This window comes from Rhipicephalus microplus, chromosome 5, assembly GCF_043290135.1.
Source record: "Rhipicephalus microplus isolate Deutch F79 chromosome 5, USDA_Rmic, whole genome shotgun sequence".
Taxonomy (NCBI): Eukaryota; Metazoa; Arthropoda; class Arachnida; order Ixodida; family Ixodidae; genus Rhipicephalus; species Rhipicephalus microplus.
The window spans coordinates 40,383,971-40,528,149 of NC_134704.1; the positions used below are offsets into that span (position 1 = coordinate 40,383,971).

The following is a 144,179-nucleotide window of genomic DNA, read 5'->3' on the forward strand; positions in this document are numbered from 1 at the left end:
ACGGCGACGCCACCACCGGCGGCAAAATCCAGCCAAGCGTGCCCATACAGACCACGGAGGAAGGAAAGATAGGAGAGGGCAAGCCCAGACGGCGCGCTACGTGAAAAGTGTGGAGGAAATAACATCATGGCGGCCATATTCACTGGGCACAATTGTAGCGTTGCTATGGTTACGTGTTGCGCAGTGTAGCTGGTCAAGCAGTGAGCGGCTGGCGGCGGCATGTGTGCCTCCGCAGGTCTCGTTCTGAGCCGTGGCGGACAATATCCGCGCTCTGCTCCGCCTTATTAGGCAGTTACTTATTACTGTACTCTTAGCGACGTTTACAAAACCTTTTGTCCACCATATGGCCTGAACAGTGCGTAGAACGAGCGCATATCCACGTGTCGTGCGGCGGGTGACGCGCATGAAGCATTTGGAGTGTTCCGCGAAATTGCGTTGGGCACCACGACGAAGCGGAACGACGACGAACGCCTTGCAGGTCAGTGACGGTTGGGCAGTGCTCCTGCTTGTGGCAACGAACGAAACTGCTGTGCCCAGCAAGACGCAATGAGGACCATGTGCGCATACGTAGTTTCGTGTTTGGTATGCGTACAGTAACGACTTGCATGTACGTAATAAAACACCTTTTCTGTTCCACTCGTTATACTCGCTTGTAATCTCAACGCTAGAGCAACCGTATTCAAGTGTCGCTTGCACCGTGCTCAAAGTCACCATGCTCGCAGAATTCTGACGCCGGTGAGTTTCGCGCGGAACACGGGCACAGTGGCCGGCGATGCGTCGGCCTCGTGTCGGAATGCAACCGTAGAAGAAGGCGCACGACCGATCACGATGTCTGTACAGTTGCTGAATTAATGATGTGAAAACACTTGCCGTTGTGAGTGCACCTATTGCGCGTTCTCTTGTACTTGCTTCGTTGTCGGCGAGCCGTTACTAAGTGTTAATACTCGGACGAAATGATTTCGCCGAAGGTGTCACGCTGGCACAGAGTGTTGGGCCTCATTCCATTAGTTTCAGATCGTCACGACACGCGCGCTGCGCAACCCACGTGCTTTCCGAGCCGGAGAGAGAGTCGTGCCTTCTGCTTTACATTCGGATGTAAACAAGAGAAGAGAATTTGCCCAGTCATTATGGCCGACTTCCGGCTTCACCACGGCTTCACAACGAGTGACGTCAGGGGCTCTTCTAAGTTTTTTTTTCCTTCCTCAACACAGAGGTTGTAACATTGATCCTGAAACGTCGAAATGTTTCATCCGCGCTAAGATACCTACAGATCCGATAGTCTTGATAACTGTGAAGGATTGCTTATTGAGAACCTAGAAATAGTAACACTAACGAAGAATATTCAATGAGAAATTCGCTATGCTTGTACAGCAACGTTGACTTGACTTATTATATATATATATATATATATATATATATATATATATATATATATATATATATATATATATATATATATATATATATATATATATATATATATATATATATATATATATATATATATATATATATATATATATATATATATATATATATATTGTAATGAATTAATGAATCTGAATAACGGACGCTCTGCTGGCAATGAAGAAGACGACGATGATCGGTGGCTGCAGTAGTAGCTCGCGCACGCCGCTCGCCATTAGCTAGACCTGCCTGGTAAAGCATATTTTGCCAAGCTGCGTCTGAACCTTTTTCGACGTACAACACCTCTATTTTAAGTGGTGGAGGTGCTGGGTAGCGTCCGATTGCGAAGTTCCAGGTTGATGGGAACTTCACGAATGAATAAAACAATTCATTCGTGAAGAAGTTGCGCGTCAGCTTTCTCTTGTGGCCGGAGCATCCGCACCAGTGACCTCGTTAGACCCACGTTTACGCCAGGTCATTGAGACACAGGTCACGCAGGCACTGCCTCCATCACCACCCGTCCCTACGCCGTTGACCTACGCTGCCGTCGTTGCTAGACCCCCAGCCCCACCTGTCTCTGGCCCATACCGGGGCACCGAGTCCTCCTACCCTACGACGCTACCTACATACACGGCACCCCATCCCGTTTCGCCACCTGCACCTTCTGTCGTTAACCCATGGCGCACCTTGGATAATCGACCCATCTGTTTCGCATGCGGTTTCGTGGGACATATAGCACGCTACTGTCGCCGTCGCAACTTCCAGCCTCCAGATCATGGGAATTCTGCAAATTACCAAGCTGCCCAGAATGCCCAGCGACCATCTTCTCCAATCACCGACTCATTGTCCCCACGACGCCCTGTCGATTCTCGCCGGTCATTACCACCCCGTCGCCGATCTGTCTCCCCGATGCTTCGGCGCACGAGCCCCGCTCGAGAGGGAAACTGACAGCCGCAGTTCCGGAGGCAAGAACTGCGTCGTCGTCGAACTTTCCAAGACCTCCTCTTTGTCCGCCCAACGAAATTGATGTGCTAGTAGAAGGTGTTGCTGTACATCCCGGCTGCGGCGGCTGCATTTCCGATGGAGGCGGTAATGTTGTAGGCCCGTGTGCTCAGATTTGGGTGCACGTTAAAGAACCCCAGGTGGTCGAAATTTCCGGAGCCCTCCACTACGGCGTCTCTCATAATCATATGGTGGTTTTGGGACGTTAAACCCCACAAATCAATCAAGGTGTTGCTGTACGTGCACTTGTCGACACAGGCGCCGTCGTTTCTGTAATTAGTGAAAAACTGTGTCGCGATTTAAGAAAAGTTACAACGCCGCTTACGAATCTTGCTCTGCGTACAGCCACCTCCCATTTCATCGCGCCGACAGCTCAGTGCACAGCACGCGTTCTTATTCAAGATGTTTGGTACGCCGTCAACTTTGTTGTTCTCCCACGTTCATCTTACGACGTCATACTAGGATGGGATTTCCTTTCTACCCATCAGGCCCTCGTCGACTGCGCTCGTGCTGAACTCACGTTGACGAATCCGTGCCTTGATATCGACCACCAAAGTTCCTCGAAAGTGTTTGCTGCAGCTGACGTCCACATCGCGCCGTTGTCCGCCGTCCTAGTGCCTGTGTTTTCCCCTGCTGCCACTAACTCGACGCTCCTGTTCCAACCAACTATAGCTAGTGTGCAACACCGAACCATCGTCCTCCCGTTTGCCGTCATCAACTTTTCCAATGGTTCGGCGGTACTTTATGCGTGCAACGTTTCTGCTTGCCCATACATCCTGCTACGCGGCGAGTGTCTGGGGAGCCTCGAGACCTTAAATTGTATTTTCGAAGACCCGATCTATCCAGACAAGCCATTCTTACCGACTTGTGCCATTACATCCGCAGCTGACGCTAATGAACCTATGGATGTATTCCGCAAGTTCATTGATTGCAACCTCACGCCTGGGCAGCAGGAACAGCTGATCAAGCTCCTACAGCGTTTTCGGGCCTCGTTTGACCACAATCAGCCTTCCTTAGGTCGAGCGTCATCTGTTGTTCATCGTATAGATACCGGTCAAGAGACGCCATTACGGCAGCGTCCATATCGTGTGTCAACTACTGAACGCTGTGCCATTAATGAACAGGTTGACGACATGCTGACACGTGGCATAATCGAACCGTCAAGCAGTCCCTGGGCCTCTCCAGTTGTGTTGGTGAAGAAGAAGGACGGATCCATCAGGTTTTGCGTGGACTACCGACGTCTCAACCGAATCACGCGCAAGGATGTCTATCCGCTGCCACGCATTGACGATGCCTTGGACTGCCTACAGGGAGCCGAATTTTTCTCTTCTTTAGATCTGCGCTCTGGATACTGGCAGGTACCCATGGCAGAGGCCGATCGCGAGAAAACAGCTTTCATCACGCCCGACGGGCTTTACGAATTCACAGTCATGCCCTTCGGCCTCTGCAATGCGCCGGCTACTTTCGAGCGAATGATGGACTCTATTCTTCTAGGCCTCAAATGGAACGTTTGCCTTTGTTATTTAGATGACATTGTCGTCTTTTCAACTGATTTCGCAACCCATTTAACCCGCCTCGAGAAAGTCCTCGCGTGTATTTCTGCCGCGGGGCTGCAAATGAATCTGAAGAAGTGCCATTTCGCCGATCGAAAGCTTACGATCCTTGGCCACGTGGTTTCAAAAGACGGCATTCATCCTGACCCTGCCAAACTTACAGCCGTTTCAGCGTTTCCCAAACCGACCACCATGAAAGAGCTCCGAAGCTTCATAGGCCTGTGCTCTTACTTCCGGCGCTTCGTTCGCAATTTCGCTACGATCATCGCTCCTTTGACCAAGCTCCTCGCCGGCTCTAGAGACCTTTCAGCTTGGTCTGCCACCTGTGACGATTCTTTCAATGAACTGCGCCGCCTCCTCACGTCACCGCCTATTCTGCGACACTACGACCCATCGGCACCCACAGAGATCCACACCGACGCTAGTGGTGTCGGGCTAGGCGCTATTCTTGCACAGAAGAAAGACGGCTTCCAAGAGTACGTCGTTGCCTACGCAAGCCGAACTCTTAGCAAAGCCGAAGTCAACTATTCCGTCACTGAAAAGGAATGCCTGGCGATTATTTGGGCGATAGAGAAATTTCGACCTTACTTGTACGGACGCCCTTTTGACGTCGTGACTGACCACCACGCCCTCTGCTGGTTGTCGTCCCTGAAGGATCCAAGCGGTCGCCTCACCCGATGGGCATTACGCCTCCAAGAATATAATATTCGCGTGGTCTATCGCTCCGGCCGGAAACATTCGGACGCAGACGCCCTATCCCGTTCGCCCCTACCCCCTGACCCGGACTGCTGCGAAAGGCTAACTTGTGATGCCACTGCCGTCACCATCGCCGACATGCCATCAGAACAACGCAAGGACCCGTGGGTTGCTTCGATTTTAGACATCCTGGCTGGGCGGACGGCTTCCCCTCCTTCTCGCTCGTTGCGTCGGCAAGTCGAGCACTTCGCCACTCGCGACGACGTGCTGTACCGACGCAACTACGCACCCGGTGGACGTCAGTGGCTACTCGTGATTCCACGTCATCTGCGATCCGAAATTTGTTCCACGTTTCATGACGACCCCCAATGTGGACACGCAGGTTTCCTGAAGACTTATTCTCGCATACGTCTCCGATATTACTGGCGTGGCATGTACCGTTTTATACGACAATACGTTCGGGCCTGCTCGACATGCCAGAGACGAAAAACTCCCCCTTATCACGCCAGCGGTACCTTGTTACCTTTACCATGCCCATCCCGACCATTCGACCGCGTCGGCATCGATATCTATGGTCCCCTTCCCAACACTGCTGACGGTAACCGCTGGATCATAGTTGCCGTCGACCATCTCACGCGGTATGCCGAAACTTCATCCCTTCCCTCGTCTACAGCAAAAGACGTTGCGACTTTCGTACTTCACAACATCGTATTACGTCATGGAGCACCTCGGGAGTTACTGAGCGATCGTGGTCGCGTATTCTTGTCAGACGTCATCACAGCATTGCTGCGTGAGTGCCACGTCGTTCACCGCACTACAAGCGCCTATCATCCCCAGACCAATGGAATGACAGAGCGCTTCAACCGCACCCTTGGTGACATGCTGTCTATGTATATCTCGTCAGACCACTCCAATTGGGACCGAGTGCTCCCGTTTATCACGTTCGCCTATAATACCGCCATTCAAAGCACTTCTGGGTTCTCTCCTTTTTCCTCCTTTACGGACGCGAACCTTCTTGCACTATGGACACCATTCTTTCGTACAAACCTGACTCCTCAGAGTCCACGACTTTGTCTCAAGCCGCTACATACGCTGAAGAATGCCGCCAACTGGCCAGATCATTCACAACCCAAGACCAAGGACGCCAAAAGCACCACCATGACGCATCAAGTAACACTACTTCCTACGATCCAGGTTCACTCGTCTGGCTGCATGTCCCTTCGGCTACACCTGGCCTTTCTACCAAGTTGGTCCCCAAGTATCACGGCCCATATCGTGTGCTACAAAAAACGTCACCAGTGAATTACCTCATTGAGCCACTGGAACCATCTTCTGACCAACGTCGTCGTGGTCAGGAAATTGTCCACGTCTCGAGACTTAAGCCCTGCTACGACCCTCCCGTGTTTACTTGTCCATAGGTCGCCAGGATGGCTCCTTATTTCGCGGGGAGTAATTGTAATGAATTAATGAATCTGAATAACGGACGCTCTGCTGGCAATGAAGAAGACGACGATGATCGGTGGCTGCAGTAGTAGCTCGCGCACGCCGCTCGCCATTAGCTAGACCTGCCTGATAAAGCATATTTTGCCAAGCTGCGTCTGAACCTTTTTCGACGTACAACACCTCTATTTTAAGATATATATATATATATATATATATATATATATATATATATATATATATATATATATATATATATATATATATATATATATATATATATATATATATATATATATATATATATATATATATATATATATAGCACTTATGAGGAAGAGCTTTATTCGAGACGAGCTCGAGCTGGCCCACACTGATGATGATATCTACAGATGAGGAAATTATACAAATGATGATGACATCTCCAATTGATAAAGAAGAGTCGATGACTGTGCTCACACAAAATATATATTTTAGGTCATGGTCACTCGAAAATTTCTGCGAGTTGGGGAATTAAACCCGCAAACAACTGCCTCGCAGCCTGTGCCACTAGTTATTCTAGTCTCCCAAACATCTAATCAGGAATTGTTTTTCATTAGTATTTCGCCTTTCTCGTGGTTCTTCCTTGGTTTGTTGTTGTTGTTATTTTCTACGTGCGGAAGTCTACAGGGGCCAGGCCTGTTGTTTTGCATCTCTAGTAAATATAGCTTGGTTTCGCAACATGCCGTGAACACTCTGGACCAACCTCTGTGTGTAGCGACGAAAACCGGGGCTGCCAGTTCAAATTAATCGTCTTGGATACCTTTTAGAATTATCGGGAGTTTTACCATATGGAAATACACAGGGCTATAGCTAAATGAACTATAACAGGGCTGTTCAAATTAAGTTAAGTTCAAATTTATCACGTTGTACAGGTTCCTAAGAATGCTAAAAAAAGAGTAATATCTGGAATGCAAAGAAAAAGTGACCAGTAAAAAGCGGGAATTTGTTACTTCAGTAAAAACTGCGGCTGAATGTCATTTTGTTATTTGTTTATTTATTATGGCACATACCCTCTCTGGGGGATCGACCAATAGAAAGCGTAGCGTTACCTTTCAATGAGAGCACGTGTCAAGCGGGCACGTGCTTAGTAAATTCATGCCTCTCCCTCCCCTCCTTTTTCACCTTTTTTCTCACTTTTTTTTTCTTGCTCATTTCCGAGAAAAAAAGAACGAAGACATGTGACATGCATTTGTTTTTTTTTGCACACCTTGTGCTGTCAAATTCACCCACGTAATATAAAGCTTCTGGTAATATTTATTTATTTATTTATTTATTTATTTATTTATTTATTTATTTATTTATTTATTTATTTATTTATTTCCTGCCGTCCCACCCTAGTTGCGCTGCTCCGCTGCAACGGACGCGGTAAAATAAAAACCGAAAGCGACCTTCTCGGCGAAATAGCCGCAGGCGGCTCGAGCCGCATTGGTTTCGTATCGGCCAAAGGGTCACGTTACCTGAACCGCATTTGTGCGTAACAAAATTTTCTACGTGCTTTTGAAGCGATAAAACGTCCCAAATTACATTCCGATAGCGTTTGCGAAACCCATTTGTGGGGGCACCGGCTGGATCAGTTGATGGGCGGTGTTTTTGACGGCGTTACGTGAGATTTTATCCATTCATAACAGCAAAGATAAATGTGTCTACAGCGAGGACGTTTACCTGGCCCCATGGCGATGTGGCTTTGACGGGGGGCACCGCTCGGCCCGGTAAGCAGAGCCTTTTCGCCGCGAAGCAGTGGTCTGGACTCGCAAACATCATTTGCATCCCACCAAACTTAAGCCTAGTTCTGACTGATCGACAAATCGCACGCGAAATATGGGCGTTTTCGTGCAAGGTTTCGACGAAGCTATAACTGCCCTACTGTCCGCGTGATTCACGTCTGTCGGTCATGAGGTCATCGCAGGCTTCAGTTGCCGTGCACTGCTAGTAACGAGCATCTCATAATACGATCGATTTTGCCGGCTTCGCTGATGCATAGTCTCCATGCGTGTCAGTTTTTTCGGCAGATGTAGCTATGAGAGTTGACTAGCCGACAGCTGTTGAGATCGGGGCGCCAAGTGAACTTTTGTACTGCAAGTTCTAGGTATAACAACGTGACCATCTAGTACGTGTTTTGAGAAAGGTGCGAGCAAATGATGTAAATAACTTCGTTTACCCCCATAGAGCTGACGTTTGCGCCGTCCGCCGACGTCGCCCTGTCACATCGGTGTGGCCCCCCTCGCTGTTGGCTCATGTTCGCTGAAATTGTTTTGTCGTTGATGAATAAGTCGTTGAATAAGAGGATGGTCTTGTTTTTGGACATAAGTGGACCAGCATATGTGATTGCGTAATAGCGAAGGCCGTGCTTCCTCTTTTGTCAGAAACGTCAGATCGCCTTAAATCAGCATCGGAGCCTGTGGGTAGAAACATGAGATCGCCTTAAATCTGCATTGTAGCCTGCTTAAAGAAGTGTTCGCACGAACGAAAAACGAGGTGCTTGAGCGATCCGCAACTATGAGTGCTAAAAAATAAAGAAAGAATGGATAAAGAAGAGCAGGAAGCGTTGAGAGTGGAGGGCGATATTAGTGACCTTGAAGAAAATAGGTGCGTGAAGCGCCAGGGCCCTTTGGGGCGAGCCGCACTTCAGCACTGCCACTGCTTCTCTCATTGTGAAGATAATGCTGTGTGTTTCGCAAAACATTTGCTGGCGCGTGGCCGAAGCAGTGTTTGTGTTTGGTTAGTGCTCAAGTTTGTTTCATTGTAGCACAGTGAATTTGTTAGGAAACCTTGCCTTTTGCCTGGTTAATTTAACAGCTGTCTAACGGGGGATGTTTATAGACAGGATGTCTACAAGAAGCGTCCTTGTCAGGAACCAAACATTAGCTCGGGATAAAACACTTATTCATTCACTGTTGATCACCTAAACCTTTTTCTTGTGATATTCTGCCAAGTCTGCCTTCCCACCGGTCGTGGGATTTAGTAATTAAGTGATGCCTTAGGGTGGTGCTTCAGGCATGGCACTGTTGTGGTTGCAGGTGGGCTATTGAGTGACACTTGCAAGGTTTTGCGATTGTTGCTTGGCACGTTCGCTTGCAGTAAACATGTGCATAATTGCTTCCAGGATGTGACCTTTGCCTTGTCGTGCCGACTGCATCAGCGTCGCAATGGCAGGCTTCGACCCCTGGGTGATCCCGCCCGAATCTCGGGTGAAGTTCGACGCCCAGTACCGTCAGATGCAGCCAGCGGGAGGATTTATAACTGGTGAGCCATACAAAAAAGAGAAGCTTAAATGTCTGATGCCCAAATTTTCAAGTTGTAGTTAGACAGTAAAGTAGGCAAGCTACTTTCAATTCATTGTGTTATAGATAACAGTGCAACCTATTACAAAGGACAGTTCCATGTCTTTTCGTTCCGTTGTCCGTGTCAAAAGGTTCCGCTGTTATTCAAAGCATGCAACTCCGGATGCATGAAACCTTTGCAATACAGCAGCAACGCTAGTGCACACAGAGAGCTTGATGCATCTTAGGTCTATATTTAATTTGCTACTTAGCAGCCAACTCTTGGCAAGCTACATAAGTTATGTGTTTATAAAGGTCTCACTTTTGCATTTCACAGCACAGATGTGCTTGATCTGTAATGCTCTTGCTGAAATAACTTTCTCCTGTGTAACAATTTGAACTTGGAGATGTAAGATTGCATCAAAACACATGTTTATGCAGTTCTGCTATTCTGATGTGTTATACACCTCTCTTAATGCAACAACTAGTGACACAAGGTGGCTGCTAGTCGTAAGAAAATGTCACACCTTTCACTCTTTGCTAAGTTTCTTCAGATACACCATCTCGCAAAGTGTATGAGACAGCGTCACACCAAACTAAGCTATCCTTGTCTGTACTTTTCATTCACATGTGGCGAACAGTTTTCAATTGTAGTGAGCATGTCTTACTGGCCTTAGTACCAATTATTATCCTGCTGGGTCTTAAATGTGGAAATGCTGTTGTGGGCTTGAAAATTTGATGATGCTAAGGTACTATACAGGCATTGTTAGCTCAATTCATTCTCCACTGTAGGTGAACAAGCCAAGAAGCTGTTTCTCCAGTCGGGCTTACCTCCTGCAGTTCTTGCCAAAGTTTGGTAAGTAGGCTTCTGTTAAAAGATTAAGTACTGGAACGTGATTGCATTGATGGTATTAAATGATGGTTCGAATAATTTCTGTGCAAAGCTTTGCAGCATGTTTCTTCTTAATGCAGTCTTCAGATTGGTGGACATCTTGCTGAAAAGTATCTTTCACTGCATTCAATAAATAGCAAATATTAATACTACTGTCTACCATTTATTATACCATTCATTAGATATCGTCCTTCGTCTCTAAAACTGCCGCATCTTGCATACATTAGTTCGATTTGTATGGTCTCTTAGCTTTTGATAATGCTGTAATACATAGTATTTCATTTATAACACACTTTCAGCCAATTTACAGTTGTATTGTGTGCTAATAGTGTAACCTCCTACCCTCAGCACTTCATAGGACTCATGCTCAGAGTTGCTCACACAACTTTTTAATGTATGTGTTCATGCTAGTTATGATTCAAAGGGTAAAAGCTATATTGTCATGAGCTTTAATATATATATATATATATAAAAGAATTGCCCCTGCTTTCATCCACATCCTGTAGATTACCTTTTGTGAACTGCATTTTGCATTACACTTTTGTACAGGTCTCTTGCGGACATGGATGCGGATGGCAGGATAAACCAGCACGAGTTTGCTGTGGCTCTGCACCTCATCCAGATGAAACTGAAAGGCATCGAGCTGCCGGCAACCTTACCGGCCACTCTACGGTCACCAACAACATTCCCCACTGCAAACTTTGCCGCTGCCTTTGGACCCCCTCTCGGTGTGCACATTTAACCCATTTTTTTGTCTCTCTGTTGGTCAGCAATGCGGTTCTTACAACATTACAATTGTTGGAAGTGCTGATTTGGTTAGATGCAGTAGCTGCTACTGCTGGTTTGTTTGTTGAGAGCTGGTGGGAATTTCGGCCCCGGGTAGAGCTTAAAGCAGTCTCGTAGATTTGAACTATTACAGGTTTGAAACTTCAGTAGCTTAATAAACTGATATTCATCCAAACCTGTGGCACAGCCACTGCGCTGAGTTTCAGCTTAACATCACTCTGTGAGCAAATTTAATTGGAGTACCATAAAGTGTCTGTTAAAACATCGAGCGTCTGGATTACTTTACCTGTCACGACAGCTTGGTAAAATTGCTTTTCTCCATCTTTGAATACAATGTTGCAAGTCTGGTTTTCAGCAACTGCAAATATGTATCAAAAGCATCATCCTCAAGAATGTCTGTACTAGAGTGTACTGCATGTTTGAAATACTTCATTCATTTAATTTGTTTACCTTTATTTTCTTTTAACAAGAAAGAAGTGGACAAAACAAAGCCAAACCTACTGCTTGATATATGTCCTCTTTTTTTTTGCATGGTAGTGCTGTGAAAAGTCATCAAAAATAGATGCATTGGAACACTTAGAATGGTACAGTAAATTAAAGGGGACAATTATGCAATATTTAGCAAGAAGCAATAGGTGCACTTCCGCTAGCTTATTCATTCATACATACTTAACGTAATTACAGTAAAACCTCGTTAATTCAAACTCGGTTATTTCGATATCCCACTTAATTTGAAGTATTTCCACGGTCCCGTATTTTGCAATGTAAGTTTGAGGGGATAATTTGAAGCAGCGGCCAGCACCAGTCCGGTAATTCAATAATTTTAGGTGCCATGTGCCAGTTCCAGATCCCGATATCGCCGTGAATCCGCAGCACGACGGCTAATAATAGCCACAAGGCAATGTAACGTATTGATACTAACGAGTGGCAGCCTTGCCACTTCCAGCACAAAAAAAAAAAGGAGATAAAAAAAGAAAGAAAAAAAAACGCCCTCGTAGTCAACCAAAACAGCCCCTGCGGAAAACGAACCGTGCTTCACTGCGACACAGCGTTGACACGCGGGCAGTTTATTGCATGTATCTCGCAACGTCAGCGGGTCATGGTTTACCCATTCTTTCTGGAATCGTAAAGAAATTAAGAAAGGACAGTTTAGCGGAAATCGCGATGTATGCGAACCTTCGATTGCCGGTTGCTCCAGCAATTTGCGTCTTTGCACTGCTGGTGGAGTTCTTGCCAGCAACACCTTTTTCGAAAACTAAGTTCCAAAGTTTCAAAGATCGTTTTTTTTTTTCAGCCAAAACACATCGTGAGCTTCGTCATAGTGGCCATTATCAAAGTCATAATTATAATAGAAAGAGTATGTGAGTGGTCGCATCATGACGTGCTGACAAAGCGAAGAGCAGGCGACATGCTGGCTGCATGTCACTACTGCGTTGCAGTGAAGATGTCTTATTTTCTGCAGGCGCACATTTTAGTTAAATACGACCGCGTTTTTTTTGTTTTTTTTTTTTTCGGTGGCAGCAGCTAGGCCCACTGTTCCTTCTTGTTCGCGGCAAAATAAAGTCCAAGTATTGCTGGAAAACATTACCTTCGGAGCCGCAAGCTAGCTGGCACAGGAAACAAGCTCTGGTTACCTTGAACAGTTCTAAGTTCCTTGCATCCCACTTCTTGTATGTTCTGTTAACTTGAAAACCCACTTAATTCGAAGCTTTCTCGTGGCCCCAGTGACTTCGAATTAACGAGGTTTTACTGTACTTCGTATTACAATAGTGGTTATGATATCGAATAAACATATAAATGTCATTACATGGCAAAGGTGGCAAACATATGGGCTATCAAATCACAAATTGTTGGGCTATCAAATCACAAATTGTAAAGAAAAATACTATAATGGATGCCCTGAATGAATGGATGCAAGGCAGTAATGTAGAAGAATTTCAACTTTAATAGGAAGCATGTGTCGCACTCTTCTTAGAATGCCAACAGTGCAAGGCTAGACTCTACTTCATGACCCTCCGCTATAGTCTCTGCTAAAGTGCATTAGAATGTCAGTTGCATTAAAATTGCACAGACTGGCTGCCCCATTCGTGAATACCCTGCCTTTCTGCTTGCAGAGTCCGTGGGTTCACCTGTCACTCAACCTCTAGTCAACCCGGTGGCTCCCGTTTCGGGTCCTGCCTTTCCCATGGCACCCTCTCCTCCAACCTTGGCTGGCACCCCCCATCCATCACCGCTGGGCATTCTACCTGGGTTGGTTCTGTCGTCATAATAGCATCGCTCTTGTCTCTTTCATTCATGACATTTGTCATTGGTCACTAGAGCTGTTAAAACATATTTTAACAGTGTAGCATCCTTTTTCACCAATTTTGATTGACGTTGGTAGGAAGGATTTAGATTTAATTTTGATATACAAGATCTGGTTTGTGGTAGCAGATTATTCTAATTGTAAGACATGCTTGGTCTTTGGATGTTTTAATCTCCTACCTATACTAAAACTAACTAGTATCGATGCCTCTTTTTTTACCGTAAGGTGTGCTCGTGCAAAGGCTTTCCTCCTGTTTCACTACAGTGAAATTGTCATATCCTTACCAATTGCTATTATTGTTGTCACCGTCATAGTTGCAATATCAGTGGTGGTAGTGATATTCGTGCAGTTGACATGAACGGGGGGGGGGGGGGGGGGAATGAATAAATAAATATAATGCGGTAATGGTTGAAATGATGTTGATGCTAAATGCTGATAATGATAGGGGTCTTAGCCTATTCTCATGCACTTTTGTGTGCTTACAGCTTCACTGTCCTATGGCTATCACAGTTTGGAGCTAGCCGATCTTTTGTTGCGTTAATGGTCACGTGCTCAGAACAGGACAGTCTGTTGAGCACCATGAAGTATTTTTTCTTGTGTTTTTTCTTGCAGTGTTGGCATCCCACCCAAGCCACCAGCGCCTGCCTTTCCGCCACCTCCTGCTGCCTCCACGCCTCCTGCACTGACTGAGTGGGCTGTGCCTCAGCCTTCAAAGCTCAAGTACACCCAGCTGTTCAACTCCCACGACCGAAGCCGTAGTGGATTTCTCGGTGGTGGCCAGGCACGCACCATTTTACTCCAATCAGCCTTGCCTCAGCCTGTTCTTGCCCAGATCTGGTGAGTTGCACGACTATGCAATTTACAAAAAGAAAGAAAGAAGGTAACATTTTTAAACATAATATTTAAGGGATTGCATGCCAATTTCTCTCTTGCACATACTAGGTTTGAAGGGGAAAAAAACTTAAAGCTGCTTAGGGGCAACTGTGGGAGGGGTTGCTGAGCTATAAGCTGAAATTCAAATGAAGATGAATTAGCATCATAGATCATAGCAGGCTTCAGTATCTCAGCTTACGTAGATTTTCTCCTGATCTAGTGCATTTACTCACATAATAGGCACACCCCCAGTTTGGTGGCGAGAACTCAGATTTAAAAAAAAAAATTTCCACGCATATTATGCACACCCCGAAATTGGCCGGGATCAGTAGCTCTGTACCGTATTTGTACGGTTGCAATTAGACGCCCTCTTACGTTGACTGACCAGAGAAAAAGAAAAAAATCGCGCCAGCTCAGGGGGCCCGCCAAGTGAAGAAGTAGGGCGGTTGCCTGGGTGTCAGAGTAACCTATTCACCGGCAAGGCTCTGGCCGCTAACCGGCCGCGTGCACTTCGCATGGAACGTGCGATCGCGTCGTCGTCAAGTGCTCATTGAATTTCCTGTAAAAAAAGAAAGCGTCGTTGTTATCGTGTTTGCTACCTTGTCCACAAATTTAAAAGTTTTCAGGTTTTCGACATGAGTCTGCACTTTTGCTACCACTATGCGGACTTGCACAATCTTGACAGACTTTCATCGCCATAAATTTGCTGGCCGTCAACCTAAACATCGTATTAGGCCCGCTGCTCTTGGATCAGTGCTTGATGGCAATCATTTCGACGCCCAATCTTTATGTGTGCAAACTTCCTGTGGCAACATGCCGAACTGTAGGCTAGGCCTAAGAATTTTTGGTGCTTATCAGTGGCGGTCGAGAGCGATCAAAGTTGCGTTTTTTGTACGGAATCAACAGAGCTCTTTCGGCGGCTCTACTTGAAGGAAAGGGGCTTGGGCAGTGCTTGTACACTCGAATGGTGGTTCGCGATTCGATTGCAATCTCTTGGATATGGAGTGCGAGACCATCAAATCGAACGATTGGAGCTGTTCAGCGCAAAAAATTTCAGTCGTGATAAATGCGCATAATTTCGATGGACTGAAAGGTTGTTGGCAAATTTCTGCGATGGTGCTTTATTTTTGTGGTTCTATTTTTTCCCCTTTCATTTCATTGGCAATGCGGGTCTTTCGTTAACTTAACTTTTGGAAAATTCAAGGCACACCGTATCGCAGGGCTCGATTCTCGGACGTGCGAGACGGCATGCTCAACACATTTTGCGCTTGTGTAGCCTATGCAGAAGGTTGATTGATTTATTTGTGGGTTTAACGTCCCAAAACCACGATATGAATATGAGAGACGCCGTAGTGGAGGGCTCCGGAAATTTCGACCACCTGGGGTTCTTCAACGTGCACCCAAATCTGAGCACACGGGCCTACAACATATGAAGAAGGTTGTATCAGCTGTAGTGTGGATATCTGTGGCTTCGGCGACATATACATTATCAACGGTATATGCTACAGTTAGAAATGAAGTTTTCGAAATTTTAGTAATAGGCACAGGCCTAACTTGGAGCTGGATTTTCAGGAAAAAAAGTGTGCCTAATATGTGACTAAATATGGTTGTTGTGTCTGAACACAAAAGGAAAGCTGTAGTTGTAAAATCACTGAAGGGACTCTGAAATGGTTTCTTAAAATTTGGTCAGCATTTATGCTACAGCATCAAATCATTTTCACTATAAATTAAGCAATGCACCTTGTATCAAGGCTGCTATGAGCAGTTATATCTGGCGCTCTTTTCTCAGAACTGCCTTTCCTTCTGAAAGGACCCACGGCAGTGAAATTTTCGTCTAAGACTTTTTCATCGTTCTTTGTAGCCTCGTCTGGCACTGTTGAAAAAACTGAACCTTAAGTGCTCTTAATGTATCGTATAATTAACACTAGCTTTGCTGATTTTGACGAATTCTAGTGTCTCTCCGAAATGCCCGCCTAAAATTGTACTAATATACTAGTGCCCCACAGTGGGGAGAGTGCCTAAGGTCACTTGCACTTAAACTTTGGTGACATTGACAGGCGCAGCTTTCAAACCAGTGTCCCATGCGCTGCAAAAAAAAAAAAAAAAAAAACTGACGTGATGCTTTTTGGTGTGGATTAAGAGCATGTTTCCTCGGGAAAAAAAAGCCTTTCCAACGAAAACAGCCATTACAATGTTAAGAGCACTCTTACAATCTTAAGAGCAACCTGACAATAAAGCGAAAGCAGCGAGGAACAATAATGCTTGTTGCGTGTTGGTTGTGGTACTGTGTGCTTTGCAATATTGCTGTTATGTCATTACCCGCCTTCCTTGTGTTTTCAGTGATTGAGTTTCATCTCAATATATTTTTCATGTACCATATCCTTCCTTACGTCTTTCTTTCAACGCCGATTTATTAACATGCCTATGATTGCACCTCTCCATGCTGTTGCCACACGGCGTAAACCTGGTCCTTCACCTTCGTCGTCTATGCAGGAACCTGTCAGACATCGACTCTGACGGACGACTAACGTGCGAGGAGTTTGTTCTAGCAATGCACCTCGTTGACTGCGTGAAAGCGGGGGATGCGTTGCCAGCCAAGCTTCCTCTGGACTTGATACCACCGTCGTACCGACGCAAGCGGTCAGACAGCGTTCAGTCCACAGGTGTGGTTGCTTTTGATTTTTTTTATGCTTTGAAGAACCTCTAGAGGTTGAAACTGCATTTGCAGCTCTCCCCATGCCACCAAACTACAACATCCCACCTAATCTATGGGGGGACCGGGTGATTAAACCCCCATGATATCATTGTGGATTTTGAAGTGAAATCTTTATTACTCAGTTTTTTCATTTGTGACGGCATACGGGAAAAACTCGGTGGCAGCAATCGTACAGAAACGTGGTCCTCTAAGGTGCACTGGTCACAAGCACATTTACAGGCACAGTTTTTCTGCAATTGATGTTCTCTCGATTGGGGCCTTGTTGGCGATCAGGCATCTCTTATACAACAATCTGATCTTTTATCGAGGCGACTTGTCATTTCATGGTGCCCCATTGAAAATGAACACATGACCACCTGTAGCAACTGAAGAAGTGTTGCATTACTATGCACATGCACGGAGCTCTGATTCCAGGCACGTAGGACAGGTACAGTTTTGAGGGAGCATTGCGATATGCGATAGAAAAAAAGAAATGTCGGAGCTGCACGTTACAAGTTTTAGTTTCTCGAGTTTTCCAGATTGTGCAAGGGCTCGTGACATCTTTTTATTTGGCTTCAGGCCCTGTACCCGAGTTGCTGGGCGCACTGCCGGGCGAGGTGACGATCGATGACAAGAACATGGCCACCTTTGAGGACAAACGGCGAGCAAATTTCGAAAAGGGCCAGGCAGAGCTGGAGAAGCGTCGACAAGCACTTCTCGAGAGTCAGCGCAAGGAGCAACAGGAGAGGGAACGCAAGGAACGTGAGGAGCAGGAGAAGAGAGAACGCATACGGTAAGGCACCACTGTTCGCAAACATTTTTCACCTCTGTAAAAAAAAAAAACGCAGGTTAAAAGTCACGTGATGTGTAATGGTATATAGTACGCTTGTGCAAATATTCCAGTGAGTATTAAAGTATTTGAATTCGCTTTGAATTGAAATCAAAATATTGAAAATTTGGAAGTATTCCAAACAATACAGTCGAACACAGTTATATGGAATTTTCGGGTATATCGAACTCACAAGTTATCCCCTTGAAATTCCTTTTAAAAGTACACTCAAACCTCATTATTACGAAGTTGGAGGGGAGCCACAATTATTTCATTTTATCCATTATTTCGTTATATTGATTCTAACAGTTTGTGGCAACGTATGCTCTGATGGGCGCACACCTATAAGCATGCAAAGAAGGAAACTGCCTCACAACCCGATGTACTGCTACATAACCACACATGCGACAGGAAAGAAACACAGTCGAATCACGTTAATTCGAACACACTTAGTTTGAACTTCTTTCCAGTTAATTCGAACTCATGCTGTGGTCCCATCAAAGCTATGTGTATTCCAATGGGCGAAAGTGCCCTGTAATTCGAACGCGCAGGCACTTGCGACAGTTGATTCGACCATACCATTCTCCGAAAATGCTTTCAGCACCATGCCCAATCCCACGGCAGCACCTCTCAACGCTGCGCTCGAAGAAGGAAAAGAAGAAAAAAGAAAAAAAAAGACTGTGGCGGATTGTTTGCTTTCTCTCAAATGCCGATCTGCGATGCGCTTGTGCCACGCTTCTCCCTTTTCTGTCCATGCACGTCTTTTCTGTCTTTTCCTTCTCCTTTCAAGGCCGCGCGCGGAGAGGGAAAAAAAAATGAAAAGAGCTGTCGTATATAGTTGGCTCTTTCTCTAATGCCGATCTGCTTCTCTCCGTGGGGAGATGCTACTATGCTTTGCAAACTGCGTGCAAAATTGATTGACTCGCTGCAAAGCAAAGGTGTGCAGACGTGCATCACTGATTACTTCAATTAATGACGGATGTCCTCTGATTTGTGAGTAAATGTAAGTCTTCTAAAGCTTCCCCATTGTGTGTTCTTAAGTGAGAGGGAAATCACTTTGCATCACGCCGCCGCTTCTCAGTCATGTGACCCTCTGAGCGTTTCCTCAATCCTCTCCGCTGGCTGTGTGAGGAGAACGGCTCCCTCGGCTGTGCATGGCGTGGCTGTAAGGTCAGCTCAAAAGTTTTGAAAGTGCCGCGCCGAACGAACATCAAACTGTGCAGAAAACGATATACTTGACACACTAAGGTTGTTTTCTTTTTTTTTTTTGATAAATTGATAAATTTATTTGATTTTTGATAAATTTTTTTTACTAATTTTTCGTGATGTCCATTTACCGGTCAATCTTACTTCATTACAACGAGGTTAAAAATGCATGGTTCTCAATGGAGCTTTCAAGAGGAATTTCATTTACTTCGTTATATCCATCATTTCGTTATATCCCGTTAAGTTATAGCGAGGTTTTAGTGTATAGGAATTCGTACATTTATATTGAACAGTATTTTTACCCACCTTCGGATATATCAAACGGCGCGCGAGCTGGAAGGTGCGCTTCAGCTCTTGCCCTCACCACTTGCGATCTCGGCGGCAGCCCGGCTCTGCCCGCGATTTGGAAGGCACGGTATTGGCACTCGCAGTAGCGCCCAGCGACCTCTGCGCCGCGCCACGCCTCCGCCATACCCCGAAATGCTAAAAAAAAAACATAAGGGCGAGAGGACTCAAACTGCGCAATCTCCAACTTGTGGAACGGCTTTTCTTTTTTTTCTCTCTCTTTTGTTCTTTCATGCTTTCTCCGCGTACGCGTCGGCTTGAAGAGCAGGAACGAAGGAGCAGACGTCTTCCTCCTTTCGCCTTTTTTTTTTCTTGTTGCTGTTTTACTAGGTTTGATCAGCCAAACACAGCTCGCGCCTTTTGCTGTTGCCCTCGCAGGTAGCCATAGCCTCGCAAGCGCTTTGTTGCTCTTGAGCTGTCGCGTTGTCTACGTACCACCGCATGTGCAGCATTTCTTTTGTGTGCGTGGTGTGCAAAGCCGCTGCGGACTCCTTGAATTGTCCACTTCTTGTGTAGCTATGGCCAGCGTCAAGAAGCGCAAGACCCTTGACTTTTGCGACGGAAGTTAAAGGCTATTCAGCGTGTTGAGGTGGGTGACAAATGTTTGGCCGTCGCGGACAACTTGGGATACCACGGAGCACTCCGAGTACCTTAATGAAAAACAAGGCAGATATGAGGGCAAAGGTGGCAGAGCAGCAGACATCGGGAGCCTGTCATGTGCACGCTTCTGCCCACGGGAATGTAGAAAAGGCACTCTGTGCCTGGTTTTTAGACGTGCGCGCGAAGAACATTTTGATGGATGGCTCGATGTCAATTGTCAAGGCCATATGGTTTGTTGCTGTACTCGGTGAAACAACTTTGCCAACAGCAGCGGGTGGCTTGACCAATTTAAGCAGCGCTACAGTATCGTTGGCAAAACCATTTCTGGCGAAAGCGAAGCTGTCTGCAGCCAGGACATCCAGCAGTGGATGACGAAGGAGTGGCTGGAATTCTCCGTAAAGTTTTCTCCCACGGAGATCTTCGATGCCTGGCGAGACATGAAGACAGACACAGTGGTCAACTGCTTCTGCAAGGCAGGCTTCAGGATGGCAGAACTTGCGGAAACCGGTGAAGACGACGACAAGCGCATAGACTACGCGTTTCGCGAATTGGGACAAGATCGAGACTAGCGTCTTCAACATTTCAAAAACGAAGCAGGCCAAGGTTAGCGATTTTTTTTTTTTTTCACGCAAATAAGGAGGTGCGTGTGCGTGGAATTAGTTGTCATTCTTGAATGCGCCTATTGTAGGCGATGATGCGCTACAAGTAAGCTCTCGGGGCCTCTATTTTTTTATATCGAATTTTTTATATATCGAACTAATTTGCGATCCCCTTCGAGTTCTATATATCCGTGTTCGACTGTATAATGTTTGCTTGTAACCTCCTGTAAAGGTAGTTTAACTGCAGTAAAAAGGCGATAAGCCGTGAAGGCATCTATCTTTATGTATGTTAATTCGTGTGTAACTCTTTGTAAAGGTGGTTTAACCACTGTGAAGTGGTGCTAAGCCATGAAAACACCTATACGAGTGTACACCTTCAGTAAAAATGGTTTCACTACAGTGGAGGAATGCTAAGCCATGAAAACACGTATTCAGGAAACATCTGCACGGTTAAACAAAGATGTTACCCTCACACCGGTTCATTCCTTAAGTTTAAAAGCTTTTTATACCGACTTATGTGCTTTATAGTAAATCTTAAAGCATCTATTTTACAAGGTATCATTTTCATTCGACTGAAAGTCAAATCCTACTAGTACTATTCAAAGTTGCTTCCACTTCCTTTGGAGCAAAAAAAAAAAAGTCGTTTGCACAGGCGTTGTTTCAATTTTTAAAAACATTGTGCAGTTGAAATGAGTCATGACAAATATGCCCATTGTTTATAATAGGCGATATCTACTACTTGAATTCAATTCGAAATTATTTGACGAAGTTCACTGTTCGCACAAGGTTCATAATAATTGTATAAGTGATACCGGGTTTTAAAGAAGGTATTGTGCAATAAGGTTCGGGAGCATGCTTAGTCATGTATGTCACAGACTCTGGCTAGGGCAGCAAGGAATAGGATGCAAGTGGCATTGCACACAAACATATATTCTAACACAAAGAGGCACAAACAACACAAATACAAAGCACATCAAGCAATGTGAATTGGCAAAGTATCTTCAGAATCTAGTCAGCTCAAACAAACGACTCGCTCACGCGTTTGGGGACGGACAAAGCAACTGCGGCGGCGGCAATGTTGCCAGCCGAGAAGGGTCAGGCCGGTTGTCGCAGGTGCTTTGTCCGCTGGGCGCCAGAGCAGAGCATGTGCCGTGTGCAAAGTCCTTCAAGCGTTGACGTCCGACAAGGTACCTCCTCCAATGTTGCCCTCCCGAACGTTAACGCCTTACCGGGCCAACGCGTCTTTTCTCTCTATAGCTTCTGGCTTCGTATGATATTCGATTGGCCAATGTGGCCTGTTTTTTTTTCAATGGCACGTGCCACGTTGGCACTTGCAGAGAGATATCTTCTAGGCGTGTGAACTGTCCTTGTTTCAGTTTGCGGCACAGGTCTGTGTCTTTATTAACCGTTCACTCATAGAAAGTGCTGCAGTTCGTGTGTTCTAGTTCCACTCTGGCTCTTGCAGGCAAGAACAGGAGAGGCGTCGTCAGCTGGAACTCGAGAAGCAGCTGGCCAGGCAACGAGAGATTGAGCAGGAGAAAGAGGAACAGAGACGGAAAGCGCTGGAACAAAGAGAGGTTCGTTGCTTTTGCTCTTCTCGCAGACAAGGTTCTTGATGACTAGTTTATTGATAAAATTTGCTGAAATTCCGTTAGTTCCTCCAGGATGCTTTCAAAGCAGCTGAATGTTTAGCTTCAACAAGCTCCTCTTGTTCCAATCCAGAGAAAGCATTGCTGTATGCCAAGTTGGAGGGCCGTAGTAACTAAACAAATGCAAGGTTACTGTATGGGTATGCAAAAAAAAAAAAGTTTAGCCAGTTGCTTGTGCAATATGGGCAAAGAGCCGAGCTGGCGAGCAAGTGGCACCACTTGGCGATTGCATATTGTGTTCTTTGATCCTTCTTGAACTTGTTCTTTGTCTTCTTTTATGTTTCTTCCTTTCTTTATCCTTTTCTGTATCTTATTTTTTCTTTCCTTGTTTTCTTCTATAGTCAACTGCCGATTTTTCGGACCCTCTAGGGAGCGAAAAACCGTCTGAAAATTCGGGCAGTCCGAAAAAATGAATGCAAGCAAAAAACGCACCATTTCATTGATATTTCTCGGATCAAATATTTCTCAATGCAAGCAAGTCGCCCCGCCGCGGTGGTCTAGTGGCTAAGGTACTCGGCTGCTGACCCGCAGGGCGCGGGTTCGAATCCCGGCTGCGGCGGCTGCATTTCCGATGGAGGCGGAAATGTTGTAGGCCCGTGTGCTCAGATTTGGGTGCACGTTAAAGAACCCCAGGTGGTCTAAATTTCCGGAGCCCTCCACTACGGCGTCTCTCATAATCATATAGTGGTTTTGGGACGTTAAACCCCACATATCAATCAATTCTCAATGCAAGCAAAAAACGCACCATTTCATTGATATTTCTCGGATCAAGAGGGTCAAGGTCGAAGTACCAGACTTCCGGAACTCTGCCAAAGCATCAGTGGGGTGGCTCTGAACAGAGCTGTTAAAAAAGAATACATGCAGCCGACAGCGGGTACCGTCAGGGCAGCCGGTGTTAGAGCTGCAGTGGCCTGAAAAACTTGTTGATCCTTGTTTGAACGACGTTTCGCTTGCATGTGATCACATTCGCCTCGATCTGAGCAAGGGTCATGTCAGAGGAGGCGTTGGCTCCTCTTTTTCGACATTGGAGTCGTCTTCATCGGAGTGACTGACTATTTCGTGTCGGTTAGCTCTGTGCAGAAGTCGAGCTCGTCGTCAGCATCGACGAACCGCTCAAAAGTTATTTCTGTAGGCATGGAAGCACCAGCAGAGCGGAGGTCGTTGATAATATCTTCCATGAGAGGGCACAAGTCAGTCACGCTGTCGCTCTCTTCAGGCAAGTCTGCTGCCTTTGTGTCGAGTACGAAGCCCGCGTGGCGAAAGCAGTTGCGAAGCGTGCCTTACGTTACTGCCTTCCATGCGTCCGCAAGCATTCCGACAGCAGACCAAAGGTCAACGCTGTAGCCTTTCCCGTTTTCCGAGCACAGCACAAGTTTGCTGACGAGCGTCGAAGCACCTAGGCTTAGCGCTGCGGAGCACACTTCACACGATCGCACAACCACGCACTAGGCTAGCCAAACACCATGTGGGCTGCGTAAACAAAACAGCGCGACGGCAGGCGACGGTGCCTTGGGTACTCCGGAGGTAACACTGGTAAACGTTCGAAATAAGCGTAGCCAGACCAAATCGGTGTGTGACGGTTAATTCTAGTTCAAAGTGGTGAAACGCTTCGCGAAAGCGCGGCGCGGGAAGCCAGAGTGGCGCGCACAAGCACAAGTGCTAAAGCGAAAAGAACTTTACTGCCGCCAAAAAATTTCTGGGTGGATAGTTTCGATTGTCAGCGAAGCACCCTTTTAGGAATCTCGGAGGCCGTGTGTGTTTCTCTGCTAACGATCGAGTCCAAGCAACAGATGCCGCCACTGTAGACCGTTGCGCTCATTTATGCAATCGTAATCACGTGTGATGCAGTTGGGGTGGTTTCCACTGGAGGTCAGTGGTGGTTTCCGACCTTTCGCGTCAAAAAGTCCGGAAAGTTGTACTCCGGGGGGTTCGAGCGTCTGAAATTTCAGACTTCTTTATACATTGATTCTATGGTGCTCGTGGCGGTGCCGCGAAGATGTCCGAAATATCGGGCATGTCCGAAAATTCGGGTGTCCGAAAAATCGGCAGTTGACTGTATATTGCCCTCTTTTTGCTCCTCACCCTATAGTGACCCCGCTACTAACTGCAGCGAATGATCACCGCGGGTTCACGCTTAGCGAGCCACAGAGCCGCGACTCCGCCACCTACTCGCGTGTAGCGCACTGCTCCGCGCGCGCTCAACTAATAAGGCATTTAGCGCGGCGCGGCAAAACAGACAGTGTTCCAATACAAAAATACACACTTTGTTGCCTTTGGCAGCACCCCGAACAACAGCACAACGTCCGCTCCCGTGATGCAAGGAGCAAAGGCACCCGCACGCGGACGTTCACAATAAGGGGAAACCGTGAGCACGTCACAGCTGGGAATGACGAGCTTTGACACGCCGGTCGGGAAAAGGTCCCTCGCAGCTATGCTGCGCACTCTCACGATGGCCACTGGGCCTGGTCGCGAGTGTTAAGGGCAAACCTCGTACACGTAGGCCTACGGCAAGTGCGGCTCGGTGTGGTACGACCACTTCAAGCACTAGGCACCGATGTGGGCTTAGCGTACGGTACCGAAGCTAGCACTCAAGTAAACACGCCTGCCGAGGTGCCAAAGGCCACCCCAGGCAGGCTACAGTCCGGTGATTCCCAAAGAGGACGCGGACGAAGGAAAACACTTGCTTACCTGGCGCCAACCACGGAGGAGAGACAGCTCCCTCAACGCGCAAGTAACACGTGCGGCGCCCGCACGTGGCGCCATCTATCGCTACGAGCCGTTACCAGAGCAGAAAAGCAAAAGGGTGTGGCCGTGTGGCGAAATGCCCGCGAGGCCGTGTGGCGAAATGCCCGCGATATGGTCGCGGGCGCTCCTCAGATCCCCACAACCCTCAGCTATTTTATATTATGCATGGCCATGCCATGGTAGGAGCTGCTGGGTACATACCCTCTTTCTGCTGGTCACCCAAACCAGCTGAATGATGAGCTATTTTATATTATGCATGGCCATGCCATGGTAGGAGCTGCTGAGTACATACCCTCTTTCTGCTGGTCACCCAAACCAGCTGAATGATGAGATTGAACAGCTCGGCTGTTGTAACAAAGGGCATTTTTGTCCAATGTAGTCAGTAGTAGCTTTTGAAACACATGTTATAATAATACCTTGTAAGGTCAATTGTAGAGATGTGCGAATATCAAAATTTTTGAATACAAATCGAATGTGAATACACAACTTGGAATATGAATCGAATATCGAATAATGACAAGGTGCAATTTTTTTCCACCAGTAATCTGTTACTCAAGCATATATTTAGGTTGCAAACAGTACAATTGTTAATATAGTCAGTTATCGCACACAAAAATTAAAAATGTCACTATCTGTATTTGCCAAAAAGCATAAGAGTAATAGGTGAGCGTGTGACTGTGATGTTGGGTTCAATTCACATGATGAACAAACCTTTTGTATCTTTTTTATATGCTAGCACTTTATTACAAAAAAAAAAAAGAAAAGCTTTTGTACCTGCCTTTATGACTAGTGAGCATGAGGCCATTGGTTTGATTTTGTAACAGGTAACACTCGTGTACTTAAGTCTAAGCAATTATTAAAGCAGTCTAGGTGGTCACAATTCATCCTGTTTTAGCTTGAACGACCCCAATTTTATAGTTTTATTTTTGATCTTGTCCCCTGTTCTCATATCCGGTCAAGTCACTAAGGAAAATAGGAATACTTAGGGCGTTTTTCAACTACATAGCAATACTCGTCATCTTGCTTGCTTCCGTTGCCTTTCTCGAGGACCGCGCTCGCCATTTTGCGATCAAGAATGCTGAGTTTTTTCCTCTCTTTTTCTCCTCTTGTTTCACGAAATGTTTCTCGCATCTCAGCCATCTGCACCAAGTGGATTTTAGGTTCGAAGCAAATATTTTGGTCGAATGATTTCATATCGAATTCGAGCAGTATATACAGTCGAGCTCTATTATAACGAACCTGAGTCTGACGCGTCATCCGTTCGCTGTATCCCGAAGTTCCTAATAAATGGAACGCAGCTTTTAAAAAGTTGCGAGTGAGAACACAAACTTTTTTTGCCCCAAAAAATCCGTGATGCACGTGTTTAGAAGAGCAAAAGTGATAAGGGTGCTCGTTCACCGAGGCCCGTGGCATAAGTTGCATGAAGCACTGGCTCCAAAGTTTCGTCGTTCTCGCAATCGCATTCCTCCAAATCGCTCTCGCCACATACTTCATGCACAATGCCATAATCCGTGCACGGTTCCGAAGTGTCAGCCTCATCATCGACCGCAATTAAACCATCGCAACAAATGTCCCACCCGCTCTCCCAGTTCGAAGTCGACGTCGAGAGGCCATAAATCGCTTCCGGAGTGATTCTGTTCGGAAGCTTCAAGCTCGGCATCGGGCCAAACGTCGACGAATTCGGCCTCGCAAAAACAGTTTTGTGCGCATGTAGCCGTCACCACTGCCCACAAAATATTCACCATCTCCCCAGCTGAATACCGGATTCCCGAAGCGGCAAGTTGGCTGCCAGGTGGTCAACAGCTATAAGCAGGCACTCCGCAAAGTGACACCTAACGCGCGGATTACGCTCAAGCCAAGCGGTCACACCTTCGACGTTTTGTTGAGCGACAAAAAAAAGCGAGCAAGTCCTCCTGTCTGCCATCCTGACCTCACATACACGCCAAAAGCGAGCAAGACGCACACACGTGACACAACTGCCAGAACACGTGGAACAGGTCTGGGCCCGTTTCTAGTCAGAAAACGAAACGAATTCGAGCCAGCATGGCTGGCGTCGCGGAGCAGTGGAGATGGGCAAAGGAGTTTTGATCAAGAGAGGAGAGCAGATTTGCGAGAAAAGGGCAGTGAGTTGGGATAGAAGGAAGAGAGGGGAGGATGCGGTGGGAGGGCGACCTTGAAAACCAAAACACGCAGGAAGGAGGCAGGTTGGGTAGCTTGCTTGAAAGATCTGCGGAATGCACAACTCGCGCGTAGAAAAACTTGAAAGAGTACCTGCCCATGCAGAAGTCAAAGCACAGCCACCTGGATTCATGCGCGTGGCGGTGTTCATAGAATCAATCGGTGGTCGTGGTAAAAAAATCGTCTTGTTGCACCGGCGAGTTTGCGTGGCCTCACTAATTTCGATATTTCGCGATTCGTTCCGCACATATTGACAGCCGTTTTCGCGCTTCCACATGCGTGCGGAGGGCATGCTGGGCCGAGTGCGAAGTGAACGAAAACAGGTCCTAAACACGAAATGAATCATTGCAAATTATCGGAGTCGGTGGGGTACGCACATGCACTAGACTCAGACAATCGGATACAGTCGGTGGCCGACGGTGTTGGCAAATGGTCTAGTCACTCCAGGCCGGCGACGCCAACGGCAGTACCAGTGATCAAAAACAAGGTAGATGGCTGACCAGTCTTTGAAAGATTGGTGGCAGTGTGAAAACATGGGCCTCGTCTGGCGATGCGAGGTGCTCAGAGTTGGGGGGGGACAAAGGACGGAGGACTGCATAACCAAAAAGCGGTCGGGGAGAGCGGCAACTAGAGGGGCGCGGAGGCAGGGTGGGCATTAAACAATAAGAATGTGTGGGCCCCTCGCTGATGCCTGATCGGTGGTCGAAATTAGTTTCACGGGAAGTTGTAGAGCGCCGACTCCGTCCGCTGTAACCGATCAGCGGCGCTCAGAGACGTTCGTTGTAAGTGCGATTTTGTGCCATTGAGTCAATGTATGTCTTGCCGCGGTGGTTAAGGTACTCGGCTGCTGACCCGCAGGTCGCTGGTTCGAATCCCGGCTGCGGTGGCTGCATTTTCGATGGAGGCGGGAATGTTGTAGGCCTGTGTGCTCAGATTTGGGTGCACGTTAAAGAACCCCAGGTGGTCGAATTACCGGAGCCCTCCACTACAGCGTCTTTTATAATCATATGGTGGTTCTGGGATGTTAAACCCAATATTTCAATCAATCGTGTCAATGTATATTTTCACTGTCACGCCGATATTGTTCGTTTTAAGCGAAAGTTCGTTTTTAAGTGGGGCCGTTATATGTGGGCTCGACTGTATATGACATATAAAGAAAAATGGGCATATTTTTCATCGCCTAACTAACCTGCACAATATTTTTTTTTAATGAAATAGAGCCTTCTTGCAAAGTCCCTTTTTTTTCTCGTTCAAAAGAAGTTGAAAGAACTTTGAGTAGTAGCAGGATTTTTATTTCAGCAGGATGTGAGTCATAACCCTTAAAATACGTAACATTTTAAGATTTATTATACCTAGAGCACTTAAGCAGTCGTAACTCGCTCTTAAGCTTAATAAAATGAATTTATTTACAAATAATATTTTCATTTTAAGGCGCCATGTGGCACTTTGTCAAGAAGCCATGGAATGAATTCACTGAAGAAGCTTATGTATTGCCTCATGAATTCACCGCCACACCTAATTTTAGAATCCGTCCAGTATGCGCGGAGTTGCGAATATTTCTCGCACGCTGCTAGTGCATTCTCTCTTCTTGTCCTGACGAAAGCTTTGGAAGCTATGGAGGGAGGGATGGCCCGGGGAAAGCAAATACGTCACGCATGCTTTCTAAGCTTGTCAGGTCATTTGCCGAGAAAAGAGAGCAATTTTTAGCTGACTGAGAATTTATTGTGAATTGCACGCCACTTGCTGTGCTATAATAATTGGCTTGCATGTCCTCGGTAGCCTCGACTACCAATCGGCAGTGTTTCCTGACAATGCTCAAAAAGTGTTGCAGGGCCCCTTTAAATTTGAAGGAAGGCTTCGCAGCAAAGCGGATTTCTTCTGGATAGGTGCTTTCACGGTTCAGCACTCCTACACAGCAGTGAAACTACCTTTACAAATGGTACATTCGGATTACTATGCATTTACTTGTTCCTTGCGAATACATCGAAATTTTCAATAATTTAAATTCTAACCAAAGTGAGTCCGAATACCCTAATATTCGTTTAAATATTCGAAGCATTTGAATAACAGCACAAGCCTACCAACGAATATTCGTGAACATAGAATATTCGAAATTTTCGAATACCTGGTTATCGAATCGAGTTCGAATATTACAAATGCAATATTCGCCGAATATTTGAAACCTTCGAATATTCGCACCCCTAGTTAATTGTGTACCCTCTTGTGTCCCACACGATTCTGCTCTATTATTTGATATCGCATGTCTAATTACCACCTTGCTTTTCACTTAGTTCAATTCTGATTGAAATCCGTCTTTTTCGCTGTTCGTTCTCTTTTCGGACCAGGCTGCACGGCGAGAGATGGAGCGGCAACGGCAGTTAGAATGGGAGAAGCAGCGGATACAGGAGCTGCTCTCCCAGAAGCAGCGGGAGCAGGAGAACGTCAGCCGGCTTAAAGGGCATCGGAAAGCGCTCGCGCTACAGATTGAACAAGTGGTGGGTACTCACCACAATGGCTGTCTCGTAGAGATTGGGAACAAAATGCAACATTAGGAAGCCTTATCTAAAGGCTCACTGTGAACCTTCAGAGTGTATTTTTACGCCCTAATAGTCTGGTATAAGTGAGCAGTAGCTGGGAAAAGGTGGCTTGTGATATTCTATATTGTGTTGGGTACCGATGGTATATCATTGAAAATTGGCCATGTTAATGATTCATGGCAAAGATAAGCAAACAGTGCCCTTTAAACAAGTACAAACCGAGAATTGGACTGAGTGCAGCATTCACGTCGTGTCCAAGTCTTGCGTTGTCCTTGCGTGCTCTTTGGTTACTTTTGCCATGTACCACACTATATAGAATGTTCAGACATCTGCACATGTCTGCAGACCTGGCGTATTGGCAGCTTGTTCTTTGGCTAGCTTCTTTTACTTGAAAGCTGCATTTAACTCTAGCCCAAATGACCAGCAACCGCTCATTAATTAACCAAGAGCTTGGAAAGCCATGTACTGAGCTCCTCCTGCTGGGACCAAGTTACAGCTTCAATAGCTTTAAATAAAATTTACTACTGCTGCTACTGCTGTCAGTGGGAAGTAAGAAAATTTAAGAAATATTAAAGATAGCCAACAAGCTAATTGGAAGAGATGGTCTCTCAAAACATTATTTCTTGCTCACCTTGTAGTAAATAGTTGAATGTGGAAAACCATCATGTCACCTTTTCATGATGCAAAGTCTTGTCACTGTCACAAGTCATACTTAAAGCACATGGGCTTGGTTATGCTGGTTATTTATTGCAGCATGTATTACATACTCGTGAAAAAAAGAAGCAACACCTACAAACCAGTGTATTTGTTGCCGGCGTTACTTGCTTTTGTCTCGGGCATGCTCTAGATACTGCAGTGTATCTTTGTGTTCGCACTGCTGTTCATTCGAAGTTGTTAAAGCTTGCTAAGTCCATTGTGTGGCTCCTTTATTATGTACTTCTGACCATCTTTGAGGACACAAGGAAATTAACTAAGCCTGCGTGAATGCTTTGGAAATTTGTGGCACCACAGTGCTCTGGTGCATGACCTTCAGTGTGGCATTGGAGATCATGGCATGTCATTCCTATTGGTTTCTAGGGACTCATCATGAAATAAAATTAGATATCTGAACATGGGCACGGATAAGAGAACAAGATTACACAGATGCTGGCACTTAAGTTGTCTTGTTTTTCTATTTCTGAGTCATCCTCTTAATGTGTGAACTTTTTTCGTGATGAGGTTTTTAGATTTATTAAGAAATGTGGGTGTGCAAATGAAAGCTTTGAAGCAAGTGTGAGGAATTATTCTTCATGTAGACTATGTCTGTCATTTCGTTGCTTTGCAGGAGAACAAAATTAACGAGGCCAACCAAAAACTGGCAGACACCAAGAAAGGTGTTGCCGAGATGAAAGCATGCATCGACGAGATGAGGGTAGAGAGGGACACCAAAATGAGGGAGCTCAACGAAGCAAGACTAGAACTGAAGGTATGTTTGAATTCAACTACCCTGTTGGCACGTTGTGCTTTGTTTTGAACTATTTTCAAAGCTTGACCTGTGTGCATTTAACTAGTGTTACAGAATGCTACTGCATTTTATGAACTATCGTATGCTCAGACCTTGATATAGTGAATATATGGCAAATTTTTTCACATATAACCGGCATCAAGAAACAGAATATTATGCTCAAAAAGTTTGGGTGCGGCCTAATATATGTCTTTTCTTTTTCTATTTGTAGTTGCATGTAGTGGTGCGAGTTATATGTGAGGAAATAAAGTCTTTAACAAATTATTGGTTTTAATAAAGTGATCAAACAGTAACTGTCTCATAGATACAATGTTATGAACACTGGCTTCCAACAAGTTTTTGAATTATGAGTTATTTTAGTGTAAGATGGGATTTCATTATACACCCTAACCTCGATATAACGAGCATAGATATAACAAAATATATGTTTAATGAAGTAAATAAAAAATAGTCTTGCAATAAATATATTTTTAGGAATATACCATTATAGTGAATTTTCTGATATAGGGAACGTATTTTCATGTAAGATGTAACTTTTATACAGTTGAGTCCGCTTAAAACGAACCTGAGCTTGACGTGGCATCTGTTCGCTGCATTCCGAAGTTCGTAGTAAATGAAACACAGCTTCTAAAAAAAGTTGCAAGTGAAAACACAAGATTTTTTTGCCCTAAAAAGTCCGTGATGCACGTGTTTCGAAGAGCAGAAACGATAGGGGCGGTCTCGAGTTTATTTCAAACAGCAGTGTGCTCTTCGCCGAGGCCCGTGGCAAAAGCTGCATGAGGCACTGCCTCCCCAAGTTTCGTCATTCTCACAATCCGATCCCACCAAATCGCTCTTGCCACGTACTTAAATCGCAACGCCCTAAACTGTGCACAGCTCGATGTCGGCATCATCATCATCATCAGCTGTAATGAAACCATCACAACAGATGTCCCACCCTCTCTCCCATGTCAGAGTTGACGATGCGGTGCCACAAGTCGTCGCCGGAGTAGTCCTGTTCGGAAGCTTTAGGCTCGGCATTGGGCCCGACGTCGACGAAGTCGGCCCTGCGAAAACAGTTTCGCGTGCATGTAGTCGTCACTGCCGCCCACGAAATATTCACCGTCTCCACAGCTGAACACCGGGATGCCAGAAGTGACAAATTGGCTGCGAGGTAGTCAACAGCTCTAAGCAAGTGCTCTGTATTGCGGCACCTACCATGTGGATTACAGCCAAGCCAAGCAGTCACACTTAACGTTTTTTGATCGACAGGTAAAAACGTGCTAGGCCTCCCGTCCGCCATCCTGACCACACACGCACACCAAGAGCGAGCTTGACGCGAACACGCGACACACATGCCAGAGCGCGTGGGACAGCTCTGGGCCCATTTCTAGTCGGTGAACAAAACTTCTGAATTCAAGCCAGCGTGACTGGCGTCGTGGAGTGGTGGATACGGGTGAAGGAGTTTTGATCAAGAGGAGAGAGCAGATATGCGAGAGAAGGGCAAAGAGTTGCGATAGAGTGAGGAGAGGGGAGGATACGGTTGGAAGGCGACCTTGAAAACCAGAATACGCGGGAAGGAGGCAGATCGGGTAGCTTGCTTGAAAGGTCCGCAGAACGCGTAACTCGCACATAGAAAAACTTGAAAAAGTGCGTGTGTGCGCAGAAGTCAAAGCACGGCTGCCTGGATCGGCGCGCGCGGCGGTGTTCAAAGAATTGGCGGCCGAAGTCAAAGAATTGTTTTGTTGCACTGGCGAGTTTCCGTGGCCTCACCGACTTCATTAATTCGCGATTCGTTCCGTTCAAATCAACAGCTGTTTTTACGCTTCTGCACGCTTGTGGAGGGTGTGCTGAGCTGAGTGCGAAGTGAGCGAGAACAGGTCCTAAACACGAAACGAATTGCGAATTATCAGAGTCAATGGGGTAGCGTTTGCGCGTGCACTAGAATGATACGATAAGACGAAAGATGTAGACGATCGGATACAGACGATGTCAGCAATTGGTCTGGTCACTCCAGGCCGGCGACGCCAACGACAGTACCAGCAATAAACACTGAGGGGAGATGGCCGACTGGTTTTCGAAATACCGGTGGCATTGTGAAAACGTGGCCCTCGTCCGGCAATTTGAGGTGCTTAGAGTAGCGGGGAGACAAAGGACGGGGAGGTGCGTAACAGAAAGCGGTCTGCAAGAGCTGCAACTAGAGGGGTGCGGAGGCAGGATCAGCGTTTAACAATAAGAATCTATGGGCTTGTCGGTATGGTATGTATGGTATGGAGAACTTTATTGTTGCCTGGTCGGTAGTCAGAAGTGGTTTTCCAGGAAGTCCGCAGAGCGCAGACTCCGTACTCCGTTCGCTGTAACCTATCGGCGGCGCTCGGAGACGTTCGTTGTAAGTGCGATTTTCTGCCATTAAAGCAATGTATATTTTCACGGTCACATGGATTTTTTTCACTTTAAGTGGGGCTGTTATATGTGGGCTAGACTGCATAATGAAGTTTGAGTGTAATTACTAATGATATCTGAGTCTATTGTGTTTGTGTACTTTCTAAAAATTTTTCATAACAACCCGCTTTGGTGACCAGAGCCACACTTCTTTGTGCAATAACTTGATGCCATGTGTACATCTGTATTACTTATAAGGCACTGCCTTTGTCATTTCCTTAGGAAATCGGGGACAAAATGCTTCTCTTGAATCAAGAGAAACTTAGCCATCAAGGCCGATTGAAAACAATTGGAGCCAGCAGTGAGTGAAAGTCCTTCAATTCTAAATAGCGTGCAGCATCACTCTTCATACAGCAGTTTTCAATGCAGTGACTTCTCCTTCCCTGCACTTTCAGCTAATTACTCCCTCGCAATGAACAGTTGTGGGAATAAGGAGATCAGCCTAAACATGTTGAGGTCAACGTTGGCCAGCCTCAAGAAGGAAACGGAGCTCAAGCAACAAGACGTCGACAACAACAATGCTCAGCTAAAGGTGAGAACTGCAGCTTCTAACAGCAGCCCTTCTAGATGTAGACCTGCGAGCACTTAAGGAACACCTTTGACTCCCTTGGGGTACATGTTCATGGTGTAGATGCAATTTTCGTCTACCTTGCATTTATTTCCTTGCCTTAACCTCGAAGAGTGTTTTCACGATTTTGCTACGTATTAAGTATGAACGCTTGGATCCGAGTGGGACTTTAGAGAGGGAAAGTTTAGTCTGAGCACTCTGTGTGGCCATCTGTCAAAAACCTGTCGGCATGTCACTTTTTATGACTTTTCGAGGTGAAAGGGTGTGCAAGCATATGAATGTGGTGCTTTCGAGGAGGGTGAATGTCTCAAAATAGTACTAGTATAGCTGTATCCACTAGGGTGCAATTGAAACATCTCTGCACTCCGAATGTTTTCTGCAATGTAAAAATTTAAAAACCGGTTCACCCTCCAAGTGTCGAGTTCTTTGTGTTCGCAACTTTGTTCAAGTTTATTCTTTCTCGGGGTATTACAAAACAGAAGAAAGTATACAGAGAGAGGTCCCACAGTTAAAGAACTGTAGCGGGACCTCTTGTTATCAATTACAGGACAAAATGAAATACGCAATGGTAGCAAACAGAAATATATACGGTGAAGGTAAAAGTGCCTTTTTGGGTTTCAAGCTCTATTTTATGTTTTTTATCCAATGCTGCAAATCTTGCTAGGGATAGTAAAATGAAGTTAGACTACGTGTAGTACAGTAGATTCTCTTGGTAATTAGAAATCCACTAAAATGGAACTGCCGCTTGATTGGAGCAACTGCATATGATATGATTGGTTTCATTCCTGGATGCTGCAACCCAGTCCGCCTCTCGGTAAACGGAACTGCTGTTAAATGGAACACATTTTCTCGGTCTCTTCAGATTCAGTTTAATGAGAGTCTTCTGTACTTTCTTCAGACATGCGCTTTTCAAAAGCTATTCAATTCAATGTTACATTTATTGGCTTGCTTCCGCTAGCTCCTACGAATGAAGCCAGTCGGGCCTGCAAATTTTCATACCCGTTGAAAGCAAGAGCTCGTGACTCTGCCATAAGCGGGTGTTTCTAAACATGAGTGCTGTTACCTCTTATTTTACAGGAGTTGAAAGACAGATTAGCTGACCTAGTGCAGCAGAATGAGGCGTTGACACGAGAATTCACTCAGAAGAAGCAACAAGTTATAGCACTAAAGAAGCAGAAGAACAGTTCCATAGCGTCAGACACTTGGAACGACAACTCAGACTTTGCATCTGCAGATTCGTGGCCAGGTATGCAATACTCTGAACCATTAATCCTTTGGAAGCATTTCGCACGTTTCTAACTGCATGCAGAAAAAAGTAATTGGTTAAAGGAACACTTAACTGATTTTTACTCATCAGTAAATCATTCGTTCACAATACCAAAATCATCTCACTTTCCACAAGAAGACCCTGGGTAAGCGAGAAAACGTCGGAAAAGAAAATGAGGGTGATGATAGCGCCTTGAAGTCTTCGCACCAGTTGTTCTGACGTTCTATATTTTGGCAGTGTCTTCTAGAACCTATGTTGTTTCTAGTCGGGAAACGTTCACTCTTTTTTGAAGCGGTCCGAGACTCTACATACCAGTTTTCAAGAAATTTCGTTGGGCCAATGTGGCCACAGTATTAACACCTTCTCTGAGAGTCCTGGCAATACTTGGAGAGTGTATTCGATCATTTGAGGTACTCTTCTAGGTGTAGGCTGTAATTTGCAATCTTGTAGCAGAATAGTTCTTTTCTCAGCACTTTTCTTATTAATATTGCCTTTTGATTCGTTGAGCTCAGAATTTTTATAGTTAAATATCCGCGCAAAAAACATTCAAATGAAAACATGCAAATGAAAGGTGTTGTCATTTTTAGCCAAAGTTTCAAATAATAGCATGACGTAGGAGAATTTGATGCATTTCTTCATGCAGCCTCGTTTTAGAGGCACTGCTTTTTCATGCCTCACTGCTAGGCTGGTGCGAGAAGTAAATTTTAGGTTCAAAGTGAATTCGAAGTGAATAATAATTTTGGTCTAATAAATTTAAATCTAATTCGAATATTATACACACAAACCTCGATATAACGAATCTGGATATAAGAAAATTTCGGTTATAGCGAAGTAAATGAAAAATAGTCTCGCAATAGATTTAGTATTAAGAATAAGCCTTTATAACAAATTTTTGGTTATAATGAACTCATTTTCATGCAAGATGCAAGTTTGTTATAATGAGGTTTGTGTGTATATCACATATAAATAAAAATAGGCCTATTCGTCATGACCTAGCTTTTTTTAATTAATATTAACAAGGCCTGTGCAAATGTTTCTTTTTTTTTTTTTTGCAAGGAAAGTGGGAACTGTGAATAGTAGCAGAATTTCACTTTCGGAAGAATGCAAGTGATAACCTGTATAATATGTTAAGTTTTAAAATTTACTATACTTCAAGCATATAACCCTGTGTAACAACCTTTTAAACACCCCAGGTGGTCGAAATTTCCGGAGCCCTCCACTACGGCGTCTCTCATAATCATATGGTGGTTTTGGGACGTTAAACCCCACAAATCAATCAACAACCTTTTAAACATAAAAAATTATGAATTGCTGTGAAGGTAGTGTGTTCATTTAACCTTGAAGTGAGGCTTTGCAGCAGTTGGTTTTGTCCTGGGTAGGTTCTTTCGCAGTTTAATACTCCCTTTTCTGCTGTGAAAACATTGTTGCAGGTGGTTACATGCGAATTAATAGATTAATACCTTTAGACAGGCGCTTTTGCTGCTTGAAACCCCTCTACTGCAATGAAACCACCTTTACAGGGATTATATGCGGACTCATTCACTCACTTCGATTACTTCAAAATTTTCAATATTTTAAATTCGAATCGAAGTAAATTCGAATACTGTGATATTTGTTCGAATATTTAAAGCAGTCAAATATTTGCACAAGCGTACTTACTGCATTCGCCGCCTGCCAATAACTTCTTAAAAAAGCATATTGTTGCACACCTATGGACACATGATATCACCTTACCTTCAGCACCGTCCTTCGATAGTTCCTGCCAAGTTTTTTTTGTTAGCATATCAGATTGTCAACTACAGGCTCTTGTGCCCACATTTGTGTTTCAGGTGAAAGCACTCAGCCTGAGCCTGCCTCTGGTCTTGTAAAATACAGAGCGCTATATGCGTTTGAAGCAAGAAACGCTGATGAGCTTTCCATTATGCCGGGAGACATTATCATGGTGAGTAGTATGGGCTGCATTTCGAAGCAGTATTGCTAACGTATGCAGTTGAAAAGTCGAGCTAGCATGGATATGTTACTGCATAAGCCTGTGGCCTTGTTTTGAAAAAAAATTAGCATTCCTGTTGGTGCTGTAGTGGCTATTTTGTCACAGCACTCCTGAGTATGATGTGTAATTTCAGCTCTTAAAGGTTGTCTAATATTTGCTGCTTTTGAATATAACGTGATTATCAATTATCGGAGGGCTGAGGGTGGCGGAACAACCGATTTGAGGAATGATTCCTGCCTGCATATTAAGGGTGTGCGAATATTATAACTTTCAAATATTTTTGGAATGGTGTTTGCTTTTCGATTCAGTTTCATTTACACTTGATTTTTTCTATTTGAACTTTCTGAAAATAGGTATAACGTTTAATAATAATGAATTGGCATTCTGTGTGCTTCGTCTTGTGTTTTTTGGGTGTCAACGTGCCATGCCACTAGCTGCTTCCATCCATGCTTCGAGCGTTGGCGACGAGCTTGGCCCAGGGGGCCGCTTCTGATGCATAAAATGCCCAATACAGTTTCAAGGAGCCAGCAGGCAATGTGATTCGTTGCTTGTGACAAAGCACATTGCGGCTTCTTCACTTTTGCATGTCTGCTAGTTCGATGACGTGGCCTGCAAAGTTTGAATTCGTGCCGTACATCGGCTCTGTGAGTAGAGTTAGGCCTAGCCACAACTCTGAGCGGTAAGCTGACATTGTGCATGGCTATGTTTTAAAGTATCGTGCTCAATCCTGAGTACACATAGTCATCCTGCGGTAGTCTTCATCACGAGGTCCAAAGTGCTTATACAGTCGAACCTCGATATATCGAACGGCGCGGCGATCGCGAAATAGTTCAATATATCCAGAATTCGATATAAAAAAATCACAAAAAAAATGCGTCAACAGCCTGCTGAAAACAACCAACGAACCGTTCAAGTGTGGTGCAGTAAATACTCACTTGAAGGTTCAAACATAGTATTTATTGTGTTGGTTTAAAATATTGAAAAAGAGTAGCCTGCTTTTTGTTGGCCATGGCGTGTTTGACAACTGCGTCCTCAATATAGTCCAGGCGATCCATAAGTGATAGGCCGGTGTCTTCAATCGCGCCGCAGTGGCGGCGCACAAGGGCCAAGGCAGCTACGACCTCAGCTGATGTCGGGAGCGGGGCACCATCAGCGCTTGCGGGATCCACCTCAGTAGTCTTCATTTGGCTGCTCAGCAGTAGCTTCGGCGACAATCTCCACATCCGTGAGCTCCGCCGTTCGGAGTTAGGCCTGTTGCGCACCACGGCGCGCGACAGGCCTAACTCCGAACGCACGAACACTGCGAGCACAACGACCGATGCCTGCCGATGCTACGGGGGAGGAGCTTGCAACAAGTGCGCAGTGTGCCGTTGACACCATAAGAGACTGCAACGACTGCAAGCTGCAAGGCTGCGGCGTGAGTCCGGGTGTAAAGCGCGCACATGGCGCGCCCATGCCAGCTCCCCTGACTGCTTTCCCTTTCCCGGCGGCAGCGCGGGCCGCGTCCGAGACAGTCGTCTGCGTCCTTTCCCTCCGATACTTTAGGCACTGCGCCGTGCTCCCGACCGGGTTGCAGAAATTAGGTGCCTTTTCTCATCTTCTAACCACTACCACCACCACCTCCTATACTTTCCTCCTTAATCTTTACCTCCCACTCCCCCTTCCCCCGCGCGAAGCCGTGTCGGTGCCTTCGTATTGAAAGACGATAACAGCTCAGCTCTTTTCTCTTCTCTTTCCTCTTTTAAGAACCTCTACCGCAAGGCTGCGGCGCGCGTACGCCGCTACGTTAAAGTGGCGCTCTCGGCGCCATCGATGTGTGCAGCATTCGTAAATGCCCGCCGCTCTACCGCTACTTTCGAGAGTAGCGGGAAAGCTCGCCGCCTGTCAATGGAGCGCGGGCGGTTTGGGGTGGCTGAGTTCGATATATCCATTATATGTCAAACTTTGTTTGAAATAAACAATCAATAATGCATGCGATTTCCCGCGTAATATAGGAACCGTTCGATATAGGTAATAATTCGATATATCCATGTTCGATATATTGAGAGGTTTGACTGTAATCAGAACACCTAACTGCAAGTCCCACGAGTGTATGCTATATACAGTGGGTCTGAAAAGAGGCATTACAACATGGTAGAAGCAGCCAATCAGAGGCTTCGAGATGAATTTTAAACATTTACTTTTTGTATACTCGTTTTTGAATGGAGGACCTTAGCTGAAAGGGGAAAGTTGAAGACTGAAAAGTGTCCTCTCCAACAAGCTCAAAATGGTGGTGCCCAGTTGCACCGTTACGGAGCTATATGTTTTTTTAGAATATAATTTAGACTGTGCCTAGAGGTCCTCTGCAAGTTTTCTGTAAATTGGCTTCTAATTATTCGAAAAATATTTTAAAATTGTTCGATTCATTTGCACTCAAACATCATCTGCCTTGGTGGAACAGTGGCTTGAGTGCTCGGCTGCTGACCCAAAGGTTGCGGATTCGAGCTGTGGTGGTCTAATTTTGATGGAGGCGAAATGGTTAAGGCCCGTGTGCTGTGTGATGCCAGGGCACGTTCAAGAACACCAGATGGTCATAATTTCCGAAGACCTCCTCTACGGTGTCTCTCATGATCATATTGTGGTTTTGGCACTTTAAACCCCAGATAATTATTAGATGCACTCAAACTTCATTTTTCGAATTTGCTTCACAACTAAAATATTGCTATTCACACTTCTCTAATTTATACTTTTTAGGGTGTTGTGGTGAAATTGCAATGGGCACTGAGGCAGGCAAATGATACGCATTGATGGGCTAATCGGGTATGGTTCATAATACACTGATCAGAGCAAGTAGAGTGGCAACAGAGAAATACCGATAATTAGTACTATACATGCAGATAGTCTGCCTTTGCTCTGTTCCTGCCCTGGTTTGTGGGAATTGAGGCTAACCCGCCACCTTTGCGTGGGCTTTCTCGCCTATTTGTGTTGTTCTCATGTCCCGACATGACTCCCCTCTTCCGCTGTCTGCCGCGCTGGGAGGGCGAGGAGGGCTGTTTAACCCCTCTCACCTGGTAGCGGATGTCAATTGTGGCACCGCGCGCGAGGTCTCCCGAGAGGTTTCGTGCGCGTGCATGGGGAGTGGATCAGATTTCTCTGGGACAGCTTACGGTGAGCCCGCATTTTCTTTTCCGTCCGTTGGCTCCTGTTGTTTGGGGCTCGTCGGACTTCACGGGGCTCGTCGGGCTCATCTTTTGTTGGCCCTTTGCGTATGCTCGGCCGAAGGGCGGTACGGTGTCCTAGTGCGTGGCCAAGCTACGCCGACCCGTACCTCTCCAAAGCCAACGCGAGCGCCTTTGCCCTTGCTCTAGCAATCGGGCCTTCGTCCCGGTGTCTCCATAAATCACTTTTACTATGGAGACGTGCTCGCGGCACCCTGTGTAGTACTTTTCGTCCGTGGCGTGGATAAGCCCATATGCTTTCCCGCCGCGCTTTTGCAACGGGCTGTACTGCGTTTTGGTGTTGCCACAGGCAATGAAGTGTTGCAACCTTGAGCAGTATCGTGTTCTCGCCGCGGTGACGGTTAACGCGTTCCCTGTGGCCCGCTAAAACCGGTCCCACGCTAGTGGCCGTACTTCTTCGGGATACGTGTCACTACAGGCTTCACTGCTCATTGGTGTCAGGTGAACTAACCTGGAACATGGTTAAAATGTTTTGCTTTGTCACTTTTTTGGTTTCAGGTGCAGGAGAACCAGCACGGGGAACCGGGTTGGCTTGGGGGAGAGCTGCAGGGCAAGACAGGCTGGTTTCCAGAGTCTTACGTCGAGAAGGTGGTCACCTCGCCCACTGGCGGTTTTCCTACAGGCAACGACGGAGGGGCCACAGTGGCCGCCGCGGCCGAGACCGTACACATCGTGGGAACCGAGATGAAGATGACCCTGGAGTGAGCCTCATTACGTGCCTCTATTTTTGCATATGGGCAATTGTTTTTCATGTGATAACAGCGTACGGGTGCCGAAGGCTAGTTCAATCTGTTGGCACCGCTATAATCTTCACAAGTGAACCCGAGCTGTGGGTGTTCATATAGATTACAACGTGGCATTTTTGAGGAAATGAAGATGCATAGTGATAGCTTCATTGAGTTTCTGTTTACCTTCTTTCTCACATAATCCGTGTGGGTTCTTAGGAAGTTTGAGCCTTCACAATACAGCATGTAGTAATTCAAATTTTGCGTGCAGAGGAATTTCCGAGGCCCCGGAGAATGGTCGCGAGCCAGCACTGGACGAAGTGGTGGCGCCCGATGTTCTGCAGCCCTCGGAGAACTCCTGCTTTACCCAACTGCCCCGGGGGGCACCCAGTGTAGACACCACATCTCCTGTACCTGGTGAGGTGAGTCTACAAAATTTTTACTGTGTAGGCAACGTGCATTAAAGTGACACTTTAAAAAAAAACTTATTTTTCACGCATTAGTAAATTACAATTTCACTCTACGAAAATTGCCACACTTGCACGCACCAGAAGGCTTTTGATGCGCGAGAACCCGTGTGGGGGTGCGACATTGAAGTTCCTGCATCTATTTCTGCGACGTCACAGATTTTGACGGTGTGGGTTCTACCAACGCCCACGTGATTTCTGATTGATTAAAATGTGGGACGTTATTCTCAAGGTGATCCAGGTACTTCGCGAAGTTTCAGGAAATTCTGTGGAGACTACTTGCAAAAACGCCAACACACACATACACACTAAGCAATTCCTGTTGTCACCTACGGAGATTTTAGCAGAATATTTAGAAATGAAATGTTGGCCTTGATTTTCTCCTCTAGTAATAAACCTGTGGGGGGAAATTAGGGACAGTACTGTTGTCAGAGTGTAATTTATCAATTAGCATCTTCATTGTCTCACTTTCGTGTGCCTTTAGCACATAGATGCAGGAATATTTCACTGGAGTGAGTAGTATAGACCACTGATGCATTCTATGCAAAACCATAGGGATGGTAATGGTTTAGTTTCTCTTGTTTGCACCCTTCAAACAGCACTAGGCCAATGTGTATTTACATGCACCCGGTGATTGATGCTGTGATACAGGCCCATGCGCACTTCTAAACTATTAAACCTCTAGACGTCATTATGATTCACAAGTGAGCAAGCATGCAACAATAATATAACATCACTTTTCTGTCATGTAATCTATAGTGTCGTTAATAAAGACAAAACAGAATGTTTTATGAAAGAGACAGAAAAGGTAAAGGGAGAGAACAATTGCTCGTGCATCATAGTGGCCTTTCTGATCATGAAGGAGAGTAATAATTCAGCTTTTGTGTAAGTGGCAGCATTGTGTTTGAAACGTTGATGCTTTATTAGATTATTTGTAAACTGTTGCAGTCTTACTTGATACGTGATTGATTTAATTGAAATTTAAAGATAAGTGTCCATCACACTGTGGTCAAGCTGACTAGCTTCAAAGGTGTAGACTACAGTTGATTGCATGATTGTGGGTACCAGTAGTAACTATCAGCTATAGTCTTCAGTGCAGGGTGTTTTAATTAGACTTCATTTCGTGAGGTAGATAGAGACGCAGCGCAGCCTCAAGGTTTGTTCCGCGAACGGGTCCTTCGGTCTTGAGCTGTTGCGCTTATTTCTAGGGAGAAGCTGCCCCTCAGGGCTTGCAGGCACAAGCGCTGTTTCCATGGCGAGCGAAGAAGGAAAACCATCTCACCTTCAACAAGGGTGACGTCATTGCAGTCAAGGAGCAGCAAGACATGTGGTGGTACGGCGAGTTCCAAGGAAAGGCAAGTGTCTCGTGTGGTCGCGCAGGGCCTTTCAGTTAGATTAAGTTAGTTGGATCAGTTCGTAGGCTAGCTAGTTACAGGGTAAGTAGTAGCTATGCTACCACAGCATCATCACATTGTTTGGAGGCAGATGAGTGGGTTTTAAACTAAACATATTTGTCCTGGTAATATTGAATCGAACTTAACTGAGCTCATAGTCATGCTTGTACTAGCTTCAATGAATAGAGCAGGGATATTTCAGATGATTTCCTCACACAGGTATGATTGTTCGTTACAGATACTTTTCATTGATAACAAAGTGCAGCTGAATTTCGCTACAAGAACAGAAAACTTGTGAGATGCCCATTGCCATCATTTGGCGGGGCATGTATGGATGGCAGCATTGTAATTTTGCTGCTGGACCAGCATTGTAATTTTGCTGCTGGACCTCATATAATTGAAACAAGGCCTGTTTGAAAATACCTTTGTGGTATCCAGTACTAATTTTTAAGCGTGCATGGTGATATCTGTATAAAAGTCTCTTATCTGGTAAATTTTCATATCATCGTTCAACAGGCTTGGTTATGTCAGTTATTAACAGAAAAGAGGGGAAAAAAACCTTTTAATTCCAGCGTTCTAATTGTTAATTTTTGTACAAGTATGATTTATATCTTGTTATCAACTTGTATTATTGTTCTATCGTAGTGTTCACTTCTTTCTCTTTTTTTTATATATGCTCGTATGGTATGTTTATGCCCCTCTTGCTTAGGCCCTTACAAGGGCTTGCAGTATGGTAATGATAAGTATTGCAAATTCCCAATCCAGTTTAATGATCAGTGGTGTTGGTGTTTGGCTGCTGACCTGAAAATTGCGTGCTCAATCCCGACTACGGCAGTCGCATTTTGTTGGAGGCGAAGCACTAGAGGCCCGTGTACTGTGCGGTGTCAATGAACGTTAAGAACCCCAGATGGTTGAAATTCCCGGAGCCTTTCAATACGGCAACCCTCATAATCACATCGTGGTTTTGGGTCATAAAATACCATATATCATAAATTCAGATTAATGCAGCCAAATGTCACATGTGTTAATTTATACAGCTGATGCATCACTCTATTCTGTCTGTACATTCAGCTTATCATTTCTTTTTTTTTTCAGTTGGGCTGGTTTCCGAAGTCGTACGTCAGGCTTATCTCTGGACCAGTGAAGACATTCAACAGGTGAGTGACTGGAGAATTAATTGTAACCTGTATTGAAACCAGCGAGGAAATGAAGTAGTCAGGTTAAGTTGCTGTTGCATGATAACTGCATTTTAGTGTTATTGAATTTCACTGCTGTCGTGTAGTATACGGGGCTCGAATATAAATTATTTTCTTTCAGCAACCAGGTTTCAGATTTACAAGAATACGGAGATGTGCCTCCTGAACCCCCAGCTGATTTCCCAGGTCAGTTGTTAGCTTGATTTTCATTTATGCTGTATCAGGGGGCCTGAAGCACACAGTGGGGGAACCAGACTATATAACATGTCATTTGGTGTAACTGTGGATGGTTCTTTTACTGAAGTGACGTATTGAGGTTCAGTTATAGAAATTAAGCACTAATTAAGTAGTCTTAATTTGTAACTTGCATATGTTTGCTGAAAAATCATGTAACAAACTGCTTCACAGCTCCACATTAGCTTGAAGGATCAGCTCTAAATTGCTTCCACTTTGCAAACGACAATCATCCACCAACCTTCCTACGCAAGTTTTAGCTTTACCTCACTCTTTTTTGCCTTCGTGATCATGAGATTTGTGTTATACATGTTTTTGTCAGACATGTTATCCTGTGCAAGCGCATTTCTTCACGTCAGTGGGTGAAACCGTGTGCAGGTATTTATGAACCTGTTAAAATAAGCTGCATATCATTAGAACGAATTCAAAACTGTTCCCTACAGCTTCCCTGGCAGCCCACTTTGCAATGTCAGTATGCGAAACCCTGTCAATTTAATTCCTGCAGTACCGTCCGTATAAGGCTTGTATGTGCATCTGTGATTGACATGTTGATTAAAGCCTTGTTTACTTCTTGCAGTTACGACTGAGGAGAAGTTCGTTGCACTGTATGCATACCAGTCTCAGGAGCCGGGTGACTTGAGCTTCAACGCTGGTGACGTGATTAGTGTTAGCAAGAAGGAAGGGGAGTGGTGGACGGGCACGCTGGCTGGCCAGACGGGAATCTTCCCCAGCAACTACGTGCGCCTGTACGAGCCAGAAGTCAAGGTAGACTACCACTTTTCTCCTACATGACTGGCTGCTACTGACGCATGTTGACATAGCTAAAATTTATGCCTGTGCAGATGGTGGGCTGTTAACACTGTAAAAATGTCAGCAGTTTATAGCAGTCATGGTTTTCGGTGGCAGAAATATTTTTGTTGTTGTTCTCAGGTACGTAAATACTTGTTTTTTATTTTTAAAGTTATTGCCGTGTAAGCTTTGCCTAAAGGAAACGACATTTTACGTTAACGTAAATTTGACGGAGCTTGAGCCACTTTAGCTTTCTAACTTTACTAAATTGATGGATTCATCATATGGTTCACTTTTTTCTTTTTTTTTTTTGAGGATGTGTAATGTTCTTTAAGCGAGGTGATTAAAAAAAAATGACCACGCACTGATTAGGAGTTGGAAAGGGAAATCTTGGTCTTTCATAACACGTGCCTTCATCTCACAGACTTTTACAAAACTGATTTGCTATGTTCAGCAGAAATATAATGTTTCTTTTTTCATTGTTTTTGTTAAATTATAATTTCTAAGGATAGAATCTGGCTTACCACAAGCTTCAGGCATTTATCTTATCAACTCGGCTAGTTGTAGGGGCAGTGCATAGCACATTACAATTCGTAGTAATGTAAACTGTAATGCTAGATTTCAAGGGTTAACATGATGAATTGCAGTTTGTAATTAATCTTTTGCCATAAACATACACTTTACTAACTAGCAGATAATTAAGGGGACACGGCTCATGAGATTTTTTCATTTCTTGATTGATTTTCATAAAACTTGGCAAGGTTGTTTATATTTTTGTGTTGGTTTCAAATATGTAGTTCTTTCTTGTAATATAGTGGGCAGTTTTTTAAATGCAAAAATATTTAACAAGTCTTTTTGGGAGCGAGATTTTTTTTTAACTGAAAGAGCTGTGTAAATTAGCATATCTGTATAATCTTGAATCATAACTCTGTGCAGTGCATTAAAAAAAGATCTTCTAAATTTGTTTGTACAAAAGTTGTGTGCCTGGTATGTCCAACTGCCATGAGTGGATCAATTTCAAGCTAGGGTGTCGCTTGTGAATGTTCGGCATCCCATAACTTTTGTTCAAATGTGCTTTGAACATCTATCTTTGTTTCAGTGCACACAGTTCCGACTCCATATTATTGGGAAATGATGATTTGCTGCTTAATTCTCTCAAGTTCACAAATAATCTTGCTTTCCAAAAGGCACATGAAATGTACTGTATTAAAAAAACTGTACGTTACACAAGAAAAATAACTGCACGCTATTTGAAATCAATGCTCAAATATGCAAATACTTGTTCCATCAAAATCTGTCAGAAGATCAAAGAAAAATTTGTGCCCTCTTAATCATAGTGTCTAAAAACAGCCTTATCAACAAATTGGAATTAACACTACCTTAGCTGCCAGAACAACTTGTTCCATACATCACTTCGTGCAACTGCGCACTATTTGTTTGTGCCATGCTGATCAGTAACGTTTTGATGCTGCACATTAGATTAGTATGGCAGGTTGCAAATTTCCAGTTTTTTCTTCTCCCAACGTTTCAGACCTATAAAAAATATATATGACAGTGTGAAGTTATTTCTAATAAGTCAACCAGTGGGGAATTTATTGCTGTACTGAAGAGAGGTTAGTCTATGCACGGAATTTCTAATCCCAAAGTGTTTAGCGCGACAACTTGTCCCACCCATGAGGTATGTGACCCCGTCTGGCATGGGCCAACGTTGTTTTTGTTGTTGTCCTTTCCGTTGAAGGAGGAGAAGGCAGCGTCTGCTGCTGGTGAAATTCCTATGAACACAACTTCCACATTGCCGACCAACGAAGAGTTGGGCTTCGCTGGAGCGGAGGTAGATCTTTTGGCCTTTTGAGCCCATGGCTGCTTGGCTCTGCTCCTCCCGCTTCCACTGTGCAGCTGTTGCATTGCACGCAACTGCGGCTTGCTGAAGCAGCACTTAACCCTTCTGCTCTTGATGGGACGTATGTTGTGCGAGTTGGTCGAATTTGTCTAATGTATAGTACGATCCACTTTTAAGGTAAAACACAGTCAATAATGTATTACTGATTACTGTCTTTCCATTACACAAAAGTCTGAGACCTATTGACCAGTGTTCTATGCATATGCATATGATTAGCATATTATATGAGCGACTGCCTTCCCATGAATGTATAGAAATGATTTCAATACATCATAGATCTGTTAGGTGCTAGGTGTTGCCTTGAAAAAGTGGATCTTTACGTACATTTTTCAGTCGGATATGAAAGGGAACACCAGGAAGACATTGAAGCAAACGTTTATTGATGTTATAGTTACTTAATTTACACATGTTATTCAGCTATTTTCTAGACTTGCCAATCTATTGGCAGAACTGGTTATGAAGTTGTGCACATGATGTGAACTGTGCATGCTAACATCAGGTTATAGCACTTGGCTCTAGAAAAAAAGCTGCATCAACATATTCCTGCGCATAAAATGCTTGGAAGTGTGTGCCTAAGTACATGCCTTCAATGTGTAATCCATTCAATTGGTGCTGGTAGATTGCCTTACACATAGGCCGGCTTTACATATACAAGAAGGGTCTGTCGCTGAAGTCTACAGTTTTTTTTTTTTCGTTTTTTTTTCTTTGCTTATGCGCACCTTTAGTGGTGCCTTTTCAGTCTGTGCGAAAAGCAGGAGCCTTTAAGCATTTAGCGCAGATCTGGCATTCCCTTTCATATCTGTCAAACCTTCTTCTCTAATCTTTTAACAACTTCATGGAAAACTTCTTTTTGGTAGCTTTGGGGCACTTTTCTCTTTTCTATGTGTTTCCATTTATGCATAGCAGGCTATTTTACCCCTGTTTACGTGTTATAACAAAGGTTCAGGGTTTTGGCAGTGCTTTAATTCTTCTTGTATGGCATGTGTATTTTTTCTTGCATGTCCTTAAAGAACACATCTTGGTTGGAAGCTGCTACGTAATATGCTGTGTTATGTTAGCACTTCGATATTTCAGTCTGCAGATTGTTTCTGCCAGTGTTACCTTTGTTGCTGTTTTTTTTTACAATGGTTGTTGTAACATTGCTTTTCCTTTTTGGTTTCACTAATGCTAATACTACTATTCTGCAGTGCTGCTTGGATACAATTCCAAGTTGTACATCCTTTGTTTAACGTGAGAGCTCTGACGGTGTATCTAATACACCGTGTGTGTTAGAACTAATGCCCCTAAATTAGGTTGTCAGTGGTTGTCGTCATGTGGCATTTAGCTTGACATTTGTATGGCCAAAATGGCTGGAGATGTTTGCTTTAGTAATGTTGCATGTTTTGCATGTCTGATGCCCAATAAAGTTGCTGCATTTTGATGTTCCATGGGTACTCAGTCGAGAGGCAGATTCAAATAAGGTTGTACGCTGTACGAACCTGTTGTGTCGAATTTGTTTTTACTGTTGTTTGTCATTCACCTTTACATGTTATATTTTATGCAGTAGGTATGTGCTGAATGCTTTTGCATATCAAATTTCAGCCTTGAAAACTGAAGAATTCTATGTGAAGACTTCCAAAGTGATGTTAGATGTCTAAGAGAAACATCAAAATCGGGCAGTTTGTGTGGGAATACCAACTTTATTTGGAATATTGAAGTTTGAACACTCGCATTCTCATAAACACTGTAGGTGCTGGTTCACATGCCAGAGTTAAAATTTTCTTAGTTGCCAATAGCCAAACAACTTAAAGGGGCCATGCACTATGTTTAGAAGAGATCATTGAACATTACAGGACTTCGTTGCTTCACGAATCTACTATCACAGGTGCTAAGATTCTACAAGTATGAGCTGAGTTACAGGAATTCGTCATACGCTTCAAGCTTTTTCTCTCTCTTTTCATACAAGCGAGTAATCTGAAAGGTGAAACGAGGGTGATAAAAAGAAAGTAAGAAACTGAAACTGTTCGTTAGTGCATGCCATAGCCTTGGGCAATTTGTTTTCTTTTTTCTTCACACCTGCTTGCTTTCAGTACGATTGCAGGTGTGCATATAGGCACGTGGGGGCAGCGGTAATTCTGTAGCCAATGGCTGTGCTATTTAGGTTTATTTTATTTACAAGTACCGCAATTACTATTCGGTGATTTAAGCAGGGCGGTACATGAAGTTAGTCATGAGCGAAATGGCAAGAACATGGGTTTGTAAATATTCAGGCTGTACAGTGTGTGTAGGGCAGATACGAGCTTCCACGGGCAAGACTATACAATAAGAAAAAAGAGAAAAAAAAAAAAAGATTACATGTATACAATATATAATACAATTCACTTGGCCAGAGCACTTTGTGATTCCCGTGAAAACAATGCCAATGAGAGTGCTAAAACAATCATATTAGTTTATTCCACTCAACTATGGTGCGAGGAAAGAATGAATAGTGCTTATTAAAGCAACTATTGCGTGTTGGAAAGGGAGTTATGTTGAAGTCATGTCTCTGCCTGGTAAAATAGCCAGAAGAAAAAGAAAAAAAGTATCGGCTATGTTTACTTTATATTGGCTGTTAATTTATTGATACAAAACTTGAGCCTTGATTCACGATACCTTAATAAGGGTGAAAGTTCAGCTCTGTTTAATAGCTCCGTAACAGAAGTCCTTGAAAAAGTATATGTAAAACACACTGTTCTTTTTTACACTTTTTCTAATTTGTTAATGTCAGTCTTAGTGAAAGGTTCCCAGATAATAGCGACGTAATCTAATGTTGGCAGAAACAATGATTTGAACGCTAAAAAGCAGACAGAAAGTGTGAATAGCTCAAGAGCACGACATAAAAAAAAACTGTTTGGAAGTTCTATTTGTTATGTGGGTTATGTGTTTGTTGCAGCAGCGATCATTTGATATGTAAAGCTCAAGTACTTATAATTAGGGACTTCCGACAAAAAAAAAAAAGTATTGTTAGCATTGTATGCGAAAAGCAAAGGACTTACCTTGTGAGTAGTTTGCATAAATACAGTTTTATCAAAGTTAATGGCCATTTGCCATTGCTCGAACCAGGAGGCTACTTTTTGAAATGCCTCATTTAACAGAAGTTGATCGGATGTGTTATGAATCTTTGAGTACAAAACAGTCATCTTTTTATACACATGTGGCATCATTTGTTGAGAGAAGAGAGGGCAATTTCTAGCTGACTTTGAAAATTATAAGTTTCTGTTTGCATTCTGAACTATAATGTTTCACTTGCATATTCTTCAGGACCGACTACCAATCTGCAGCGTTTTCTGACCATGCTTGAAAGGTGTTGGGGTGTCCCTTCAATACACAAGCTCGACACTACACTCTTCCTGACACTACACTCTTCCTAATCCGGTTGAATCACTTTACAAGAGACTGATATAAGAGACAAATGGTTATAAGAGACACCAGTGTGCCTACAGTAAAATACGGGTTGATGAGAAAAGGCATATGAGGTACCCTGCTTGTAAGAGCCATCTCATATAAAAGACAACAATTGCTGCCAGGAGTATGCTTCTTATAAAGGGGTTAAACTGTATAGTATTGTTAAAAACAGTACAGTGTAACCGACTGTGGTTGGGTGGCACTGTCATTTCTTCACTCAAACCAATAAGAATTATGCATAACTATTAATAAAAGTAACTTCCTTTGTATTAATCTAACCTGTTGGGTTAACCATGTCGTATCTGCTGAAAGGGATATTTACCATAAAGGTACTGATCCAGAATACAGAATAAAACTTCAAAGCAGGCTTCCATCGCAGATAAGTTGACTTGCTGTGTGCAGACGTAGTCTGCAAGCTTTCACATGCAGTTTACTTGGTACAGCCGCGGCCACGTCTGCGTGGAGCACGTGAGCAGCCTGTTTTTGCTCTGCGGCACGAAACCTTCATGCAGTTTCGGACTCTGAAGTGGTGTATTAGGAGCATGTGTGGCCCAGTTGTCCGGCTGACCTGGTCAGAGCCCGCTACTACCTCAAGGTTTCACCCAGCAGAGCGAAAAGCAGCGGCTTGTGTGCTCTACACAGACGTGGCCGCGACTGTACACGCATTTTTCATTTACCATGGTTTACACAGCTACAAGCGCAGTCTGGGTGAAAACAATGGGCGAGGCATTCATGAACACGGTCTCTTGAGTCACAATCTGAGAAGCACCGCTGTAGCTCATGTTTCAATACCAATAATGGTCGGTTTCCAGCATCATTTATATGGTAGCATTCCATGCAGAGGCTTTATGCAAGAACTTTTGACTGTATTCAAATTTTTTATTCAACATACTCTGGCAAATTACGTCAAGTCTACTGGAATTTGCAAGAAATTTTAGGGAATGTGCTAAAAATTTGCTGAGAAGTTAACATTATATGATTAGGATATGAGACATTTCTAAATGGGCATTTCCTTAATAGCATAGGTGTCAGATGCAGTTCCGAAGAATAGTTTATATTATGGAAAATTTTATATTAATAGTAGGCAGTGCCAATTAAGTTCAGTTATGTTTGTCTATAATGCAATAAATAGGACTCTGGCACACTTTTTTTTTTTTTTGCAATACCTTGTTTTAGGAAAATAATAAATTCTACTAGCACCTGCTAAATTTCATATGATCGTGAAACATTCCTAAAAAAACACTTCACCCATTCTAAAATGTACTCAAAAACAAGCGGTCTTCAAAACAGGCCATCTTTCTGCCATTATGGCTATCTTTCTGCTAGCTTTAAAGATTTATGTACACAACTGTCAGAAGGTTAACCTTGTGTTGTTACTCAGACAGCACATTTTAGTTTATACTTACCTGTCTATGTCTCATTTGTCCACAATATTTGTAGCCAGAGCAGCACTTGGCTGTTCAGCTGGTGCTCCTGACGCTGTTTGTTGTTGTGAAATTGTATTCTCCAAAGGTTTGAAGAGCATGGTAAAATATCAGCCCTACCAAACAAGCTGAAATTCTGCTCTTTCTCTATTACGTTACGGCCCAGCACACACCTGCTTTGTCCCTTCACGTTCCTGTTTTCTGAACTCAAAATTATTCACTTGAAATTCCTTCTCGTCATGGTCGATTTTTAAACCCAAGGTGGGGCCAGCGCAGTTCTAAAACAGACCTGTATTTCGTGGAACTTTTTCCTCAGATTAAAAGCTGTGTTATGTTCATTCGGCTACACTTCACAGCCTTCACAGTTCCATAACTGATTTCGCTGTGGCCTTTCACGGGATGCATATGTGAGTTTTCTATCTCCTGTGCATAGTTGCCTCCTATGGAAGCTCACAACTTGCTATTCGCTTTACAGGTACAGCCAGCAAGACCAGAAACTCCACAGAGTGACGGCAAGGTGAAGGTAAATGTGAAGTCTTTCTCGCATCATCTGCTGTTCTTGCGTCACTTACCTTGGAGCTTTCCTATTGCTTGTTCGTTGTGAACGTTTCTTACGGCAAGGAGACTGGAGTAGACAAAGTGGGAGTGTGAGAGAGAGGGTGTAAAGGGGGATGCAAACTTCCAGATGTACTTCTTTTGCATCACATCAGGGGGCAAACCACCCACCAGATTTGCATTGCTCTCCATTGAAGAGCTGCAGAGACAGCTTGCAAGAATATGAACAACAACAGTAGAGGATGCTGTTGATTTTAGCTGCAGGATACATTCACCAGCGAAACTAAGTACTAGATCGCAAAATATCATTTCTGGCATCCAGACTTCTGCATGTGTTTTCAGACTCTTTGTTGACAAATTAGTCTTTGCAGCAGTTTTACAAGTACTGTTGGGGCGATATTTCAATAATTTCTTTCCCATTGTGACATACCACATCATTTACTCTTCGATTGTGGTTTTCATTGTCTATTTGGGTAACTTAACGTCCCTAATGGTGCATTCAGACGACGGACCGAATCCGGATTTGTCGTGGACGCGGATGGGTAATCCGCGGATGATCCGCCTGTAGGCGCATTCACACGACGGACGGCGTCCTAGGAGAAAACAGCCGGATTACCCTCGACAGCAGGTTCGGCGCTCACCTGCGCACGCTGAAAGCAGACCGGTTTGAGAGTATTCAACATGGATGCCCGCAAGAAGCGACGCTTGACTGCGATGTCTGTCGCGTTGTGACAAATGAACGAGGAGTGTTATTCTTTCAAGAGAAAAGGGAGTTGCTGGCAGAATGTTCTTTCAACTACATTGTTACCCACCTGTAGAACTTCTGAACGCGTCTCCCATCCTTTTCTTTTTTAGAAGTGGCACGTCGCCGGTTGCAGAAGTTAGAATATTTCACCCTCATGACGTCTAAGAATCTCGCGCATAAAACGACGGCGGTGACATTTCCCGAACCACTAAAAGTGATTTCTGCGTATTTAATCACCTGAGAACAAAGCCCCCGGAAGCTAAGTAAACCATGCTCAAGCGTAGATGATGCCGACCAGTCATGCAGCTATCCGCGAGCCATGGAGGACGTGCCGCGAGCAGACGAAAAGTGTACTGGTTGCCAGAAACCCCGAGCTATTCCGCTGAAGTATCGGCTTTCTCCCGCCAGAATCCCGATGTGAGAAACAGGTTGGGTTCATCCGTCCGCGAGCCGCGCGGACGAGTCGCGGACGAGGGGAATCGCTGATGTGAGGTCACGTGACGCGCCGTCCGTCCCCCCACATCCGGATTTGGTCCGTCGTCTGAATGCACCATAAGCAGAGCTGGAGCTATGGAATGTGTTGATGTGGAGTGCTCCATGCTGTTATTAACAGTGAGGGGCCTCTTAACAATTGCATAATTATATATGCATGTATGCATTCTTAAATATCACTCCCTTTGAAATGTATTGACCCTGTGCAGAAATTCAACCCAGAACCTCGTGGATGGCAGAGAATTAATTGTTCTTTTAAATTGAGTACTAAGCAGTACTAATCATGCTCTTAATAATAAAGGTAGTACTACTACTACTACTACTCAGAAATTAAAAAAAAAAGATACGAAATAAACGGTGCAGGTATGCATTGCCATACATCTTATTTTAGGTGGGTGTCGAAGGAACGAAGTTTTGGAAGTGCTGACTTACCTTGTAACAGTGAGCAGCTGTTACGTACCTCTCTCGTTCACACTGGCATTGGAGGTTCGTTGCAGTCATTGGGAGCATTGATTAGTGCCTTGTGAAGCCTTTTGCTCAGATATTTCCTAGCTCAATCCGAGCTGTCGTGTCTACGAAAGTTATATTGGCACTGCTTCGTTTTTTCAGTATGCTGTAGTACAGTTTATTTGCCTCAATGTAGCTCTTTAAATAGCACTGTAAGAGAAACTGAATTTTTTTCATTGTTATGCGAGGCTACAAATTGTGTGCTCTTCTATCTTGTGTAAGCAGTACTATTGCTGCTGCTTTTAAATGTTTAATGGCACATTGAAAGCAAGTATTGAGTTAGTCTAAAGTGGCACATTCATTCTTTTTAAATGTTAAAGGTCTCATTTATGAAGAACAATGTATTGGTAAGTGAGAAATGTAGGTAAGTGTTGCCACATGGCCAGTGGCTCATTATGAACATTCTACCCTGCACCAGCCCAACGATGTCACAAGTTTTCATTTTTATTGTCACTAGAATTGAACTGATCATTGTTGCATGTTGTTGCATGGCATAACAAGAGTGAACAAAATGCTGCTTGCAGTCTTAGTATTGCTGCAAGGGCAAAGTAGTAAATGCGACGGCAACAAATTATAATGTTATACGAACTGAGGCTGGCAGCTGACTCCTTTAGCAATGGACCTGTCGTAACCAGACAGAATGCCGGCTTACGGAGGGCACAGCCGCTGCAGCAAGCGAAGCAACCTTTGCGTTGTTTATCGCTTCAACGCAAACTGAGCTATGAGAACACTGCATGTACAAAGGTATGAGCAGTCTGTTAATCGTTGTCAAGATAGGGCGCACATGACCATGTTCAGTCGCTAAAGGTATGGTTTTTTCTAATAGTAATATACTATAGAGGGATATCTGATGCTAGTGTCTATGGGAGTTGCAATGCATAGTGCTTTAACCAGTAAGGGAATGATGGATATTACAGTTGAACCCCTTTTTAGGTGACACGCACCTGTGAACAATTCTTGTCCCTTACACGGTGTCGCCCCGGCTCGGTGGTCTGGTGGCTGCTAACCTGCAGGTCGCGGCTGCAGCGGCTGTATTTCTGATGGAGGCGGAAATGCTGTAGGCCCGTGTGCTCAAATTTGGGTGCACGATAAAGAACTCCAGGTGGTCGAAATTTCTGGAGCCCTTCACTACGGCGTCTCTCATAATCATATGGTAGTTTTAGGACGTTAAATCCCACATATGAATCAATCAATTCTTACACGAGGTGTCTATTATATCGGGGTGCCATGTTCTAATTTCCTATTCAACCCCAATTTTTATGCAGGCACATTGGCGCATCTTATACCCATTTGTCTCCTACATCAGTGTCTCTTATAAAAGGGTTCAACTGTACACGGGCTTGTCTAAGCTTTGTTCTCTCACCTCCATTTCGCTCCGTGTGACCTGGAGCCGCTCCGTGGCCAAACAGAGTTCAGGAAACATTCAGCAGTTTTAACTTACCTAAACCTCCACCTTTTTAGGCTCACCAATTCAAACCCTGCCGTGAAGTTCCCAGTGTTTCGTTCTTTTATCCGAAATGAACATCAAGACAGAGCAATGAACAAAGCCATAAATGTGTTTGAGGTGAATTCGCATAGACCATCATTCTCGTAATAGTTGAACAATTACAGTGCTATAGTTTTCTCCGGTAAATATTGTAGGAAACTACAGTACTATGCGTATAGTTGGCTCTCACGATGGTTTCTATGTTGCGGATCAAAATATGGGATTCCTGCCGGTGCCACACAGCTTTCCTCTGGGGACCCTGCATGCATCTTTGCACAACAGTAGATGGCCAGCACGCTGCCTCTTTGCTTGAGCCAAGATTGTCAGCATCCCTCGCTCACTTTCACTTGCACATAAAACATACAAAACATGACCCTCGTTATCTCCACTTAAAATGAATGGGACTATAAGTTTGACAGCAGTGAAGTTCTCAAATAATTTCAGTTAAGGCTGATTTAGTGTTTTGCTTCAGTGTTTCTGTGATCCTAGCTGTACCGTGTACTACGTAGCGCTTACCTTTGGGACATCCACTGGCACACCGCTGCCAAGATTCTTGCTCCGAGTGAGTTGCAGGAGTGATAAGGTAGCCAAGTGGGCGTCTGTTGAATCGTGTGATCTAATATTGAATGTCAGCCTTGGTTGGAGATGAAGGCAGGTAGCCAAGTCTGACCTGCGGTCCTTATCTGATAACATCCTTTATGTGATATCGTGACTGGTTGTGCGCAGTCCCCTGGAAGTGGCTAATGTCGCTGACGGGCGTAAGAGCTGACAAGTGAAAGTTATATTCTTGGAGTTCTCGTGGCATCAATAGCGAATCTGCGTTTCACATACCCATGGGTCTTCAGTGCCATTACTCTCAAGATGCACTATCAATAAATGTACGAACAAAACTTCTGTACTTTATTTTCTCTTTTCATCAAACTCTTGCATATATTATTATTGTATGAAATGCCTGCATATTTTATTTTGTGATATTAGGTAGACATGCTCTTATATCACTTCAAATAAGTAGTGTTCTTTGGGGTTATCCGGGAAAAATGGTTCTTTTCTCAGTAGGAGTGTTGGACTTGTGCACAATCTAAAAACGATGGCCATACTTATTTAAGACATTGAAAAATGAGCTTATTACCGATACAGAAATGCACTACGAGAGCTGACTTTCAGGAAACAAAGTATCTGTGGCATGGACGAGTAGGACTCGCATGGCTTTTTCAATCTACTGGTAAAAATGGCATGGGGCGAGGTAAAGCTTAATAATTGAGCAAACTTGCGTCAGTACTCTGGCATGAGATTAACACGCCTCTTTTGTTTCTGAAGTCCTTGAACTGCACTGGCAAGAGTAGCTTATCATTCTTATTTTATTTTTTCCGAACCACCAGAACTCCAAAATGATCAAGAAGCCAGAAATCGTGTCTGTCATAGCCCCTTACAAGGCAACTGGGCCGGAGCAGCTGACGTTGGAGAAAGGCCAGCTCATTCAAGTGCGGAAGAAGACTGACAGTGGCTGGTGGGAAGGGGAACTGCAGGTGAGCAAATATTACTTTTAAGAGGTCTCCTTCTCTATCTTTTCCTCCTTTCTTCCATGATGGGCAACGTATGTACACTTCAACTGTTGGCTGTCGTAGCTGATTTTAGTGGAGGTGAAATTTAGAACCACCTTAAAAATTTTTAGGTGGTCAGTTATACTGAAGTCCGTCGTTTCAACATGCCTCATAATCGTATTGAGGGGTTTCGGTACGTAAAACCTTAGAATTGAAATTTAATTTTTCCCTCTCTCTGTCTCTTTTTGTTTTATGTTTGCAAGTAGGGTCCCCTTGAGCAGAGAAAAATGCTTGCACAGGATTCTGCAAGGATTATGTGCTTGGCATGAAATAGTGTAACAATTATTTCCTTTTATTATTAAAAATATCTTTTCAGGCAGAAAGACTAGTTTAGCCTTGGGCTGTCCTCGCATGGGATATTCATATGCTGACTTAACCTGCCGCGATGGCCTGGTGGTTATGGCGCTCGGCCGCTGTCTCTCAGGTCGCGGGATTGAATCCCAGACGTCGCGGCCACGTTTTCGGTGGCTAAAATGCTTCAAGCGTGTGTACTTGGATTTAGGCACACACTAAAGAACGCCAGGTGGTCAAAACTTCCGGAGCCCTCCACCAGCGCAGGGCTACTCTCGTAAACATGTTGTAGTTTTGGAACATTGAACATCGTTGAACATTGAACAAGACTTTCCAAAGAATATATTTGATTGCTGCATTGTCTCTTTCTTTGTTAGCTTCCGGTAGCTGGTAGCACGGCGGCTGCATTTCCGATGGAGGCGGAAATGTTGTAGGCCTGTGTACTCAGATTTGGGTGCACGTTAAAGAACCCCAGGTGGTCGAAATTTCCGGAGCCCTCCACTACGGCGTCTCTCATAATCATATGGTAGTTTTGGGACGTTAAACCCCACATATCAATCGGTAGCTGGTAGCAGTGCGGACCACTGCGTTGTTCCTATTCACAGGAAGCATTGTCTGATGTGCAGAACATATTTGCAGCTTTGAATTTTGCTGCTTATTGTCGTACGTGGTATTCTTTTGGCATGTGATATTTATTGTCAGTATATATAATGTTGCAGTTTTCATATCTGCACTTTTCGTAGTACATTGTATAAAATATAAAGTTACAAAAAAATTAAAGCATCTGGCTCAGAGTTGTCATGTGAACATCTCTCAGTATGGCTGTAATTCTTGTACGATGTCGCTATGTGCTGTGGCAGGTGTGTATAAGCAGTGGCCGTATCTCTGAAAACATCTTTTCTCTGCGTTTTTTTTTTTTATGTATAGGTTAAAGGGAAGAAGCGGCAAACTGGGTGGTTCCCTGCTACTTACGTGAAAGTTCTAGGTGGAAGTGGCGCGAACAGCAGCCGGAACTCTCCTGTTCCTGCAGCATTTGGCTCCAGCACTCGTGGAGGTTAGTACTCTTTTCTACTGTCATTCTCAGTTTAAAACTGAAAAAAAAAAAACAACCCGTTTACATTAGTTAGTGCTAAACCAAAAAAATGAAGCTGAGCAAACGTTATGTTGAAACAGCTGAGTTCTTGTAGACCAGAACTTTTATCACTCGTAGATGCCAAGCATCTAGGTCCAAAAGCTGCAGGTATACTCAAACGAAAGATGATAATGCCCAGACTGTTGTCATTGCATCTCGCCCACCAGTATTTCCACCTGATCAGCTGTGATGTGATCTACTTGGCTCTTCTACACTGAGCCAATGCACACTCATTGTTGTAGAGCAACACAGGCAAGTCAGAGCAAACTTAAAGCAAATTTTGTGATGTCACTGACATGTCCAATGACAAGATTCCTGTTTACTGCTGACTGATGAAGCAATAATAATACTGGAGAAAGCATTTGTGCATTATGCTGTCATACATAATGAGGCAAGTATTTAGTAAGGAGGATGTAGCCCATCTTGGTATATTTTCCTAAATGATTTCTTTTGCATAAATAAGCAAAAATTTAGGGATTAGTACCAACTAACCTTCTCTGCACTTCTAATACTGTTTGTCAATGATAACTGTAGTTAATTTAATGAACATAATAGATATAAGAATAGGTAATGCCAACTTCTAACATTCAGTCCACCCTTCTGTCTTCATTTTTGTCATTACTGAAGTACTACTGAGATAGAGCCATGTGAAATTTAGAAAGTACCACCAGTGCCAACCGACAATCTGCATTGTAAGTAACCATCAAATGCGTGTGGGGTCTCGTATTGTGTTAAAGCCTGCACACAAAGAGTTGCCAGAAGAGGGTCGACCCACACGGGTATTAATCATGCTCACTACAATTACTACATGAAGAAGTATGAAAAACTTGCCGACACTTGGCCGGTGTCTTCTCTCCTGTTGCAGAACAAGTGCGTGCCTTGTTTCCGTTCATCGGGCAGCAGGAGGACGAGTTGTCCTTCCAGAAAGGCGATGTCCTGGTTGTGCTGAGCAAGGAAGACTCCTCCTGGTGGAAAGGGGAGCTGGCGGGTCGAGTGGGCCTGTTCCCGGCCAACTACGTCGAACCCCTTGACAGGCCGGTCGACAAATGTGAGTTGGCACTTCTCATACTGACCTTTGCTCTTAGTTTTTTGAAAGAGCTGTGACCGGCATTTTGAAGTGACTAGTTTCTAGTGATGAATCCAACAAACACTGAAGCTATAAAAGTTATAAGGGACACGGCTTGTGTGTTTTAATTGTAGTGTAGTGGTTATGACATGAAGGAATTAAAGTTGATAAAAAATCAACTAGCTGCAGGTAAGGGTCCCAACCTACAACCTTCGGATAACGCACTCTTAAGTTTTGTGCTGGTGACGTGCCCATCACTGGTAATCACCAGCTGGACTTGGTTTGTGGACATGACGCTGCACTCCCGATTGTCTTAGCCGAAAGCCCAAATTATTGCAGGAGCATCTTGGTGGAATAACGTGGTGCATAGTGGCATGCTTAATGTGTTGACATTCAAAACGCACAGCCAAACTGTCAGTACATGGGCACGTGTTTGGTTTCTATAGACAACAGGTCAAGGTAACACGCAATACCTGCAAAGGGCAGATATTGCATGATACCTTGAGCTGTGAGTCTGGGCAACTGCGTTATGCAATTTGTTCAGATTTTTCTGCCCACACACTAACTTCGGCCACTTCATACGATCTGTACGTGCACTAGCCGACCTACTTGGTGGTCTTTCTTAAGTATTTGTCTCCCAATTGCTCATTCAATAAGCTCCGCATCATGTGCATTGCCTTTTGTCCAATTTCATGTATAAGGACCAGTTTCGGGATGTGGTGAGCCAACTTCCTGTCACACCTGACAACTAAACCCAACTGCACCTGCCCTGTTGGGTATTGGCACCGAAAGTTAGTTTAGCGCTGTATCGATGAAATTGCCTTGACGGCGTGTGTACTGCATCCTAGAAAACCAAAGATCATCCTCATTAATAAAAGGGGTGTTGCCCAACTGTTCTTTTCGCCAGTGGTTCTCAGCCATGGATGTGTTGGGGACCGCTTGTGAACTTGTGGACGCGATGGGGGACCCCTTGCAGTGGAGGGGGAGGGGGGGTTACGTGAGTAAATTAACACAACTGGAGCAGAAAACAGGTACCTTCTATTGCTACCAAAAACATTAAAGAAATGTGCCACATCACTTTATTTCGGACAGTTCGTCAATACATGATGCAGTCGCGCTTAAGGGGGGACATGGGTCTTAGGGCTCTCTCATTTATTTTTGAACCAAATGTGACAAAAGTTAGCATGCTTACTTAGTTTGTTCTTTGGATTCTAAAAATGCAGTTATTTTTTCTGTAGCTTCATTAGTTAATTAAATAATCAAGATAACAATTTCTATTGTTCTTACCATAATAGAAAAATAACCACCTGTCGAAAATTTATAAATAACATATGGATTGACAGTAGAAAGCATAAGACATGCAACATAAGAAGCACTTTTTTTGAATGGGTCATTATTTCTTACTTTACAGTACACTAAACTTCACAGCCCTGAAGGTGGCCATTGTGTTGTCACACAAAAGACTAGTTTGAAAAACTTGCATCAAGGGGAATCAAAATCTGCTTCCTATGTTGTGTTCTCCAAACATATAGCTTCATGCTGCAAAATAAAATATTCTGCTATCTGTAATAGTTTCAGATATATTGCAGTAATTTTCATGCAGGGTGTACGAAATTGCCATTTTGAGAAAATGAAAAAAACACAGAATTCTAACATTGTTAACTGTAAAAATGTATGCACTTATAATTACATAGCCATTGACATATAAATGAATGCTAAAAAGCCTAAGGAGTGCAATGCTGCAGGCTGATCGAAAATTGAACGAGTGCTTCTCGAATTACAGCACAGTAAAGTTCATTGCATGTAACCAAATACAGAAATTTTTATATTAAAAAAAAATGAAGCTGCTCATTAAAAATAGGCTCCCAGCATTGTTTTTTGTGCACATTTAGCTACATTGTGCAAAAACAATTACAGCTCTTGCTGTCTTAAGTCCACTTTCACCGAACAAGCAAAAGAAAGTGGTCAAAATCTGTGCTTCGAGAATAATGCTGTTAAAACTTAATTTCGCCGTTCCGAGGGAAAAATATCATGGCACACATACTTTTAGTCAGTTAATATGCACCAGGAATGTAACAGGACTGATTGTTTGTACGAGCGTGTCGTTTCTTGTAGTCCTGTAGCAAGTTGTCGCCGTGTGCTCGTCTGCCGCGAGGCCGCTTATCAGTTCAGTGACTTTACTGACGGCGATGTGCGACAATTGTGCGTGCGTCATCTATGATCCGTCGAATAGCGCGGCGATGTTTTCCGGCTTGTCCAGAATAAGTTACCCGTAAGTGTCGCGAACCAAAGTTGCTCCCTCGCTCATCAATTTCGAGGCTACACGAGTGCTGCGGTGTTAGTTTCTTTTTCACGTAAGACTGCCGCATTTTCGAGCGGAGATCGCGACAACATTGCGAACACGTCTTTAAAAGCAGTCTACCTGTTGCCAATAGCCTCCATTGCGGGGGCCGCGAGCATGTTCACTGCGAACGGATTGACTTTCTGTTGTTGGTCGACGGGCAGCGCACTCCACTCTGACGACTCGTCGCGCAGTTCAAGGTCCTTTCGTCAGGCGGGGGGAACCACGACATCGCCTGGGTTTAGCGATAAGATCGCGCTTCTGTTCCATCACTACAAAGATTGATATCTCTTGTAGCTTCACTTCTGCTTTTTACTTGCCGTCCTCTAACTGATAAGGCTGAAAAACACAGCCGTTCTCGGTAACGTAGCCGTTCTCGGTAACGTTGTCGGCAACCAACGGGCTCGTACGTGCGTTAGGCCTACACAGGTGACTCGGCGACCGCCATTGACCGCGTCGAGTTCGTTATCTTCGTTGTCTTGAGCCATAGCGGGGATCTTTCTGAAGTTCACAGTGAACGAACGACCGCCACACCCACTTCACAAATTACTGTAGCACGGAACTTCTTTACTGTTGCAAGCAGTCAGTAGCACCATGACAAAATGGCGCATGTCCGTGCGCGTCACGATGGTGAAGCAGACGCCGAAAGCGCCCCTTGGCCAATCGGATGCCTAGGTTTGGTCACGTGCCCCAAGCAGCCAATTGAATCGCGCGCTAGTGCTTCTCGACGACGTGTTTTTGCTAAAAAACCAATGAGCAAGGTGAGCCAGCGGTGGCGGGAAATTGAAGATGAAGAATGACCCTTCTAAACGAGGCCAAGATGAACACGATAGCTCGTGTGTAACGGCAACAGTTTGGCACGGAAAAAGCGTGATTTTAGCGTGAATTTGCGCTCACATTCATCTCACAAGGATGTTATAAATTGATTTTATGCCAGAAATAATGACGCGAGAAGCTAGAAACTTCTTAGATAAGTGCGAAAATAGGCGCAGATTCCGAAAATGTCAGCTTCAAAAAGTTGATTTTTTTGCGATTTTTGGCCTTCTAAGACCCGTGTCCCCCCTTAAGACTTTTTTTTTTTTAAGCGGGTGAGGGTTTTGTGGATCATATAAATGGTTTAGCAGACCCCCTAGAGTCCACGGACCTTTATTTGAAAACCACTGCTCTACGCTATCACATGTTGATCTGATGGGCATTCTCCATTTCCACCGCATAAATGTGACTGAATAAATCGGGCAGAACTGGTCACCGTACTGTCACACTCGCTGCCTTGATGATTCATGGCCCGATACAGGCTGTCACCTTAATAGTGGCAACTTTGTCCAAGCGTGCCATACATCTTTGTGACATTGAGTACTAGGAGAGAATTGGAAAAAGTTAGCCACGCACCGTTTGTTGTCGGAAATTTCGGCTGCCATTGTTCAATGGTGTTCATGTGTGTGAGAAGCACATCCAAAAATCATGGTCCAAAAACATCCTACTCTGAAAGAATTCACCGGTGACTGCACCCGGTTTCGTAAATACCTGATATTGAATAGCACCGCCGTGCACTTAGGTATCGCCTTCGTAAGGGAGTGCCAAAGTAATTCCCACATGTGCTGCTGGTTTGAGCATCACCGTCCGTGTCCAATTCATTGCATGTATTGAAAGCTGAGCCTCTCGGAATGTCTCAGTCAAGTAGCAGAAGCAATGCCGCATGATGCCGATTCATCCGTGCAGCCCGCCATTGCCAGAAGAACTCATGACTGCAACGGCGCCTCCAAGTAGGTGCCGTCACGAGTGATATGAGAGGGAACACGCGAGTGTGCTGCAAATAGCCTCAAACCTCATTTTCACCGGTATTTGCATGGAGCTGTCAAAAATAAAGTGGAAATATGATGTCACTTCCACCGCACGTCTGTTTTAAACAACCCTCGAAATATATGACGCAAATAACACTTCAATATTGCGGGGCCCGTTGAAGTGCTCGCATGTAGCTAAGGTCAGCACCGCTTGATGAAAATTACGTTTTGCTTTATCTTTATTTTATGTGTTGCACACACACACACAAGCGAATGCAAAAGTGGTATTTAACGCGAAGCTGTGGAGAGCACATTGCTGCACTCGGCTTGGCATGCCCGCGTTATCCCCTTCAGTGGCCATGTGTACAATTGTACACATAAGCATTCGAGGTGCATCACGCAGTGCGTATTTCTTCAAATGGCTCGAAGGGCAGTGTGCACATTCGTGTGGCCTTTCTGAGTTGACCATAAGCGTTCCATGTTCAGTAAATTTTCAGTGTGCTTTGTTCCAGAACCAGTGTCATCAGTATTCTTTTTTTTTTTTTGCTCGCAATGAATACAACCAAGAAACAAACTGTGCATGTATTTTGAGCCTAATATTTTATTATTTTTGTGTGAGAATTGAAGCAGTGTAATTGCAAAATAGTGAACTATTTAAATATGTGCTAAGTATCATTAATTATGTGCTAATTATTATTAATTGCTCAAAACTCACGCGAAACAACACATTCCTTCATTTTCTTTTTTAGAATGTAATACTGGGTGCCTTGAAATCGTGTCATGTCAATTTGGTGCATTTGCAGACAGTGCATCATAGTTTGTGCCTGAAGGGGTTATAATTGCAAGCGGCCCGTCATACGCCATCAGCTGCCGGGTTTATCAGCAATAGCGAAGTAGGTTTGCCATCACTTCAACCGACCATGACACCCTTTGCACTTCATTTCTTAGAGCGGCTGCAGTGAATCGCCTTGCTTCAGGTTTGAGGCTATGCGCAGCGTGCTCGCGTGTTCCCTTTCATATTGCTCACGATAGTACAGGTGTGAAGATGCAGCTGAAAAAAATGGCACATAGTTGTGGCCCACTCCATTGGTATGTTGGGGCAATTTCCTGCTGTACGAATGAACTGCTGCTGCAAATCTACTCACTCACTCGTATAAACCTGCGGCTTGTGCACTTCCTTCGTCAGTGGGACAAAGTTGTTCAAGAAAGAGCAGAAAGGCTTGCTTTTACTCCGCCAATGAAATTCAGCAGAGGCTAATAATAAAAACAAATGTGCATTATTATATTACAAGAACTGCACACTCATTTTCACTTTTGTAAGCTCTGGGTTGTAGTTTTTTCCATGTAATTTCATATTTGTCTGCAAATATAATAATGCAAACCATTATAGAGGCCTTACTATTCCTCCCTTGTGAGATTTTTACCCATGATATGTTTGAGCCGAAAAAATAGCTTGACATTTCTTTTCTGAGGTGTGGTGCTCAAGTGGCATCCCTCACTTTGGCCTACCAATTGATTTGAATTGTTTCAACATTTCAAATCAATATAGGGTCAATAATAGATCCTACAGTATAGGGCTAAGATCTCTTTTGTCTACTAGAGGTTATATATCGCAAATGCAAAATGTTCACTCATAAGTTTTATTGCATTTTATTTACAAGAGAGTGCAGCTGCCACTCTTGGGCACTGAGATTGCAACGTTGTGCTTGCAAACAAAAACACATACCCGTAGAGCCATTGGAGCAGAAGCCATTTTTTAATTTAGTTGAAATAGAAGAGCATTATGGGCCGCAATAATTTATTTCGAGTATTATAACTCACTCAATCTGGAAAGTCACCATGCAGAATGAGCATGTTTAATTTTAATTTCATGTTTACTTTTGTATCGTTACAAGCTATAGCTTATAGGATAAAATGAAGTACTATACAATTTTCATTTATGCGCTAAGTGCAAAGGTGTAACAGCAGTAGTTCGTGCAGGAAAGTTCAGCCCTAATTCAAGTAATTTTTTTGTGATGTAGAAAGAGTTTTAGGTAATTGTTTGTTGTAACATTGCTTGCTGTTGGAACCAGTGTTGATAGTTTATGAGCCAGAAGGCAAATTTATTGTTTTCAATGTGGGCACTTCATGTCATATCAGTGTAATTTTAAATCTGACACGGAGCCATCGCCATAGGAGCTTAGAGGTAATATTTGCAATTGCGTGCTGTGGCTATCGTAAGCAGTTACTTATAGCAGTTGTTGTATCTTTAATAATGAGGTTGTGCTTCGAACTGTGATTACTGCACATCTCACTTTTTCTATTGTGCTCTACTCTGTCACATTGTGTGTTGCAAAATGTGCTGATATTTGAGATTCTTAGATATCACTGACTTCAAGTTCTTGCTCATTAAAGTATATGACATTGCTTGAGGACATGCAGCTCGTAATGGCAAAACACGTGCGACTCGAGTATACAATTTGCACTTTCTTCGGTTTATGTACTCCACATTATGCGCAGATAAATTCCGTCTTGTAGTGATCACGGGTAACTTCCCAAAAATCGCTGCTCTCCCCTATTCTTGAAGTTTCTGTTAAGTACGGGACCTAGCATAGCATTAATTGTAGCCGAAGCTTTCGCAGAAAATTGTAGGGGTTTGCTTCTCGGGGTGCTCTCTATAATCTGCAGAGTATATTTTTTATTGGCTTTAAGAATCCTCCTGTCGTAACAGCGCGGGGGTAACACTAGTGTTTTGTGTCTCTCCGCAGGATGTCCCGTTGACGAAACTTGAGAGAAAGAGGGAGAGAAGGGAAGCGCAATGAGCCGGCTCCTGGAACCTACTACTCCTCCTCTTCCTACTCCTTCAAACGCACACATCGCTCATTCCTCGGTTTCTCATCTTCTTCATTTCAAGATGTTGCGCGTGCTTCGAATCTCTCCTCCTCACGATTCTCCATCGTAAAGAGGGAACTGCTCTTCATGCTCACCATCTCTCTTCACTTATTTTTTTTAATGTGTCAGTGCTATAGAAACATTTTGACTCTGAACGCCTGTGCGGACACACCTGTGAGTTGTTTTTGTTGCAAGGCAGCGGCGTTCCTACATTTCTTCTTGTTCCTTTTTTCCTTCCCTCATTGTTGTTTTCATAGTTGCTGTTTATAGAGTGGATTATTTTTTTGTGCGTTTGTTACCCGAAAGGAGGGCGGTGCATGATTATTAGAATCTCCTATAGCTGTTCATGGACCCCACCTCTTTGCTTGCCTCTTGTTTCGTAACTGATGCGGGCTGAAACTTTTCTTAAGACTGCTCTTCGAGGCGCATCGTGTTGCATTTACTGCCTACATCTGCTGTTATGGGAGGAACACTCATTGTTACACGTTCATCTTTTCATGCCACACTTTTTACTGGGAGGGGAAAATAAAAAGACCGATTTTAAACACATTTTTTTTTTCTTATTTCGCACTTAACTATTAAGAAGGATCTGACTAACTGTACTGCTAGTTCTGTCTTTTTTTTTTCTTTTTCAATGTGGCTGTTTCTGTATTGTACAATAACATTACTTTTTTTTTGCTAATGCTTTACTCTGCTGCCTGGTCTGTTTGTGATGCCAGTTCTGAGAAAAACCTTGACAGCACTTGGAAAGTTGTTGCGTTATAACTAGATATACTGTCTCACATTTCGTGCTGTGGTTTGACCAGCCATCACATCACTCGCTTTTAATTAGGCTTTTACCTTGACACAATCATTTTCTTTTACATAAACGTCAGTTACTTTCACACCACTAGTAGTATATTGCCAGTGCACACAACTCTGCTTCTAACATTGATGTTAAACCGTGAGAGCACTCCTCCACTGTTGCATAACCTGGTTCTCACTCTTTTTCCAAACTAACAATTACTTCAATGCCAGTAGTAGATTCCAGGGGCTCCTGCTGTGGTCCTTCTACATGCGAGACAGACCCAACACGTACTATGCGTACTCTGTTCACTTCTAAGCACTCCAATACACTTCTCCGAGGATTATATCTGACTTCCGTAGCTGTTCACTCAACCCTCGTATTTATTTGTGTGCAAGCAGTTTTAACTAGGGCTTTAGCTGTGTGCTGTCCTCAAGCAATTGCCCTCACCGGGATCGCATAATAACGAACTGTATCTGAAAGTATTGGTGTAGCTTCACAATCGCGTCGCCTGTTTCATATGTGCGTTGGCTTTCCTTGTGTACTAGCCGTGAAGATGTGTGTCTGTTAATCAAAATATATATACAAATGAAAGAAGCTTCTTCGATCGGGTGGTACTGCTAAGATATTGATGCAGGTAGCTTCTTTTGTATCTCTGTGCCTCGGCCAGGGCAGTTATATTTGTGCAAGATTACTGTTGGAAATGTAGAGATGTCTTTTTTGTAGATATGTAAGTAAGTGGGTTGGTTGGACATTGTTTTGTTGCTTTTATTTTTTCTCCCATTTGTCTTATTCGAGCTGCCTAGAGACATTTAATAAATTCCCGTGTGACTTTTTGTCACCCCTCGAAACTTTGTGGAGTGCCTGAATTAGTCTCATTCCCAAGTGTGTTACACGAATTACACTGATTTCCCATCCCAGTAAACCCCTGCTGTGTTTTCATGTAACTACTCTATCGGTGTAACTGGAGGCAAATGGGGCAACCCAGCCTATATTCTACTAGAATTTGCTAGAAGTCGTGTACCTAGGTGTCGCAGAACATCCATGCAGTGCTAGCAACAGCCATCGGCTTCCGTAAAAAAAAAATTTGGCCTCGTATGTGCATGTTAATCTGCAAATGTCATCGAAAGACGATAGTCTTGCGTGTAGAGAGAGTGAACAAAACATTTATTTGATGTTCTGCGCAAGAAAATCGGTGAATGGTGTTCCGGAGGCGCTGCGTTAGTGCCTTGAGCGTGCAGTGGAGGCGAATGAGCGCATCAAGTCGCGTCACACTTGAGACATGAGCACTGTCTGGCAGTTTTCTTGGAAAACGGAGCGCATGGCTCTGAGACCAATGTGCGCGCCCGTCTCGGAGGTGATAAGGTGTAGAACGCTAGGGGACGGGTAGGTGCTACCACCGTCTCGTCTTAGCAAAGTGTTGGAAACACTCGCCTTTTCATGCAAGCGTTGCATGGTCAGCGCAGCGTGATAAGCGCTATGGTCCTTAAGATTACTTATGTATGCCTTTTCTAGTAAAAGACGCACATGCAGAATATATACGTGTTGTTATGGTGCCCCAGACATGCGCAATAATTGCTTTTTAATGGACAATTGCACAAGTATAAACGCTAAATCTTGAGCAACATTGGTGGACGCTGCGGATGGGGTCGGCCGTTTCAAGTACCCGGTGCCGTTAAGAGTGGACAAACCCCAAACACTCATTTTACGATAAAAAATGCGTTATTATTGCGATAGCAATTATATGGACACTCTTGGCGGGTTCTTGCTGTCGCCGCCATGTTCCGCAACAAGCCCAAATTGACAACATGCCCCCACGCATTGCAACTTTCACAAGCTGGTAAAAGCGCATGAGCGCTGCTGAAGCAAAGATCAAATGAGTCAGCCCATTCCTATCGCCTGGAAAGTGCATAACATCTACCGCGTGTTAGAATTGCCTTCGAATGCTCAAAGTAAATCACCTGTCTTAAACAAGCATGAAACAACGTGGAGATGGGGGGGGGGGGGGGGGGGTCGCTCGAGTAGCAATAATGAACTTAAATTTTAAGGGCGGTCACCATCGCTGGCACGCTTGCTATCTCGGCAAGTATCAGTGCGGTTTCAACGCGAAGGGACTGTGTGAAAAAAAATTGGCCCGAATCTACATGTTACACTGTGAATGTCGAAAGACTATAGTCTTGCATCTGGAGAAAGTGAACAAAACGTTTATTTGATGTTCTGCGCAAGAAAATCGGTGAATGGTATTCTGAAGGCGCTGCGTTAGAGTGCCTCAAGCGTGTAGCGGAGGCGAACAAGCGCATCTAGGCACGTTAGACACGAGCGCCATCTGGCAGTTATTTTTGAAAACCAAGGCATGCGCGACCGCGGAGACGCGCCAGTCACGGAGGTGATAAGGTGTAGAGTGCAAAGCGACGGGCTGGTGCCACCACCGTGCCGTCGTAGCAAAGCGTTGGAAACACCTTCTTGAGCATCGCGTTGCACTGTCAGCGCAGCGCGTTAAACGCTACAGTCCTTAAGAGTTACTTGTGCGTGCCTCTTCTAGTATGAAGGCAGACATACAAAAAATAGACATGTTGTTATGGCGGCTCAGATACGCGCAACATTTGCTTCTTTAATTGGCAATCGCACAACTATGAACGCTAAACCTTGAGCAATATTGGTGGGCGCTGCGGATGGGGTTGGCCGTTTGGTGCCGTTTGAGGTGTCATTAGGGCGGACAAACAGACAAGCGTACAGACAGACCAAAATTTTTTTGCCGTCGAAGGTCTTCAAGAAAGACTATCGTCTTTGAAAAGCAAGCGCAATCGTTCCGGTCAAAGTCGAAGGCGCGCGATTCTCCCCACCGAAGGATAAGCGCGCGCGCACAAGCATCTAACCCCCCTCTCCCCCCTCCGCATTCGCGGGGCAAAGTACGCGTGGGAGATAAGCGCCCGTCGGCACATCGTGACGAGCTGTGCGCCGGGCGTGGGCGGCTTTTTTTTTTTTTTTTTCTTGAGTTTCCATATATATATGAGTACGTATACATATACGGTGAATGAAGGCGGCGGCGGCGAAAAACCCAGCCGGAACTGCTCGTATATATAATTGGTATCGCAATAAAAAAAAGAAAAGCAAAGCTGAACGTCGTCGGGGGACATACCGTGCGTGCGCAGTGAAACTACGCAGGCGCGCACGGCGTCGAAAACGAAGAGCGAACGACACGGACACTGTTACCGCGGATGGATGGATGAATGGATATGGCTGTACCCTTTAGATCGAGTGGTGGCTAGCGCCACCAAGCCGTAATACTTAATGAACCAAAAACTACATTTTTTCCCCCTTAAATAGTGAGGTTGAGGATTCGTACTTTGCAGCGAAGGGTTCAATTTTTACCCGTGCCTTGACTTTAGCCACCAATCAGATAACCTCCTTCTAGTTAATTCTACCCGCTTGAAGTCTATTTTGCCCTCACTGTCCCTAAACCCCAGTGCTTTGAAACTATTCCGTAAAGCGCCCTCCATATGCAGCGCGGCCCCATATATGCGACGCTAACTAAAAGCGTGGCACTGCCAACGCGCAAAAGTAGTTTTTTGTTTGTTTTGTTTTAGGGGGGAGGGGGGGCACACCCGAGCACGTGACCGTGGCGGCAAGAAAGAAGGCAACGTCGGCTCGTGAGGTGCAGGTGCTTCTATGGAGTGACGGCGGGGGAACAGAAAAACTTCGTTATATCTAGGAATTCGTTAGGTGGAGGTTTGTTATAAGCAGGTTTAACTGTACCTGCACGCACTTGTTTGTGGGGTATAGATTTTGGAAATAACAAGAAAAGTCGTGATGAGGCTAGTGTTGGTACAGGAAGTAACAGCTCTGTCAGAAAGTAGTCGTGAGCAACCCTGCAGGCTTGATGAGGAAATTAATCCTGCAAATGGTAGACACATAGATGTACATCTCAATGAAATCTTGCAGTGCTTTGGAGGGCTTGCAAGCGGAGCGCGAAGTTACCATTTTCTCAGGTGCCCGCTTTTCATACAGAGGCCCATCCTCGCATTCTTTGGAGCTGCCAGCAGCCGCAGCCTGACGTTAGACAGTGGGTAGCATGCTATTGGCCACTAGCCGACATACATTAGCAACGGTGCTTAGATCAAATACGCTTCTTGCCACGAGACGCTGCCATGTGCTGGGGCTGCACTCCATAGTCGGCTGACATTGCATACTTGGCAACACTCACCAGCAGGAATCGCAACAATAGAGTGGAATCTTGTTCCATCACGCACGCTCAACGTCATCGACCGTTGTGCTCTTCACCAGAGATGTGCTATTTTTTTCTATATAGTCATTTACTTCATTTCGCATTTTCTCTTTGGTAGGACCGTGCCCTAAGCTAACACAGCGATTGTTCTTAGGAGTTTTTACTTCACTGTGAGGGAAGAGCTTCTCCTAAAGATGATTTACCATTGATCTGCAACATCTATGCGCAGTCCGTATGTTTTTCCCAGAATTCCATACTTCTGTCTGAATTTACACTGGCCAACGGCAAAATTTTAACATGATAGCGTTAGAGAGCGCGTTTCGCAGAAATTATGGTGTCGGCGTAATCGGTCGTGATCAAAAAGTAATCGTTTGCGTGACCGAAAAATTGAGAGCAAATAAAATATGAGTCATTCTATGCCAATTGTCCCAACCAGAGTGCTCGCCAAAAATTAATTTCAATCATATAGTTTGAGAAAATTACGTAGATATAGACATTAGTTGTAAAGTATTTTCCCGGGCTATTTTGGGCGGCAAAATTTTTTTGCGCCCGTGACCAGCATTTGAAAATCGTGAAGATGGTGGAAAACCAGGTACGAAAAAAAATTCTCTATAAATTGGCCGTTTCGCGCATTTTTTTCAATACTTGCATTTTTGCGTTTTTAGAGCAACATGCTTTTATTATAAAACAGTTGCTCGTATTAGCTTGAAAATCTTCGCTCTTTAGAGCATAGACAAAAAAGTAAATTGTAGTGTTTTTAAGAGGTTTTCTACAAAAAACGACTATCGATAAAATTCGCAAATTTCTTCTATCAAACTCTCCTTAAAACGTTCTATTTACAAATGTTTTTGTTTTGCCGTTGTGTGGTGCGGAGGCTCTGAAATAAAATCCTTAACTTGGAAAAAAAAATACCACTTTGGTTTATGTTGACACGTTTGTAGCATCCTAACGTGGCCTATGAAAAGATCAAAAGAAAAGCGAGTACGATTGAGAATCATAGCGACTTTGTTCAAGAAAGTTAAATTGAAGTCATTTTTGTGTTAGTGGAGAAAAACATTTTCTTTTTTTTAAGTTTAGTCCCACCATTGCATTGTTTGTTATGGTGCCAATACAAGCCAACTGAATTTGCTGCATATTTATTCGCCCCCTCTGATCCCTACTAGGGGATCAATAGCTAGTCGTTGACGCCAAAATATTGACATGAGTAAATTTGATGTCAGTTCTCCTTGAAGTTTATTCGGGAAAGTTACATGGCTGACAGTGGTTTAGCGCACTCGTTCTTACTGCAATAACAGTATAAAAAGGTAACAGTCCAGCACACAACTTTCTCCGATCGATTATCCGCACGACAGTGATGCAACAAAGGTTGGGTTATAAAAGGTTTTTTTTTTTTTCAAGTGTCTGCTTTTTTCGTCAGTGTATAACAACGCCACGAAAGCGCTCAATATGATGTAAAATAAAACGTTCATGTTTTGCGTGAAATTATACGACGTCAACACTGCACTATAGTGGGAATAAAAATTGTGGACGCACACCGTCTAGATCAATTTTGACCATCTGGATACGGTAAAGCGAACCAAACTGCAAGCACACGGGTGTGTTTGTACAAGTTTCGCCCAGTATGAAAATTGCGCGCGGTAACTGAAGTTGTAGTCACCTCCGCGTCGTTCTATTTTCGGTTCTTTTTAAAAGACAATTAAGTACCGAAGTGTGAGAATTTACTAGACAAATATTGGGCTCTGGTGGGATCAGGACCGTACAATGAAAGGTCCTCGCTCAATTGATAAGCAACAGCGCCACAGCTCAACACTAAGCAGCATTACAAAACTTCGTTTATCACTGAGGCGATAAAACGCTGCATTAACTCGATGTATAATACTCCTCGTGTTTGGGACGACGCCAAATGCACGTCAAGACGTGAATCAACTACGAAGTGGCACCTATGCCGAAATGATCCCGCAGAACACAGGGCCCGACGACGATCAGTCCGGGCGAGTACACGGACTGATCTTATTGCAGTGCATATACAGCCGAGCAAGGCCAAATGTGGCTGTAGGTGTAGTTTGGCAAACGTACAAGCAGTTAAACTCGCGCCAACAGAGCGGGACAAACCGTCCTTTGAGGCTGAGCATGACGTACGCGCACATGCTAGCATTATAGGGCTAGCAGACGACGCAGGGAGCAATCCACACTATAGGCGCGCTTTAGCCAGTGGCCACCAGGCGGCGACTGCGCTTGATCGCGGGGCGAATGCCAAGAGTGTGGGAAAGGGAAATGATGGGAAGTATGGGGAAATTAAGGGGAAAGAGTAAACTATTGCATGGGACGCAAGATTAAGAAAGAAAAGAAGAAAAAGGAAGATACATTGAGCGAGAAATAGAAGCATATAGAGAGGGGAACAAAGAAATAGAAATACACAAAGACAGAGCCAGTTGAGGAAAGAAAGAGAAAAATAAGAAGAAAATACTGGCCGGCTCTGAACATCCTTCAAGCTCTATACTAGTGCTAAGCGAATTCTTTCCTTTTTTTTTCTCTCTTAGTGTTTCTCATTGTAAAGCTGCATCAGCGAAGTTACTACAAGCGCCGGACGGCAGAAATCCCGTCGTTTCGTTACAGTAGTTTCGTCTCATTCAGTGCTGGAGCAAAATGCATAGGTATTCTGACGCACGGGTATTGTAACGCACGTGGCTTACCTCTTCCTTGCGGCAGTGCACGGCCTCACGTTGTTGCAGCCGGTGTCCCGTTCTCCAGCAGCAATGACATTAAAGAGCTAGGCCCAGCCGTGTGATAGAGACAGCTGGCTTTTCTGCAGCCACGGGACCCAGCATCGGACACGTTGTAAGGGAAGTCCTGGATGCTGGGAGAGCGGCAAGATTTCTCTTTGTCATGGGTCTTCTTGTGTGCGTCATTTGTTGGTTTTATTGGATTTATTTATTCATTTTTTCTCCGCTATTGTACATACACGGCACCGCAGGACTTCAACCTCGGGGTGACGCGTTCGCTCTAAGCCGCGTCCCGTCTCCGCCCTGTTGGCGCCGTTTGAACTCGATTCCCACCAATTGACCGTTATACAGTTCTCTGCGGTCGCTAGAAAGGGACCGCCGCGCCAATTCTGTGTCGGGCTGCGCGGCTTCTTCGTGCCATCGCAGTTCACGATGATCGATGCCTCTAAGTGTGGCAACTCGAGGACAACTGAGGAGCACACTCTCGAACCAGGGCCTCGGCAGTTAGCGCTCGCTGTCGTTGAAAAAGATTGTTTCGCCGACCCGCCTGCTGTGGCTCGCCCAGTATGTTGGCGGTATTCTTTACGCCTATAGGCGTGCAGTCGGCATGGGGGGTGACGGGGGGGAGGGGGATGGGTTCATGTCTTATTGGTAGAGGCGCAGTGATGAACCTTCGCCCCCCCTCCCCCCCTCCCCTGATGGGGAACCCTTTTCACGCCTATGCACCTAGATATGCTCCAAGAGAAAGGAAAGTTTCGCGTAGGTCCGCCATTTGCGCAGGAGAGTGGCGGTCGCTCTGCCCTTGTCATATAAGGGGTGGGGGGGGGGAGCGCAAAGACTGCCTCATACATTGATTTAATAAAAAATGAAGGGAAGAAGGGGGGGGGGGCGAGGGAGCTACAATGACCCTTCGCGAACCCCGCGCACGCTTCTCACGGTGACTATTGGAGCGGAATGTGGATGTCACATCACGTGGTCGTGCCTTTAAAGTTGGCTTCTCAGTAGTGCGGTGGAGCATTTCGTGTCATTTTGTACCTCGTGATAACGCTCGGCGTACCGGTGCGAGAAAAACATATGTGTGCAACTATGCTCCTTTTATGAGCATATGCGCAGGCATAATGGTTGGCACTATGGACCGACTCGTCATGCTCGAGGTGCGGGACTGCGTGTCGTTTTCCTGCCTAGGTCGTTGACGCGTTGCTTTCTGGATGATCTTATGATGATTCAGAGGGAAGCGCTTTACTGGTTGAAGCGAAGTCTGGCTGCCTCAGAACGCATAGTTATACAAGTGAAATAAAGTGAAAAACAAGTGAAAATGTACATGCAGTGGGGAAGCTAAGGAAACGATGAAACATGTTTTGATTTAATGTGCAAATAACCATCTGGGTGTATGTTTGGGCACTATTCTACATGAAGGATTTCGTTTCAGTGACAACGATGTGAAGGTAAACGCATCGGCGATAGAAAGAAGTAAGAGACATTCAGAGGAGTAGTGGCGTAAAAGTAAAAAGAAAGGACGAAAATAAACAGTAGAAAAAAATAAGGTCACTCTACTGTTAGAACCGCAAGCTTTGGTGATGAATTTGTGCTATCTTTTTTTCGATGGAAGAACGACTTAATGGAAGTAAACAAGCCATTCCGATTAGAAAGGAAAAGTGTGGTTTTTGGAGCCTGCTGGCGCACAAATCACTGCCCCGTTAACTATAGGGTGACACGCACTGCATCCATCCGTCCATACGAGCGGGCTTGTGTAATCGCAAGCTCCTGTACTTTCACGTTGGGGTGACCACATGAACTAAGATGAACGAAAGTTTGTGTGCGCGTGTGTGGCAGTGTAAAAAAGAACTGCAGTCTTCACAGAAAGAAAGCAGGCCAGTACAGTTTCCGCAAGACCGGTGTTCTAGTTTAGCGTCTTTACTCGGCTACTAGCATCACTCCTTTGCGCTGGGTAACGTTCACTTTTCGCCCGTATTCACTCGCGTAGCTTACAAAGCACCTTGCCTACCGCATCCATTCGCATGCTACCGGCACTGATGACATTGACCAAACGATGGTTGGTGTTAAATTATATCAAATGACGGGTAATGTCGCCCAGAGCTGGGTGAATGAGGGTATTGCGAGAAAAGGCTACGCAGCATTCTACAAACTCATCCTCGCCCATTCCAGGTGGCAGCCTGCAGGAAATCCTGTTCAGCGCATCGCTCAGCACTCGGGAGAAGAAACGTCAGGGTCACATCTACGAACTCATCTCCACGGAGGAGAACTACGTCAAGGACCTGGTCCTCGTCAAAGAGGTACGGGCACTGTCTTCGACGCTCCGTCTTGTCTCGTTTTCACACCCTGGCCCACGGTGAATGCGCGCCCTGTAGTCGATCTTATACGTGAGACACATTGACGCCGTCACGTCGGCTTTTTAAGTGGGAAACCAGGAGCGCAGCCAGAATATTTTTCGGAAGAGGGAGGGCGGGATCAACCATACTCCATGTATCTTCGTGCGTGCGCGTGTATGTGTGCGTGTGTATATGCGCAAGCAAAATTAAAGAAAAAGTCAGGGAAGTTTGCCTTTCACCGCCTTTATTAAAGGAGTCGGGATATTCACAAGTGTGTGGGTGCATCGCGGATTCTCGCGCGAAGGCGCTTCGGGCCTCCCACGCCTCTTCTGCTGCCGACGAGTCGATGTTTGTGCGCGATAGAGAAAGGAGCGGTGCGCAACTAGGGTCATTTGCTTCGCACCATGCGCGTCTACTTTCTCCATAAGGCCACCAATGTACCATTAGTAACCGTACGGAGGCAACACTCTTTGCAGGCTCTATAGCCGCTGTCCCATTAGGCCCCGTGAAACGTCTCTTTTATACAAGCGCACCCCCTGATGGTTGTCTGAACGCTCGTACGCCGAGGTCTCGTCGATACGCTTCGAGGAGTCGTCAGCTGTGGCCTTGCACTTTTCCCCTCCGTTTCCCCGCAGGTGTTCTACCGGCCCATGAAACAGTCATCGCTCTTGGCCGACGACGAGGTGAAGCTCATCTTCGTGAACTGGCCCGAGCTCATCATGAGCAACACCAAGATGCTCAAGTGAGACTCGACCGAACGACCGTTTTGTTGTACGGCGACGCCTACCCCCCCACCCCGTCTCCTTTCTTTCACTCCCACCCGTGAGGTAGGCGGTGTTATCGCGGGGTATAAGTGTGTGAGAGGCTGACGTTGTTTGCCGCGCCGTGTCGTAATGACATTCTTGATCTCAATGAGACGGTCAGTAACACGCTTCTCGTCGAGTCCCGCGACCGTATACCCGTGGAGGTCACGTCTTACTTAGCTCGCGAAGAACGAATCCGCGCAAAGAAAGAATCGCAGCTTTGTATACGCTTGTCCATACACCACTGTCTTGGCTGTGCCGTATGCACTGCACAAACGGTCAAAGGAGAGAAAAAAGGTATGCTACGCCGATACTTTCTGCTTGCCGTGATAGCGGGAGCTTTATTTAGCCTACTGAATGCACTGCACGAGGGCCATCAGATTCAAAAACCTTGACCCGCGCACGAAATGGACATTGAACTTTCCGCTTTGGTTCGCGGAGACGCGCCAGCTCTTTCGTACGTGCATAGCTGCACGAGTGCTCCCTGTACGATTCACATTTATAGCTCTCTTTCGCATTGTGTTTCTGTTCCAGGTCGTTCAGGGTACGCCAGCGTATGAGCGAAGATGGCGTCATCGAAATGATCGGAGACATTCTCTGCGAAAGTGTGAGTGGTGCTGCTCGACTTTCAGTAGGCTTTGTTTATATTTTTTTGTTATTTTTTTCGGTCTTTTTTTGTTCTAGTAGCCTCTGTGCACTTGCGCTTGTTTGTAAGGAACGCTTTCGTTTGTTGCCCAGATTTTTTTTTTTTCATTTCTGTCTTATCAGTCATTTAGCGACCCTAATCAGCTAAGACATGTCGTGAGGGCCTAGAGCGCTGCCCTGTCCTGCATGGATCACCGCTGTTTGTATCTTACACCATGTCCTGGATCAAGGGCGCCTCATCTAAGATATCATCCGAAGTGAAGATGTTCGCTCTCTCACACTCCCTCCAGCCCTGTTTGTGTGCGCACAGGCAGGTATTCCTTTATCGCCTTTATTATAATTTGTGCCTATCTCGGGAGGTGACCCAAGTAGCTTGGCGCTTGACTGTACTGAACTACACCGTTCCTGTGCCTGCCTTCCTTTTTTCTCGTCTCGTCTCTCTCTCTCTCTCTCTCTCTCTCTCTCTCTCTCTCTCTCTCTCTCACACACACACACACACACATACACACACACACTATCTATCTATCTATCTATCTATCTGTCTATCTATCTATCTATCTGTCTATCTATCTATCTATCTATCTATCTATCTATCTATCTATCTATCTATCTATCTGCCTATCTATCTCAGTATACTTCCCTTTTCCTCTATACTTTGAAGCACGAATTTTTTTATTGCGTTGAGTATCTGGCAGAACGTGCCTGTTGTATGCGTTTCAAGCATCTCGGCAGCCTTTGTTGCCCGCTGTGTTTGCTGAGCAGATGTAATGGGTGCGAAGCTGCCGTTCTCGCCATGTCGATCGGAGCGCCAGACCTAACACACTGAAGTGAATTCGGCGAGAAAAGCGTACCTCGAATTAGGCCACGATGCGCGCGCCTAGCTAGCACTCCGTCAACTAAGGTCACTAGGGTTCTCGTATCGTTTTCTTGTCGACCAGGTACACTGCAGGCTAGATGAGGAAATGTTCCATTTTTTTAATTGGGTAATGAAAGAGGGTCCTACTCTGGGAAGGCGGTCTTTCCGTGCCTGTCCCGCTCATTGGCACCATGCTTAATTTTAGAAAGGGGAAAAAGAAAACTAATGACTGTTTTTCTTTTGCAGCAATTCCGCTCCCGTAATAAAAAATGATGATTGTATCGCTTACGTAGCTGCCTTACCTGACTCCGTACGTGAGGTTCTGCAGCTGCCAGGTGCGGTCCATGGCCTTCATTCAGCAGCGGTCCGAGAACGACCCTCGCTTCAAGGCGTTCACCAGGGTAGGCGTCTCCTCTCTTTGTGTCCTTTAGAACGTGGTATCACGTGCCGTGCGATTTGCTGTAGCGCTTGTCCGCTTACCCCTTTCGTGTGTTCAGGAGTTTTGCAAGAACCCGCGAACGCGAGGCATGCCGTTCACCAGTTTCCTGCTCAAGCCCATGCAGAGGATGACCAAGTATCCTCTCATGATCAAGAAGGTACGTCGAAAGTTGTCAGCAGTGGGCGTATGGATCGAAATGCCTTACTACGTGTTGTGTCGTATGAAATCCCCTAATGAAGTAACCAGTTAGAGCAGGTTCATATCCTCAAAACTTATTTAGCGCAATGAAAATGGGGCACAGTTTAAGCAACGCAGCGACGCGCTTGACCTGATGTTCAAGATGGAAGTCATATAGGTTCCTCAGAAAGCGCGAAAATTTGGCCGTCGCGATCTCGCGTCGTCGGCGCCAACGCGAGTAATCCAGGAATCATCATCCCGTCATGGCGTCGCCAAATGACGTCGTTATGTCGTCACTGTGAGGATGACGTCATCTCGTAATACTCTTGCTTAGTCATATGCGTGCGTATTCAAAAGTGAGGTGTGAAAAGCTTTCGTGTGGAGGGGGGTTATCACTACTACATGGTCTGTGAAGAAACGCAAGATTGGTTTAGCCTTCGAGGCGGATTAGGCGAATGCTTAAGAGAGCCTGCGATGGTTCTTTGTTCCCGTCTTTTGCTGTGCCTAATATAAAGCCTCGAAGATGAGAGCGCATCACCGACGTTTATTATGCGCCATATTTTGAGTTCGCTGCGAACGTGCGTACACAACTTGATGCGTGACGCAGATCCGTGAGTACACGGACGCCAGTCACCCGGACCTGGGCTACCTGGACGAGGCGCTGGAGAAGGCCGAGCAGCTCTGCAGCCAGATCAACGAGGCTGTCAAGGAGCGCGAGAACGCCGATCACCTGGAGTGGGCGCAGTCGCACATCCAGTGCAACGGGATCTCCGAGAGGCTCGTCTTCAACTCGCTCACCAACATCCTCGGCTCCAGGAAGTTCCTCCACTCGGGGTCCCTCACCAAGGTGCGCACACGCGACCGTGAACCCGGGGTACAACATGAATGTTAATTAGGGTAGCCGTTAATTAATGAAAGCGCGCGTATACTGACATAACGAGTGACAGTTGCATATTTCCCTGTTTCCAGCGTTGTCTGTTGAAGCTAGGATGGTTCTTTCATGTTTAATCTATCTGCTGTAATCCACTCAATACCAGAACATCCTGGGGCAATTAACGGCGACGCACAAGAACATAACCTCATACGCAGTAATTTCAATGTCGTGCTGTGTGAAACAGACTCGTTCATATTAACTTTCTTCCGCATTATGACGAAGCCACTTGTTTGATATAATCATAATTGCTGGGGTTTTACTTTGCAAAACCATGATATGATTAATAGAGACGCCGTAGTGGAGGGCATCGGAATTTCGATCCCCCGGGGTTCTTTAACGAGCACCCAAGTCTAAGCACACGGGGCTTTCGCATTTGCCTTTCGGTTAAGTATGGCCGCCGCGGCCGGAGATTCGATCCCTCGACCTTCGGGTCAGCCGTCAAGTGCCGTAAGTAGGAGACCACCGCTCTCGTTTGGCTTGCGCGTAAAGAACACCGTTGCGAGCTCCCGCGATACCCCGACGAGTACGCCTTCACGTAACAACGAACGAACGCAGGTGAAGAGCGGCAAGGAGCTGGTGGGCTTCCTGTTCAACGATTTCCTCCTGCTGGCGCAGCCGATGCGCGACGTCGGCAGGGTCACCAACGTATTCATGTCCGACAAGGCGATGAACGCCTCCTACAAGCTGTACAAGCAGGTGGGTCGCACTCGTCTCTTTGTTTTTGTTTGTTTGACCCTATATATAAATTTTTTTCAGTGTTAGTTGTTATAGTCTAGAGTAACTTTTTAACACGTCTGACCTACGTTAGCATGTGAGCATGAACATAGCTAGGAGACGTAGATCCGCAGAAACAGTGCGGGATGCTTGTTCCGCGATTGTGCTTGCTGTGTTGTCACCCCGCGTCTTATTATTTTTTTTTTCATCTTTTAACATTTCTGTACTTCGTTTCGTCGCGCCTTTCTCGCGTCCTTTCTGTCCTCTCTTTCCTTCCCCACCCAGCATGTGAGCGATTACTATAGACTATAGATTTTACGGATGGGTTTCATTGCTGTCACAATAGGCTGTTAACAACATTTGTGCTTCATGCGTCTTTAGCAACTAAACGAACAGTGCTACGGTATAGACGCATACGCATGAAAACTATTGCGTTGGTCCATCCAATGTTTCATGTCTTTATTATTTCCGGTCATAACATACAAAAATAAGAAAACATTGCCTTAACAGCCCAAAATGGTGGCGCCCACATGTCCTAGGTAAAATAGTTTATATGCCGGCTAAATTATCTGTCTTCCGATAAAGAGCTCTCTGACTTTCTTTCTGTCGTTTGCTCCGTAGTTCTTGTTTAGTTACGGGCGTCGGTGCAATTACGGATCAGCAGCCTCGTAAGGGTGAGGGGGGGGGGGACATCAAAGACGACTTCATTTAGTTCACTCAAGCTGATACACATCGCCTGTACGCAGAACCTGCTAAAAAAAAAAAAAAGATGTGAATTACGGTTCTCTGTCTCTCGCTTCTAACCCGGCGCAGCCCCTGTTCCTGAACACCGTGCTGGTGGAAGACTGCTCGGACGGAGCGGGCAGCCCGTCGGACGACACCTTCCAGATATCGGTGCCCGACGCACCCCGGAACGTTCTTCGAGCGGCCAACGCCAACGAGAAGTACGCAGCTCACCTATTTACTCCTCACCTCCGCGCATTTAGTCAGGATAGGTGGTGGCCGACTAAGTTAACGTGGTATGTTTCCTAATGGTTAATATGTTCGCCTGTATACAAAGTAGCACTGTAGTGGCTACTGGCTTCGTCATCTTGCATAGGTTCTCGCGGCTAGTCCTCGCTGTTCGGCTCGTGGAAACGGGGGCCTCTTTTGTGGCGAGGTATTGTATAGTTCAGCGGCTGCACTTCCGCACCGAAAACTCTTGCCCCCGTGTGCACGCCCGCCTCCTATACCTTATCGCTTTAATGGGGGTGCTCATTTTCATTCATTATGGTAGTTCACGACACTCGAAATGGTAATGCGCCGTGATTTGCTGTTATTTAGGGGCGAAAGAACTCAGCCTAATTATAGAAAATGAAGTGTGTGCCTCTGCGCAAGTTACCGTGTCCGACCCACGGTTCAACAGCGTCTCGTGCAAGTGACAAAGTTATGAATGGTTGCTGAAAGACATCTTTTCGCTCAGGGGCGGTGGCAAGGCGGGCGCAAGGGGGAGAGGCAGCTTCCTCTCTAAGATTACCGCCTACCTCCACCCCTCCTCGCCCGTTCCCAAGAGCAAACTTATTCAGAACAATGCCTATAAGCTTCCAGTCTCCCGATGAAGGAACTCAATTCTCTTGAGTGCGCCCCCCCCCCCCCACCAGTAAAGAAAAAATGCTGGCGCTGCCCTTGTTTATGTAGGAAACAGCAGAAGCTTGTTTTATGTGAGGCAGTTATAACTTAGAAGTGTGGCAGCTTGGGCTATAGTTGGTATGGCATGACGATAGTTATAGCGCGGGAACAGAACGACGACACAGAGACAGGAAGGACGTGTCTTTCGTGTCCTTCTTGTCTCTGTGTCGTCGTTCTGTTTTCGCGCTATAACTATCGTCATGCAGTTATAACGTTTAGGTGGGAAAGGCGCTATGCGGTGCTCGGTCTGGCATTCGGTATCAAGACATCGCCCCTATTTACGAGTGGAGACTGAAGAAGGAACCATAATAGTCCCTTCTCCTCCTGTCCTTTCCTGGAAATGGCGTCTCGTGTGTGTTTGCGTGCGTGTTTGCGCGTGTGTCTGCTCATGCATCTTCTTTCTGCATCCCCGGCGCAGGCTACTGTGGGTCAAGAAGATCAAAGAGGCGGCGCACAACTACCGCGACACGGAGGCCAAGAAGATGAAGGTCTCAGGTAAACACGCGACGGGGCGCTCTTTTTCCCAACCCTTCCGGTTCGCACTCGTTCGTGCCGATTCTGCAGCCTTGTTTATCTTTTCTTTCGCGTCTTCTTATCTATCCGTGACTTGTTCGAGTCGCTCTCTAGTAGACGGCGCATCGTGTAGCGGAAGTGTCCGATTTGCGTAACGGCTAGATGACGTGACGAGGTCGTTATAGCTGCCATCGTGCTCTCGGGAGAAAGGCATTATCAAATGTAAAATAGCGCGTGGTGAATGCTTGTTTGCGAAGCATGCCGCGCTTCGCTCGGCTTCATGCGTAACTTTATGCGTATTCACCATTACGCTTTCGACGTCGCGCCATAGCCGATAACCGTTCGGAACGAGCTCGAATGGAGGAGAAAATCCCACGTCGCGACTGCTGCGTTTCAAGTCACGACGACTTTGAAACGTTATGCGAACGTCGAACGTTTGTCAAATTTCGCGCAAGTGATTCGTAAACGCAGCTGGTTTGCTCCCTCGCTGCACGCTGAGATTGCTGCCGAAGCTCTCCATGTGGTACGTTCTAAGACTTAGAACATTTTTACATAGAAAACCCCACTCGTAATAAGTCGAAAGTAACAGAGCAGGCGTTTTTTGCGTCGGCGCCCTTCGCGCCGAGTGTCATTAACATTTCTTCTCGCGGAGAGAAACGAATGCTGAAGATTTCTGAGTGGAAGTTCTACATGTTTTTTTTTTTACTTCACATCTAGTTACCAAATATCTTTCCATAGCTTTTTTTCATTAAAAAAAAAAAAACACGTGGAGAAAGCATCAGCGTTTAGAACGAAAAGAAAACGGCATAGTTTACAGATTCTCGAAATGTGTTTTCGATGCAGAGTTATAAATATTTTTACAGAATGTTCCAGCGCTCTTTTTTTTTTCTCCTAATACCAGGTTGCGGAAATTCGATGCCTCAGATGGCGCCTCAAGAAAGGTTAAACAGTATTAGAAGTTACGAAAGTTAAACAGTATAGTAATAGCATATACAGCGCTAAGTTACCCAATGTGTGATCATCATCATGTACCGACGAACCCGAAAGAGTGCTTCACCACTTCAATCGAGAAAGTGCAGAGTTATTCATTACTCACGTGTCTCGTTCTTCTAGGTGATTTTCGCCGAGCCCTCTTGTGAACTGAATGCAGTGCCGCCTATCGCGAGTACTGTTATCGAACTTTTGCACCCTTCTCACCTATCCGCCTTGTTTTTTTTTTTTTTCCTCCCCCTGCGCACCACCGCGTGCAGCCAAAGCGCAGAAACTGAGCGGCGTCGGCCGCCTGCTAGTTGTCGTTGTCGAAGGCCGCAACCTGAGAAGCGGAGCGGCGCACGGTAAGAAGGATCGACTCCCCGCGCAGCCGGTGCCTGTCTTGCACGTGTGCGCAAAGGGGAGAAAAACAACCGCGCATGCGTCGTCCTGCATTCGTCTTCTCGTCCTGCTCGTGTGTGGCCACTAACAGCACGTTCACGTTTTTCGCGGGCATCGCCATCTCTTGGTGTGTTCTGTGAAGGCATGAAGTAACTCTCTGTCTCGGTTTTTTTTTTTTAACTCCTCTTTCGAAAGTTGCACACACACTTGCAGCTGTAAACGTTGGCTGTATACGCTCTGAGAAAAAAAAAGGAATACAGTATTTGGGAAGCATCTCTGCAAATCAGTTGTAGTCGTCACCCCGCCGCGGTGGTCTAGTGGCTAGTGGCGGTGGTCTAGTGCGAACACATACCTGCATACACGAACGCACATATATGTCCCGCCGCGGTGGTCTATTGGCTAAGGTACTCGCAGGTCACGGGTACAAATCCTGGCTGCGGCGGCTGCATTTCCGATGGAGGCGGAAATGTTGTAGGCCCGTGTGCTCAGATTTGGCTGCACGTTAAAGAACCCAAGGTGGTCGAAATTTCTGGAGCTCTCCACTACAGGGCGTCTCTCATTATCACATGGTGGTTTTGGCACGTTAAACCCTACATATCAATCAATCAGTTGCTATCGTCATCTAGTTTGTCCTCGTTTTCTTTCTTCAAAAACCTGGCTCTTTCCACTTCCTTTCCTGCCAATAATGCTGCGTGACGCTAATAGCGCACACGTTTTTCGTGCCTGGGAAGTGTTGGGGCTGCTTTGGTAACGCGATGAAATTGCACAATGAAGATGAAAATTATATTTGCGTAGTAAAAATATTCCCCAAATACTCGATTTTTTTTTCTCAGAGTGTCACAGAGCGACTGGATGTATGCATGCACTCTCTTGAGAGGCGTGAGCACTCTTACAAACGGTGTAAAATTAGGCACAAGTATACACTCTAAAAAAAAAGTGCGAGTAAAAAGGGCGTCTTTTTGTCCCACAAGAATAATCGTCATCTATATTGCGTTCCATCCTTGCGCTATCGCCCCGCGCCCGGTACATTGCGGTCACGATCGACATGCCCATTATCAGGGTTACATTGCACTCTCGATAGGAAAGTCGCCAGCGCCGAGTTTTCAAGAAAGGAAGCGCACGCAAGCCTGATGACGATTATTGTTGTGGGACAAAAAGACACCCTTTTTCTCGATATTTTCTCAGAGCGTATATCTATACTCGCAAAAAGGAGTTACCAGCGTTGCACCATTGTTAATTGTCTCCTTTTGGGAGTGTGTTTACGTGTGCTGGCGCCGGCATTTATGAGCGCAAACCATTATAATTTTTAATATTAATATTTTAAGCGATAAATTGAAGTAAATCAAAGGAAGCTGTTTGGAAAGCATGTCCAGTGTATATTGAAGCGGCTTCCCATGAACTTGATGGAAAACTTGCAGTTCGCTCTCTTCATTAGCAATTCACCATTACCCGTCGTGCGCGATGAACAAGAAGAAATGGACAAAAAATATTTACAGTCAAGCTACACTCGTTCACGTCGTGGTTTTTTTTTTCAAATGATAATTTACGTTTCAAAACAAACAGATGCATTATCTGTCCTTCCGGTACACTTCTGCGTATGCGCAGTTCGTGCTCTTTTCGAAGGGCTCTGATAACGCTCTGCACGAATCACTTCAGCTTTCCTCGCCATTCTGATGTAGAATTTCAATCTGTGTATTTTTACTTCTTGAGATTAGGTTTGTGAGCGGGAAAAAGCTGACGCTTTACAAAACTACAGAGTTCGTACCTTGAAATCCGTTGTACATTCTCGTTCGTATTGGCGTCGGCGACCGTACACAAGGGATGTTTTTTTTTTTTTTTCACGGGCTTGGCTGTTCCTTTTGGACCATATCTGCGCGTGTTTGCTTGTGCCTGGCGACGTGTGGTGTGCGCGATGACTAACGTGTGGCGCATGCGTGCTCGCTTGCATGTGACGTCCACCTCTTCGTCGTGCACAGTGACCCGGAGACCAGCTGTCGGCCAATTAAAGCTAGTCGTAGTGCAAGCATGCGATCTCAACCTGAAGGACGTTCAAGGTACGCACTCACATGTACAACGGAAAAAACGAATCGAACTTGTCACATGTATAGTGACAGGCTTAGAGTGAAAAATGGCAAGTGCCTGACCGTTTGTGAAGTTACAACAGTTGGCTAGATGCGTCGGTAATGCTTACAAGTGTTGAGTCTTTTCCGGAACCAGAGCAAATTGGAGTGGGGGGGGGGGGGGGGGCTGTAGCAGAGCATGGGCGCGAATTTTTTCGCATTTATGCGAATCATTAGGGAATACTCCAAATGTATCTGGTGCTTCTGCAGCTATTCAGGTGGAAATGTCGTTATGTCTAAGTTTTTGTTGTTCAAGTGTACTATGCATTTCTACGCGTGGTTTATGAGATTCCTCATTGATGAAACTGTCCGGATGCATTGAATATTTTTAATATATCTACAATGGTTTTCCGTTGCCGGTGGGGCTCGTGAAGTTATGAATAATATAGGTTTCATGTTTATGCAATCTTGTAATTCTTTCCACGCAAGGATATTTATTGTTGGTTTTATCAGCAAAAATAAGCTTCAAACGCGGTTTGACGTGTGCGTACATTTCCATTATACAATCTGCCAAATTAAATCGTAAAGCACAGAGGTATATGTGTGTGTTTTTTTATTTACGCATTATGACGCATAATGCTGCATCTTTTTCATTAGCAAGTAACCATTGTGTTTGATTCGTTGTTTGCTTGTGCAAGAACGCCTACATGTTGCATGGCAGGTACTAACCGCACTGTGCATGCGAATGCTCGCCGTTGTCTCACCGTTTCGCTCTGCTCGGGCACGAAACGGTGGAGGTTTTCGCGCATTGCGTTTTCGATTTGAAATGATAACACTGTTCTTTTACACATTTATCCAGTGCTTTTCTTTGATTGCGAACTGCAACCGTTTCTGTGTCGCTTAAAATAAAGAGTTCGGTGGCAATGGTTAATTAAATAGCGAAATTTGGTACGATTTATGTGTTATAGGGAACTTTTTTCATGATGCGTAATTAAAGTTATGACGTTGTAAATGGCTTTCATGAGATGGTATGGTTTAATTTAACAAAGTATTGCGACGTTCTCGCGAAGATCGGGCAAGGCCTATTTGCGCTCACTGTCGTTGGAAACCGGTAAAAGACATCTGTAAGACAGATACGACGCCGCGTTATGTAAAAAAAAGTAGAAAAAGGGCTACTTTCCATTGTAATGGAACTACATACCCAGCTTTTAGGTATACCGAGCTTCGATAAGCTTATCTGTACGTAGACGTTCATATGATGCCTATGCCGTACCAAGGAATGCTATTTCGTGTTTGTCTTCTCAGATCGGCCATATCGAAATATGCCAACCCCTCCCCTCCCCCACGGGGGTAGCACAGGAAGCGTAAAGCGTGACACCGAGTGAAGGGAATAGTGTTTTATGTTTCGTGGTAGGGTATAGGCCCATGGAACACACGAACTTACTTCTTACTTCATTAGTAATGCAAGCACTGTGTACCTCGCGCGAGGAAACTCAAATTTGAAACTTTGTTTCAAAGCGAAAAAAAAAACAATTTTGCAAGGGAGTGCGGCCCCCTGCCATTCTTTTACTTGTGTTTATGTCGTATTATCATCATTACGAGATTATCGATGAGCGCAGTACGTTTCAGCTATGCTAGATAGTTTACGAACGTCGCTTGTTTCAGAGGGAATGTCCGGTGATGTTGTAAAGTTGGAGTGCTTGTCGTTTTTCCGGCGTTGTAGACGCCACCAAACAGTGTCCCGTGTACCGTAATCACGGATTGAAACGCGAGAACTTAAGGCAAAGTAATCCGCTTACTATCGTCTTTTTTAGCAAGTGCAGTTTGTGTCACATCGCTGTGATTTTGACTCGAGGGCTTACGTCACAGCCGAAATTACCTTTTGGGGGCCAGATTTGCAGCGATATGACGCGGTTATCGCGAGCCTTTGCTTGTAGCAGCCTTCATAATAAATGATGTCGCGTTTCAATGCACGGGTATCGTATACCTGTCCTAAGCAACGTTTATCGGCGTTGGCGAGGTTCGTTGTGGTGAACTGTAATGAGTATACAGTTTTCAGGAGCGCCGGGCTCGTTTTCGTCGGAGTTTTTTATCGCGTGCTCATTCTTCCGCGCGTCTCTCCTATGACGCGTCTCTCCTGTGATGCGTCTCTCCTGTGATGCGTCTCTCCTACGACGCTCTAGGCCAGTGCGACCCGTACTGCGAGGTGAGCATGGCCTGCCAGGAGCACAAGACGCACGTCGAGACGGCCACGAGCAGCCCGCAGTGGAACAGCTCCATGCAGTTCCTGGTCAGGGACCTGCGTAGGGACGTCCTCTGCATCACCGTCTTCAACCGCGAGCTCTTTTCGCCCAACGGTGAGCATATTGGGGGTGTGGCGTAGATCGTATTTGGTATGCTATCTCACGATCGCAAAGGCGCACGTTGAAATGCGAGAAAATGGAACGAATACGGATAATAATAGTAATACCTATAAACTGTAGTGGTTGCTTGGCCATGTTGGTATACGACATATTGGAAGGGAACAGTGCGAAAGACGAGAGACGGCAGGCAAACAGGAACACATACAACAGCGGTGTGTGTCCTTTACTGCCAGGTCTCTCGTCTTTCGTGCTGTTTCCCTCCAGTAATATCTAAGGTTCCACGTGCGAGAAAATGTGATATGAATACGAGGCACGCGTTAGTGGAAGGCTCCGGGAATTTTGACCGTCCCGTGTTCTTTAACGGGCACTGACGATCGCACAGTGCGCGGGCTTCCGGCGTTTCGCCGCTATCGAAATGTGACCGCCACCAGCGAGGTATACGAACCAGCGACCTTCGTGTCGACACCGGAGCACCGTGACCACGGATACCACCACCACCGCGCACAGTGATAGAGGAATAGACAAGTAGTTGTGCACAGCGATACTAAGCAGCAATACCCGGGCCGGTGGTTTTGTGGTTATACGATGCTCGATTGCTGACCCGAAGGTCGTGGGATCGAATCCCGGCCACGGCGGCCGCATTTTCGATGGCGACGAAAGGCTAAAGGCCCTGGTTTCTCTGATTTAGGTGCACGTTGAAGAAGCCTATAGTGTGCCGAAATTTCCGAAGCCCTCCTGCCAGTACGGCGTTCCTCATAGTCATCGCGGGGTTTTGTGGACGTAACACCCCGACAATCACTACGACAGTCAGCAACAATAGTGACCTCATTAATTCTATGTTGGTGTGTCTGTGCACCACGAAGTTTAGAACTACAAATTTGCCGCAGAGAGAATTCTGGAGCAAATGCAGAATTTCCGTCGTTCACGTGCCGTGGAATTTCTGGTCACTGATTTAGGTCCGATGTTCGTGCCAGCGACTTCATTATCGCGAACGTAGATGGAACACATATTCTATATGAAGAAAGGGACAGAAGACACATGAGTTCCCACACCACCGAACATCATGCGTAGTACCCATCTTCCTGTAATAATAATAATAATAATAATTAAAAGGTGGCAGGTGGCACTGGGAGTCAAACCCATTACCTCCGGTGTTGAGCACTGCGGCGAGGTAATGTTGATATAAGAGGAGCGCCTAGTCTTGCGAGTACTATCTTCTTGTATTCGACGTGGCGCGTCGAAAGGTGGCCCGATTTCCTCTCCGTGGCTCTCTATTTCCGCTTTCCTTTCATGTTTATTTTATTTATTTTTTGCCGCTCGTTTATTTTCTTCTCCCCGTGTCATATCGTCACATTCGGGGAAGGTTATAAGTGAGGATTGCGTCACATGCTCGACTGTTTTTCATGCTCTGCTTCTCTCCGAACATAGGCAAAATTTGCCGCCCCCTTTTAAAGTGTGCGACGTTTACGGCTGTATACACTGTGGCCTCTTCGCGCAAAAAGGGAACGTTTAAACCTTTCCGTTTCACTGAAACGCTTGCTGCGAACCGAAGACGCAGTCATGCTCAAAAGAAAGGCAATGAGGGAGCGCAAACAATTGCCTTCACACCGAGAATTCTGCCCCTTTCCGTTCTTCTTATTCTTATTTTCAGACCGTATGGCTAAGGCCAGTGCCGTCGCGGCAGCGACAAGCTTTCCTTCCAGCGCACAACGCGATGTTTGAGTACGTAATCCCCCGCGCCACTTGTTCTGCTTTATGATGATCTTTTTTTTTTTTTTTGCTATACGTGCCTTCTAGTACTTTACGTGCCCACTGGAGCTACGAACGCGTCGCCTGTATTCCACGCGCAGTGAGTTTTTTATACGTCTAAATTGAAAAAAAAAATTTAAATAAGAAAATGACGGCGTGGTGTGTCGACGCGCGAAATCATCTTCGTCCCATCTATACGGACGCAGCAGCGCGTGCTTTCAGGAAGCGAGAGCTGACCAGAAATCTGAAGCGTAAGGGACAAAGGTCGGTGGTGCATTCCGTTATTTTTTTGTCCGTTTTTTTTTTTCGTTATGCGAAGACATCTTTAAATTTACACTCCCGCGATTTGTGAAGAGGGGTGAAAGGGGACCTGGCCTACCGTACTTATTCGCACACTACCAGCTCTGTCTGATTTGCTTTGACTCGTATAGGCAGTTGTTGGACTCATTGATTGTTTTTAGGGGCGAAGATCCTAAAGCCGTGGGTCTGTCCCTCCTTATAGCTCGTACGTGACCGCCTAGTTCGATGACAGACGGATGGACAGACAGACGCAGACGTCATTATGATGTGTGCCTCATAATCTTTATGTGATGTCGCCACGTAAAATCCCAGACATTTATTATTGTTAATTAATTAATTTATTTAATTAATTATTTATTTATTCAATACTACCAGCCACCCTTTGGCAGCCAACGCAGGAGTGGTACTGAGCAGAGTTTGAACACAAAGTTTACAGGTAACCAGTAACACGGTCCGCGGTACACAGGGAAGCAATAATGCAGTAAGCTTACAGATTGTCACGACACACAAGCGTGCGCAATCAGTAGCACGGCCCACGATTCGCAAAGCAGCAGTAATTCTCGTTACAGATAGCTACGTGAATATACAATAAAACCGGCCATGCTAGTCTAATGGAAAACACACAAATTATTATTATTATTATTATTATTAGTAGTAGTAGTAGTAGTAGTAGTAGTAGTAATAGTAGTAGTAGTAGCATATATTATTATTATTTTTTATCCTTCCATGTCTCTTCACCGTGTGACCAAGATCACCGTGTGACGGTGTATCCTGGTCGCAATAACGGCGCCACCACAGCGGGCACCTGTGATGACGCAGTTCAGGCGCGGTCTTTCAATTTCTCTGCCGTGAATAACGGCTGACAGCGCCGACGACAAGAACAGCGCGCTTTACAAAGGAAAGAGAGCGTGAGAAAAATGCACGGACGGACCGTGTTGTTAGCGGCAGCTCGCGACCACCGGCGTTATGATGCAACTGGGACGCACGTCCGCTATCAAGGGAAGCGAAGAGAGTGAGGGTGTAGAACGACACGCAAAGTTAGTTGTGAGAGAAACGTAAGTGGTATGTCTGCAGTCGCCCTGCGTCCACCGAGCGTCAGGCTAACCGCCGGCGCGTCGACGTTTTTAATACGCCGGCGCTTGGCGTATGCGTTTCCTTAAAGCCCAAACTCCATAAGCGCGAAAATGCACGCGACAGCGACGAGCGACGCGACGTAGATCGGCGTCGCGCGATCAGTCGCTAGCGCAGGCAAACCTCATTCACGCGACGGCTTCGGCGAGCGAATTCCACTGTTGCTGGCATGAGGCCGTCTACTCGCACCTAGAAAACCGCGTAGTGAGTAGTATGCAATTTAAAAATAAGATATATTGTTGTGTAATGGAACGGAAAGTGTTTATTATTGCCTTGCAGCACTTCTTTGATATGCACATGCGCAAACATTGCGTTATTTCTTGTTGCGCATACGTGACTCGGGCAGGGTCACGTGCACCCGCGTAGTCTTTGTCTTTTCCGGTATTTCGCTATTGGCTGCTTGAGCCCAGCACTTCCGGGCGATGAGCGACGGTTTCCAAATCTGTGGAACCGAGCGATCGCGCGAAAACGAGCACGCGACACGTCGCGCGAACGCCCTGTTTCGTCGCTCATAGCGTCGCTCGTCGCTGTCGCGTGCATTTTCGCGCTTATGGAGTTTGGGCTTAAGCGTTTCCCGCGATGCGTACGTGTCATGCAGCGAAGGGACAAATCATTCGCGGCGTTGTCGCACAGAGGCTAGAGATTACCCGACGCTGCCTGCATGTTTCCGTCTCGGTGGTCTCCGTTGCGATGTGGCGGAAACAGATGTCATAGGATGTGCGACGTGTTTTCAGCGCCGTGTTTTTAAAGATGATAGTCTTTCTTGGGGACCTTCGACGCTAAAACTTTGGTCTGTCTGTCTGTCTGTCTGTCTGTCTGTCTGTCTGTCTGTCTGTCTGTCTGTCTGTCTGTCTGTCTGTCTGTCTGTGCACATTTGTCTGTTTGTCCACTCTTAACGACACCGAGTACTCGAAACGGGTGGCCCCATCCGCAGCGCCCACCACTGTTGCTCAAGGTTTATAGCGTTCATACTTGTGCAATTGTCAATTAATAAGCAATTATTGCGCAATTCTGGGGCACCATAATAACAACACGTATGTATTCTGCATGTGCATCTTTTACTAGAAAAGGCTTACATAAGTAATTTTAGGGACCGTTGCGCTTATCACGCTGCGCTGACCATGCAACGCTTGCACGGAAAGGTGAATGTTTCCAACGCTTTGCTAAGACGCGATGGTGGTGGCACCTACCCGTCGCCTTGAGGTCTACACCTTATCACCTCTGAGACGGGAGCGCACGCCTGTCTCAGAGCCACGCGTTTCGTTTTCAAAGAAAACTGCCAGATAGCGCTCATGTCTCACGTGTGACGTGACTTGATGCGCTCGTTTGCCTCCGCTGCACGATCAAGGCACTCTAACGCAGCGCCTTCAGAATACCATTCACCTATTTTTTTTTTTTTGCGTAGAACATCAGATAAATGTTTTTTTTACCCTCTCCACACGCAAGACTATCGTCTTTCGACGACATTTGCAGATTAACATGCAGATACGGGGCCATTTTTGTTTCTGTCCTTGTCATTCTTAGCGCTATCTGGTTTCCCTTTGTATCCTAACTTACCATGTCCATATTCTGTTTTTGTTACTGTCGCTCCTAGGACGCCGACAATTAGCGCGTTGTTTTGTTGGCTCTGTGTCAGTGCGTTCCCATGTGTGAAAGTAGTCTCCCTAACGAATTTGCCTTCTCTTTAGCGTCAGTCTTTGCCGAGTTGCTTTCGCGATGTAGCTCATAGTGCGAAGGATGCGATACCGTGGGCTTTGTGACAGTACATCTGTATGGGGTGCAGTTTGTATAGCGTTGCCCAAGAGTATACGAAGGCTGCTTATAACTCGGCATTAACCTGCACGCTATATCACGCTTTCACAGATGACGTTTTCCTGATTATTCTCGCGGCGAGTCCGGAGGACAGCCACCATTGCATTGTTCAGTATTAATATTAATATAAATTACCTTTTAGTCGTGACCTATCAATTGCATTTCGGGAAAGTTCTTTCTTGTAAGCATGCGAAGCCTATGATTCAATTAATTTATCGCATAAAGTTGGTTTTTATTCTTCACGTTGACTTACTCGTACTCGTACTACTGCTCAGACATCCATAGGCGTTGGCGTTTAAGGAATGGCTCTTTAATCGTTCAAGTGTATATCGTACACCACTCTTTGACGCCCTTTAGACGACACGAAGGTCAAATATCGTTGCCCGTGGCGATTTCAGAAATCATAAACTTCAACTTCACATTGTACGGATAGGAACTGTCTGGTTTTCTGTGATAACGCATGCTGTGATTTCCGGGAAAAAAAACGTATATACAACTCTTTGAAGCTATACTCCCCACAAATAGACTATCGGAACAGCGCTGGACGTCTTCTGTTTTGGCTTTCACGTGTTGCGTTTATCCATTCATTAGTTATTCAAGGCGCCAACTAGCCAAATTGTTATGTGTGCTGGTTTGTCTTTACACTTCTTCCACTGATCTATTATACTTTGAGCCAATGATAGAACGCAATGATGCGCACTATAACGGCAGATCGCGGTGTTTATTTTACTCTATCCGCCCTGATATTCTCTATCCCTTCTTTACCCACATAACATTAAAAACGCATTACTACTGCGTCTTTCTCGCTCCTATAGGCCAAAGTGGCCTTTGTGCTATGAGAGAGACCGCGTGGAGCGAAACCCGTGCTGTTGACCGCAGTTCTTCGGTAGACGAAATTGCACTGGAAAATACAGCGTGGTCGGCATTTCCTTCCCGTTATGTACTCTGTATCACATATAGACGGCCACTTACTGCAGCGTGATCCTGCTGCATCCGGTCGTTCCTGTCTGGCGCGAGATTTTTCAGCATTGTCAATCGTTTGTATAGCGTCTGTCATGCGTGCGCGCTGCCCTACAAAATAAGTGAATGCCAACTATCCTGCTTTCCGCTGTACATAGCTATTTCATTTGATCTATGTGTCTATTTGTTCTATTGTTCTACTTGTACAACATCCCTTCTTTTTTGTTGTTTTTTACGGCAGTTTATTTGTTAAAATCCTGGATTTCCAAACTGCGGCCACGTACAGCCGCGGTCAAGTCTGTGTAGAGCACGCGAAAAGCCGGCTTTCGCTCCGCGGGGCGAAACCTCGAGGCAGTAGAGAGTTTTAGTACTGCGTACGCTGCGTACGTGGCGGCGTTGCGTACGTAAGTACGTCACGTTCTGCGTAGTGCGCATGCGCAGACCGCAACGCGCACGTATCGCATTACGTACGCAGCCGCTACGTACGCACGCATGAGATGCGTGCGTGCGTACGTATGAGGTGATCGCGCCGCTCTCGAACAAGTTCGCGACAGCGCGAGACTTCGTTTTTGCAAAATGGCGGCATCGAAGGCAAGCGCCACGGAGGAACCCTTCCTTCCTCCGTGGCAAGCGCCGACCGGCTCTGTGGCTTAAAATATTGCCATAATGTGGCTATAACACTTGAATTGGCTCACATTGGCTGTCAACAACACGTGCTTCTATTTTGATCTACCAGACGGCGCAACACGCTTCTCGCTCGTTACGTACGCGGGTACTACGGCGTACTAAGAGCCGATGAGTCGCAAACGACGCCACGTAACGCAAGGCGCTTGCGTGATGCGTACGTAGCACCATTCCGCAGTACTAAAACTCTCTAATTTCGGGATCTTAAGTGCTGTATCAGAAGCATGTGCGGCCTATAGCTGTCAGGCTAACCACATCAGAGCCCGAAACTGCCTCGAGGTTTCGCCCCGCGGAGCGAGAACCGGCTCCTCGCGCGCTTTACACAGACGTGGCCGCGGCTGTACACGTGGGCCTGCAGGTGCACTCTCACGTGATTTTATAACCGCTTCTCTCCTGAGGAGCTACCCCCAACTCTTGTTGGAAATAAAGATTTATTTTTGTTTCCATTCGATTTCGTCCTCTTTATTCTATGTGCCGTCAAGACTTCCTCGGCCGCACCGAGGTTCGCGTGTGGGACATCGTGCGGGAGACCCGGCAGACGCGGGGTCCCATCACCAAGCAGCTGCGGCTCTTCGAGGTGGACCAGGGCGAAGTGGTCATCCGGCTGGACCTGCACATCTTCGAGTCGTGACGGCCACGCGCCTCCTGCCGCTTCCGGCAGCGCCCGTCGTGTCCTCGCCGCGAAAGTCCATTGTTGTTCTTTTTCAATGTACGATGCCAGCTTCTGCGTGCGGGCACCCTGTCGAAGGCCATCGCGGGTAATCTCCTCTTCTGGTAACGGTGCAGCGAACGGCGCTCCCATTTCTTGCGCGCGGTTTCGCGAAGCTTCGGCGTGTCTTTCTTCCTAAGCCTTTTTGTCGTTTAGTGTGACCAAGGAGGACTAAAAAAAAATTGCTGGAGTGGAAGCTCCAGCAATGTCTTGCCAGCAGAAGTGAAGCCACCTTTTGCCACTGCCAAGATGGCGGAAACATGCTCTTTCCTGATGGTGCCCCACTTAAATATCAAGTGTCTTTGATATGTTATGTAAATGCAACGTTAGTTCTATGTGAAAAGATAGTTGTTCCCGACGAAATAACACACAGAAACGAATATGACTGAATCTTCAAAGAACTTTGCCTCCAATTAGAGGCTCACTAAGGAAAACTAGTAACTGTAAGACGCACTTGGAGCACTATGTTACCAAAAAAAAGTTCCCACATTAAACTTGTTGGGCGTGCGAGGGATACGCTTCGTTTTCAATCGCTGAACGGTGATACCTTATCATGCCCCTAGTAAGATGGCCACCACAGCCGCCATCTTGCCAGTGGAACGGCTTCACTCCTGGGCAGTCATTTCCAGTCCAGCAATTTTTTTTTTCATCCTCCTTGAGTGTGACGTAATGTAACTGAAAGTAAGCTGCCGGCAGGGTTCGTTCGTGGAGTAAAAGTATTCGAAGTTATTTAGCGGTGTGTCGAAAGCCGTAAAGTAAGCTCAGGCTGGGCGAGCACTGGCTTTATTGCCACGGAAGCGTCACTTCCGTGTCACCTGTCGATCACGCAAACCCGCGGACCATATCCAAGTCGCTGTGCCCGAACCTCGCATCCCCGGTGTTTACCAGCCGTACACGTCGTATCTGGGCTTCCGCTGCGCCCTCCTGAATATGAATGTCCGTACCTTGCCTGTCCAGGATAGCTCAGGGAATACCCTTCCTGAACGACCTTATGTGTACTATAGGAGGTGTGGGTTCTAACCACCGATTTGCTTCTCCAAAGCAGTCTTTTTTTTTTCGGTTCGAATAATAGTATAACGATTGGTTTGTAATGCTGTAATTCTTTGTGAAGGGAGGAATTTTAAATTTTAAGGGCTCGTTTTTTTTTTGTTAGACACAATAGTATTGCGAAGTAACAATCTTCTTACTTCTCTGCTTATCGTCTTTTTGCGGTTCTTCATTTGGGGAAAGCAATGCCCCGGCTTCGTTTTGATCAGAATAGGGATCTCTCGAAGAGTAGTGGGTTATAAAGGAATTGAAGGCGAAGGAGAGAGAAGGAGACGTGAGAGGCAAGGAGATTAACGAGAGGTCGGTATGCTACCCGATATGGGGAGACACTTAACAGGGAAGTTGAAAGGAAATGAAGATTGAGAGAGAACTCTTACATTAAAACGACTTCAGGACACGGTATTGCTAGATTAAGGGAGTGAAAAGTTACCCGAGTATCTGCGACGTCACAGCACGTGACCGGATAGAAAGAACTACAAAGCGCGCAGCCATAGAACGACACAGGAAGCTCTGACTGCGCCGGGTAGCATTCGTGAACGAGCCTCTTGTGCTATGCGATCAGTTAGAGCCGGAGGAAGCAATGTTTACTTTTGTTGAGGAACTCGCTTAGTGAGTGCCGCACTTGGGCTATTCGGCGCTGTTTAAGGCGACGGCGTTCGACCAACTCGCATTCTGCAGGGTGCCCCGCAACGCTGCTTTCGATACGGGTGTGAAATCCGGAATGTCCGCGTGGATGCGGTCATATCCGGTCATTCAATCATCTATCTTAGCTGTACATCGCCAGGTGACGTATAAGTAAGACCGAAGGGAGTCTCAGATAGCAAGCGGTCCGATGGCTTCTGTATCTGGGTCGAAGTGTCATTAGTTTAGCGTAGCGCATGAATACAGTGCCTAGTATAACCAAGAGAGCAGGCAACTTGCTTTCTACGTGGGAGCACAGCACAGACCCTTTTTCTGTATGCGATTTGTAGAATGACTTGAACCTTGACTAGTTGCTAATCTTTCATGTCGTGTGGTTGCAACTAAGTTGACACGGCGTACAAAAAAAAAAAAAGATTTTGGGCCGTGGTTTCAAGTTAGCTGCAGTCAGTCAACATGAATGATATGTAGCCTAAGCCTAATGTAGTTTAGTAAAACTCTTCGGCGTTGTGTAGTTCCAAAGCTGCTCGGTGCTGCAGTGTACCGCTTGCCACCGCGTGTGGCCCATAGCGGCCGTCACTTGAGTGCACATTTTGACCTTGTGACATTCTGCATTTGACAACGCTGGTAGACTGCTCGAGTAGATGTTCACTTACGGACATCGAAAGTCTGCACAGTGTCACGGGAAGGGTAGTGTTGATATCGGGAAGAGAACTGTGATGCCTTTCGTATGTTGTTTCTGACACGGTCAAGTTTTTGTCACATTTGTGTTTGTTCTATAGACGGTAAGCGTACTTCCGGGTAAGGAAGCTGGCACAGTTTCACAAAAACTGAACTTCTCGCCGAGATTCTTTAAACGTTGGGAACTTTTAATTTGAAGAAGACAAACTGACGTTTGGAGTCAAGTTTCTATTTCACCCCACTGTCCGCTGCATTAGTCTCCTGGTCACATCGGGTGGCCGGGCCGGAATCGGATCACCTATGGGACCCGCCCGAAGGGCGGTAACACCTTTTGTTCACTTTAAGCGGTGAAGTGTGATTTGCTGTAATGCTGTGACAGCTTTTGCTAGTCGCCCGTATGTATCTGCAACCCGGTAGAAATCACTGTAGAAGACGCACAGCTGAACGTCGTACGTCGGCGATCGCTATCATTCAGCCAGCTATTGTGTGATGGTGTGAGATAGAACTAGACGCCTCTGTGCTTTAAGACAACGTAGAAGTGCGTGTGTAAATGACTGCAGCTTCGAGAATGTGTCATGCAGGTGTTACTGTTTGCGAAAATTGTGTAACCAGTGAGTAGTTGGCTTCGCAAGTTTTCAAGGCAAGACACCTGAATGTCGAAAAGCAGCCCAGTAAGAAAACTATTTTTACAGTATAACACATTATGATAGCGACGATGAAGAATGCGGTCGAAAACCCGCATGACTAGTTAAACGTAGTGCGTTATGAAGCTGCCGCTGGTTCATAGATGTTTGCTAAGTCGGCATTTTCATTTGACTTCGTACACCTACATTTCACTTCGTACACCTACACATAACGTACACCAGTCAAAGGTCGAGAGCGAACTAACGTAACAGTAAGTGTGCCTATCGGCGACGAACACATCTATATATACGTGCGACATGCTTTTCGCATTTGGTGCACTCGGCGTACTGGAGCACGCGAGTTCGTCACACCCCACGTGACCACACTTTAGTAAAAGTACCGCGGGGGTTATCGGAACTTGTATGTTGTACCTGCTAAAGAAGCCATTGTCTTGCCGGTGCTATGCGGGGTCGAATATGCACTGACAGACTTATTCGGGGATACAGCAAGGTGGCCCTACGACATGATGACGTCACTTCGTTTCGTTTTGCTTGCCCTGTCTTTTTAGTGTTCGTGTTTAGTGTCTTGCGGTGTCAGAAATGATGTTTTGTCTAGCCGCGTGAGTTTTCCGTTGCGTCCCCCGACGGGGGCGCGAATGGTGCCGCTCAGCGACGACGCAAATACTAGTCTTCAAGAGGCATTCCCACGACTGTTGCAGAAAGTTTCGCGAATTTATCATATCTTTCTTCGCGAGTGTTATAGTTTCGTCGTATGTAACGTTGATAACTGCATAGAAGCGAAGCAGTATATGATTACCTGTAGTGTACTGTCCATCTTCAGTTTTTGCTGCAACATTCACTTAAACATTTTGTTGTAGAGAAACGTCTTTTTATCGTGGTCACGGTGCGACACCCGGCACTCTACTAGATTCATGTCTATTCTCTGTGTGTGCGCTCAGCTATTGAGTACCTTCTTGTTGTGTAACGATGGAGCCGCTCTTTCGTAATCTTCCGTGACATGTCGGTCTCCATAGTCATCGAACAACAAATAGAGAAGGCTTTCTGTGGCGACGGCGTACTGTAGCATACAGTCGACGTCGAAAGTTCGGACTCCGCGGGGCACACACAAAAAAAGTTTTAATTTAATTTCCGCCGCTTCCGCAAGCAGCCTTGAACTTTGATTTGTGATCTGTTCTTAAACGCGCTGACGTTAACTGCGCAGTTCGACCTGATACAGTCGGAAATTGCCGGTAAATTTAAGGCTTGTTCAAACGCAGTGGTCTGTGAACTTGCAACGCCTACTTTACGTCATTTACCGCTTAGATAGGGGGGTAACGTGCTCTGGGAACAGCAGCGCTTGCCGTGACGTCTATTTGATGCTGTGAATCACGTATAATCGCTCAAAAAAAAAAACACGCAAAGAAACACAACTTTAACAGAAGTCTTCTTGTGATAATTCTTGATTATTCTTGCGTCGCCGGCAAATCTCATTGCAGAAAGGTTTCCATGTGCTTTTGTTGAACAGCCCATCGGATATAGTCGCCGTTAGTGTTCTAAAGTGTAATAACTTTGCTCTGCTGTGCTCTGTGCAACTGGAACAATCCAGTGTAGAAAGCGCGTACTGCGCTGAAGGGCCGAAAAAAAAACAACGTTTTTTTTTTGTTTTCTTTCAAGATTGTTTATACTCTCTTGTGTTTGCTGTATCTTTAAGCACTTTTTCTTTCTTTCTGTCTTTCTTCCTTTTCTTTTCTTTCTTTCTTCTGTGTGCAGCGTCAAATGTCTTGCCGAATCTTTTACCCCGGAGTATAGCTCATTGTGATTGATTGATTGATATGTGGGGTTTAACGTCCCAAAACCACCATTTGATTATGAGAGACGCCGTAGTGGAGGGCTCCGGAAATTTCGACCACCTGGGGTTCTTTAACGTGCACCCAAATATGAGTACACGGGCCTACAACATTTCCGCCTCCATCGGAAATGCAGCCGCCGCAGCTGGGAATCGAACCCGCGACCTGCGGGTCAGCAGCCGAGTACCTTAGCCACTAGACCACCGCGGCGGGGTTATAGCTCATTGTGTGGGCAGAGTTTCCTCGTGTGTCGCACAATTTGTTAGGAGGTTCGAATGCGTCATCGTTTTATTGTACTTTATATTTAATTATGTAAACTGATAATGACGACGTCATCGCGTCCTCTCACTCTGTACACCGTTTGAATAAGGCGAATATAAAAGTGTTATTGCTCTGCATCGGACGGTGAGTGTGTGTTGATGAAATATTTTGCCAAACATCAGGTGACGTGAAAAAAAAATGCCTATGTGATCCGTTTTGTCCCGTAGCATTATTATGGTGGCGTGTTTCCCCTTAAGCGGACCACGAAAGATAAAAAGTGGAAAAAAGTTCTGGAGGAAGTGAGGAGGTGTAAGTGGACGTGGGTTCGGCTCGTTTAATGTTACAAGTACCCATCCCCGCAACGGAAGTTTCGATATTTGTTTTGGGACAAGAGCACTACTAGAACCAGTTCGTGGTGGAGATATCGTCCACGCAGCTTTTCTCGTTTGGTACTTCGTGATTTTGCTAAGCCACTGCTACTACAGCGCTACCCTTTGTCGAACGATAAACGGTGCTGATGAAAAGCAGGCATCGTAGTGTCATGGAAGTGGCATGTTGCACCGGTGGTACTCTATTTATTTATTTATTTATTTATTTATTTATTTATGAATACTGCAACCCTAACATAGGGTTTCGGCAGGGTGGATATACATTTGATAAGTTTACAAATCGGCAAACAAATAAATATAAAACAGGTAAGGCATTTACACACTTTCATAACGAAAAAAAAAAAGAACAGTGGTTTGTAATAAACCGGCATAAAAACATATAGAGAAATGAGCGCTAAATTCAAGATGATCACAAGTGGAGATTGGTTACAGTGATTGAAATAAACAATAGGAGCACATGTCATAGAAATTAGACACTCGCTGCTAGAGCTGCGCAGCAAAAAAGGTTCAAGGATGACTGGATGAATGGATGGTACTCTACAATGCAGGGACGACCCCGCCGTGGTGGTCTAGTGGCTAAGGTACTCGGCTGCTGACCCGCAGGTCGCGGGATGGAATCCCGACTGCGGCGGCTGCATTTTCGATGCAGGCGAAAATGCTGTAGGCCCGTGTGCTACGATTTGGGTGCACGTTAAAGTACTCCAGCTGGTCGAAATTTCCGGAGCCCTCCACTGCGGCGTCTCTCATAATCATATAGTGGTCTGGGAACGTTAAACTCCACATAACAATCAATCAGTCAATAATGCAGGGATTCTACCGAAATTGGGAGCGCGAATTCGCCTCTATCTCCAGCACCTTCAAGCACGCTGCCTTGGATGCAAAAGGAAGCGTATACAAGACGCCTCAAAGTTGGTTTTAATAACAGCGAAATGGACAAGCGACGCCGCCGTTCGTAGTTCTTCTGGACATCCCGGTTAGTGATTGCCGATACTTAATCACAATGGTATATTGAGCCCGAAAAAAAAAAAAGAACCGGTTACGTCAACGTTTGCGTAGGGTTTGGCCAGAACCACGACACCGCAGCAGCCATTAGGAATGTGATGCTGTGTGATCTGGTTAGCACGTTTTCGCGGGGGATCGCGTCGTATAGCCCTTAGCAAAGTATTGTTATCTAACACCTTTACACGTCGCAGTCGGAGCTCGCTGGGCTTGCGTTATCTATAGGAGATTTTGGACTCTTTTAAGAATCTAGTCGGAGGGCAGAAATCAAGGCGGCCGTTCAGTGGTGATGGCACCAATGAATGCGCCACAATTCAAATTTCATTTTAGTTGAATTCTATTTTGGTAGCTAGGCCTTACTTGCGTCATAATCTTTATATAAAGTCTGACGTGGCAGGCGCTAGCTGTCGCTAACACTATAGTGGTCGATGAAGGGCTCGTCAAATTCGTCGTTTCGCGCAACACGAACACAGGGGGCGCTGTAGTTGCGTATGCAGCACTCCAAAGTGATTTATCATTCCTTCGCAAAGACTTTCGTGTGCTCTTTGTTACGCGGCTGTCAGGTATTTCTCTGAATAACAACACCGTTTGGAGCATCTCACTATAAGTGATTTCTGTCTCATTGTGCCATCCTGAGATTTTCTGTATAAGATGGCAAGGTCTTATATTACTTGTGTGTCCTAGTGTATCGTTTTTACCTTGTTCACGTTCTTTTTCAATTAGCTGCTCAAACCAATGCTTTGGACGCATTTAGCTACGAGTGCATAGTTGGCCCTATCTCTTCATTTTCAGTTCATTTTGTACAAACTTTCGATTGTGTATCTTGCGCTCTCTATATATACGTGCTCGTTTGTGTTGTAGCTTCACTTTTGTTACCATGCCACGGAATTTCACTGCACGTAAGATGATGTCCGTTTTTTATACATGTGTTTTGCTCTCTCTGTCGTCAGCATACACAAACGTTTATTTTATTTTTTTTCCGTTCACTAAGTTCCATGCGTGTCTTGTCCACATTGTGTTACTTGACTGTTCAGTACCAGTCGCGTATGGTGAAACTCAGTATGCAAGATTATTTCCAAAGTTACCTTGAATAAAGCGATTTCAGAGCCAACTGAAGATGGGGCTTCGTTCACGTGAACGACCACGTGACCTTTGGACCAAAGTGTTTATGTAAATTGCAAATAAAACGTGGCTCTTGTTGCGTATCTATGTCGCTTTTCTTCTTTATGTGTGTGTGCAGTACTAATGCTAACTCAGTATGTGTGTGGGGAAATATAGGGAGCGAGGTGGTGGGGGGGGGGGGGGGAGGTCACTCAAGTGAAAAGAAAATGAAATTTCGCCTTTCGTGAGAACATCATTTGTGCTCCCTTCTGCGTGCCCTTAAGTTAGCATATATACCCCGGTGGCGGCGGCGGACAGCTGTATATGGGACACGTGACCCTCGTTGTGATCTCATTATACAGACTTTGCTGTAAAAAGAAAGGCAGTTGTACAACAGGCACGTTCGCGCCATACTTCGCTGGCCCTCGTTTTCTCTATACGGGTAGGGCTCTCTCAATTTTCATATACCGCAGTCTCACAACCCATGTATTACGAAGTTAAGACAGGGCCATGCCCTACCAACCGGCCTGTCTTTCGGCTGGCTCTGTTCCTGGTTCCCGTGCTGACAGACCTTCTGACCGCACGGGCTCAACAGTTCCCGTCGCGTCGCATCAGTCGCCCCGAATTCAATCACGACGAAACAAGTCACGCCGGAAATGCCGCTATAGAGTAACCGCCGTCATCCGGCTGACGCGCGACCTGGCGCGTCAGGTCACACAGCTTGTCGACGGGGTTGTATTGTATTATGCCGGGCGGTGTCGGACCAGAATCGCGGCGGTTGCTTTCGGCTGACGCCGGCGTAGGCCACACCGGGCTGGCGTCGACGTCCTCTTTATCACGTCCCCGCCGAGTTGGGAGGAAACGCGCATCTTGATTCGCCTTTGTTCCTGACCCGCGGCATAGGCTGTGCACGCCGTACCGTAAGCCCCATGGCTTCGAGCAGCTTTGGCTCATGCGATGGTTTCCTGCGAGGCCGACACCCGTTGCCAGCGTGGACCGGCTATTCCGCGGTGGCGCTAGTAGCGCGCAGTACACCATGGATGCCAGAACGGCACAGCGTATGGTACCGATAATAATATTAACCCGCCGCGTTGGACTATATAGTGGTTATGACGCTTAACTGCTGACCCCCGAAGGTCGCGAGACGGAATCCCGGCAGCCGCATTTCGATTAGTGCGAAATGCCCGTACGCTTATAGATTTAGTTGCACGTTAAAAGAACCCAAGGTGGTCTAAGTTTCCGGAGTACTCCGCTATGTCTGACCTCATAATCACATCGTCGTTTTGAGACGTAAATTTTCGACAATTATATAATAATAATGATAATAATTCGTAGAGTTTTGCGGGCCAGTAATCGTAATAGTTTGGATTTAACGTGCCAACAACACGATGCTATCATGAGGCGCGCCGTAATGGGCAACTCAAGATTTATTTCCGCCACCTCCTGTTGTTTAATGACCGCCCAAATCAAATCACATTGTTGTTCTTTGCATCCCCCCTCCCAATCGAAACAAAGCCGCCATGACTGAGAATCGAACCCGCCGCCTCAGGCTTAACAACGCCGCACCGTGCTCCACTACCAGGGGATAACGAGGGCTAAATATGTTCCCCGTCCGATCTTATTTATTCTGCTCCAACTTGCAGGCGCTTTTCTAATTCCACGCATTTTTTCGATCGCCTTCGAGGCCAACGTTGATAATCGCTCAACCACTCGCGTGGTCAGTCGATCAAATCGGATCTATATACTATAAACCAAGTTGAGTATATAGACAAACGAATAAGTGCTCGCAATCGTGCTTCCGCCCAGCTGCACAGTATTAAGCAGCCTGATGTGTGTCTTGCCGAGGGGAAAACAAAAAAATCGAGGTTTCAGCCTAGTTCACCCCCGCGTGCGCGCTTTCCGGAGGCGCTATTGTTTTCCTAACACAACGCTGCTGCGAGCGCTTTATTAGGGTGCATCGTTCATTGTGTCTCTCCCACCTGTTCTTTCTACGACTTTTGCGTCTTTTGCCTACTTTTTTTTAAAGCAAACCTTGTTACGTGCCACCGACGAGCAACGGTCTCGCGAGCCGCTGCCGTTGTTCGCTGGTGGCGGGATTATCATGCGAGAATGTGAGACACTACAAAAACTACTGTCTCGCCTTCCAACTCGGTTTGGTTTAGGCGCACTTTAAAGGGCCGCTAAATAACTTACGGAGGTACTATATCTGCGTCCAATGAGAACCGAACAGCGGTAAGCCTCCGCGATGGTATAGTGCGCACCGTCCACGTATCAGCGCGGACAGGGTGCGTGTATATATTCACCTTTTCATAAACGCCTCCCTGGGCACCGCCATAGCCATCCTTGGGCTGTGCAAATTGGCGCGTCCCCTCGAAAATGCACTGACAACGCTGCGCCCTTAGCCTTTGTACTCCCGCGCACAGCCAGCGCCTGTTCTAGGTGGCTCTGGCACATCCCATCATGGCGGTGTTTTTTTGCTTCCTGTGAAAAAGTGTATGCGCAGAGCCGCCGAACAGGATGCTCGCGCCTGTCAATAGTGATAACTGGACGGCACGTGCTATACCGTCGTGAAGTATTGCCGCTGTTCGGGTTTCGTTGGACGCTGATAGTACAAAGATACAAAGTACGTACAAAGTACGTTTCCCGTCTTTTCGGCCGAATACGTGACGTCAGCAGTCCGTCCACGTGACGTCACGAGCGAATCAGCCAATTCAGTTGCGATGTCAATTGCGTGTCTGCTTAACCAGCTTTGTCATGTAGTCGTGCGCCCGTTCCGACTTATATAGCATGATTATCATGCTCAAGCTACTGATTTCACTTCTTTTTTTTTTCGTTTCCGACTACTTGGGTGGAAGTAACAGCGTGCTACAGAAATACGCGAAATAATGATAGGTTCAACTGCGTTTACATTGTCTACGTGTTTTAATAAAACGCGAGTGGCGAGGAATAGATAGCGTCTCTGAAGATTTGGGGCCTTTTGATTATGCTTGACGCGCGAGTCGTGTGGCGATTTTAGTATCCGTTTGTTCGTGTGCGTGAGTGCGCGCTAGTATACGAGGCACTACGTCATACGTTTCATAAAAAGGCACAGGTCTGTCTTCTAGATAGTGTCCAGGAGGGTCCAGTACAGAGTGTACCTCGCGACCTGCTTGCAGCGTCTCTGCAGGTGGTCACCTCCGGTGGCAGATAGGTCGGGCCGCGTATAGATGGCAGTTGAAACGTGCATGAAAGGCCCGGTAGATGTATCAAGCCTAAAGAGTGACCATATTACACCAATCAACACCCCTAATTCACATGTTCGCCTTACGTTCCTGCTATGCTCGCTGTACGCGATGAGCTTTGGTGACATGCCTTTATACTATTCGCGGCCATTGCGTTCGAGCCGCATTTCAAACGTTCGAGTGAAGAGCGTGCGAAAACTCGTCTGGGGTGCGACGAGAACATCACAAGATCGGCGCAAGTGAGAGATAGAATAAGGTTGAGTGGAAGGCAGGGAGGTTAAGCAGAAAAAAAATTTCCGGTTTCCGGAAGGAGACAGATGCACGAACTTCCGTTGGCCAAAGTGCCACCCATCATCGAGCGAGTTGCTCCGTTCATATATCAGATTGCGATTTATGACTGGTACGGGGCGTGTACTCGTTTCTTTGCAGAGCACGTATTCGCTTACGGGCCGTGCTGGAGCTGTCACTCAAAGCCTATACAGTGGGTGGTTGTGGTCATGAGCCGTCTCTCACATTGCGGCCCTCGAGTGTGCGGAAGTGTCCGCCCCTCTTCAGGGTGTACCTTCGGGCAGTTTGTTCGCGATTTGCGCTAGTTGGAGGCGTTTTTCTTTAGCATCCACTGATCGTCGGTAAAGTAATGTTCACACTGAAACATCCGCTTTCTACAGTGACCGAAATTCCCCTGCCGCCGAAACGCAGCGCCGTTCGCACTGGACGCGCCCCGCGCCGCCGAATATGCCATCTACTACGGGGCGAACGCGGGATGGATACGCTGTCACCCGGTTGTTATCGCGGCTCGCAAACGCTACTACGCTATCCGGTGGTGTATACTTCGACGATTCTCGTACGCAAGAAGCAAGAAAAGACAGTACTGCTTACTTTGCTGGCAAGTGGCTGTCTTGTAATGCACGAAGAGCAGAAAAACCACCGACGCCAGCGGCGTTGGTGGGTTCGTTTTGCTCTGCAAGAGCGCAACAAGCTCGGTCACGCCAACAGCAAGCTCGGTCACCTCTCACGAAATACGGAGGTGAAGTAGGCACAGAGTAGGTTAAACTCCCGTTGGTTTCAACATTCAGTTACGTGCACTGCGGCATAACAAGTGAGTAGGGCTCAGCCGCAATTTTCCAAAATTCCTTGACTAGCGCTCCTATTGGTCCGCGGTGACCGATTCGGCGGCAGACGCCGCAAAAATCGGTCCGAGAGCGATCGGCGCGGAGAGGGCCCTTTCGGCGGATCTCGCCGCCGCCGAACCGGATTCGGAGCACTTTCGGCGGCCGGAATGCTAAGTGTGAACGCGGCCTAAGGTGGTCTCACAAAGCGATAGACAAGAAAAAAAAATTGGCCGCGAATCTCTCTAGTTCGCTTCAAATGTCGTCGAATCTTCTGCCGGCCTTCTTTCGTGCTTAACGTCGCAATTTCAGCGCAGCCTAACAAACACTGGGGCCTTTAGAATTACGTATCTACGTATTTTCTACTAAAGAAACACACCACCTAATACTTACATATGGATTTTGCCCCTCAGACATGCGTAATATTCGCTTTTTTATCGTAAATGTTCACAAGCATGAACGCAGCTCCCAGTCCAAGATGTCTGGGTGTTCAGCAAGGGCTTAATTTTTGGCCGAGTTGCTAAATCGAGTGACAAACAGTAAGACACAACAAAACTACTGTGGTTCGTGTTAACATTTTTTTCTGTTTCGGTAGGACCAAGGGACGGCTTTATGCTCTCCCATAGTAGAGTATAGTACTTTAAATTGTTGCACACTTTTTCTAAACACACAAGTATCCCATGAAAGACTCTCGTCTAAGTTCCGACAAAACGTCTATTATTTCACTTGTTCCCTGGTAATGTGTCAAATAATAATGCTTGCGGAATATGGCATGATTGGCCTATTGAACATAAAGAAATATACTTTATAAAGAGTGGCCACTGGAGCTTTTTCGCGGCCCAGAAAGAAAGGTTCTGACCAACCGCTAGATGGTGTACCTATATATACTCGCATTTACTCCTTTGTTAAAACATGTAATAGCTTCCTCAGAACGACAGTGAACACCCAAGTTTGCATCGATTTTTGGCAAAGAAGAAATTTTATTAATTCTTGCAATTTTCTATACCTATTCTACATCATGTCCCACTGAGGACATTTAGTGCCTTACAACAGAAAACAGTAAAATATGACTAGAAAGTGTTGTCTTTCTGCATTTGTTTTGCACAAAGAGGCACATTCATGTAGATATGTGAGCCAGATCATTGTTACGTTCCTTAATACGTAAGAGCAAGTAAGTCCATATCTGCAAGATAAAATCAGGCGTCGGAGCAAGCATATACATCTGCAATCTATGCATATATGTCTGCCTTCCGAGATGGCCTGTAATAGTGACGTGTGCTGCCTCAACCCGACTGTTGATTCAATTTTCTGTACAAAGATCTGTATTTTACAATGCTCGGCTGCTGACCCGAAGGTCGCAGGTTCGATCCCGGTTGCGGCAGTACCATTTCTATGCTTTAGAGGACCATGTATACTGTGCAATGTGAGTGCACATTTAAAGGGCAGCAGATGGTGTCGAAATTTCCGGAGCGCTCCAGTACAACGTGTCTCGTAATGATGTTGTAGTTACTATTATTAAAAGCAAAGCAATTTTGTGCTGCAGGCGTTTTTGGTTTCTATCTATCTATCTATCTATCTATCTATCTATCTATCTATCTATCTATCTATCTATTTATCTATCTATCTATCTATCTATCTATCTATCTATCTATCTATCTATCTATCTATCTATCTATCTATCTATCTATCTATCTGCCTGTCTGTCTGTCTGTCTGTCTGTCTGTCTGTCTGTCTGTCTGTCTGTCTGTCTGTCTGTCTGTCTGTCTGTCTGTCTGTCTGTCTGTCTGTCTGTCTGTTTAATCTCTAGTCGCCTACGTCTGGGTGCTCTCATGATCACCGCCTTACCTTGGGGTACATCAAAATCAGTATGGGAGGGTAACATGGTCTTACAGATACGATGACGCGCTGGTCATGAAATGGTCATCAAACACATTTCACCAGACTGTGGCACATACTGCGGGCGGGTATGTGCCACAGGTGATTGACACTTTGGCGAAACAACGGAGAAAAGGAGCCGACGACCCGTCTAACGGGCGCGGAGGCACCCGAGTAACTGTCGCCTAGTCGTAGCACAACATCCTCGAGGTCTAGGCTCTGAGATTATCGGGCTCTAATAGCCGTAATCTTCAGATAGGGAGCATCCGCGCCCAGCGAGGCCAGGGACTTCCTACACGCCGCATGTATAAATTACTGTTATTTCTCTCTTAGTATCTATACCCATGGAAGAACGGCGAGAACATGCACGGGTGATTTGAACGCATGGTATGGTATGGTGTGGTACTTGGGTACCGTGCAGCGTCAACGAAACAGCAACCCCGGGCATGTGCATGGGCACTCTTCAGAAGGGGTTTAGCCCTAGCCCGTCGTCTGCCTATCTATACATTGTATTCAGGATGGACATTGCGAGGTATGGGTGCCACGGTAGTGTGCTCTCTTTGTTCCCGAGGGACGCTGCAGTAGCTGGTATCGATTTCTGTCATGAAATGTCACCATCTCTTCGCTTGAGCGTTGAGAAAAAACTGACAAAGGCAGCGCTGACCGGACGAATGCAAAGGATAAATGTCAGTATCCCAGCAGGAATCGAACTATCATTCTGCGCGGCAATTCTACCATGTAGCGACGCCACGTCTCGTAAATACTTTGCAAATAGACCCTAATGTTCGGGAAACGTCAATTATGGTTGCAGTACTGCCTGTCTATCAAATTTTACAAACATTACATATGTACTCCTATGACACAGCCGTCGTGTCGGGTTAACGTCAGTTGTAGTTAGGCGCCATCCGGTGAGGTTGATTTGTGTAGCAGTGTTGAGGGCTACCATCCTCGTGAGCGCCAGCGCAGAGACCAGCGGTTCACGTCAGCTTACCGCTTCTGGTGTAGCCAATATCCATGCTGCTCTTGGCATTGTTACGCAACTGCAAACAACTCCTAATATAAGACATATGCGGTTGTTTAACGTATAAGTGCGCGTAGATTGAGCGCCACTTCAGACCGTCTCGCTCAATAAAAAAAAAACACTCACCTTGCATCCGCATGCCTTGCATACATTTATTCCCAAGGTACGTGGGATATGCCGAATTTATTATTATTTTTACCAATGCCATATTTTCTAGTTAGCCTGCCTCCCGTTCTTCTGTCTCACTGTAAAACATTTATTTGAAGCACAGAGTGCGAATTCTTGCTTGATTGCTTGCTTGCCCCTTTTTTTCTGGCGCGTGCTATCCACCATGGGGTATCGGTCATGAAACGAACGGTGCCTTGCTAGTTAAAAAAAATTGTTTATAAAACCAAAACGTTAAAAAATGTTAAACGATAGGTAGTTTTGAAATCATTTGTTAGATTACATCCCACAAGAAAAAGAGACTAATGTTTTTAATGAATATGCTTAATTTTGATTAAATAACCTTTGAATTGGATGATTTGATAAACTTTGAATTAAATTCATTTTAATAAGTAAAAAAGAAAGCGGGACATTTTTTTAAACAAGTTTGATATTCATGAACCTAGTATTCAATTTGTCTTGCCTCTCTTAAGAAATCGCATATGACATCGCAAACGCTCCTGTGGACAAAACCCGGCACGGTAGCCCCCAAAAAAGGAAGAAGAACCGGAAAGAATAAATTTAATCTGAACCTTCGAAGCGGTTAGTCTAGAAGCCTTTTCCGCTGATTGGTGATGTGCATGTTAGGTAGAAATGATCAAGAGATTCACTTGCAGTGTGCTTACTTTTCCTCATCGTCTAAGATACACTGTGGTATGTAGTCGACGTGTAGTCGGCGAAGAACAGACCACCGCTGGCTCTTTTCTCGAGCACCGTCGCGGTTCGATGGCGACACTCCTGTCTGCGTTTTTGTTTTGTTTTTCAGCAACAATTTTTTTCCTCAAAAAAGAGAAAAAATATGAAGGAAAAGTAAAAAAAAAAATCGAAGTCTCTTACCGTCTTGTCTCGTACGTACGGCGACTCGAAAGAGCGTTAGCCCGAAATGCATGTGTGCCCAAAAAGGTTTCGTTTCTGGGATCCCATCGGCCGACGCTTCCCCCGCACGTTATGCGCGTATTTCAAACGACGCCGTCCACACAGCCGGCGACTTTCAGTGTATTCGCAACTGTGCTCTTTTGTCTCCAAAGCGTGAGAACTCAACTCTTCTGGGTCGCGCGAAGAAAAAAGCCGCCTTGTTGGACCTGCTCGGATCCTCTCACGCAAATTCTCGCTCGTCGTCGTTGTCGTCCGTGTGTGCATCGTTCATCTATCTATCGACGCTGGCGTGAACGGCGCGACTTTGTGCGCAAGTGCAGACGGGTCGCTCAACCTGTCGTGTGCGTGTGTGCAAAAGCGCCGTGCATACGTAGCCGATTTCTTCGCCGCAGTTCCTGCTTTGCTCGTGGCCGTTGGCCCGAACTTCTTGGTCGCCGTGGGAACCTCGGCGCGTACGCCTCTTTTTTTTCATTTTCTTTTTTTACAATGCCGGGAACTGAAAGATGGACAAAGTACTTCCATTGGAGGTGAAGTGAGGAGGACGTTTGTTCAGGAAGACTCTGCGGGAATTGCGCGCGTGTTAACGCAGAAAGCATTACGGTGCGCGCGTTCAAAGCAGCAGCTAACGAGCAGAGCGGGCGTGGATTGCCAGCCTTGCGAAAAGCTGCGTCCCACTTCACACGCTCGTGCGATAGCCTCCGTGCCAAAATAAAATAAACGTAGCAACGGTGGAGGAAACTTCGTTAATGCGAAGAAAAAAAATCAACTTAGCAGTGGCTTATAGCTCAGGCCTGATGCCATGGAATCAGTAACACCATGCACTGAATTTAGACATTTGAAATATCGATGGAAATCTGACTGGTGTCATAGTAGACAACTGGAAGTCATGCTAACAAGATTACGATTTCGTTTGCCGTTTTTAAATCTATATTCACACATGGCTGGTCTGGGTATATCTCCTCTATGCATCTTTCGTACAGATCTGGAATCAATAGAGCATTATTTTTTGTCATGTCGTCGTTACAGTCTATTAAGAAAACGTCTCTTTGTCATCCCATTTGCTAACCTTGGGCTGCAATTCACCATTGATAATATACTCTCCTTTGGTGCCTCGGTTCTGGGCTACAGCCACAGGAATGCATTTGATGCCGTTTGCAATTACCTTCATGAAACAAAACGCATGCGCCTCTAAATTCCTATTTGTATATTTGTTATTATAGTATTAAGCAAACTCTAAACATTAATTTGAAACGTGTTCGAAATTACTGCCATTTCAATTCAAGATATATATTATTCTGTACGGTCGAAATGGTAAAAAGGAATTATTGCACTCTTTCTGTATTTACGTGTGATTTATCGTTTTTCTGTTAGGATTACGTATCATTTAGAAGGCATTAAATTCCATGTCCTGAATTCTTGGCCAATTCCCCTGAGTGGGTAAGAGCCATAGTGGAGGCATCATCATCATAGCTCGACTATGCCAGAATATACGTATCGTGAGCTACGGACAAGTGGACAGACATACGGGTGGACGGACGGACTAGCTAATGAGCTCACGTGGGTTAAGCGCCAGCCCACTCCAGGAGCTTCCAGGCAGTCTCTGGAGCGCCAGCTGTGCGCCGTGTGACGTCAGTGCTCCATGCGCAGCACGGCTCTCGATAAGCCTCGCGAGACTGCTTAACCGCGGTGAATGTAGATGATTGATTGATAGATATGTGGGGTTTAACGTCCCAAAACCACCATATGATTTATGAGAGACTCCGTAGTGGAGGGCTCCGGAAATTTCGACCACCTGGGGTTCTTTAACGTGCACCCAAATCTGAGCACGCGCGCCTACAGCATTTCCGCCTCCATCGGAAATGCAGCCGCCGCAGTCGGGATTCAAGCCCGCGACCTGCGGGTCAGCAGCCGAGCACCTTGGCCACTGGACCACCACGGCGGGGCTTGGTGAATGTAGCTTGCGCTACAAAAAAAAAAGTAGCTTAATCTCCGTAGCTCCTCGGTGCATGCGCAAGTGGTGCTGACGAGCACGATCGCGTGGATTCTATTTCCACTTAGTTGTTGCAGCGATAAATCTAGCGCGAAATATGAAAGTCAAGCAAAGGACGATGACAACGTCGACGGCATGCCGAAGCGAACACGGACCGTGGCATCATGAGAGAAAACTGCAAGCAAGCGCAGGATGTGACGTGCTGTAAAAACAAGCACCTTGGCAACGTTCTATCATTATACAGCTTTGAAAGATACAAGAAATTAAAATTAGTCCGCTCTGGTGTGAATGTAGTTTTGGTACTCGGTTGCTGACGCGAAGGCCGCGTGTTCTATCCCGGTTGCGGCGTTCTCATTTCGACCGGGGTGAAACGCCGAAGGTTGATCGGGCGTTGTGCGATACGCCGGTGCACGTTAAAGAACACCAGATGGCCGAAGTTTCCGAAGCCATTCACTGCGACGTCTCTCATCATATACCGTGGTTTAAGGACGTGAAACACCGAATAATATTCGGGTAAGAATTAAAATTATTTCGATATAATGTACCGTGAATACGTGCCTTGGTTTCTTCACTGGCTACGCAGCAAGTGAGTCGCTGTCCCTGTCACCTGGCTGCAACGGGCGTTTACCTTCAGTCTAATGTGCATACATGGACAGTTTTATAAACCTTTACTGTCATCATCATCATCAGCCTGACTACGTCCTCTGCAGGACAAAGGCCTCTCCCATGTTCCGCCAGTTAACCCGGTCCTGTGCTTGCTGCTGCCAATTTATACCCGCAAACTCCTTAATCTCATCTGCCCACCTAACCTTCTGTCTCCCCCTAACCCGCTTCCCTTCTCTGGGAATCCAGTTAGTTACCCTTAATTACCATCGGTTATCCTGTCTACGCGCTACATGCCCGGCCCATGTCCATTTCCTCTTCTTTATTTCAACTATGATATCCTTAACCCCCGTTTGTCCCCTAATCCACTCTGCTCTCTTCTTGTCTCTTAAGGTTACACCTACCATTTTTCTTTCCATTGCTCGCTGCGTCGTCCTCAATTTAAGCTGAACCATCTTTGTAAGTCTCCAGGTTTCTGCTCCGTAGCTAAGTACCGGCAAGATACAGCCGTTTATACCTTTTTCTTGAGGGATAGTGGCAATCTACCTGACATAATTTGAGAGTACCTGCCGAATGTGCTCCACCCCATTCTTATTCTTCAAGTTACTTCAATCTCGTGGTTCGGCTCTGCGGTTATTACCTGCCCTAAGTAGACATAGTCTTTTACAACTTCAAGTGCACTATTACCTATCTAGAAGCGCTGCTCCTTTCCGAGGTTGTTGTACATTACTTTCGTTTTCTGCAGATTAATTTTAAGACCCACTTTTATGCTCTCCTTGTCTAACTCCGTAATCATGAGTTGCAATTCGTCCCCTGTGTTACTCAGCAATGCAATATCATCGGCGAAGCGCAGGTTACTAAGGTACTCTCCATTAACTCTTATCCCTAACTGTTCCCATTCTAGGCTTCTGAAAACCTCCTGTAAGCACGCGGTAAGTAGCATTGGGGAGATTGTGTCCCCCTGCCTTACACCCTTCTTTATTGGTATTCTGTTGCTTTCTTTATGGAGCACTATGGTAGCACTTGATCCCTTGTAAATTTCTTTCAGAATGTTTATATATACTTCATCTACGCCCTGATTCCGCAGTGTCTGCATGACGGCTGATATTTCTACTGAATCAAACGCCTTCTCGTAATCTATGAAGGCTATGTATAGTGGTTGGTTATACTCTGAGCATTTCTCTATCACCTGATTGATAGTATGAATGTAGTCAATTTTTGAGTAGCCTGTTCGAAATCCTGCTTGTTCCTTTGGTTGATTGAATTCTAATGTTTTCTTTACTCTGTTAGCAATTACCTTTGTAAATAGCTTGTATACTACAGAGAGCAAGCTGATCGGCCTGTAATTCTTCAAGTCCTTGTCATCTCCTTTCTTATGTATTAAGATGATGTTGGCAGCCTTCCAATTAAGACTCTGGTACTCTTCCCGTCAGGAGACACCTCGTAAACAGGGTGGCTAGTTTTTCTAGCCACCTTTACTATATCACACGTTTATGGAGCTTAATTCCGAGCTTGATAGAAGCATTCTTTAGAAACTCGCTCAAAGTCTTCTGATATATTTATTGCAACGTCTTTTTAGGTCTTTAAATGTCTTGTTTTATCTTGCTATTTATCGCCGGGTCACGAAAAGTACACCCTTAACTTTAATGCGAAGCCATTAAGTGCCTTATCAGCCGCTGGCCGTGGCGTGTCACAGCCGTGTTCGTTGATTTACTACGCAAATATACGAAAATTTATTTGCTCGCTATACATTCCTGTTGACGATACTTCAACAGAAACATAGTCTGCTACAACGCTGGGTTACGTGATCGTATATTCGGACATCAGTGCCTTAAGTCAGGACGATCAACGTTGATATAAATTTAGAAAGAATTATTACAGACAATAAAACTAACGAACCGCGAACTTCCATTATGCTTACGGGTACATTTCGAAATAATGGAAACGAAAACTACCGCGTGATTACGCACACGATAAACGAGCGTGACAATTTTTAGCTTCAATCGCGACGACGAACGAAAGAAAGCAATCGCTCCCAAGTACTCCTGGGGGCCCGCTCGTCGTCGTCAAAGGAGCGCAGATGGCGGGAGAGAAGGTCGTGCACCACGCCGATGATGTTCGGGTAGCGCTCGGAAATGCACTGCGAACAGACGCCACAGTTGAGCTCCATGTTGTAGAGCGCCAGGCAGGGAGCGCGGTCTCTCTGGAGCGTGCCGTTCAAGAGCTCGGTCAGCTTCGGCACCACCAGGCGCACACTCTCGAAGCTGAAGAAGCGCCGTCCGTCTTGGCCGTACGCCGCGACCGCCCGCTCGTCCAAACGTACGCTCGGGTGCTCGCAGACCTGCGACGATGAGACGCCATGACGCGCGTGAGATTTCGCCGGTGCCTGTGTACAGCCGTCGCGCTGACGTGTACTGAAAAACGGGCCTCGGATCGAAGCTCTACCTCACATATGCTGCGATATAACCAGAATCACGATGTGCCATAATGTTGACGGGTGCGCTGTAAAGGGGCACACCTGAGTGTACGGCATGTTTATATTTCGATATCTAACGGAAACATGATAGCTTAGATGTGCATAAGATTGCTGGTTGTTGAAAGTTCTGTCTCCTCTTGATATAGTGACGTGCATGAAGATTGTTTTAATTACCGCTTGCTGTTAGACGCCCAGCAATATTGATAATGTGCATTGGAGTGACGGTACTGAACACTCTTGGACACGTTGCACGTCCAATTTGACGGAAGGTAGGGTGGATGGCACCACCAGTAAGTTGCGCATTGAGGTTCAGCGATTTATATAGATGCTCCATTGGTTACACCGCGATTATAACGCACGCTTATATAGACTATCTCTTTCGCTGAGTTGGTCATTTCGTACCTCGCTAATTTTGTCGGCGGACCAAGACGTACAGACCGCGCCAAGCTTCGCTTCCTGGCCGCTCGTGTTGAAGACGAGTGCGCCGAGGAAGACCGAGAAACAGCCGGCCAGTGCAGGCGTACCAACCACGTGCCGCAGCTCCGGATGCTGGCCGAGGATCCTAACGGCGCCGCTGAGCGATAGCCGTACGTTGCCCTCGAATTCGTCGACATCTCTTATCGATGGGAGGCTTGCGCGGCAGCGACCTCTGTGGTCCGGCGGTGGCACGTGCGTCTCCAGTACCAGAAGGGACAGTGGCGTCACGGCTCTGTCCAACACGCCCGGAGGGAACGCGCGCAAGGCGTTCGCGTCGTTAACGCCTTCGAAACTAATGCCGAGGGCGATGAACATGCCGGGGTTTTGCTCCGCCAGCAACCTCAAGGCTCCCGCCACGACCGCAAGCTGCGACGGCCGCACGCGGACGTGTAACAGTGCCAGACCGTGTAGACGGTGGCGGACGAGGCTGGCGTTGAGACGGCGCGCCCGAGACGGCTCAAGTGCGCCCACGAACTCCTCCCAGTCGCCGTACGATGGTAGCAGGCGCGTCCGTCTACAACCGGACGCCTCCCTGAGGAAGGTTCGCCAGCTCGTAGCCACCTGCGACGTCGACGCTGCGCCGAGTGCTTTGAAATCGTCGGCCCGCTGGTCGTACGCGACGTGGGTGAACACGGTGTAGTGGCAGACACCGTCGGGAGGGTAGGCCTTCCTTCGGACGATGACGCCGGTGCCCACGGTGCACACGAGTGTGGTGTGGTTCTGCAGAAACCCGGTTAGCATGTTGATCCTTGCGGTGAGAGCCTGGATTTTGTACAGAGGTCGCCAGCTCAGGTTTTTTTCGGCGATACGCGGTGCGCTCATCACAGCCAGCAGGAGCGAGGCCAGGGCAACCGTGACCACGACGAAGAAGACGGCGGTGAAGGCGATGAACTTCAGCGTCGTGAGAGGGACTCGACGGGCGGCCCGAAGCAGAGTGGCGGTCACCGCTGCGAAGTCCACGAGCCATAGCGTGTTTCGAAGGCAGCCTCTTAATATTCGAACGATGGCGCATAAGCGCATGGTGACATGGCCGTGACTTGTTCTCATCGGCATGTGCACGAAGAACGCGCACAGCGCATGTGGCTCCTCTTCTTCTGGATCTCTGGCAGTTAAACATCCCCTGCACTGGTCATACCCTGACCACGTAGAGAATAATTTTTAACAGTGGAGCCGTTCGCGCCTGGCGTTGCTTGGTTGATTGTTCATCATAATCTTGGCACAACCAATCTGCGAACAGGAAACTGTCATCATTTTGTCGTAATAAACCTGCACGCTCAAGCTTCTTCGTCCTCTCCTTCCTCTTCTACTTCGCTGCCGGAACACGTGTGTCGATTTGTCCGGCTTGGCATGCAACAACTATGATGGAGAGTGAACGAGTATAGAGAGAAGAAACAGGAACAAGGATTAAAAGAGAAATTTTTGGAGCAAAATATTTCTCTACGAAGCAGGACCGGAATTCAGGTACCCACTATACGAAGGCGTGCATCGTAACCGTTCGGCTATCCAGGCACGCTTACAGAGAGTGACAGAGAGAGAGCGAAAAGACATTTATTTGGTCCAGAACGAGGAGATGACATGCGTATACATCCAACTCCTGACTAGACCCATGTCGGGACGAGGACGCTGAGCCTCTCCGTCCTCCCACGGGCCTTTCGGCCAGCCAGGAGTTGGACTACGTAGCTGGGATCGTTGATAGCAGCGGTCCACCAGGCTTCTTGACAGCAGTCCTGCAATGCAGGGCATCGCCAATTTTTTTAATATTTTAATGAAAAACTGGAGACGTTCGCCGGGCTGTTCGCCTGGCATACTCCAAGTTCTGGGGGATGATTATGATATGTGCACTGAGCGCATAAAACATATATAGAGCCACACACGTTGACTACACAATGTACAAAGTTTCGTTAGGCTAGGACAGCATCACACAGGCTTGTATAGTATATAGTATAAGATACCAAAGAGATGAGAAGTAGAGATGCGAGGAAAAGGAGGAGGGTAGAGAGGAAAGCATAGCATAGAAAGAATGGTAAATGGAGAGAAAGAAAAGGGAGAAAGACGGAGCGAGAAATATATATGTATCTGCTCTGATGAAGAACATGCGCATCCATCCAGCAGCATCGACAACGCTGGGCTCGTGCTTCTGATCGTTGCTGTGCCTCTGAACTGTTCTTCACGTGGCCTCGCCTCTTGTGGCTCCTGCCCTATAGGACCATGGCTTCTAGTTGTTCTTGGCATCCGTTACCCACAAAGTGTGTGCGTTGAATGTAACTTTCCAGAAGACCTAAATCATGTCCTTTGCGAATGCAGGCCATACACATCAGTGAGACAATCTCTGACGGCAGTCTTCTTGCACCTTCAAGGGAGATTCGAGCTTAAAGCTGCGACATATTCTGTTCGCACGGCTAAGCAGCACCTGTGCATTACGCGCCACGAAAGCGCTGCTGACTTTCTTGCGGGCCACGAGCCTGGACAAAACTTTGTAAACAGTGTAGTGTATGCGTGCGTGCGTACTCGTGGCTGTGTTATGTGGTCATCAGTTGGGGGGTCTCTGATCGAAGCACGCGCTCTCGGAGTGAACGGACACAGCAGACGCTGTCGAACCAAACCGAACAACACATTTATTAAACTGCTTTTACAACGACGATAGCATCAGCCGAATCGAAATGCATCACTCAGCACGCTAAAACAACCTTACGCAATATTATAATACACTGAATCAAACATAAGAACGAACACAAGGTAGTGCGAAACCGGCGCCGCCAATGCTCGACTCACAACGAGGGCAGACCACCCGCAGTGCCGTCTACCTATGGACCCACCACAGGAGACAACCGTTCGCGCCAACAGCCACACGCCAGAAAGAGGCTCACAGGTGTTCTCTGAGAGACTCGCCAATATTATCTGACCGCCCACCTCGCTTCGCCACGAGGCATCACTACTGGTGCTACCGCGCTAACCATGATGATGATGGTGGGGATAAACGCTCGCGAGTGCAACGACACCTATGGCTCGACGGCTGCAAACCCTGAGTGCGGCCTACCCGCGGGACACGTGTGCGCCACGAAGCGCAAACAATTTTACAGGGGTGTTAGCACCCCTGCACAGTGCATATATATCATAATCATCACCAAGAATCTGGAGTAGCATGTCAGGCAAATAGCCAAGCTAACATCTCCAAATGTCTGAAGCTGCATTTCGTCACAAGTTCTCCGTTGTGCGAGCTTGTCGTGTTACATTTGACTCGATAATGAAAAGGAGTGATACACACGCTATTGAGAATACGTTTACTCCCACGGATGCACCTCCGGGCACTTCGGTACGAGCTTCAGGGCATTACAGCGACGAGGTCAGCTAACAACAACGCTTCTTATATCCTTTAGTCCTTGGCCGCAGGTGTGCGGCATCTTTACGCTCGAGAGAATGCATTTGCCTTGTTTATTTAGTGGATGCATAGCATCTGCGGGTCAGTCCTAAACGGTTCTTCACGCGTCGTCCATAACGCACGTCACGTTTCCGTGGCCCTTGCCTTTCCTCGCATGAATCCTTCTGAAAGGCATACGCGTGTTTTCTCTTTTTTTTAATCGACGTGCGTGCTTTCCTTTAGTTTAGTCGTTTATTGACCTCGCCTACCTCTGCCTTTGGTCGGCAAGTGTATACTCTCCTACTCAAGAGTTTCCGGAACGCGAATTTTTCGAGAAACCTATGGGCTCCAGCTTTGTCTGAGAGCACAGCCTCCGAACAGATGTTCAAACCAGTAGTTCTTGCGACTCCGCAATTCGCATTTTCAGTGGAGCCCACATCGTGCAAACTTTTGTGGGCGGGGGTACTCTAATCGTATATCTGTATCCATAGATGCTCCCGCAGACTATATCCCCTGACAAGTTTGGAAATTGGCCATTTTAGGTTGCACATCGAAGAACGCCAATCGCTTGCGCGTTTGTTTGTTTTTTTTTTTCCCAAGCAGAGAGCGCTGGGAGTTGTTGGTTTAGGTGGCGGTGGCGTTGACGACGTAGGCCAAATCCTGCACAGGAGAGTACGTGAAAATGCGGCCTCCACAGGTGCGCTGGTGACACGAGTACTTGTATGCGACACGAGTACTTGTATGCGTCGTTGTCCAACAACTGATGCTCTCTGTTCTGTTCTGAGCTGTCTTAAATGCGAAGCATTTCTTAGCGAACTTCAGCGACTTTGAGCGTATCTATCTATCTATCTATCTATCTATCTATCTATCTATCTATCTATCTATCTATCTATCTATCTATCTATCTATCTATCTATCTATCTATCTATCTATCTATCTATCTATCTATCTATCTATCTATCTATCTATCTGTCTGTCTGTCTGTCTGTCTGTCTGTCTATCTATCTATCTATCTATCTATCTATCTATCTATCTATCTATCTATCTATCTATCTATCTATCTATCTATCTATCTATCTATCTATCTATCTATCTATCTATCCGCCTACGACTTTTAGCTCTCCTGGCCGTTTCGATAATGGTATCGATACCAAACTTGGTATAGCGTAACATGACTGCATGAAGAACATATTTGACTAGTCATACCATGAAATACATGACATGTATGTCATGAATGTCGATTTACATTTCATGGTCCTGCAGCTCTTGCGGTGGTTTTGTTCACATGGCATGTTGTAAAACTGGTATGGTATGACATCATTGCATGGCGAACACAACTGACAGACTCCAACATGAAAATCATGATATGCGTGTCATGTAACAACGTGACTACATGCCACGCTCATGATGCGCTCGCGGCCGTTTCTCTAGCTTCACTTGTACCAAATTTGGTATTACGGTACGTGAATGGATGACGAAGGTATGATACAAATGTGAACATGATAAACATGACATGCGTGTCATGCAACAACATGACTACATGCTACACTCATGATGCTCTCGCGGCCGTTTCACTAGCTACACATGACCAAACTCGGTATTACGTGACGCGAACGAACGACATAGGTAAATGACACATCTAAACATGATAATCATGGCATGCGTGTCGTGTAACATTATGACTACATGCCACACTCATGATTCACTCGCGGCCGTTTCGCTAGCTTCACATATGCCAAGTTTGGTATTACGTGATGCCAATGGATGACGAAGGTATGTGACTTGTGGAAACATGATAATCATGAGATGCATTTAATGTGAGAACACGACTACATGCCACAGTCAAGGCGTAAATGCATTTCGACATGACGTGGTGCGCGTGCTCGCCGGTGTTCATTTTGTCGCGTCACGCCGGCGTTGTCATGCCAGGCGCGGGTCCTGCCATATACTCGCAGGTGCGCGCCGCACTGCGTTGCTTTTACGCATGTGCGTTTCAGCGCGTCAGGCGTCCCTCTGTCACGAAAAGATGAAGACGTAGTGTTGCCTCGGTCATAGAGTTTCTCAAAATTAACTAGAGGTCACCCTGGCGCTGTGATCGTTCAGCGACCATGGGAATGATGGGTAGTACACACATTTGCCTGGTCTTCGTACTTGCGGGCGGCGAATCGTACTTGCGGCTTTGTTTATTACAGGTTACGGTTTTGTTTTGAAAGAAAGAACAAACCCTTTTGAACTTAAGGACTTGATTCGAAATAGTAAGCTTAAAAGAATAAGGTTGTGAAGCGCAAACGGTGAACATTTGCGAATTTAAGTTTTCGTGAAAATACAGCTCCAAGCCACACGAACATACACGGAGCCAAAAGCAGGCCAGAAGTACGAAAATTAGACAAATGTGTGTACTACTCATCATTCCCATGCTCGTTTAAGTGCCGTGCGTTGCAGCTCCCATAGGCACTAGCGCCTGAGTTCCCTCTAGATAGTATTGTGGGAAACTCTATGGCCTCGGTAACGCATCGGCATAGAGCAATATTACTCTATGGCATCGCCGCGAAATGCATCATGTCGCATTTCGCACCGGTTGCCGTCGGGCCGCGCCGACGGACACAGGTCACGCCTGGCGTCAGACTATAGAGTGCGTTTTGCTAACCTAGCGTCGCTGTGACCCAGCGTGCGCGCGCGTTAACGCTATACGTTGCAGTATATTGTGCCCTTCATGATGCGCTCGCGGCCGTTTTGCTAGCTCCACATATAACGAATTTGGTGTTACGTGATGTGAATGGATGACGAAATGTATGACTGGTGCAAGCATGATAATCCTGACACGCGTGTCATGTAAGAACATGACAACATACCGTGCTCATAGCGTGCTCGCGGCCGTTTCTCTCTACATAAACTAAATTTGGTATCACGTGTCGTGAATAGATTACGAAGCTAAACAAGACATCGAAACATAATAAGTAAAACGCGCAAATCATGTACGGCATCACTTACTTCCATCTCGCAACGTTGTGCTGATTTTGAAGTGACCTAACAATATTTCTCATTCGTGCTTCGCATATCATCGATTGCCATTGTACGCGGGATCCGCCAAAAATTTTTTGTTTGATGGAGCAATTTGACCTTTTATTGAAGTAACTTGTCGATTCACGCTGTGCCATTTTATCGTTACCTGGATATGAACGCATGACCGTTGTTGTAGCAGCAGTAGCAGCTGTAGTGTTACGCTCCTAAAGCACGTAAATGAAGGTACCATTCCCGACATGATACGTTCATTTCTGTTTATCACATAGCGCAATGCAAGGAAGTTTTAAGATTCGAAGCAGCTCTTAGACTAGCCTGTGTAAAGCTGTCCCTATGACCGCGCTCGCGGTCGTACGGAGGGACAGCGTTACACAGGCATCCTGTTTATCGGTTGCCCGATAAACAAGAAGGAGTAACAGGCTAGCACATGCCGAGCTCACACACACCCTGGGGGAGTCTCCAGATATCAGATAGGTTAAAAAAATGAAATTCTTAATAATTGTGTTAATAATAGTTAATTATTAACGCCAAGCTTCGCTTGCCATCATTTTTTTTCTCATTAGTTTATATTTTTCCACAATTTTCCGTATAATCGTGTCGATCCTCTTTAAGATGCTGTTGCCGAAGCGCTTCGCGGTTGCCGAGGTCAACGTCGTAACGTTCGGGCTTCGTCGAAATGGTTTTACACTTCGATACTTAACCGGACTTCTTAACAGCGTTTGGTTTCTCGGGGACACGCAACATTCTGCCCATGTAATGGGAGACTAGCTGTACTATATATAGGTCCCCTTCACTGATGAACGTTATAGTCAGTCCAGGTCATTCGTGAACAAAATTTTATCCTCCCCTTCGCGCAACGTTTGTCACTATTCCCGTGTGTTCACAAATGGCCGTAGGCCAATGCTATATGCCCTACTACTTGGGCACATTTCCGTAAGCGATGGCAAAGCATCTTCCCGGACCCTTTCACGGCCATTTCGAAAAAAGGGCATGCGTATAGCGTATAGCTGTCAAAAAAGACATTCCACCCTCCCTGCCATACTCATATCTCTCCCCCCTGAATGCCTTGTAACGGTACATGCTGACCTTGGAACAATGGATGGCATCTAAGACGCCGCTCAGTACTGACTGAAGCCTCGCTAGCCGCACAGTCATCACAATCGGCTCATTGCGTCTTTGAAGGACAGGCCGCGGCCACCAACGGCTCCAGCGCGCAGCGAGGGAAACTGGATGCATGGCGGTATAGGAGGGCGGAGAAAGACAGCCGTCAGCGCACCTTGTTCACGAAACGGATGGCCTTCCGTCTTGCTCTGCATGATGTAGCAGTAGCGGGCAATGTATGCTGCCAAGAACCCGTCGCAAGTATGCGTCTTAGGGCAGATCGCCCAACGCCCCCTTTGCGGGGCGACGGTTGATGACGTGTGCTGCATTGTCTCTCCGACGTAATCTGTGCCGCTGCCGTACGCGTCTGCCGTCGGAGCTCGTGAGAACGGCGAGTCCTCCGAGAGGCCACCGTTGTTCGGTGAGCTGTGTGCGTCCTGATCATTTCGGGACCGCGCGGTAACTCTCCGTGACATTTAGTGTGCTTTCAGCGAGCCATGAATGAAGTAAAGATACATCAAACGTTCGCAAATCAGAAACACGTGGCGCTGATGCACAGTTAGAGTCAAAAGTGTAAAGACCGCAATACCAGGGGCGTAGTTAGAAATATTTTGCGGCCGAAGGTGGGAGGGGGGGGGGGGGGGGGGGCTCAACTGCCGTCTATGCATGTTCGTGATGTTCGTGCGTGTTTTTGTATATGTGGGTTTATACAAACGTGCACACACGTACCTGATTGATTGGTATGTGGTGTCTAACGTCCTAAAACCACCATATGATTATGAGTGACGCCGTAGTGGAGGGCTCCGGAAATTTCGACCTCCTGGGGTTCTTTAACGTGCACCCAAATCTGAGCACACGGGCCTACAACATTTTCGCCTCCATCGGAAATGCAGCCGCCGCAGCCGGGATTCGATCCCGCGACCTGTGGGTCAGCAGCCGAGTACCTTAGCCACTAGACCACCGCGGCGGGGCACACACACATACCTGCATACACGAACGCACATATATGCCCCGCCGCGGTGGTCTAGTGGCTAAGGTACTCGGCTGCTGACCCGCAGATCATGGGTTCAAATCCCGGCTGCATTTCCGATGGAGGCGGAAATGTTGTAGGCCCGTGTACTCAGATTTGGGTGCACGTTAAAGAACCCCAGGTGGTCGAAATTTCCGGAGCCCTCCACTACGGTGTCTCTCATAATTATTTGGTGGTTTTGGGACGTTAAACCCCACATATCGATTAATCAACGCACATATATGCACATAAGCAAACACATATGCAGAGTTGCCAAATGGGGGGAGGGGGAGTGTTGACTACCCCTCCCCCCCAAAGAAAAGTTAAACATTCTTGCTGCTTCGGCAGGTAGTTCGATCGAAAACAGCCACGAATTTGTGTTTTTTTTTTTTTTTCATACGAGGTGGTCTCTAAAAACTTTTAACACGATAACGTTAAAGAGCTCGTTTCGCAGAAATGCCGTCGTCGACGTCGGCGGCGTTAGTTGTGAACGAAAAACCAACATCTTATGCGTGACCGAAAAATCGAGGACGATGCAAATGAAATAAATTATGGAAAAAACCCGGGGCCAAAGCGAAGAAAGAACCAGGTTTGTCTGTGACCGAGTCGTGATAGAACCCGGGTCGTTTGCATGGTAAGCGGATGTTGTACTACACGGCCACGCGTCTGCTTATGAATAGCGTGAAAATAACTCCCTCTGCTTGGAAACTTAACTTGAAAACTGGATACATGGTATACCCTGAAACTAATATTTGCAACTGCAGCTGTCAGGTAGATTTTATTTTTTTCTAATGAAATAATTCATCATGAAAGCTTCTCGGTCAGCTAAACTTGCGACCAGTGATTGAATGAAAAATCTAAAATACAACGTCGCTCATTTGGAGGGCCGGACATGAAAACGTATAGGCTGAGTACGGTAAGCATATAGATAGCAGCAAGTCGTGTCTGTCGCTCAAAGAACGGCCGCTCGTCGTGGCGCGCAAGGCATTTATTGTGATCCACTGTCTATTTTGTTCCACAGTTATCACAGTAGGTAATACTAGTATGCCATATGCTCTACAAATTACCCTTCGTGTATGCCACGTTCAATCGATGATCTTTTGGCTAGACCAGCACAATTCAGTGTTCGAAACAATCCGACGTTGAGCGCGATGCCAGCATGTTCGAGTTTGCACTAATAAAAAAAACATACTATACAAGAAAATACACGTGTGAACATGTATGCGAAAATAAATCCTCTATTTCCATAGAGAATACATTTCGCTATATCGCCCCGCCGCGGTGGTCTAGTGGCTAAGGTACTCGGCTGCTGACCCGCAGGTCGCGGGTTCGAATCCCGGCTGCGGCGGCTGCATTTCCGATGGAGGCGGAAATGTCGTAGGCCCGTGTGCTCAGATTTGGGTGCACGTTAAAGAACCCCAGGTGGTCGAAATTTCCGGAGCCCTCCACTACGGCGTCTCTCATAATCATATAGTGGTTTTGGGACGTTAAACCCCACATATCAATCATCATCAATCAATCATTTCGCTATATCCGAGTTCGTAATAACCGTACACCACTGTGACAGTAACCCGAGTAACTGCTCAGAAAGCAGTCACTATCTGTTCAATCTATAGAGCTCTCAACAGGATTCAGGCCCATGCCGCTTCTCAATGGCTGGACGCTGCGCTGCGTAAGGGTACGACGCGTCCCGTAGCGAACTGTTAACGATCTTTTCTTATCAGGCGCACAGCGGGTCAGCTCTTGAAAACCTCTTTTCAAGGTCCCGCGTCAGCAGCCAGGTACACGGCCTTTCTCTTCCCCCTCCGCCGCTCGTTGCGCAACGCGGACCACAAATCATGTTTCGTCCGCGCATTGTACGCACCTTCCAGATGCGCACCTTTCACGCGTACGGAGCTTATGTGACGGTTTCGTCGTTATCAACCGTGGTGGGAACCGCAATGTGATGCAACGAGAGGCGATCCAGCGAGCGTTTTACAAAAGCGCCGACCGGCCGGCAGGCCTGGGCCGCCGGAAAGAGAGCCGCGACCTTTATGGGCTCATTGTCTTACATGGCAGTGAGAAGAATACAAGTAAAAAAGTACGGCACGCGAGCTAAGCAGATCAGAGAATGGGAACCGGGCGCGGATCGGATGCCAGCAACGTCGGAGCGGGATGGTCCCTTGTGCAGCGTCCGCCGCGCCAGGGACAACTTCCTGGATGTTCTTTCAAGCGGGTTGGAAGCCAGAGAGAGAAAAAAAAAGAGGTATCGGGGGGAGGAGCCGGCTGCCAGGGGGTGCGCTTCTTTTGATATATGAAGGTCATCAAGAGTGTGCCACCGAGTACCTGGCTGTCTGCATGTTGGCGCGTATGCACTCGGGGAACGGCGTGGGCCACACCGTGTAAGTGCTTTCCTGTTCGGGCATCTTCGCCCCCTTTCGTTTTAGTGGACACGCCGTGTTCTCTAGGTCAGGGCCAATTACGGGTGCGCCGCGGGTTCCAGAGATGGGGTGGGGAGGGGGGGGGGAGGGGTATGTACCGCTGGTCAAGTGACCCGCTATTACAGCGGCGCGGCATCGCGTGGTATAATACCGCACAGCTGCCAGCGTCCAGCGAGCGCCATTCGGCACCTCCGCTTGAGGGTCACCGCGTGTCTTCTTAAACGACGAACAGCTTGTCCTCCTTGCTCACCCTCTGCCCTTTCTCGCCTTCTTTCTGTCCCGCTTCCAATTAAGGACGCGACGTAACAGGAAGAACGCTTTGTTTTCTGCCGGTTTTTATAACACGGCGCTGGTCTACATTGCGGACGCGGTACGTTGAAGCGGGAGCTCGTCAGCGGTCTATAAGCAGATGGCTGCCGAAGGTGCGGCGATGAGATATGCGGGCGGTTGGTGATGTTATAAAAATGATCATAATATCTGGGGTTTTACGTGCCGACATGATTATGAGCCATGCAATAGTGGAGTGCTCCGGGAAGTTTGGCCATCTGGCGTTCTTTGGCGTGCGCTGACAACGCACAGTACACGGTGGTCTAAGATTTCGCCTTCATCGAAATGTCATCGCTGTGGACGGTATTGAATCCGTAACTTTTGGGCCATCAGCCGAGCACCGTAGTCGCTGTTCTACCGCGACGTACACTGTTCATATAATCATCGTTACTCATCGTCCGTTTAACGTTCACGAAAGGACGGTGACTTCCAGAAAGGTGGGAGAAGTTGCAAACCGCTGCAAATCTTTAAAAAATCTGAGTAGATATTGCAGGATGCTTCTCTGGAGGCGTGTCTACTAGGTTTCATATAGCTTAGGATGTATATCATCACGCAACGCAAGGTTTGCTATTTAAAAAAAAGTAATGTTGTGTAAGGTGATCTGTATAACATGATATTGGTACGGAAAGAATCAGTGGCATGTGTAACATAATGTTCTGCGTGCCCTTCAAGAGGAATGAAGCAAGATACAGAGACTATAGATCATTACAAGCGCCAATTTTTCCACTTGTGTATTAGCCGACATTGGCACGACCCTGGTCCCATCTGTGCACTGCTGTGATCCCTGTCTCAACCATGGCTGCTGAAATGAGTGTTCGGGGGGTGTGCGCATGTTCTCCACTCACTGTTTGTAGCATGCACGGCCTATACCAAGTTCAGGGTCCCAGTTAAAATGGCTCCGGCACGAATTTTCGAAGCTGACATTACTCCGCCATTCAAGTCCTCTAGGTGGCTCTAAGCACCTGTAATACTCAACATGATGATGATGAGGTTACAGTAGGCTGCAGGCGATTGCCCGGCTCAGTTCCCACTTTTCAGTTTATGTTGAAATATGTATTCTTTTTTTTAAGAAGTAAAACCTAGGCACGCTACCAAGAAAGCACGCCCAGCGTGAGGCCACCATGCCCATCCCGGTGGCTTATCATCTGTCACGCTTACGGTGTTGTGTGGGGCACCCACGTCACCACACCGCACCCCAACATGGGTTTCACTCTTCACAAGTGACGCACGAGGTCTGTAGCGTTTGAAAACTTCAAAAGTGGCCGCGACAGCTTCTTTCGGAATGTCCAGTGACCACGTGGAAACGTGTCATCATTACAGTCGGGAAATGCTGCTAAGACACTTTATTTTGACGATAAAGACAATCTTCTCATGGCATCGCTCTTGGGTTCGATGCTATAGCGTCACGCCAGGATACAGCGTCAATTCTGAAAAAAAAAAAGGCGAGAAGAGGCAGTTGGAAGCTTGCAATAAAAGTTCGTAAACATGGCACTTATGCTGATGTTTCGACAAGTAGCTTAGTCTTTTTCAAGGCTGCAATTAACTGATTTCCTCATTACTGGTGTTTGTATCATTCGTATACTCTGCTGCAATACAAACAAAGGAGAATAACATGGCAACTGAAAAAAAAAGTTGGGGGAAAAGGCATCAATTCTGGTGACTTCACACGCCAGCATTCGTGATAACGTCAGGTAGCAAAACATGCAAAGTGGCCACTTGTGCGCTTTTGGCCGCGGAAATGTGACGGTATTTTATGTGAGCACGTGACCAGGAACTAACGCCATGTCGTGACGTCATGGTACAGTAGGAACCTAGACTATAGCGTTTAAAAACACCGGGTCGTTATTTTTCAGGGCGCACTCACGTTTACAGAAACCCTAAACAACCTCTGAAAATACGAAGCACAGGCGAATTATTCTATCCCCGTCGATCTCAGTCCTTTCGGAACAATTCGTGACGCCAGCAGCCTGTTCACGCGATGTCGTGAATAAATAAGCTCTTGATCAATCCATATACGAGATATCAGCCGTGATTTGTATCACGCCTTACCACGCTGTAACGCGACCGCTCTGCTTTTTATTGCCTGCTGATTGATTGATATGTGGGGTTTAACGTCCCAAAACCACTATATGATTGTGAGAGACGCCGTAGTGGAGGGCTCCGGAAATTTAGACCACCTGGGGTTCTTTAACGTGCACTCAAATCTGAGCACACGGGCCTACAACATTTCCGCCTCCATCGGAAATGCAGCCACCGCAGCCGGGATTCGAACCCGCGCCCTGCGGGTCAGCAGCCTTTTTATTGCCTGCATCATCAAATGATTTCTTTTGTTTTCTGCGTTCTCGGCTGCGCAAGCGGAAATAACATTGCGTATAGCTGAAAAGCGCGGAATCCTGATAAGCTTGACGTTTAGTACTGACATTCCTGCGTGTTTTATGAAATAATAAGCGGCGAGGGGCAGATTGCGGTTATAGTAAGAGTAGTTAAAGCGGAAAGAAACCACTTTCCAGTGGTATAGTGGACCTTTGAAACTACATTTTCTAGGAATTAGAAGCTACATGGCTCGGACTTTCATTTGACGAAAAAGAAGGAACAACACAATTTGCTCGTGTGAGTACCTCTTTAGCCCAGTCGAAACACCATCGATACTACAAACAGCGTCAGCTCGAGGTGGCTGCGTCGTTTTATCGTAGCTTCGGCAGCGCCCACGACGTTCTCACCCATTTCGTTCGAACCTGTCGCAACGACCGAGCAATCCGTTGCGCAACGAAATCTCTCATCGAATCGCTCGTGATCGCCGCACTGCTGCCACCGCAACCGGCTTCGGTATAGATTCGCCTTGCGCACACAGCACGCACCATTAAATTTTCGAATCGCTCGCAGGTAACGCAGTTATCGTGTTGTTTTTGTTAGTTGTTTTTTTATTTTCTTGACTCGCTTTTCGGAGAGCTGTGAGCGAGGCTATATTAATCTTCTCGACTCGGTTCAAGTGCGCCGAGGGAAAGGATTTTCAAGATTGCGAAAAGGGAAGTATATGTGTGTGTTTTTCTTTTTTTCTCTTTCTCTCTCTCTTTTTAAGACCAAGAAGAGACAGGGGGAGCGAAAATATAATGCCTGCCGGGCCTCGGTTCTCGGTTGCTGATGATGCGGCGGTAGCAGTAGCTTCACGCAAGGCAGTAGCAAGGCAGTCAAAGCCACGCGGCGTCCATTGCCGCATCCCTTTCTTCCGTGTTCGCAGGGCATTCCCGGCGAAAACATAAAGTAAGACGTGCAGCGGAGCTTAGCCGGCGAGCACGCACACAGAGGACTAGGAAGCGACGCGACGGATGCTATACACCGCCAAGCTACCGCGGCTCCAGGCGAGCGCAGGATGGAACGGCCGGCTCGTAGATTGGCCGGTGGCATCCCTGCTATTCACTAGGAAAGGATTTCTGCTCTCGGTCGTCGGCTGGGGCCGGAATAGAAGAGCGGTGGTTTTTACGGCCGAAGCCCCCCCGTTTTTCATCTGTTACTATATTCATTTTTTTTCAACAGGAGCAGCGGAGGCAGCAGTCTATCGCGAGACCACTCCGTGCGCACCTATCTGTCGGCCTCCTCCGCCATCATTGAAAGCAGTTTGTACCGGGAGAGTGTTCCTTTGAATGGAAAAAGGCCTCCCTCGTCACTTTCGCCGTCTCGCTGTGCGGCGCAATTGTACCGCGGAAGTCCCGCACGCGCGAAGTCTTGATAGTCTGTAACAGGTTAGACAGCTTTCGTGGAAAGTTTTGAAGTCGCTTAGTGGGTGTCTATAAACATATCATTTGCCGGCCACTGTGTCGACTATTATCGTAGCCACGCTTAGGAATGATCTAAACTTTGAGATGATCACGTTTATAAACGTCCGTGTGAGTAATCCGCGCCGTTTGTCGTGTTCGTCGACGTCTCCATCGAGGAGTTATCGTTTAAGAGATAGCAGACTGATAACATGAAATGATGCACCGATAATATGGGGGAGCCTTCAGGCACATTAAATCTGCATATCGCCGCTTCTCGCCCGGGGACCCCCACCAAACAACGGTCTTTGTCAAATAATATATACGTGGTGTTTCTGAACGGCCAACTAGCCCAGCAATAAGTGGCTTCTGAGGGCCGTATCATCGCCATTCGTGTGCTCATGTTGTAACCATGAGTCTGCAGTGGTACAACAACGAGGAAGGCAACAAAACAACAACATGGAATAAGCGCACACGTGACTCACCTTCGGAGCGGTGAAAGTTTTGCGGGGAAGCCACGTTTATTTAATTCGGCCTCCAACGTATGTGGTGCTGTAAACTGGGACGTGTACAGTAAGTCCACTTTTCGATGGGAATCACCGTAGCAGCAATGAAGCGATGATGCAGTAAACACTCGTTTTAACATCGTAGCGAAAAACTGGAATCGATTGGAATCGTATGTTTTCTGTAATGAAGATGAAATACGTACTTGGTGGCCTTTCTGCCAAAATTTTACGCGTTAGCACCATCTCGTATACTTGAAGGCTGTTTCTTCATGATTACTGTCATGTGTAAATCACCGAGCTTTATTTATTTATTTATTTATTTATTTATTTATTTGTACTGCGTTCTAACTAAGGCCATGGTAGAGTGGTACGCAGAACTCTCATCAAACGCTTCCTGCCTGTAAATAATAATAATGATAATAATAAATTAATAATAATAATAATAATAATAATAATAATAATAATAATAATAATAATAATAATAATACGACACCAACATTATGCATTACTGACTTGCACTATAGCTTGAATTTATCTGAGTTTACCTGAAAAAAGAAACAGTTATCGTTTACTCGGTAAGTCAAACCATAGGCCAGTATACAGTACCATAAAAAAGTTCTTGCATGTTGCTAATGCTGTAATGAAGTTGAAGTGCGCTTTGTGCAATCATGGGTGACTCGCGATGCGATCAGCCGAAAATTTCCTATTTACACATGAATGAATTTTTTGTGATCTGAGCTTTGACGCTCCCTGGATACCGAAGTCCAGCTGTGAAGTTTTTGTTTATCAAGCCCAAAAGGCAATTTTGGGGCTTAAATGGTCCCTATTGTCACGGCGTCGGGACGTGGACGAATGGGAGCACACTGCGAGTCGAATAATAAACTGTTTATTTGGGTGAACCTGTGCCCGGTAAGCGGAAAATCGGATTACAGTAGAAGGATAGCGGTGAACAGAACGTCGGCCGTCGATCAACTGACAAGTGGCGAAGCGTGTCGGCATTTATACCCTTGCCATCGAATATTGTAGCGTTATCGCTTGCGTCGACGTAGGTTCCAGAATGATCTGTAACGTTCACAAAGTGGGCGTAATCTTAACAAAACGATCTACTACAGTCTCGAAGCTTCTCAAACATCGTGGGTGCGGTTCGTGCCGAACGTATACTCTAATGGGGCGATAACAGAACTTGAGGAAAGGAACGTGGCACTATAAACAACACCTGAAAACACAAACAAGGAACGCGTTACTTTATCATGGCGTTTCATGTCTCTTGGTTTCGCCGTGGCGGTCTAGTCGTTATGAAGCTCGACTACTAACCCGAAGATCGTGGGACCGAGTCCCGGTTGTAGTGGCTGCATTTTCGATGGAAGCGGAAATGTTTCAGGCACGCTGAAGATCCTCGGGTGGTCGAAATTTACAGAGCCCTCCACTGCGACGTCTCTCATATCGAAGTTTCGGCACGTTAGGCCTCACATATTGATTGCCGTCTTTTCGACGCAACTCCTGACGCCAGCAGCCTAGCCGTTCATGTGACGTGACGAGGGAATAAGCTATCGATTTGACCATTTACGAGGGATACCAGTTGTGAATTGTCTCCTATACTGAGCTTCTCCAAGCAACCGTACGCCCGTTCTGCTTTGTCTATAGCACGGCTATCGTGTGCGATAAACTCTTTTTACTTCGTTCTCCGTGTTTTCGACTGCGCGAGCTCTGATAACAGCGTGCAGTCTAAAAGCGCGAAATTATGATAGGCTCAACGCTTATCGCTGATATTGTCAACTGATTTTATGAATAAATAGGAGGTGAGAGCGCCTGCTGGTATGCATGAACGCGAGAAAGAAACCACGTCCTCGTCTTTGAACTCGGAGTGGCTTAGGAGCCCTTTAACAGCGAGTGCGTGCCAACGATGTCACGAATGAATGATTATTCAGACACCGAGGTACCACAGACATATATGCAAATGAAATATGCTACACAAACGTATAGATGCGCGCACGAACGCTAGAACATAACGAAAACACACATACTGCGCACAATCATAGGATCATCAGGCCCGTAGCCAGAAATCTATCTTGGGCGAAGCTCCTAAAGGCGTGGGTCTGTCCATCTCTTGTATGTATGTATGTATGTATGTATGTATGTATGTATGTATGTATGTATGTATGTATGTATGTATGTATGTATGTATGTATGTATGTGTGTGTATGTATATATGTATGTATGTATGTATGTATGTATGTATGTATGTATGTATGTATGTATGTATGTATGTATGTATGTATGTATGTATGTATGTATGTATGCACGTATGTATGTATGTACGTACGTACGTATGTATGTACGTACGTACGTATGTATGTACGTATGTATGTATGTATGTATGTATGTATGTATGTATGTATGTATGTATGTATGTATGTATGTATGTATGTATGTATGTATGTATGTATGTACGTATGTATGTATGTACGTATGTATGTATGTATGTATGTATGTATGTATGTATGTATGTATGTATGTATGTATGCATGCATGTATGTATGTATGTATGCACGTATGTATGTATGTATGTATGTATGTATGTATGTATGTATGTATGTATGTATGTATGTATGCACGTATGTATGTATGTATGTATGTATGTATGTATGTATGTATGTATGTATGTATGTATGTATGTATGTATGTATGTATGTATGTATGTATGTATGTATGTATGTATGTATGTATGTATGTATGTGTGTGTGTATGTATGTGTGTGTGTACGTATGTGTGTACGTATGTATGTATGTATGTATGTATGTATGTATGTATGTATGTATGTATGTATGTATGTATGTATGTATGTATGTATGTATGTATGTATGTGTGTGTATATATGTATGTATGTATGTATGTATGTATGCACGTATGTATGTATGTATGTACGTACGTACGTACGTATGTATGTATGTATGTATGTATGTATGTATGTATGTATGTATGTATGTATGTATGTATGTATGCGTACGTACGTACGTACGTACGTACGTACGTGACCGCCTGCCTACAGTTCCACCTTTGGCAACTGCCCACTGCTTCGTCCTTGCAAACATCCCACTACGCCCCATCGCCGATCCACCACTTCACCGACCATAAAGCAAATACTGTTGAGAAGTAGCCAATATAAAATGCAAGATGGTCGTGTACTTGTATCCAGGTGCGTGTTAAAGAACCATAGATTGACCCAATGTGTTCATCCCTTGTTTATGCGTGACCGCCTATAGTTTCACTACTGCAAACTGCCGACAACTTCGTCCTTGAAAACACCCCACTATGCCCCCATCACCAACACACCACTTCGCCAACCATAACGCCATTATAATGAAGGGGGAACGGAAGTGACGTACAGCCACCACTTACGAATAATAAAGTTTCTTGTATAAATATATGCAGTGTTTGTCACGTCTTTGATGATGTAGTGGGTGATATTTGCGGATGGTTCCTGGTTTAGCGATGAAATCCTCCAGCACTTCGCCCCACTCATCATCATTCACTTCGTGGATATGCTGTGATTTTTTATTATTTTTTTGGAGTGGGGAGGGTGGCACCAGTTGAGGGCCTTGAAAACCCCTATGTCTATCATTTATTATCGGTAACACACCCACCTCCATTCCGAATTTCGGGGGTAGGGGGCCACCCACCCCCCTCCCGGCTACGGCCCTGTGATGCACATGCAGGCTTCCAAAAGGCAGTGCCTTGCGCGCACGCGTACGTAACGTATGCAAACACACAGCACGCGCACACACACGCACTACCCACGCATACACGGCGGTCATGCGCGGGCCGGCGGCCGGCCACTAAGTCATGCATACCCGCTGGATGCACGCGGTGGGCGCCGGAGCGAGGCATGTTCGTCTGGCGCATCCCTCCAACGGTTCCCTTCCCCTTCTCGCGGCGGCAGTAAAAAGAAGCGCACGGAGCGACGTTAACGTCCGACCCTCCTCTCCAGGCCAGCGCAGCGGTGTACTCGTTCCTTTCGGTTACGCACTCGTGCTCCCAGTGCCAGTCAGCCGGGCAGCAGGTCTGCGGCAGGTCTTGCTCGCTCAGTGCTCCACGAGCCAGCATCGTATCGGGCCGGGTCACGCCGATAAGGTCTAGCGTCGCCTTAGCGTCACGTTTGCGCGTGTCGGTGGGAGTTGGTCGCGATTCCTTCAACAGTGGTGGTACCCTCCGGAGTTAGGGGATCGACCGAAGGTTGCGGCATCGGGTGTTGACATCGGACGCCCGGCATCTGCGGTGCGGCGTTCGTCGAATGATTCGACGCGACCAGCGACACATACGAGCCCGCTTCAGGCGTACCCGGTGTTTTTTTTTTTTTTTCGCAAGTGGCATCTCCGTTGGTTTTCGACTGTTTGTAACATCTCTGCTTCGCTGAGTTTGCAGTCTTCATCTCTTCATCGGAAGGTAACCACCACATACGTGAATTGCGCGCAGCTATTGAAACAGACTTAAGCTGTGCCGGTGTTGTTTGGGGAGCACTTTCTTGGGACTTAATTTCTGACCTCCAGTGCGTGTGTGTGTTTTTGGAGTGTGGAAGAAACTGTTCTGACTGTGTGTGTCGGCGCGATTTTGGATCGAAATCGCCTTTCGCCGAACTCTCTGGTCGGTACAGCCACGACGTCTCTGGACATTACAGGTGTGAGGACTGTGGTTAAGCAATCGGAAGCGCATTCCTAAACAAACTCCTTATCGAAAAGTATTCGGCTGCTGCGTTCGATTGAAAAGTGCCCAATTTCTTTTACCGGTTCAAGTAGTTAGAACGCGGAACTTCAACGATACAATCACGTGCTTATCCGTGCGTGGTTCATCAAGACGCCTTGCTTACCGTGACTGTCTCTGCATCATCGACAAGAACGGGAGACAATAAATATCATGCCATCGAATTCGGCGTAAGCTTCACCGTGCACGTGGATACCGGCCAACAGAACAGTTCACAGCCGCTGTTGCCAACTTCCGGACATCAGTCTACCCGTCCGGTACCAACAGTGTCTCGTGCCTTCGATCAACAAACAAGCCTACGGCGGGAAGCGTTCCGAGATAAAGGCTCCACTGGCGACATACTGCACTGCCGACGTCAGCCCAGCCACGATGCCCGCTTTGGGTGACTGATACTGGCCGAGTAGGAAGAAGAAACGATCTTTGTCCGCGGCGTCTTCTTCTCTGAGCTGCCGGTCCCGTTACAAGGCACGCACTCGCCTGCCCATCCACTACTGACACTGAAGCTTCTAGAGCAAACAAGGGAGGCAGGCGCTCATCGGCCCCTTGTTGCTTCCTGACGAGCCTTCTAAGCTCCACGTCGGCCTTGCACCGCCGACGTCTGCTTCGTTGACGACGTCGAGGTGGGAGAGGAGATCATCTTGCCGGGATTACAGGCTGCGCGTCTGCGCCGACCGACAAACCTGGCTCCCGCTCTCCGCTGGCTCCTTGGCCGGGAAGACGACAGGTAAGGTATACATACACAGCGTGCCTGGCTAGCCGTCTCGGTGCGATTCGTCTGTCTTCCTGATTGCGCGGGCCGCTCATGAGGCCACCCTCTACACGCCTCCTATACGCGGCAGTCGTGGCTTCGCGTGTTTGTCTCTCTTTTTTATTGTGCTTACTTCTTTTTTCTTCTTACTCCTCACGGGCCGTTATTCGTTTTATTCATTTGCTTCTCTGGTTATCGTTCCCCCATCGCCGTGCGGGCCTCTCGAGTTTTCTCGCTCGAAATCGCTTTGTTCCTGGGACTCGCACTCGTTGGAGTTCCCGCGGAGCGCATTATAAAGCTCCGTAAAAGGGCGCCCGATTGTTTCCCGCGCTTTTTATTTCGCTCTTCTCTCGCTTATTTCGTTCCTCTTGGCGCAGCGACTCCTTTCAGATTAGGAAAGTGAGCCCCTCGCGCGGGAAGCGGATAGGCTCGAAAAATTTCGGCGTGTTCGCTTTATGTATACCTACGGTGGGAGGATTCACGAGCGTCTTTCTCCGCTCCAGTAACTACCGCGGAAAGTGTGCACCCGTGCCAAGCTGGCCCAAAACTTTAAACGGACGGAAACAAGGCCGACAGGACCTTGGAAGTTCCTTCGTTCGCGAGCACCCGTTCCGTGACCACGGGATCGGGCCAGGTGCGTTATTGGAACCGTTTTGTCTGTTCAACCAACTATCCTGATTTTCTTTCGCGGATGCCGGATTGGAATGGCGAGTGCTTACAAAAATTTAATCGAACTGACTTAGAACATATATAGAATATAGACGGCCATCGCTGACGCAACTTAAATACCCAACATGGGGGGAAGCAATATTTGTCATGTGACCTTGACGTTACCAGTACATCGAACGAAGGTTCTTCCTTTATTCACGCATAGAATCCAATAACATTCCGGTCACGTTGTTGTTAAACTGAAGAAGGTTACCTTCCACGTAAACTTGCTCAGGGGGCTGCCCTGACATCATCGAGGCGACCATGTTGGAGTACCAGTAAGTTAAAAAGCTGCGCCCATGACTTCACATGCAAGCCATCTGTACCAAGCGACGATCTGCGTCTTTCTATTTTTTGTGTGTGTGTGTGTACGTATGTATGTGTGTGTGTGTGTGCGTGTGTGTGTGTGTGTGCGCGCGTGCGTGTGTGTGTGTGTGCGTGCGTGCGTGTGTGTATGTGTGTGTGTGTGTGTGTGTGTGTGTGTGTGTGTGTGTGTGTGTGTGTGTGTGTGTGTGTGTGTGTGTGTGTGAACAAGAGACGTTACTTATGATTATTATTTGATTGCTCCTCATGACAAATAGTACTATTAAAACATTTGCGCTCCATTTAGTTTTTTAACGACGCAGCGGGATAAGTTTAAACGGCAGCGCACCGAAACAAAGGACCGAGAACACTCCTGTTAAAAAAAATAATTCAATTAGGACGTTTTTTATATAAATGCTCAAGTTGAATTAAGTTACTTTTAGGTGATCTGAGGGGAGCGCATCTTTGTATGCTAGTATACAAGTTGCTCCGAGTCAAATAGACCTGCACTTTTTTTTATCGATGCATCGGTTCTTCTTAACATGCAATTTGCCTAGATATGAGTGGTGGTACCGCGCCGAAGAGTATAAAAAGAGAGAAAGAACGTCACCTTCTATGAATCACCTGCGGCTGATGCGTGCTGGTCGATAGATCCGTATAGTACCAGAGCGTAAACACTGGAAAAGCGTATATATAGGACAGTCCTAGCCCACAGCGATGTTGTAAATCCGCCTATGGTCTTTAGGTGCACGAGCTCGCACAAGAACAAGGGTGTACTTCCCGAAACAACGTTTATTTTTCGGGTAATCATCGTGGGGTCCATCCCGCCACTGTTATCAAATTAGGGATAAACACATACCATGTGATGTATCCAGTGTTCTGGTTGCAGCAAATTACCGGCAGCATTCGTTGCTACGACTGTGGTTGTCGTGCGCCGACTTTTCGTAAGTGCAGGGTCTTTACGGAACGAAAGAATCGGCGGAGAGGCGAGAGATTTCTGCAGGCATGCTTTGTTTGTGGAACGGTCCTTCATACCACCACGTAACCTGCGATATGACTGGGGCGTTATAGAAGCTATCTTCTTTCTTTACCATACTTATTTCTATGAGAAACAAATTGGTAGAACAATTTGGTCAATTCAATCAACTTGGTAGAACATGCTGTTGTATAAAGATGCGCTTGATCGTTTGCACATCCGTGAGTGCGTATGCGTGCGCGTTCATGTATCAGTCGTCTTTTACAAGGTTTTACGCCACGCTGCCTCTAGTGGTTCCATGCTTACCAATCTGTAATTGTCAGAGAACAAACGGGTGTTTAGGGAACGTTAGTCGAAATCAAGAAGAAATGGGCGAGGGCTGGAGGGCGATGCCAATTTAGGCGCTGGTTATGAAGATCAACAGAGTGGATTCCAAGAGGAGGCAAACGTGCGAGGGGAGACAGTCAGTTAGGTGGACAGATAACATTCGGAATTGGCAGGTATAACGTGGCAGCAGCTAGCAGAGGACCGCATTGATTGGCGAAACACGGGTATTTGCCCTGCAGGTAGCTGATAATTATGACGTCAAAGAGGACGTCAAAGAATGAGAGAAAACAACCGTTTTCAGAAAGAGCACTGCGGTATGTGCGTATAGCTGTTAGTTCTGATTATTTTTTGTTGTTTTGCGTGTTTTTGAAATGGGCCGATAGCATTTCGTCTTACCAATCGCGTTCGTTTGGGTCGAATGTCGTAAGGTTGTTTTACGTTGAAGTGTTCACTAAGGTAAATGTATATCGAGCACAACTGTCATGGCGATGGTGATAAAAACAGAATTTGATTTTTTTTATCTCTGTTTATCGGGGGTATTGAGCTCTGCACCACTTCCCACTGCGACCCCCCAAAAAAAGCCTGGTCAGTGATCCTTGGTTTCAATGGAAAGATTCAGGTCCCTCCCTCTCCTACTCATCACCACCACCACCACCATTATCATCTCCTCTTCCTCATTAGACACACATTATATACGACACAACACATATCTCCTTCCTGTGTACAACCTATGTCTACACGAGTTCCCAAATCGATAGCGCTCCGACTTGACAGTGCTTCCTGTCTCGTACAAACTGGTGATTTGCATACTGATGCAACCACACCTTGTCGACCAGTCCCGTCACCCTTTTTCACAAAGCTATTGGCGCTACATCAAATACGCTACTCATAATTTCTAGACTAAAGCTATAGATCTCACCCACACAAAGCGAGGCGGCCTGTGTGGTTCTCTCTCATGAATGGGTTTGTGTAATGAAAAAAAGAAGAGGAATGTGGTGGACGAGGAAAGAAGCGAGCAGGCATAGATGTAATGAATGTACTAAATTAACAGATGGAGGTGTGCGTACAATTATATGTACGTGTACTATTTCTTCGGGCAAATGGTGCGTGTAAATACGTTGAGAATCTTGGGGAGTGGTCTTATACATCCTACAGCCGCCATATACCTGCACCTTACCTGAATATACGCTGGCCTGTCGATGCGGGAGTGAGCACCGGTGTTACCCCTTAGCGACGCCGGCTCTTCATTTGGAGATACGACTTACCTTTGAGATTTCTGCGCACTATTTTCAAGAAAGAGACTACAATTGATTGATTGATTGATTGATTGATTGATTGATTGATTGATTGATTGATATTTGGGGTTTAACGTCCCGAAACCACCATATGATTATGAGAGACGCCGTAGTGGAGGGCTCCGGAAATTTCGACCACCTGGGGTTCCTTAACGTGCGCCCAAATCTGAGCACACGGGCCTACAACATTTGCGCCTCCATCGGAAATGCAGCCGCCGCAGTCGGGATTCGATCCCGGCAACCTGCCGGTCAGCAGCCGAGTACCTTAGCCACTAGACCACCGCGGCGGGGCAAGAAAGAGACTACGAACACTGGGCTATCGGTCAACTGAGCATGTTTGTTACCTAAAGTTTCCTTGTGTCACTGCTGGTTGAAATATTTTTTTTGCACATGACCACTTTGATGAAGGAAGTAACGCGTTTAACGAAACATTGGACGTGAGGCGTTTCACCTGGGATTTCGAAGTACCATTTATCTCTTTTTATTTATCATCACTACCAGCAGATAACCATCTGGCGTAACTTCAGTGTAGCGTTTAATTTGGTTTATGAAGACATGTACCATGAGTCAATGACTCACTGTACAATAATAAGAACATTAAGTTACGTTGTAAGCGTGATTAATTGATGCTGGATAAACCGCAATTTCTTCTAACATTCCCACGTCCAACGCCATTTGCGATATCTGCGCTACCGAGGAGACTTTGCAGAATATCTTTGGCAGTCCTCGCTACGCTGTGCTGAGACGATCCTTCGCAATCGCTCTCACTCGCCTCGACCGCTGACAGATGTCGCTAGCAACGATTCTCGAATGTCGTAACGAAAAGTCACGGAGAATTAAATCAATGAGGTCAGACTTCTGCAGACTTCTACGAGCTGCTGTAGACTGATAACGATGCCGTATGCCGCACAATGCATGGCTCTGTCATGGACCCACAGGTTGGCAAAAAAAAAAAAACAGTGGAACTCATTCAGACTCGTTCATGAAATATATTTTGCTGCCATAGGATTCACTCACACTAAGACTCACCAACATTTTCCTGAGTCGGACTTACTGGGACTCAAGCTCGCCAAATATTACTCACTTGTACTCACTTAGACTCAGACTCCCTGCTCCGTCTGAGTGAGTCGACTCAAGATACAGTTCGCGGGCCT

General features: G+C 46.1%; 2 protein-coding genes across 6 annotated transcripts; one reads left to right on the forward strand and one right to left on the reverse strand.

Annotated features, from left to right (window-relative positions):
• The first annotated feature begins 7,559 nt into the window (after positions 1 to 7,559).
• Positions 7,560 to 104,668, forward strand: LOC119174681 (intersectin-1). Of its 5 annotated transcripts, XM_075895260.1 has the most exons (39): positions 7,561 to 7,849; positions 9,244 to 9,383; positions 10,193 to 10,256; positions 10,842 to 11,020; positions 13,193 to 13,328; positions 13,996 to 14,220; positions 16,750 to 16,919; positions 17,531 to 17,744; positions 21,996 to 22,107; positions 29,448 to 29,597; positions 30,964 to 31,104; positions 33,787 to 33,865; positions 33,960 to 34,096; positions 35,210 to 35,378; positions 37,229 to 37,341; positions 41,106 to 41,308; positions 41,604 to 41,754; positions 43,008 to 43,154; positions 44,289 to 44,350; positions 44,511 to 44,575; positions 45,201 to 45,388; positions 47,151 to 47,243; positions 52,635 to 52,682; positions 57,324 to 57,470; positions 58,764 to 58,890; positions 59,834 to 60,016; positions 76,926 to 77,053; positions 77,725 to 77,831; positions 78,427 to 78,499; positions 79,687 to 79,794; positions 79,891 to 79,989; positions 80,617 to 80,856; positions 81,499 to 81,639; positions 82,471 to 82,601; positions 83,744 to 83,820; positions 85,089 to 85,172; positions 87,186 to 87,263; positions 89,453 to 89,626; positions 96,751 to 104,668. In XM_075895260.1, exons 2-39 carry the CDS (start codon positions 9,287 to 9,289, stop codon positions 96,897 to 96,899), a joined length of 4,989 nt encoding a protein of 1,662 aa, XP_075751375.1. In that variant the 5' UTR covers positions 7,561 to 7,849; positions 9,244 to 9,286; the 3' UTR covers positions 96,900 to 104,668. The 5 variants fall into 5 exon arrangements, with proteins under 5 accessions (XP_075751377.1, XP_075751375.1, XP_075751376.1 ...); XM_075895262.1 differs by lacking the exon at positions 47,151 to 47,243 and having other exon boundaries at positions 7,560 to 7,849; XM_075895261.1 differs by lacking the exon at positions 87,186 to 87,263.
• A 12,343-nt stretch (positions 104,669 to 117,011) lies between these two features.
• Positions 117,012 to 119,607, reverse strand: LOC119173905 (uncharacterized). The gene is made up of 2 exons (XM_037424688.2): positions 118,342 to 119,607; positions 117,012 to 117,804 (listed from the first exon to the last, which is right to left on the reverse strand). Exons 1-2 carry the CDS (start codon positions 119,467 to 119,469, stop codon positions 117,463 to 117,465), a joined length of 1,470 nt encoding a protein of 489 aa, XP_037280585.2. The 5' UTR covers positions 119,470 to 119,607; the 3' UTR covers positions 117,012 to 117,462.
• Between the last annotated feature and the right edge of the window lie 24,572 nt (positions 119,608 to 144,179).

Excerpts from the sequence above, each read along its gene's own strand:
- LOC119173905 (XM_037424688.2), bottom strand. The coding sequence starts at position 119,469 with ATGCCGATGAGAACAAGTCACGGCCATGTCACCATGCGCTTATGCGCC. Across the intron at positions 117,805-118,341 it reads CCGCCGACAAAATTAGCGAG|GTCTGCGAGCACCCGAGCGT; the intron begins GTACGAAATGAC and ends TCATCGTCGCAG.
- LOC119174681 (XM_075895260.1), top strand. The coding sequence starts at position 9,287 with ATGGCAGGCTTCGACCCCTGGGTGATCCCGCCCGAATCTCGGGTGAAG. Across the intron at positions 44,351-44,510 it reads CCAGTGAAGACATTCAACAG|CAACCAGGTTTCAGATTTAC; the intron begins GTGAGTGACTGG and ends ATTTTCTTTCAG. Across the intron at positions 87,264-89,452 it reads CAACCTGAAGGACGTTCAAG|GCCAGTGCGACCCGTACTGC; the intron begins GTACGCACTCAC and ends ACGACGCTCTAG.